At 54.2% G+C, this 139,084-nt stretch overlaps 5 protein-coding genes across 9 annotated transcripts; 3 read left to right on the forward strand and 2 right to left on the reverse strand.

The window, feature by feature from the left end:
* Positions 1 to 31,759: 31,759 nt before the first annotated feature.
* On the forward strand, positions 31,760 to 37,629 carry TYMP (thymidine phosphorylase). Its single transcript, XM_074953355.1, has 9 exons — positions 31,760 to 31,901; positions 32,836 to 33,038; positions 33,419 to 33,517; positions 33,938 to 34,067; positions 34,630 to 34,748; positions 35,286 to 35,448; positions 35,943 to 36,173; positions 36,494 to 36,634; positions 37,358 to 37,629. The coding sequence occupies exons 1-9, from the start codon at positions 31,760 to 31,762 to the stop codon at positions 37,570 to 37,572; spliced, it is 1,443 nt and encodes a 480-aa protein (XP_074809456.1). The 3' UTR covers positions 37,573 to 37,629.
* Positions 37,630 to 38,766: 1,137 nt separating this feature from the next.
* On the forward strand, positions 38,767 to 46,005 carry SCO2 (synthesis of cytochrome C oxidase 2). Its single transcript, XM_074942770.1, has 2 exons — positions 38,767 to 38,885; positions 42,633 to 46,005. Exons 1-2 carry the CDS (start codon positions 38,798 to 38,800, stop codon positions 43,631 to 43,633), a joined length of 1,089 nt encoding a protein of 362 aa, XP_074798871.1. The 5' UTR covers positions 38,767 to 38,797; the 3' UTR covers positions 43,634 to 46,005.
* On the reverse strand, positions 45,548 to 67,000 carry NCAPH2 (non-SMC condensin II complex subunit H2). 2 transcript variants are annotated; one of them, XM_074942769.1, is made up of 21 exons: positions 66,683 to 66,702; positions 62,074 to 62,193; positions 61,465 to 61,566; positions 60,936 to 60,991; positions 59,185 to 59,266; positions 57,766 to 57,837; positions 56,207 to 56,286; positions 55,176 to 55,330; positions 54,444 to 54,539; positions 54,147 to 54,274; positions 53,919 to 53,990; positions 53,531 to 53,597; positions 52,599 to 52,706; positions 50,824 to 50,877; positions 49,924 to 49,994; positions 49,477 to 49,594; positions 48,916 to 48,981; positions 47,935 to 47,990; positions 47,209 to 47,310; positions 46,323 to 46,472; positions 45,548 to 45,994 (listed from the first exon to the last, which is right to left on the reverse strand). In XM_074942769.1, the coding sequence occupies exons 2-21, from the start codon at positions 62,179 to 62,181 to the stop codon at positions 45,857 to 45,859; spliced, it is 1,881 nt and encodes a 626-aa protein (XP_074798870.1). In that variant the 5' UTR covers positions 62,182 to 62,193; positions 66,683 to 66,702; the 3' UTR covers positions 45,548 to 45,856. The 2 variants fall into 2 exon arrangements, with proteins under 2 accessions (XP_074798870.1, XP_074798869.1); XM_074942768.1 differs by lacking the exon at positions 66,683 to 66,702 and adding an exon at positions 66,880 to 67,000 and having other exon boundaries at positions 45,549 to 45,994.
* Positions 67,001 to 67,080: 80 nt separating this feature from the next.
* LMF2 (lipase maturation factor 2) lies at positions 67,081 to 86,715 on the forward strand. The gene is made up of 14 exons (XM_074942767.1): positions 67,081 to 67,203; positions 70,127 to 70,380; positions 74,147 to 74,175; positions 75,369 to 75,565; positions 76,038 to 76,216; positions 76,995 to 77,127; positions 79,210 to 79,344; positions 79,804 to 79,909; positions 81,013 to 81,109; positions 82,072 to 82,254; positions 82,863 to 83,031; positions 83,858 to 83,969; positions 84,693 to 84,801; positions 85,228 to 86,715. Exons 1-14 carry the CDS (start codon positions 67,107 to 67,109, stop codon positions 85,579 to 85,581), a joined length of 2,154 nt encoding a protein of 717 aa, XP_074798868.1. The 5' UTR covers positions 67,081 to 67,106; the 3' UTR covers positions 85,582 to 86,715.
* A 1,386-nt stretch (positions 86,716 to 88,101) lies between these two features.
* MIOX (myo-inositol oxygenase) lies at positions 88,102 to 110,305 on the reverse strand. Of its 4 annotated transcripts, none has more exons than XM_074942772.1 (10): positions 110,166 to 110,305; positions 96,823 to 96,903; positions 93,682 to 93,762; positions 93,077 to 93,239; positions 92,759 to 92,826; positions 92,138 to 92,247; positions 91,547 to 91,614; positions 90,318 to 90,367; positions 89,753 to 89,865; positions 88,102 to 88,885 (listed from the first exon to the last, which is right to left on the reverse strand). In XM_074942772.1, exons 1-10 carry the CDS (start codon positions 110,181 to 110,183, stop codon positions 88,777 to 88,779), a joined length of 861 nt encoding a protein of 286 aa, XP_074798873.1. In that variant the 5' UTR covers positions 110,184 to 110,305; the 3' UTR covers positions 88,102 to 88,776. The 4 variants fall into 4 exon arrangements, with proteins under 4 accessions (XP_074798873.1, XP_074798872.1, XP_074798875.1 ...); XM_074942771.1 differs by having other exon boundaries at positions 92,714 to 92,826; XM_074942774.1 differs by lacking the exon at positions 110,166 to 110,305 and adding an exon at positions 107,351 to 107,474 and having other exon boundaries at positions 92,714 to 92,826.
* Positions 110,306 to 139,084: the final 28,779 nt, after the last annotated feature.

The raw sequence follows: 139,084 nt of genomic DNA on the forward strand, positions 1-139,084 counted from the left end.
AATTGATTCCTTGAGGATCTGCTCCATGATTTTTCCAGGGACTGAGGTGAGGCTGACTGGCCTGTAGTTCCCAGGATCCTCCTTCTTCCCTTTTTTAAAGATGGGCACTACATTTGCCTTTTTCCAGTCATCCGGGACCTCCCCCAATTGCCATGAGTTTTCAAAGATAATGGCCAATGGCTCTGCAATCACATCCGCCAACTCCTTTAGCACTCTCAGATGCATCGCATCCAGCCCCATGGACTTGTGCTCATCCAGCTTTGATGGAACTTTTCCCTTCTACACTGGCTCAGTATCAACCCTGAAACTTTAAAATATGTATAAAAGGGAAATGCAAAGGTATATTGAACGAAAGTCAAAAAGCCCCAATTTCAAAGGTTAGGAATCACAAACTGACCACTGGAGTGACATCTGAGACCTTGACATATATTTTTAAAGTGAATGTAATCTTCAGTGTTGGAACATCTAATCCCAGTAAAAAGTTATTACTTCTTTAGTAATTAATCTCTTTGGCTGTATACAATTTAATGAGTGTTTGTGAAGTGCTTTGAAATCCTGAGATCACAGGAAGACTCAGACAATCCACCTTGAAAGTTACCATTATACCTATTTGCCACGAAGGTAAAGGGAGGTACATTCAGGTGAAGGTCAGACAGGGTGTGATTGGCAGAGTCAGAAATAAACCCCAGTAGTTGGATCTACTCATGCCAGACACTAACCTGTATATCCTGATCCCTATGCAAACATTTTGTAACCAGACATTATACTAACATTATCTTGTTACACAGTATAACAGGGATCAACCTAGACCTCAGGAGCAGTCAGGAGGAGTCAGGAGTATTGGGTTATATTTCAGTTTCTGCAGCTTTCCCCCTGTGACCTTCACCTCAACGTGCCTCTGTTTCTAGGCCTATCAAATACAGAGAGTCAGGGTGGTAAGACTGGAAGTTCTTAAGCATCCTCAGGACTCCAGAGTTCAAAGCCCTTCACAAACACTCGCTGGTGTTTCACACACGCAAAGGGTTCCAGTCTTAGAATATTAATAAATTGTTGTTGGGATTAGACACCTCTGCACAGTCACTAGAAACAAAATGGAGGCCAAGGTCTCTCTTGTCATTACCTTAATCAGGTCATGATTTAAGTCACACAATTTGGGGCTGTTTCATTTTCTTTCAAATGTAGTTTTGATTTTGGCATTTTTAAAAAACCATACGGGGTAGAACGGCCCAGTCCAGTGGCTTCAACAACATGTGTGTTAGGCAGTGCCCTGACTCTGAAGTGGTGATCAGACCCTCAGCAGTAGTCGTGACCCTCCCAGGACCAATTTTCAGCAATTTCCCTCAGTAGAGCCAAGTGGGACCATAAGAGCCACTGGTGTCAACGCTGGTTTCGGAGGCTCTATTACTTTTGGAGGGATTATTTTATTGGAAAATGAAGGTGCTCTCTTGGGGTAATTACCAACCAAAGCAAGACACTTCTGCCCTCTTCCCTGGATATGGAACCCAGCCTTGGGGATATCATTTACACTTTGAACAGGCTGGTTCAGGCAGGAATGTTTTCTGCAACATGCCCTATGTCTTGTCAGATATTATGGCAAATCTCATCCCACAGCCATCTCCTCCTTCACCATGAATGTGTCATTTTAATCTCTCCAGAGCTTCCTGCTGGGTTCACTCAGCTGCCTTGTCTTACAGGACCTCAGTTCCTTGGCTCCTTATGGATGAAGAGATGGTTTCTGGTAGAGTACAGGTTCCAAGACTTAACTCAAAACCTTTCTGTAAAAGAGCACTGCTTACTTTCTCTCTCTGCCATCCCTCCTCTTGACCCATGAGCAAATCTGCTCCAGGCAGCCCTTTGAGACAGCATTGGTGACCCAAGTGGAGGTCCAATGTTAGGTCAAGTTTTAATCACCATAGGGTAAGAGTCACCCCTTGGCAGATGGCCATCACAAAGGCCCATGCTCCACTTAAGACCCTGTTAAGACCGAGTTTGAAATTTTATAATTGGACTCAAGTTGTCTGTAGGCATCGTACTATCCCCCTGCCAGAGGGTGAATTTCAGACTTAAAGTCAGGACAGGAAACAGGCTGGAGGAAATGGAATGATTCCCATGGATTTGAAAGGAAATTGGATCTGACCTGCTGGGAATGGAGGTGGTGAGAATGGAGAAAAATGGGTCCCACCTTCCTAGCACGTTTAGAATGAACTGCCCCATGCCCCTAATCACGACCAGCATGAATTGCAAGGACCAAACTTTCCTTTCATGGATTCCTTTCATGACACCCGCTTGTGCTACTGATGCTGCTCAGAATCATCACCTTGACCTTCAGTATAATGGCAGCACCTATAAAATCTCTGGAATGATATGAGAAATGCAGTTGGCCCGTACAATTCTAAGATGAAAGACAGCTGAAGAGTGCAAAGTGCATGTCACACCCTCTGAGGCTCAGATTAGCCCAATAATCACCAACGCTGAGGAAAATAGCTCCATCCAAAGGAGGACTTGCGAAGGAAATCAAGTTTGTTTGGTAACTAATTAGGACCTCCTCCACAAACAGCATCTCAGATCCTCCAGGCAGTCCTAGGAACGGTATAAAAGCACTCAGGATTCAGATTTATTCTAAACACTTCTCCAGACTTCATCTCCTCAGCGAGCTGGGTAAGTCCAATTCCACTCAATCTCCTTCTAACCACAGAGATATCACAGTAGGGCCTCTTTTCATTGAAGACGGAATCTTGCATGTGCTCACTGTGATTTTTGTCAGGGATCAGGGGGTTCTTCCATAACTATCTTGAGTAGTGATTCAGTTGCAGGCGCTCGTAGATTGATGATCTGAAGCTAAAGGAGGGACTTTAAGAGCAACACATGCAATTCAGAAACATATTTCCTATTAACTGGAAGAAGAATTAGGGCATTGAAATCTTTTCAGTAACTTTGGAAAGTCCCTTAACATTTTTCACTTTGCTGGATTAGGAAGAAATTTCCCCAGGTTAGTCCAGAAAGGGCCAATTCAGTGGTTTTCTACATTCCTCTATTAAGCAGCTGTGACCCCTCACTCCTGAGGACAAGAGAATGGATTAAGATGACAAGAGGTGTGATCCAGGCTAGCAATTTAAATTTTTCAGACAAAGTCTTTTTGAGAGGATCAAAGGGTCCTGCTGGGAGGGAAGATTAGTGCGAGTGGACAAGAGGCATAGAAAGAGAAAATAGGAAGAAATACATGACCACACAAAAAGAGATTAAGGCCACTTCTCCTCTCTCTCTCGGGCCCCATGCAGACCTTGCTGCAATAGTAACCAAGCTTTGAAACCTTTCTTCCACCGGCACTTGCACCTTCTCTTTACTCTAGGCCCTGTTTTGTGTTCCAGGTTTACCTCCATCCCAGAAAGATGTCTTTCTCCAGCCTGTGCTATCCAGAATGCGGGGTGGCCCGACCCAGTCCAGTCACTGGCAGCTGCAACGAGCCCTGCATTAGGCAGTGCCCTGACACCGAAGTGGTGATCAGACCCTCCCCTGTTGTTGTGACCCTCCCCGGACCAATTCTCAGCAATTTCCCTCAGCAGAGCGAAGTGGCAGCCGTAGGAGCACCTGTGGTCGGAGCTGGTTTGGGAGGCTCATTCGGTTTGGGGGGACTGTACAGCTATGGAGGCCGTTATGGAGGGTTGTATGGTTTAGGGAGATATGGTGCCTATGGGGGCCTTTACGGTTATGGGGGATTATTGGGCCATGGGGGATACTGCGGTTACCCGGGCCTTTACGGTTACGGGGGATTATTGGGCAATGGGGGATACTGCGGTTACCCAGGCCTTTACGGTTATGGGGGATTATTGGGCCATGGGGGATACTGCGGTTACCCGGGCCTTTATGGTTACGGGGGATTATGGGGATATGGGGGATATGGCCGTAGGTATCTTGGTGGATATTGTGGACCATGTTAAACCCAGCAGGAACATCCGTGGAAGAAGGAAGAACCAGAAAATGAACAGCAAGATACAGATTCACCCCTGATCTTTTGGGCATGGCTTTCAGAAGTGCTGTGCAAACATGGCTCCACTTGAAGTCAGTGGGAGCTGTGTGTGCTCAGCACCTGGGTCTGATAGCCATGCTGCATTTCTAATGTTACGCTTTATGACTCTTTCTGCTAAGGCTTTTCCAGCCATGTGTTGATTCTCGCTTTCACATGTGGACTCATTCTGAATAACACACAGGCTGTCTACACTGACCCCGCAGGGTGAAGGAAACAGGGGCCTTAAGATAGACATTGTTTATATTCATTATCACTTTAAGTCCCTTTGCAAGGGGAAAAAGAGACCTTGCTGTCAAGGAGAATTAGGCTCTATATGTTCTATCCTTTCCATCAATATATACCTTTAACATCTCACCTTGACCTTTGCTGCGACCGATGTATAATGGAGAAGCTGCATAGTCCTCTGCTTCTATTTTGCTTTGTCTCATTTCCCACCGACTGGGGTAAAACAAAGAACTTAAAATGGTTACAAAAGGGACTTCTTTGTCAATCTCTACAGCTGCAAGAAAGCAAAATAACATGCTATCTGAAATGCACCCCACTGAGGCGTGTGATTGGTCGCAGGCCTTCTTGAAACTCTGGAAATACATTCTTTCTGCTCTGTAGTATTTCTTCCTGTAACTGTGTACTGCCAATTTCATTTGCATTAAAAACTCTGCTGCATCATAATATCGGTCTCTGGTTCTCCTTGTTCCTTCCTCCTCTCTTAAAAATTGCGTAGGACAAAATTTCTTCCTGTGCAGCCAGTACAACCAAACTTCTCAAATTGCAATTTTCAAAGCGCTGGAGTGGTAGGGGAATCTGGCCCTGGGAGTGCTTGATAGCATTCTGCAGGCCCTGAGTACCAGGGTGGAGTTCCTCCTTGCATTACCTGTTTTAGCAAAGAGTCTTTTCCTGCAAAGACTTAGATACATTTTTCACTTTAAGAACATAAGTTTTTTTCTTTGGATTTCAAGAAGGCCAGTGGTTCTCAAATTAGGGGCACCGCTTGTTCAGGGAAAGCTTCTGGCGGGCCGGGCCAGTTTGTTTACCTGCTGCCTCTGCAGGTTCGGCCATTCGCAGCTCCCACTGGCCACGGTTCACCGCTCCAGGCCAATGGGGGCTGCGGGAAGGGCAGCCAGCATATCCCTCAGCCCGCACCACTTCCTGCAGCCCCCATTGGCCTTGAGCGGTGAACCGTGGCCAGTGGGAGCCGTGATTGGCCGAACCTGTGGACACGGCAGGTAAACAAACCAGCCTGGCCCACCAGGGGCTTTCCCTGAACATGCGGCGTCCCTAGTTTGAGAACCACTGAAGAAGGCCATTCACATGTTCGCGGTAAGAGACTGCCCGAGTCTTTGCAGGACAGCAACCCAGGTTCTCCTAAGCCTGAGTGTGGAATGTGATAAGTTCGGTGCTGCTCCCAGCTTCTGTCCTTAGGGCAGGGATTTTTTTTATAAATAGAGGCAGGATGATTAAGATAACAAAAGGCTTGTCATTAACTTAAATTGATAATTAGATGATGCTGAGAGCATTGCCAGGCAATCCAGTTAAAAGATAGGAAACAAAACGTTGGAAGAAATGGCCCATTTTCAGAATGGAGAGAAGTAAATAGTGGTGTCCCCCAGGGGCCTGTACTGAACAGCATTGTTCAACATATTCATAAATGATCTAGAAAAAGGGATAAACTGTGAGGTGGCATAATTTGTAGATGATACCAAAGTACACAAGACAGTTAAGTCCAAAGCTGACAGCAGAGGACTCACAAAACTGGGTGACTTGGCAACAAAATGGCAGATGACATTCAATTTTCAATGCAAAGTAATGCACATGGCAAAATATAATCCCAACTATACATACAAAATGATGGGATCTAAATTAACTATTACCCATCAAGAAAGAGATCTTGGAGTCACGTGGAGTACTCTGAAAGCACTATGCTTCCAAAGTACTGCAAATTTATTACAATCCTTCTCACTGTGCCTGTATCATCCTGAACTGCGGGAACGCTCATTCTCCAGCTTCAGAAAACTTACAAATGATCTCCAGTCACCAATGGGACAGACGCAACTGAGTAATGCCGCTGTCCTTAACGTGCATCAAGACCATACCAGGGAACTAGATGTAAATAAGATTGCTGACAGTTTCATCCAGAAAGCTACAGTGAGACATAATGTCTTTCAACTGGGATGTTAGTGAAGACAGCTTGTAGATGATTGCAATGATTTGAATATACTGCAATTCATGATAATGTAATTGTGCAGTTCATAACAATGTAATCATTATTAAAATAGTAAAGATATCGATGATAGACACTGTGATGGGGCAAGGCCAGCTGGCTATAGAAAAGTAGTGGGAGATAGATATATTAGCTCCAGGCTAAACAAATCCCTGGCACCAGGATAAGTGAAATGGAAGCTGCTCCAGGTCAATTAAGACACCTGGGGCCAATTAAGAACTTTCCAGAAGGCAGGGAGAAGGCTAGGTTGATTGGGACACCTGAAGCCAATCAGGGGCTGGCTGAAACGAGTTAAAAGCCTCCCAGTTACTCAGGTGGGTGTGCATGTCAGGAGCTGTGGGAGGAAGCTGTGCTGTTGGAGAGGCTGAGTAGTACACACCGTATCAGGCGCAAGGAAGGAGGCCCTGAGGTAAGGGTGAAGTGGAGCTTGAGGAAGTGAGGGCTGCTGTGGGGGAAGTAGCCCAGGGAATTGTACGTGTTATGTTTTTAAAAGGTCAGCTACCATAGCTGATACTATTAGGGTCCCTGGGCTGGAGCCCGGAGTAGAGGGTGGGCCCGGGCTCCCCCCGCACACACTTTTGCCCCCTGATTAATCACTGAGACTGGGAGACAACAGAGACTGTGCAAGGAAGGATAACTTCTCCTCACCTCCCTTGCTGGCTTATGATGAAAATGGCTCAGTAGACTGTGACCCTTGTCTCTAGAGAGAGAAGGGTTATGTGCAGGGTCACAGTGAGCCTCTGAGGCTAGTGAAATCCACCAGGAAATGCGGGACCCACAGAGGCAAGGACAGAGCTTTGTCACAACACATATTCAATAACTAGAATATGAAAAAAGTGCATAATTATGCTGAAAATAGTCTACCCCAAAATTACCACACACACACACCCCCAAACAGACACACCTCTTCAAAAGAACCCACTGGCAAAAAGAAAAGTCCATGTCTATGCTTGACACAACCTTTGCATTAATTTCACAATGCTGGAGATGAGCTGAGAAGATTTGGGGCAATGAGGCAGAAATAGTTCGGCTTCATATTGAAATTTTGGATTTCATTGGTCCAATCAAACTCAGTTAAATTAATCTTCTTATTCTTTGCCCTCATGTGTTTATCAACTGGTCAGCGGCCATGTCCACTCCTTGGTCAAATGACATGAACAAAAGTTGATTTCACAACGATGTTGCCCACACACCTGACTGAGTCCGTTCTGCCCATATAGACAAATTACACTATGCCAATGTCATCTGCAGGAGTTAGGAATCTCATGTATGATATTAAAAGATTCATGCCCAGACCATTCATTCCATAGAAGAATCTCATGGTTTTTGAGGTAACTGTGACTCACTACACTACCATATTACCAGTCTTGTATAAAATCCCCTGGATGTACCATGGCTTGATATTGCAAAAACTGAAGATAAAAAGATTACATTTCCCACTCCGTTTTTCTTCAACATTTTTGTGGCTCTCAGTTCCCAGAAGATGAACATTTTCCACTAATCAATTTTTTTATTTAAATACACAAAAAGAAATACCTATCCAGACCATTCTGCATCTTTAAGGACATGATACACTACTCAGGTAGGGAGATTTAGCTGTCTTGGCCATGGGTTTTGTGTATAAAAGCAATTCAGCTCTAATCTTCAATATCAGACCAAATCCATGGACGCCTCCTTGGAACAGAAGAATATAGGCATCGCTTCAGAAGACCCGGCCTCTCTCCCACAGCTGTCAGTACCAGATGCTTTACTCGGAGGTGCAAGAAGCCCAGCAGAACACAGTTTTTCTGGGATCACCTGCCCATAAAAGAACTTTTATACTATCCCCTGTCAGTCAGATCTGTCTCTGTGATTGGATGATACCCTGAAGCACAAGAGTTTATACCCTTGCCAAACTTGAAGAAATGCAGTAAATCCATCTCAGTCTCCATTTGCTCCAGGGTGCTGCAAGCACCATTCTGTCTGCATCCCCAACAGACAGGTCTCAACTCCTCCTGCCCCTTTGAGATACACCAGGATCAATAACGAATTTAAAGCTGCAGCATTAAAGACCTGAACAGCCCAAGAATAAACCTTTTGATATTAAGCAATGAGCCTTTCACCACCAGATCACAAGCTTCATTGAGAACAAATGCCCGAATATCTCCAAGACGCCTCTCTAAAATATCTACTTAGTTCTTTTTTCTTTTCTTTCCTTTTCTTTTCTTTTAAATGGAAAGGCCTGGAAACTCTGATCCTTTGAATTAAAGTAACAGCGTTTCATGCAAGACTGACGACTTAACAGACTGGGGCCTGGGCTAAATCAGCAGCTATTCCAATGATCTTAGCAGCTTAGCCAACCTCTTTCCAAAGGAGCCATTGACTTTAGATGCCTGATCAGAGAGGCTATGGGCCCATTTTTCTAAAGTACTGAGTATTCAAAACTCCCATTAAAGCTAACAGGAGCTGTTCATGCTCAACATTTCTTGAGGCCACAAGTTTTCCTTACTTGTGCACCAACTGAGAGTATCCAAAACTGGAGGACATTTTTGGTCAAGAGATGTGGAAGCCTTTGGTGATATTAAATGATAGCAAATGGAAGAGCAATTAAACCCAAAGACCAGTAGTATGATATGGTATATATCTGAATTTGAAATAAAGAGGAGTGGAAAATTGTCAAAATAAAGAAGAAAGAAACAAAGCAGAGTAACAAGACTATATTTCCATGAAGGGCTGTATTCTATCCCCAGCTCCAAAGTGGTGTATTTCTCACACAGTTCTCTTACTCCCTTATTGCAGCTGTAGAGTTTGACACTCAAGTCTCTCTTCCACCATTTTTAATTACTTGTTTCACCCTGGTCAGTCTCAACTAAAGCAAAACTCAATAAAAGCAGAAGTTCAAAAAACTTCTCCATTATGCAGCTGCTGTTAGAAAGAAAGAAACGCTCCATATTCATGGATGGGAGATCACCTGGCCTAATTCTCATTGACACTAAATCCGTCAGACACTGCTGTGGCATGGGAAAGAGGCATTCAAGTCAATGTAGATGTAGTTAACATACATACTATGCCCCCTGCTCCATTTGCACTTTACAGAATGGTGTAAAACCCATTGTGTAGTTGAGAATCAGGCTTACTGGGTTGATAAGAGAGGAAACCCATAGCCAGGAACGCATTAGAAGAAAACGATCAAGGGTAACATGGCAAACATTAAGAATGTTTGCAGAGGTGCTGATGAAATGCAGCTCTCATTATTTCACACAGAGTTCGGTGTACTCAACACTACTCAAAGCCAGGCCTATGCGATCAGACCTGGATCTGTATCTTGCCATTCATTTCCTACTTCTTCCTGTTCCCATGGATATGCCTGCTGGGTGTAAGATGGTCTACAGTTTCCGTTAAGTTACAGATGACCCCATCACCATCCCCCTAGCCCTGTATTCCCCCACAACCATATGGGCCCCTGTGACCATAAAGCTCCTCCTAACTGTATGGGCCCCCATAACTGTATAATCTCCCATAACCACAGGGATGTCGGTTACAATATAATCCTCCATAACGCTGTAAGCCTTTATCAGCACATGTGCCCCCACCCCACCGCCGATGTCAGCTGCACCTGAGGATCCCACTCTGCTTTCCTGAGGGAAGAAGCTGAGAAGGGCTCCTGGGAAAGTCATGAAGCCGGTGGTGGTTGGATCAGCATTGTAGAGTCAGGGCACAGCCTTACGTCTGGCTTGTTGCAGCTGTCACGCATGATTTGTGGAATGTCACTTCACACATTTGTGACGCAAGGCGCCTTTCTGCCATGGAGATAAATCTGAAGCACACAGCTGGCAAGACAGGAAACTTAAGGTACATGGGTTGGTGGAATAAAAATTTTAATGATAATCTCTTATTGCAGCTGAGCTCATGTAGAGACCTAAAGAGAGAGACACAGAAAGAGAGAAAGAAATAAAGGAAGGAAGAGGGAAGTAATCAGCTCTTTTGAATCCTTGTTACTCTCTTTGACCTAAAAATATCCTGTCTCTAAGGGCTGGTCTACACTACAGCTGTAAGTTATGTAAGTAACGTAACTGAAGAAGGCAGTGAACAGCAGAGAGGCTAACAGAGGGAGTTTGCCTGGGATCTGTTTGAGAGGAGATACGCTAAGGGCTGCATTAGGGAGGCTGTGTTGGTAAGTATCTGAGTGTCTGTTGTGGGGACAGTCTGACAGGTTGACCGTGTGCTTGATTGGTTGTTTGTTTGAAAAGTGTGAATTGGGAGTGCTTTGTTCCAGGTGAGCCTTGAGTGGGCCTGACTGTTATAAAAAGCCAGTCAGCTGCAAACCAGCTGAGCAGTGAACAGCAGAGAGGCTAACAGAGGGAGTTTGCCCGGGGAGAGCCCACCGAGGCTTACATCTTGCCGACTTCTCTGAGTAGTTACTACAACTCCTGAGGAAGCTCGTAGAAGGAAGGTAATATGGATGGGGAGCGTTCTGCTGTTGTGACCTGCACTGGATGTGCCATGTTTGTCTTTCTTCCACAGGACAGAAGCGCAAGCTGGTCTCCATATTGGAAGAGAAAGTTCAAGGTCTGGAGAAACAAGTATCGACCCTGCGTTGCATAAGAGAAACTGAAGATTTCCTGGACAGACGTCAGGATATGCTTCTACGGGCACAATGTTCTGAAGTTTCAGAGCAGGTCTTGCAGTGGGGACAGGAGGACGGTGAAGAAATTTGGCAGCATGTGACCTCCAGAAGAAGAAAGGGGAGCGTCCATGTACCAGCAGTGCAGATACAGGTAAGCAACTGTTTTCTTGTTCTCTCCACAGGTACTAATGCGGAGAGTGGACTAGATGATACATCTGAGGGAAAGGAACAGAAGGAGACTCCGCCGATTGGAAGGCATGAGATGCACTGTCTTAGGGATGGGGGTTCCACAACCACCGCTCTGAAGAGGAGGCGGGTGGTGGTGGTCGGGGATTCTCTCCTCAGGGGGACTGAGTCATCTATCTGCTGCCCCGACTGGGAAAACCGAGAAGTCTGCTGCTTGCCAGAAGCTAGGATTCACGATGTGACGGAGAGACTGCCAAGACTCATCAAGCCCTCAGATCGCTAACCCTTCCTGCTTCTCCATGTGGGCACCAATGATACTGCCAAGAATGACCTTGAGCAGATCACTGCAGACTACGTGGCTCTGGGAAGAAGGATAAAAGAGTTTGAGGTGCAAGTGGTGTTCTCATCCATCTTCCCCATGGAAGGAAAAGGCTGGGGTAGGGACCGTCGAATCATGGAAGTCAACAAATGGCTATGCAGGTGGTGTCAGAGAGAAGGCTTTGGATTCTTTGACCATGGGATGGTGTTCCATGAAGGAGGAGTGCTAGGCAGAGACGGGCTCCACCTAACGAAGAGAGGGAAGAGCATCTTCGCAAGCAGGCTGGCTAACCTAGTGAGGAGGGCTTTAAACTAGGTTCACCGGGGGAAGGAGACCAAAGCCCTGAGGTAAGTGGGATACCGGGAGGAAGCACGAGCAGGAGCGCGCGAAAGGGGAGGGCTCCTGCCTCATACTAAGAAAGCAGGACAAACAGCAAGTTATCTCAAGTGCCTATACACAAATGCAAGAAGCCTGAGAAACAAGCAGGGAGAACTGGAAGTCCTGGCACAGTCAAGGAATTAGGATGTGATTGGAATAACAGAGACTTGGTGGGATAACTCACATGACTGTAGTACTGTCATGGATGGATATAAACTGTTCAGGAAGGACAGGAAGGGCAGAAAAGGTGGGGGAGTTGCACTGTATGTAAGGGAGCAGTATGACTGCTCAGAGCTCCGGTACGAAACTGCAGAAAAACCTGAGTGTCTCTGGATTAAGTTTAGAAGCGTGAGCAACAAGGGTGATGTCGTGGTAGGAGTCTGCTATAGACCACCGGACCAGGGGGATGAGGTGGGCGAGGTTTCTTCCGGCAACTCACGGAAGTTACTAGATTGCAGGCCCTGGTTCTCATGGGAGACTTCAATCACCCTGATATCTGCTGGGAGAGCAATACAGCGGTGCACTGACAATCCAGGAAGTTTTTGGAAAGCATAGGGGACAATTTCCTGGTGCAAGTGCTGGAGGAACCAACTAGGGGCAGAGCTCTTCTTGACCTGCTGCTCACAAACCGGGAAGAATTAGTAGGGGAAGCAAAAGTGGATGGGAACCTGGGAGGCAGTGACCATGAGATGGTCGAGTTCATGATCCTGACACAAGGAAGAAAGGAGAGCAGCAGAATACGGACCCTGGACTTCAGAAAAGCAGACTTTGACAACCTCAGGGAACTGATGGGCAGGATCCCCTGGGAGAATAATATGAGGGGGAAAGGAGTCCAGGAGAGCTGGCTGTATTTTAAAGAATCCTTATTGAGGTTACAGGGACAAACCATCCCGATGTGTAGAAAGAATAGTAAATATGGCAGGCGACCAGCTTGGCTTAATAGTGAAATCCTTGCTGATCTTAAACACAAAAAAGAAGCTTACAAGAAGCGGAAGATTGGGCAAATGACCAGGGAACAGTATAAAAATATTGCTCGGGCATGCAGGAGTGAAATCAGGAAGGCCAAATCACACCTGGAGGTACAGCGAGCAAGAGATGTTAAGAGTAACAAGAAGGGTTTCTTCAGGTATGTTAGAATCATAGAATCATAGCAACAATTAGCAACAAGAAGAAAGTCAAGGAAAGTGTGGGCCCCTTACTGAATGAGGGAGCCAACCTAGTGACAGAGGATGTGGAAAAAGCTAATGTACTCAATGCTTTTTTTGCCTCTGTCTTCAAGAACAAGGTCAGCTCCCAGACTGCTGCTCTGGGCAGCACAGCATGGGGAGGAGGTGACCAGCCCTCTGTGGAGAAAGAAGTGGTTCGGGACTATTTAGAAAAGCTGGACGAGCACAAGTCCATGGGGCCGGATGTGCTGCATCCGAGAGTGCTAAAGGAGTTGGCGGATGTGATTGCAGAGCCATTGGCCATTATCTTTGAAAACTCATGGTGATCGGGGGAGGTCCCGGATGACTGGAAAAAGGCTAATGTAGTGCCCATCTTTAAAAAAGGGAAGAAGGAGGATCCTGGGAACTACAGACCAGTCAGCCTCACCTCAGTCCCTGGAAAAATCATGGAGCAGGTCCTCAAGGAATCAATTCTGAAGCACTTAGAGGAGAGGAAAGTGATCAGGAACAGTCAGCATGGATTCACCAAGGGCAAGTCATGCCTGACTAAACTAATTGCCTTCTATGACAAGATAAAAGGCTCTGTGGATGAGGGGAAAGCAGTGGAGATGTTATTCCTTGACTTTAGCAAAGCTTTTGACATGGTCTCCCACAGTATTCTTGCCTGTAAGTTAAAGTAGTATGGGCTGGAGTAATGGACTGTACGGTGGATAGAAAGCTGGCTAGATTGTCGGGCTCAACGGGTAGTGATCAATGGCTCCATGTCTAGTTGGCAGCCAGTATCAAGTGGAGTGCCCCAAGGGTCGGTCCTCGGGCCGGTTTTGTTCAATATCTTCATGAATGATCTGGAGGATGGCGTGGATTGCACCCTCAGCAAGTTTGCAGATGACACTAAACTGGGAGGAGAGGTAGATACACTGGAGGGTAGGGATAGGATACAGAGGGCCCTAGACAAATTAGAGGATTAGAGGATTGGGCCAAAAGAAATCTGATGAGGTTCAACAAGGACAAGTCCAGAGTCTTGCACTTAGGACGGAAGAATCCCATGCACCGCTACAGACTAGGGACCAAATGGCTAGGCAGCAGTTCTGCAGAAAAGGACCTAGGGGTTACAGTGGACGAGAAGCTGGATATGAGTCAACAGTGTGCATTTGTTGCCAAGAAGGCCAATGGCATTTTGGGATGTATAAGCAGATCGAGGGACATGATCGTACCCCTCTATTCGACATTGGTGAGGCCTCATCTGGAGTACTGTGTCCAGTTTTGGGCCCCACACTACAAGAAGCATGTGGAAAAATTGGAAAGAGTCCAGCAGAGGGCAACAAAAATGATTAGGGGACTGGAACACATGACTTATGAAGAGAGGCTGAGGGAACTGGGATTGTTTAGTCTGCGGAAGAGAAGAATGAATCATAGAATCATAGAATATCAGGGTTGGAAGGGACCTCAGGAGGTCATCTAGTCCAACCCCCTGCTCAAAGCAGGACCAAGCCCCAATCAAATCATCCCAGCCAAGGCTTTGTCAAGCCTGACCTTAAAAACTTCCAAGGAAGGAGATTCTACCACCTCCCTAGGTAACGCATTCCAGTGTTTCACCACCCTCCTAGTGAAAAAGTTTTTCCTAATATCCAATCTAAACCTCCCCCACTGCAACTTGAGACCATTACTCCTTGTCCTGTCCTCTTCTACCACTGAGAATAGTCTAGAACCATCCTCTCTGGAACCACCTCTCAGGTAGTTGAAAGCAGCTATCAAATCCCCCCTCATTCTTCTCTTCCGCAGACTAAACAATCCCAGTTCCCTCAGCCTCTCCTCATAAGTCATGTGTTCCAGACCCCTAATCATTTTTGTTGCCCTTCGCTGGACTCTCTCCAATTTATCCACATCCTTCTTGTAGTGTGGGGCCCAAAACTGGACACAGTACTCCAGATGAGGCCTCACCAATGTCAAATAGAGGGGAACGATCACGTCCCTCGATCTGCTCGCTATGCCCCTACTTATACATCCCAAAATGCCATTGGCCTTCTTGGCAACAAGGGCACACTGCTGACTCATATCCAGCTTCTCGTCCACTGTCACCCCTAGGTCCTTTTCCACAGAACTGCTGCCTAGCCATTCAGTCCCTAGTCTGTAGCTGTGCATTGGGTTCTTCCGTCCTAAGTGCAGGACCCTGCACTTATCCTTATTGAACCTCATCAGGTTTCTTTTGGCCCAATCCTCCAATTTGTCTAGGTCCCTCTGTATCCTATCCCTGCCCTCCAGCGTATCTACCACTCCTCCCAGTTTAGTATCATCCGCAAATTTGCTGAGAGTGCAATCCACACCATCCTCCAGATCATTTATGAAGATATTGAACAAAACCGGCCCCAGGACCGACCCCTGGGGCACTCCACTTGACACCGGCTGCCAACTAGACATGGAGCCATTGATCACTACCCGTTGAGCCCGACAATCTAGGCAGCTTGCTATCCACCTTATAGTCCATTCATCCAGCCCATACTTCTTTAACTTGCTAATGAGGAGGGATTTGATAGCTGCTTTCAACTATCTGAAAGGGGGTTCCAAAGAGGATGGATCTAGACTGTTCTCAGTGGTAGCAGATGACAGAACAAGGAGTAATGGTCTCAAGTTGCAGTGGGGGAGGTTTAGGTTGGATATTAGGAAAAACTTTTTCACTAGGAGGGTAGTGAAGCACTGGAATGCGTTACCTAGGGAGGTGGTGGAATCTCCTTCCTTGGAAGTTTTTAAGGTCAGGCTTGACAAAGCCTTGGCTGGGATGATTTAGTTGGGGCTTGGTCCTGCTTTGAGCAGGGGGTTGGACTAGATGACCTCCTGAGGTCCCTTCCAACCCTGATACTCTATGATTCTATGATGTAACTTAGGTGGATTTACAGTGGTGTCTACACCACACTGTGTCGACAGGAGACGCTCTCCCACCGATTTACCTGACTCTCCTCGGGGAGCTGGAGTACAGGAGTCAACGGGAGAGCGCTCTGCCATTGATTTAGTGGGTCTTCATCAGACCCGCTAAATCAACACCACTGCATTGATCGCAACAGTGCCAATCTAGCCTTAAGCTTAGACAAGCCCTAAGAAGTATCAATATATAAAATTTCTGTCATTAATGCCTGGGATTTCCAGTCCATTAAAAAAAATATCTCACAGAACATGGCTGGGATAGTATTAATAATGCTGGTTTCCTTGTTAGGATGTAACCTCTATGTGAGCTGAAGATGGTCCCACTATTGTGGGGAACTTTCCTGGCTTATACACTCCCCCACTTGAATTGGCTAGAGAAAGAATCTGAGTCCTTGCTCCCACTCCCTTTACCCAGAGGCTGCCTGACCTCGAGGACTCCCCTTCCACTCTCCTGTGTGGCAGAATCCTTGTAATCCCAACAAGTCTGGCCCAGGATTCCTGGAGGGCTCAGCCCCGAGTCTTGTTATGGACACTTAGGACTTGGGTAGGGTGTCCCGACACCGGGGTGCTTTCTTCACACCGGATGCTTCCCTGACCCACTGATCATTGCATATAGTTCAAAGCAAAAACAATTTATTAAACAGCAGCTCATAAATAAATAAGGAAAAATGGGAGAGGTTAAAGGAACAGGTCACCCCACTCTGTGGGCTGAGGGACACCACAAACAGCCGTCTCTGGAGTGTAAGGGCAGTTCACAGTCTGTTCCTACTTCCCGGACCCTGGCTGTGCTGTGGGTTGGACCCTTGCTTTCAGCTCTGATTCTTTCCAATTCCTGCACCTGGTCTTTTAACCGATCTATCTCCTGATCCAGTGCTGTCGCAACCACCCACAACCCCTGCAAAGCAGCCTTTTTCTTTGCCAAAACATTCAGATCTCCCCACCTTCCTGCACTAACCCGGATATCCCAGCGCTTGTGGAGCTTCAGAAGGGCTCCGGGGCCAGTGGAGGCCCCAGGCTTCCAGGGTCCATTTTCTGAGTCCCATTAACAGAATGTATCCGTAGATTAACTCATGAACTGCGACATGGGAACTTATAGGGACCGACCCCACCTCGCCCTCTTTCACCTCCTATTGCAAAGGACAAACTACAAACTGTTTGTGCCATCCATCTCCTTCCTCTCTACCAATCCTCGCTAGGGCCTCCCAATTCTGTTACCCGGGGTTCTTTCAACCCCAAGCTCTCGGTAACTTTTACTCTGTGCGAGGTGGTGTCAGGAATTAAATCAGGGGAGACACGGCCGTCCGACCGATCGATGGCTGGCACAAACAGGACAACGCAAAAGTGCTTTCACTTAAAACTAAACTTTACTTAGTCTCAAGCACTTACACACGTCCGCAACAGGTTAGTAAAACACCCCAACCCTCAATAGTTACCGAAGCCTGGCTTTCGAGTGGCACCATGACAGGCTTCTGCTGGCCAAACTTCTGTCCGCCGGTGGGGACCCCAAGATGTGTCCAGAGGGAGTGTCCCTGAAGAGCCCCTTCTGAGTAGTCCGGTTACCTCAAACTTTTCCCCTTATTTATACATTAGTAACATAATGACATATCCCTTAAAGAAAACTTGCTAAGCAAGCAGGTTTTAAAGATCAAGCAAGAGATTTTCTTATGGTCATCAGTTTACCAGCTGTGTTTTTTTTCCAGAGTCTCCATGCCTTGGGGGCCTGACAGACATTCCCAGGGGCACATATAGACAGACTTCCTGTTTTTCTAAAGTACGTAGATCAGCAATTTCAATGTTCCTAGCAGGAAGGATGTGGGGTCAAGCTGCCCTGTCTGTGGCATCCAAAACCCCTTCCCCTCCTGCCTTGGTATGCTGAGGCTGTTGCGTGACCAATTTATGACCTGCTGACTTGGCTACTGTTAGCAACAAGCAATAGTGGTTTAGGCACTTTACTGGTTTGTCAAAATCTCCCCGTACAGCAGGTTCCTCGGACTCCTAGGGTCAGCGGCGGCCGGCGGCGTCTCCACTCCATGTGCTGCGCTTGCCACAAGCACTGGCTCCAGCTGGCTCCAGATGGCAGGACTTATTTGGGGGCATGAGTAGCATGCAGCACCCCAAGGTCAGGGTCAGCTGGGGGTGGGGGGGACGCAGTCTGCACCTTGCCTGTGCCCGCAGCTCCCATTGTCTGGCCCGCGATGTAGCCAGCACTTATGGTAGGTGCAGCACACAAGGACACCTCTTCCCCTCCCTCCCCCCAACCCCCCGGCCGCCCCTGTACCTAGGGGCCGCAGGGTCTTGCGGCCCGCCATTTCCTGGGAGCCGCCGCAAATAAGCACTGATGGGTAAGCCCAGGTAAGCTCTCACCAGTGTACTCCTCCAGCCCCAAGCCAAAATATCGGGACAAAATGGTGTCCCAACCGTACGTCGGTCAGGACACGGAACAAACAACCAAATATCAGGACAGTCCCGACTTTATCAGGACGTCTGGTCATCCTATGCACTGGGATATATCAGTAACCTTGAATAGTAACTGCCCAATGCAGTTCAGGAGCAGTGGTGAGCAGGGGGTGAGTAATCACTGTGACTGGTTTTATTGCTGACTCTGCCAATCGCTCCCTGGGTAACCTTCACCTCAGTGTGCTTGTTCACCTCCACATCAACCAGCTCTCACAGTGATATTCTGCTCGATGATTGGAGGCTTCCGCAAATCAAAGGACTTCAAAGCACTGCAGGCTCATTATAGTTGTGTGTGTGCACAGGGCTGTATTATTTTAATAGCAGAATTTTTTCCTGGAACCAGATGCTCCCAAACTGCGGATTAGAATGGGGATTGCTTTTGCTTTGGACCTGGAGTGTACATGTCAGCCAGGTCTCAGGGTAGCTGACAAGACTCTTTGCTGTTTTTTCAGCAGCATGGTTACAAGAGAAAGTCAGCACCAGAGATGTTTTCCGGTGCTCCATTTTCTCGCTTCGAGGTTCTTGTCTCTCCCCTTTTGCAGGAGTTTTGTTTTGTTTTGTCTTTAAGGAAACAAGATTTGATATTAACAACAGCAGCAGCTCCAGCCCGTATCAACTAACTTGTTCTCTTTTCCCCAGACAGGACAGTTAGGACCATCTTTAATACTATCTAATACCACCTAATACCAGCCCGTCAGACAGGTTCTCGCTATGAAACTCTACAACTCCAGGAAAAGGGAGTAAGGGAGAGTCCTCAGATGAAAATCTTCCTTAACTCTTTCATTTCCAAATGCTTTCACTGTTTTTCCTTCTCTTTTTCTGTGTCTTTTATAAAACGTTGTGAAGGGTGTTAATGGTGTGTTTGCCATGTGACTAAGCAGGCTGAGGTCTCTATCCTCCAAACCCTGAAATACGCTTTCCCGTCTAGTGTTGTACAGTGGCAGGGTCCTGGTAACACCTTTGACTCTCTGGGCCCATTTATTCCACAAAAACTAACACAAGACGCTCAGCTTTAACAACCAATTCAACCCCAGTAAAAACCCAGCCTCTGCCGTTCTCAACAGCCTCCTTGTGCACAGATGGGGACTCCAGTCTCGCCCAATCAAACAATGAAACTATAAACTTTCCGCGCGTATGATGTTTATTAATAATCCCCCATGTACACTAATTGTCAGGTATCACAAGTCCTTTACCAAGGTGGGCTCCACAGAAGGGACCGTGGGTCTGGCGGGATCTGTGAGATATTTATTCAATTAAACCCTTACTTAAAAACCATGTGATTCTACTCATCGTATACCCAAACAACAGAAAGCCCCACACAGAGCCACTGCTTTTAACCCATCCGGAAGCACGGCAGACTTACAACATACAGTAATTACAACAATCAGAAGACATAAAGAGATGAGGACATAGACAGTGAAATATTGCAGAAGGCCACAAATTAGTTGACAACAATTGAGGAACCTGCAGAACCCAAAAATAGGGAACTAGATTGGATTTTTTCATACCCCTTCTTTATGTCACTCTTCGGATACACAACCATGTTTGATCCATTTTCATGGATAACAAGATTAATACCTGCCTGTTACCCACATGTGGCATTCCAGGTGTTCATAACCTTACCTCTAATCACTAATATTAGTAAACTGTCAATCATTCTTTAATCATTCCTATACATTATTGCGATCTAACTGCCTAGTTACCAAATTGCAAAAAACAAACCAACCCCAAAGCCGCATCTAACTTGTGCAACTTATGGTGTAACTGTCCTTTTGTGATTATTTGTTTACTTGCACACAATGAGAAGACATAACTTGTGACCTGAGGTTATGTCCTGAGGCCTTGATCATTTCAGCCAAAAACCCCTCCCTAACATGACTGTCACACAAGGCCTTACATTAATAAAACAGGCCTTTAACAATAACAAAGCCCAATAACCCAATTATTGATATTTTCCTACTTCCTATTATAGCTTCAATAACTTTCATGGTTAATTCTATAAGCATGCTTAGCCGATAAATTATATTTTACCCAAAACTATAGCTCTCCATCATCATGTAAGGGGTCAACAGACCCCCATTGTTAGGGTGATAATCTTGACAGTAGCCCCAACGCTTCACTAATTAGCAGTGACCTGATCTTCTTTTTCAGGTGATGTTCTCAAAAACAGGAACCAGAATAATGCCTGTGGGTCTCTAATAGTTTTTAACAATGATATAAAACAAAGCTTTGGAGTGATAACAGCACAGCTGGTTTCCCCAACAATTATAACATTTTCAGTGAGTTACTAGGAAATACTGAGCATTCAGGGTATAGGTTAGTCTTTGCATGGAATCTTCCACCTTGTCAACTACACCAGGCATGATGACATACCAGCTGCTGCTCCTTTGGGCCCATCTTGCACGTTTTATTTCCCCTCCTGACCACACACAGGGGTGATCACCTCAGAGACACTGCACCTGCATGAATGCTAGTAGGCAGGGCTCTTCACATTTGGGTGTTCCATTGATCAGCCTTCTTTAACCACCATCTTTAACACAATTTGGTTTTGTTTCTTGTAACCCAGCTGAATAGCTATCGCATACAGACCTGACGTATGGGTGGGAGTATTATACATTGGTACGAAAGTTTCATTGATACAAGCTGGACAGGCAACGTATTTTGGTTATTAAAGCTCCTTAGCATGACATGTATAAACAGTTCCCAAATGCTAGGACTCTCACTGGTGCATCAGGTTGCAAGGCTGGATTCTGACTGATGTGAAATTGAATCTCAGTCCCAAAAGTTACCTCTCGATTGCTGCTTTTAGTGAAAACTTTTTTTTCTACGTGTGGCACGTCGCATGTGAATTTTCGCCTGGCTATAGGTGCAAAGCAAATGATTCAGCCAGGCCCTGGTTGGTGAGCGCACCATGGAGACTGCTGATGCAGGACGAGCAGCCCCACCATGATTTGGGATTCATCTGTGGCCCTTCTCTGTGGGGACAGACCTTCCTCCTGGTACAGCTTTAATTAATTAGCAAGGCAAAACCTATTTACGTTTTGTTTGTAACCAGTGATTTGAATTTATTATACAACTAAACTAAGCTTGTTAATAATGTGATATGATTTTAAGCACGTGTGGCACCAGCCATGCTCTGATACATCATATGAGAAGGGCTACCAACCTCCAAGGTTTTTGCGTTTTATTTTCCTTTTTCTCTTTTTGACAGCAACATACTGTTGGTAGATGTTTGGCTGTGTGTGTGTGTGTTTTCTCTGTGTGCTGTCCCAGCTCTGCACAGACAGACAGCACAGCAGTCCTTGAGCGAACCGCCCAATGACCACAAGATCTGTTAAGGTGCGAAGGTGCCCAGCCAGGTTTATTGTCAACAAAGCACGGTAATTGCACCTGGAAGTCTACGAGGATACTAGGACATGTATGTCTATGACAATGGATGCAGCTCAGTGAATGGCGGGACTTTCCATTCCCCACTCAGCTGGTCAAAGACATTCCCTCTGAGACTCCATTTTACACATCGATACAAACAAGTTACGTACTGCCCCTCTGACATAGTTAGTTGACACCCTCTGATGTAGCCACTTATCACCCATCACCTTGTTCATCTCTATCCATTGCACTGTTATTCTGATCTTGTCTTTAGGATAAGTCAGCGTGTTCCTGTTCTCTTTAGGGAATGTGTTGGTCCCAAGGTGTTCTGGTACCACCCTTCTGGAATGTGTTTGTGTGAGTGCTCTGTGCCTAGCACCTCTTAGGATTGTGCGTTTCTGCAATACCAGCCCTGGTCTTGTCAGATTCTGTGAGCTTGCACGCAGGCAGAGCCTGACTTCTGCGCACTTTGCTTCTTTGCTTTATATCAGCAAAGCTTGACCACTCCTTTAGTTAAGGGCTTAGGCCTCACACCAGTCCTCTGATACAAGGCCTTATGTTTCAGGCTCTCTTTCTACTACACATACTGATGCACCAGCTTAACCATCTTTTAATTTCATAATTCGGTTGGTGCTTTGCATTGTCCCCAAAACCTGGGGCTGATAAGAATAGAATATCAGGGTTGGAAGGGACCTCAGGAGGTCATCTAGTCCAACCCCCTGCTCAAAGCAGGACCAATCCCCAATTTTTGCCCCAGATCCCTAAATGGCCCCCTCAAGGATTGAACTCACAACCCTAGATTTAGCAGGCCAATGCTCAAACCACTGAGCTATCCCTCCCCCAAGGGGGGAGGACCCTCTGTTAGAATTATAATAATCATCAATAACCTTGGAATACTTGACCAGTAACGCGAGTCTCTTGCTCTGATTTTATTTTTTATTATATTGGTTTTTCTTTTGTGTAGGAAGCAGTGATCCTACAAAATCAACTGGAGGGTTATTTGGTCCCTGATGTTTTTCAGAGGGAACCTCTGTAGTCTAAGGCCTTTTTGGATTGAGGAGCAGTAGTAGCAACTGTGACAAAGCTCTGTCCTTGCCTCCGTGGGTCCTGTGTTTCCTGGCAGATTTCACTAGCCTCAGAGGCTCACTGTGACCCTGCATGTAACCCTTCTGTCTCTCAAGACAAGGGTCACAGTCTACTGAGCCATTTTCATCATAAGCCAGTGAGGGAGGTGAGGAGAAGTTATCCTTCCTTGCACAGTCTTTGTTGTGATTAATCTCCCAGTCTCAGTGATTAATCAGGGGGCAAAGGTGGGGGGGGGAGCCCGAGCCCACCCTCTACTCCGGGCTCCAGCCCAGGAACCCTAATAGTATCAGCTATGGAAGCTGACCTTTTAGAAACATGATACATACAATTCCCTGGGCTACTTCCCCCACAGCAGCCCCCACTTCCTCAGGCTCCACTTCCCCCTTACCTCAGGGCCTCCTTCCTTGTGCCTGATACGGTGTGTACTACTCAGCCTCTCCAACAGCGCAGCTTCCTCCCACAGCTCCTGACATGCCCACCCACCTGACTGACTGGGAGGCTTTTAACTAGTTTCAGCCAGCCCCTGATTGGCTTCAGGTGTCCCAATCAACCTAGCCTTCTCCCTGCCTTCTGGAAAGTTCTTAATTGGCCCCAGGTGTCTTAATTGACCTGGAGCAGCTTCCATTTCACTTAACCTGGTACCAGGGATTTGTTTAGCCTGGAGCTAATATATCTATCTCCCACTACCTTTCTATAGCCATCTGGCCTTGCCCCGTCACACAACCATTAGCTAAAAGTGGAGAGTCACGTCCCATCTAAACTGTACAAAACAGTAGAATATCTGGTTGTTAAGAAAGCATTCCAGGCATAAGGAAGAATAGCACCAACAGTGGCCAGATCAACAGACAGACATTAAGATGTTTAAAGGAAAACTTTGCAAGATAACACTCTCTCTGGCAGAAACACATATCAGCAGTTTCAAGCTGAGAAAGCTATACTTCCCTTTTGTTTTACTTTGTCTGGTCTTAAATTGTTTCTGTCTGTTGCGTAACTGGCTTCACAATATTTGAATTTACTCTTGTACGTAGAGGGGTAATGTGCTAGGACTAGTTAAAGAATTGTTTCACAGTGTGCTAGGATTGGTTAAAGAATTGTTTCGCAATATGCTAGGATTGGTTAAAATATTGTATCATAATACTTTAGTAAAAATGATTGGTTAAGGTACAGATAAGCAGGACCTACGTTTAACTATATAAACTGAGGTCCAAAAGGAAGTTCTCTGGAACCTTACTACTGGACACAGCCCAAGATCAAACCTTCCAGAACTCAATACTCTGCACCATCATTCCGTGCAGAAGCCAGAACCCCAGACAATCCTATCCTGACTGGCCATCAGGAGAAGTTAGTCTGCCGTATCGGGAGTGGTAAGCATTGTGTGCTTAGTGAATTTTGTTGATTAATTGTTAATAAATACAAGTTAAGGATATTATTGGGTAAAAGGTCTTTCACTGGGAAAAGGTCCCACCAACCCAGGGCTTGTCAGACTTTTGTACTTGTGACCCCTTTCACATAACAAGCCTCTGAGTGCGACCCCCCCTTATACATTAAAATCACTTTTTTATATATTTAACACCATTATAAATGCTGGAGGCAAAGTGGGGTTTGGGGTGGAGGCTGACAGCTCACGACCCCCCGTGTAATAATCTTGTGACCCCCTGAGGGGTCCCAACCCCCAGTTTGAGAACCCCTGCACCAAGCCATAGAGAGACATTGAACCGTAGGCCCAGGGAGGGTAGCGATTGGGAGCCCTAAATTGTGAAGGTAACGCCAACATTCAGAGTTTTAACTGCTAAATTGTTTTTTCCAATATTTTTATTTTCCTTTTGTGATGCTGGCAGGCCAAGGGCCAGTTCATGCTAAGATCCCCATGTCTCACCTGGATACTAGCAGATACATAGCTGGAGTCAATCTGACTCACCTGTGGATTAATATTGATAAAATAGGTATTACAATTATAAGAAAATGTTTAGCAGTTAGACTCTATTGAATGCTTGTGAGCCGCTGCCTGCATTAATCTAACTTGTAATAACTCGTATATCTGGACGTGATATATCTTGACTTTAGCAAAGCTTTTGACACGGTCTCCCACGGTATTCTTGCCAGCAAGTTTAAAAAGTATGGATTGGATGAATGGACTATAAGGTGGACAGAAAGCTGGCTAGATTGCCGGGCCATAATGATCAACGGCTCAATGTCTAGTTGGCAGCCGGTATCAAGTAGAGTGCCCCAGGGATTGGTCTTGGGGCCGGTTTTGTTCAACATCTTTATTAATTATCTGGATGATGGGATGGGTTGCACCCTCAGCAAGTTTGCAGATGACACTAAGCTGGGGGGAGAGGTAGATACACTGGAAGGTAGGGATAGGGTCCAGAGTGACCTAGACAAATTGGAGGATTGGGCCAAAAGAAATCTGATGAGGTTCAATAAGGACAAGTGCAGAGTCCTGCACTTAGGACAGAAGAATCCCATGCACCGCTACAGGCTGGGGACCAGCTGGCTAAGCAGCAGTTCTGCAGAAAAGGACCTAGGGGTTACAGTGGACGAGAAACTGGATATGAGTCAACAGTGTACCCTTGTTGCCAAGAAGGCTAATAACATATTGGGCTGCATTAGTAGGAGCATTGCCAGCAGATCAAGGGAACTGATTATTCCACTCTATTCGGCACTGGTGAGGCCATATCTGGAGTATTGCGTCCAGTTTTGCCCCCCCCCCCACTACAGAAATGATGTGGACAAACAGGAGACAGTCCAGTGGAGGGCAACAAAAATGGTCAGGGGGCTGGGGCACATGACTGATGAGGCGAGTCTGAGGGAACTGGGATTGTTTAGTCTGCAGAAGAGAAGAGTGAGGGGGGATTGACAGCAGCCATCAACTACCTGAAGGGGGGTTCCAAAGAGGATGGAGCTCAGCTGTTCTCAGTGGTGGCAGATGACAGAACAAGGAGTAATGGTCTCAAGTTGCAGTGGGGAAGGTCTAGGTTGGATATTAGGAAAAACTTTTTCACTAGGAGGGTGGTGAAGCACTGGAATGGGTTCCCTAGGGAGGTGGTGGAATCTCCATCCTTAAAGGTTTTTAAGGTCCGGCTTGACAAAGCCCTGGCTGGGATGATTTAGCTGGGGATTGGGTCCTGCTTTGAGCAGGGGTTGGACTAGATGACCTCCTGAGGTCTCTTCCAAACCTGATACTCTATGATTCTATGATTCTATAATCTGTGTTCCGTATTCTAATGTAATATCTGAGCGGGTGGAGGGTGAGCCTCTGTGACTGTATGAATCACCATTCAGGAAAGGGAACTGTGAAGAGCTACAGAAATTGTTACGCCCCTCCTGAAGGAGGAGACCCATCGATACAAAACCAGCTCAGTTTGGATTTTACAACTGGAAACTCCCCTGGATTGAGAAACCATCTGCATCAAACAGGACTAAAGACTCTTATTGTTCTGCTCTCCTCCCACTGAAGATAAATCAGGCAAGGGGACTCCTCCCAGCAGCTGAGTTTGCAGCTCAGAGCACAGGGAAGGAGGGAGATAAAAACCCCAAGCCAAAGGAACTAGGTATCTCTATGCTGCTTGGATTCGGGGGCTGAGGGGAGAGGTGTTTCTAGGCATAAGCAAGAGGTCCCCAGCTACTTAGCCTGGGTTGGCCCTAAAGGACAAATAGAGCTTGCTGATTATTGAAGCCTATATTACCTTTTGAAACCTAAGGGTGTAACTCATTGATGTGTCTATGGGCTTCTCTTCATGTATAGACTTGCAGCTTTAGTGAAGATGCTACAGTACTACACTTCTCCCATTGGCGTACTTAAATCACCTCCCTGAGAGGCGGTAGCTATGCCAACAGGAGAAGCTCTCCCATCGCCTAGTGCTGTCTACAGTGTGGGTTAGGTCGGTGTAACTGCATCGCTCAGGGGTCTGGATATTTCACTCCCCTGAGCGATGTAGTTAGACCCATATATGTTTATAATGTAGACCTGGCCTATGCTTGCTCGCTTTAACCTTGTAAATAACTCTCTGGTTATTTTGCCTGGTGCTTTGGGATTAGGAATAACAGGAATATTGCTGCGGTTCTTGGTGTAAGGGGTGATCACAGAGATTCACTCACCTGGGTGACAAGACAGACAAGTGTGTCCAAGAGGACGGTCTGTGATTTTGTGTTAAAGCTGATAAAGTGCCTGCAAAGTTGGCACTTGGAGCAGTTGGTTGGTGAAAATCTCAGGGCTTGGCTACACTTGCAAGTTAGAGCACATTAAAGCAGCTCCAGGCACCCTAACTCACTACCCGTCCACACTGGCAAGGCACTTAGAGCACCGGGACTCTGCTGCTGGAGCGCTCCTGGTAATCCACCTCCAAAAGCATAACGCTTGGTGCGCCTCAGCTGAAATGCCCCGGCGTCAGTGTGAACAAGGTGTTGCATTACTGCACTGTGATTGGCCTCCGGAAACATCCCCTAATCCCCTGAAGACAAGTGGCCACTCTTGTCATTGTTTTGAACTCAGCTGTAGGAATGGGGATATGCCCTTTCAAAGCTCCGTTTCTGAAAGCCGGCTGCTTATCTGCACCAGGACAAAACAACCATTAGTGTGATATGTTGCTGCTGTGAGTGTGTGAGAGAAAGTTGGGTGGGAGGGGGGTCTGCTGCTGTTTGAACTTACAAGACAGCATGCTGACATGCTCTCAGCCCCCCAAAAACCCACTCTCTCTCCCCCCACATACACACAACACTCCCTGTCACATTCCACCCCCCCACCTCCATTTGAAAAGCACGTTGCAGCCACCTGCATGCTGGGATAGCTACCACAATGCACTGCTCTCTGTGGCATTGCAAGAGCTGCTAATGTGGCCACACCAGTGCACTTGAATCTGACAGTGTGGACATACTGCAGCGCTTTCCCTACTGCGCTCTCCAAGGGCTGGTTTAACTCAAAGCACTCTACATCTGCAAGTGTAGCCATGCCCTCAGTTTCAAATTAACAACCAACTTAGGGTTTGTGCCCTGGTTTTTAACAATCTGCCCTGAGGTTAGTACTCACACTCTTGCATCACCGTTGGGAGTGCCACAACTTTTATAGGCCTTTTTATCAGGGACTAAATCCTTTGACTTCCCTGAACTGAAGAAAGTGGATGGGAGTCACAGGCTGGCTCACAAACACATGAGAGCCTGTTTGCATTCCCACTCCCTTTCTGGTTACTAAATTAGCTCTGTTGTTTTGGAGATACAAAGCATTCATTCACAATGACCTTTTACCTTGTGTACATAAAGGAGTTCACTACAGCAAAAGTGCCCACATAAAATGCCCACATAAAAATGCCCACATAAAATAACAGAGTAGCATACTTGAGGGCGAACCATTTAAATAGGTGAAATCTCAAAAATACCAGAATGAAAAATACGTCAGGGCATTGCAGAGCCAAGCAGAATCAAAAAAGAATATGATTCAAATATTAACTCAGGGTGCACTTCAAAATTTCAGTGCACAAGCCGCTCCGATCACTTCAGAATACGTGGTGCAGAACGTGGGTTTTTTGCCACAGCTTTAATTACCATGAGCTGAATCTACCTCTAATCAACAAGCCTGGGCACATTAGCTTATCCATCATGGGTTGACCCATGGCAGCTCTCTCAAGATCAGTCCAGAGTCAACACTCGCCTCCTGTCGGGGTGATCAATTTAATATTTATCCCAACACCATGTTACTTAGCTGAGATTAGATTTGACATTTAGAACACAGATACCCAAACAATATATACTGTTATATTTTACAACATTTTAGCCATAGCATGCTTGCAGCTATCAATACTGCATTTATGGTCACTTACCCCAATACCTTAACAATTCCTATACATTATTGCAGTCTTACTGGTTAGTTACCAACTTCCAAAAAAACCCAAAACTCCCTCTAACTTGTGCAACTTGCAGTATACCTGCCCTTTCGTGGTTACTATAGCAAAGCTTACAACCCAATTATTTCTATTCTCCTACTTCCTATTATTATTTCTATAAGCACACTTGGCAGATGAATTATATTTTACGCAAAACTACAGATCCTCCCTGATCACTTCAGGGGTCAATGTGATGGGGCATCCATACCACACAGGACTGGAAATTTGTAAGGTGGCCAGATAGGCCTATTAACCCCACTGGCTGCACCTGGAGCAAGAGCCAGGGAGTGGGAATGGATTGCAAGCAGGTTCAGCTGGGCAGGACTAGGCAGGGCCTATAAATCCAGGAAGTTGGCAACAGCCAGGGGTAGCTGCTGGGAAAGGGCAGCCACTCCCTGCGAAGAGGGAGAAGGGTTGGGAGTGGTTCACCCAGTGTAAAGAGGGAAACCAGAAGTTGTAGGAAGCAGGCCAGGAAAGGTGCAGTGAGGGCTGGGAGAATGAAGCCCAGAACTGCTGGCCTGAGGGTCCCTGGACTGGAACCGGGAGAGAGGGCAAGCCCAGTTCCCCTGCTAGCTGCTGAGGGAGTGGCACCTGAGGAGTGAATGGGAAGACTACCTAGGACTGCTGAAGGAAAGACTTTGATACACCCCAGAAGGGGGGACTGGCGAATGACCAGGCTGGAGGGCGGAGTCACAAAGAGGACGCTGCGGGTCCTGAGATGAGAGAATTGCTGCAGACCTGGGAGAGAGACAGTGTGACGGCATGCGAGCACGGGAAGGGGCGTCGACCTCGAGAGCTAATCCCCAGAGTGACCAGGAGGGGGCGCCAGACAAGCGGCAAGTGGAGCACCCCGTGACAATCAACACCAGCAACGACAGCTGCCAATCAGAACTGGGCCGAGACCTGCTGCCCAGCAACGCACAGACCAGCCCTTCCAAGTCCTGGAGCTCCCTCCCCCCGAGCAGCAAACGCTTTGTTCTCCAGGAGCCGTAATGAGCTCCAGGTGGCAAACTGAGATGACGACCGGGTGGAACATCCCTGACTGGCAGCTGCACAGCACAGAACTCGAACGGGCTGACTCCATGGGCGCCGAACAGGCAACCCACACAAACCCACAGGAAGCCCATGACACTTGGCCAACCTCTAAGGCTTTGCCTAGACAGAGGATTTGCTTCAGTTGCTGCCATGGAGACAGCTCTGCCCTCTCACCCAGGCAGAGCTCACTCCTGCTTGACACCGAGGTCAACTGCGGGTTGCTGCGGAGCTGCACGGATGGCTGGCCCTGAGCGTGTGCAATGTGACTGAAGGGAAACGCAAAGCGAAGCCAATGCCAGCCCAGCCCAAGAGCCACCATGCAGCCACTGCCCCTGGTGGCTGGGTATAATAAACCCACATGCACACGTCTAATAACCACACTCGCAGTAAGTTACGGCATCCGCCACTCTCAACAGGAGCCCGGCTCAGCTGGACGTCATAAAATCATAGAGTATCCGGGTTGGAAGGGACCTCAAGAGGTCATCTAGTCCCACCCCCTGCGCAAAGCAGGACCAATCCCCAACTAAATCATCCCAGCCAGGGCTTGGTCAAGCCTGACCTTAAACACCTCTAAGGAAGGAGATTCCACCACCTCCCTAGGTAATGCATTCCAGTGCCTCACCACCCTCCTAGTGAAATCGTGTTTCCTGATATCCAACCTAGACCTCCCCCACTGCAGCTTGAGACCATTACTTTCCTCCCCACATCACCTCCCCACGGCCGAGCCAGTACGAGCCACGCTGAGCTGGGCTTGGATTTAATCTTGGCCAACTCTGTGCAACCCCAGCCCGCAATTTGTGTCTTCCCTGAGTCCTCCCTCTGGTCCCGTCCCTGTGCGACGGGCCACTCTGTCTAGAGCTCAGGAAGGGTGGTCTCCTTGTGCAGACACTGAACAGGGACTCTGAAGATCTAAGCTGACTCCCCGCAGACTCCTTGTGTGACCCTGGCCACGTCCTTGTGTCTCCCGGTGCCTCAGTTCCCCTCTATAACATGGGGACCACAGCACTGCCCTCCCTCACTGGAGAGTTGGGGCCATAAATCCAGTAATAAGGGTGAGGAGCCAATAGTACTATGAACTATGGCTGGGTCATATAAGTACCTGGAGAGAGATGGAAGGTCCGCAGCTGATTACAGAGAGCCTAGGCTGGTGGATTTCTGGCCCAGTCCGCACTGGCTGATGGCATTAAGCTATTACTGTCCTTGCATACCCTCAATAGAGCCGTGACCTCGGCTGCATTGAGGGCAGGAGCTGCCCAAATGGGCCTCACAAGGCCAGTTTAGGTCACCTGACCAGCCTGGAGCCCAGAGAGAGAGAAAAAATTTACTTCTAACATACCCTTGGACTTCAGACACTGGGCAGTCCACCTGTCCCCATGCCCCGCAAACAAGGACAGCTCCCTGGCTTGCCAGCATCCTCTGGGAAGAGAGCCAGGAAACTGGATTTAATGAATGGGGATTTCACAGGCACCTGTCCCCCTGAACAGTACCCACACCCCAGCTGAGAGGGGAGAGGGCCCAGTGCCTGGCGCTGCCGGGGAACTCTGGCCCAGGGCATCAGGGCAAACCGCACCTCTGAGGGAGAGAGGCCTGGGTCTTCTGTGTGCCCTGAGATTTGAACCATGGTTGCAGGGGGCCCTGGGGGTTCACCCCAGGGAGCGTTCACCAGGCTGAGGTCACCTTAAACCCGCCCAGACGGCTGATCTCGGGGCTGGAGCAGCAGGTCCAACTCCCCCTCGGCCGGGTGTCCCCAGGGTGACTCTAACTAAGCCCCGATTGGCTGAGCCACAAGGGAGTTTCCCAACACACCTCTCCCGGCCCGGGACGGCCCGGGGCAGCGGGGCCCTTCAGCCAGGACTGGTCCCGGGAGAGGGGCGCGGCCGAGGCAGAGCCAGCGGCTTCCCCGGGGGCTGGGCCAGGAGCTGCCCGGGGCAGGGACGCCTGGAGACCGGCCCCGGGCCAGTGTTCGCCCCATGTCCCAGCGAGGGGGCTCCCGGCCGGGACCCGAGTCCCTGCCTGGGGTCTCTCCGCTGAGCGCCCCGCGGGACCGGGCAGCGCCCTCCGCAGCCCCCGCCTGCCGCCCATGCCCCGGCCCTGTCCCCGCAGCGCCCGGCCCCATGGACCGGCCCGGCCCGGGCTCGGGCCGCAGCTTCCCGGCGCTGATCCGCAAGAAGCGGGACGGGGAGACGCTGCGGGATGAGGAGATTCGCGACTTCGTCCGGGCCGTGACCCGCGGGGGGCTCCAGGAGGGGCAGATGGGTGAGATGGGCCGGGCACCCCCAGAGCCGACCCGGGGACCTCGGCGGGGGCGGGCGCGAGGGTCCCGGGGGGATGGGGGAAGGGGGTACGTCCTGGGGAGATGGGGGCCCAGGGGGCAGGGGGGTCCGGGGGCGATGGGGAACAGGGGTTAGGTCCTGGGGGGATGTAGGACCCAGGGGGAAGGCAGGTCCTGGGGGTGGGGGATGCAGGGGGCAGGTGGATTCTGGAGAGATGGGGATTAGGTCCTGGGGGGATGGGGAACAGAGGGGACAGGCAAGTCCAGAGGGGAGGGGGACAGGGGTTAGGTCTTGAGGGTATGGGGGACCCAGGGGGCAGGCGGGTCCTTGGAGGGATGGGGAACAGGGGTTAGGTCCTGGGGGTGGGGGATGCAGGGAGCAGGTGGGTCCTGGAGAGATGGGGATTAGGTCCTGGGGGAACAGGGGACACAGAGGGCAGGCAGGTCCCTGGCAGGATGGGGACCAGGGGTTAGGTCCTGGGGAGATGGGGGACCCAGAGGGCAGCACACCTGGTGACCTTGCATGTCCCATTTCCCTGGGGGGTGAGGACCTCTGAGGATCTCTGCTCTGAGCTGAGAAATGGGCTCCCAGACTAAGTTGGACGTGGATCCTAGGGGAGCCCCGTCTGCTTTGGCCCCGATGCAGAGATGGGCTGGTTCTGCCCAGGGCAGGAGGCCCTAAAGTGCCCGGAGTTAATTGCTCCCCTGGGTGGGGATAGGGTGGGGAGAGCCCACCCCAGGGGCTGTGACTCCCGCCCATCCCCTCCTCTCCCCACAACACACCCCAGCCTGCCCATTCCCAGACCTGTGCGACCCTGGACCATCACACCCTGCCCAGTCCCCATCAGTGCAGGTACTGCGCATCCCCCCGAGCTCTGCTTCCAACCCCCGGTACTCAGCCCTGGCTCTGTCCCCCAGGGGCCATGCTGATGGCCATCCGGCTGCGGGGCATGGATCCGGACGAGACGCTGACTCTGACCCGGGAGATGGTGGTGTCGGGAAGGGTCCTGGAGTGGCCTGACAGCTGGCAGAGGCTCCTGGTTGACAAACACTCCACAGGGGGCGTGGGAGACAAGGTCAGCCTGCCCCTGGCCCCGGCCCTGGCTGCCTGCGGCTGCAAGGTAAGTGCCAAGGCCCGGCAGCCTCTGCTCCCTGCGCAGAGGCCTGAGTGGGGCCCGGGGGTTCATGGCAACCCCACGCACCTGCCCGGGTCCCCATAGCCATGCCTAGAAGGGTGGAGATGAAGGCGGGTGTGCTGGGAACCAAGAGAGGCCTGTGTCTCCCAGCAGGTGGGGCTGGCAGCGTGGTAGTGGGTACACCCAGGTGCCCTGCTGCTGGCCTGGGTCTGCCATTGCACAGCTGCCAGCAGAGATGGGTGCCCTGGCAGAGCCTCTGCCTGGTGTGGGTTCCCTTTGGCACCAAGGAAAGGGGCTCATCCCTCCCCATCTCTCCTGCCCGGCTGCCTCTCACCAGGGCCTGTGGCTTTTTCCTCCCCTGCCAGGTGCCCATGATCAGTGGCCGGGGTCTGGGCCATACTGGGGGCACGCTGGACAAGCTGGAGTCCGTGCCAGGGTTCAACATCTCTCAGAGCTCCGAGCAGGTGAGGGGGCCGCCGCAGGGGCTGGGTCCGTGCCAGGGGAGGGAGACCCGAGGGCCTGCCTGGTATTGTGCTGCCCGCAATCTGGTGCCCCATGCCTCTGGGACAATGGGAGGGGGCACAGAGCAAGCATCCATAGGGGCTCAGCCCATGAAAGGGGTGTCTGATGGAGGCAGGGGGAGAGCCAGTCAGTGCCTTGGCGCTCCCCTCATCCAGGCTTCTCCCTGAGCCCCTCAGACAGCTGGGCATCCTGCGCCCAGTGCCTCTGCCCATCACCAGGGGCGGGCATCCGGGCTCTGCCCACCTCCTGGCACATGCCAGCTGCTTTGCACTCGGCTGTTGCCCAGAAAGGGCCCTGCTGGGGTAACTGGCCGCACCTGGCTTTGGGGGGTGCTTGGTGACAGCCCCTCCCCGCTGCTGCAGATGAGGAGCATCCTGGAATGTGTGGGGTGCTGCATTGTGGGGCAAAGCGAGGATCTGGTCCCAGCAGACAAGGTGCTCTACGGCCTGCGGGACGTCACGGCCACCGTCGACAGCCTGCCCCTCATCACAGGTACCACAGCAACTGCCCCCACCCTGACGCCTGGCTGCCTCCCCCGGGGCCTTTGCAGGGGGCAGAGGAAAGTGGGGTGGCCCCGATGGGGCAGGCGTCCCTGGAATCTACACTGTGGCTGCCCCCTTGGGGTGGCAGAGCCCGCAAGCCACAGTGGGAGCCAGCGCTCTTCACCCAGTCAGCGATGTCTGAGATCCAGGGGGGACTGGGAATGGTGAGGACCGTGGGGGGCCCAGGAGGCTGCCCGTTGGGCTGGAAGACCCACGTTCAGAGAGAAGAGAGCTGACCTCTCACCCCAAAGTCCAGCCCCCATCAGCCCTGGTGTGAACTCCTTCCCCTTGGGCTGGCTCAGACCAAAGAGCTCACCCCTTGTGCCGTGCGTGGCGTCGCTGCCCAGCAGCGGGTCGGCCAGCGGAGGGTGCCAGGGGACTCGCAGGAGGGGAGACGGTCGGTGGGAGCCAGAGAGCAGAAATCAAGGCAGGGCGTGGCAGCAGCGCCCTGCCCCAGCAATGGAGGTGCCCAGGCCTCCCCATCTCTGAGCCGGCTCCCCCTGACTCTGCAGCTTCCATTCTGAGCAAGAAGGCAGCAGAGAAGGTCTCGGCCCTGGTGCTGGACGTGAAGTTTGGCAGCGCTGCCCTCTACACCAGCCTGGAGAGCGCCCGGACCCTGGCCCAGAGCCTGGTGAGCGCCCAGACCCGCCAACCCTGGGACAGGGGGCACAGCCATCCCCACCCACCCCAGGAGCCCCGAGTGGCCAGACCTCCTCCCTACTCTGCTTGCAGGAGCCTCCTGTCCGCCCACAATCCCTGTGCTGACTGGCCTCCCCGGCCCTCTCCCTATGGGGCTAGAGGCCTCCTGCAGGTCCCTGACACCGGGAGCCACGCCCCGTTCCCATGCCCGTGCCACAGGGGCGGGCGACCTGTGCTCTGGCACAAGGGGAGCCGGGATGTGCCCGTCACTCCAAGACAACCCCCAGAGAAAGGTCTGTTCTTCCCGGGGAGCCGAGTCTGCCATGTGCAGCAGGGTGAGGCCAGGCCAGGCCGGGCAGGGCAGGAAGGGAGGGGTGCTGGGACCGTCAGCCAGCTGCACGGTCTGCAGCCCCCGTGAGATGGTGATGCAGGGTGGGAGCTGCCCCCCGTCCTCTGGGGGGAAGCCAGGCTCCTGTCCCCAGGCCCAGCTGTCCCAAACACTCTCGGCCCCTCCCTCCCATCCCTGCAGGTGTCGGTGGGCAGCCAGCTGGGGATCTGCACGGTGGCCATGCTCAGCAAGATGGATGGGCCCCTGGGCCAGCGCGTGGGCCACTCCCTGGAGGTGCTGGAGGCCCTGCAGTGCCTGGAGGGCCGGGGGCCGGCGGATCTGCACCAGCTGGTCACCACGCTAGGTGTGGGGAGCTCAGGAATTGCAGTGCTGGGGGAGACAACAGCTGCCTGAGGGTTAATGCCATGAAGTTTATCAGGGTCAGACTGCGGCTCCGAGGCCCCCCCACAGCCGGAGCCGGGTCAGTGAGATGCGCGGGCCGTGTGAGGAGCCGACGTGGAGGCGCTCGAGTGAACCTCCACACAGAGCGGCCACCTCCTAGCGCCAGCCCTTTGTCCCCTCCTGCCCCTGGCCAGGCTACAGTCATATCCCCCCGCACCCGTGAGGAGAAGTGGGGGGCGGAGGCCAGTAGCTGAGAGCGGCTATGGCCATTGGGCTCCCCGTCACAGCAAGGTGACTGGGTGGAACGGGGCCCGTGGGCAAGCCTGGGGGCAGGGCGTGTCGGGGACGACGGGACGAGGAGCAGCACCTTGGGGCAGAGGGGCGGGAAGGGGGTGCGGGAGGGAGGGGGGTCTCCGTGGGCAGGAGCGAGACCCCAGCCCGTCTCTCCCTGCGCAGGGGGCTGTCTGCTGTGGCAGTGCGGGGAGGCCGGCTCAGTGGGGCAGGGCGCTGCCCGCATCGCAGCCACGCTGGCCGATGGCTCGGCGCTGGGGAAGTTCCAGGCCATGCTGCAGGCCCAGGGGGTGGAGGCCGGCGTGGCCCGGGCCCTGTGCACAGGAACGGAGGAGCAGCGCTACCAGGTGCTCGGCCGGGCTCGGGCCCAGGAGGAGCTGCCCGCGGCCCAGGACGGTAAGCGGGGGCGGGCAACGAGGGTGGGGCAGCCCCAGCCTGCAGGGGGAGCTGCTCTCTGCCCCTCATCGCAATAGGAACCAAGGGAGCCGGTGCTGGGGAGAGGAGCCCAGGCTAGTGCCCCCCGCCTTGGCCCAGAGGGACACCCTTGGGCAAGAGGGGAGGGCAGGCCAGTGAGGTAGGCAGCTTGTGCTGCCTCCCGCACCTCCATGTCCCCAGACTCCCGCCACCATCCCCACATCTGGGCTCCCTGTGACCCCAGCTCGCAGGCTGGTCTGGTGCCTCTGTAACTGCTGGCCCGTCTCCACCCTTCTCCCCAGGCACAGTGCAGCGGGTCGAGGCCCTGCCCATCGCCCTGGTGCTGCATGAGCTGGGCGCCGGCCGCACCCAGAAGGGGCAGCCCATCAACCACCTTGTGGGGGCCGAGCTGCTGGTGACGGTGGGGCAGCGTGTGGCTAAAGGTAAGAGCCAAGCGCGCCCTGCCCAGGGCGCCACATGCAGGGCTCTCCAACCACCCCCTGCTCTGCGCTGCCTGCCCTGGGGTCTGCTGCTGGGGCCAGACAAGGGGGCAGAGTCCGGCCAAGACTTCTGTCTATCTTAGGGTTTTATTCTGCTGCCCATTCCCATAGTATCTGACCTGCTCTGGGGCACCCATCCCGAGCTGCGCCCAAGTGCCCTTTGCCTGGCAGTTATTCTGCAGCTGGCACTGCCAGTTCAGTAGTCCAGAGCCTGGGGGCTCACTTGGGTTCCCTTTGCCTGGGTGTAGGTGACACTTCTGGACTGAGGGCCCCTGGGCTGGAGACTGGCTTGAGGAGGGGGGAGACACCTGGCACTACCCCCCACCAAACTGCAAACGGGGTAACTGGCTGGGATTAGAGCAGGTGGAGGGAATGGTAGGGACTCGTGAGGAGGGGTGCCCACTTGGAGAGCCCCGACCAGCCCATGACTTCTGAGACCCCAAGAAGACCTGGGACGCGCCTGCCTCCCCTCCCTTGGGTTAGGAACCAGCTGGTTCTACTTTGGGTCCTGTTTTGATCCCATCTCTGCCCAGGAAACGAAGCCCTTGCTGCCCATCCCAGCCCCGGCAGGTGCACCCCAAGAGCCCCGCTCCCTCCCAGTGCTGTCCTTCCCCACACCCAGCAGGGGGTGACAAGCGTCTCAGCCCCTGCCCCCCATCTCTGTAGGTTCACCCTGGATCCGGATTCACTACGACACCCCGGAGCTCAGCAACGATCAGAGACAGACCCTGCAGGGGGCGCTGGTCCTGGCAGGCTCGGAGCCCTTCCTGCCCAGCTGCAAGGTCGCAGAGGTCGTCCTGCCACAGGGCAGCCGGTCACTGGAGGAGCTGACAGAGGAGCAGGGCTTGGGGAGCAGCCAGGAACTGCTCTGCTCTGCCTGAAGGGAGGGATCCCCTGCCAGCTGGCTCCCCACAGCCCCATGCAGCCGCTGCCCCCATGGACCCTCTGCCTCCTGGACAGTGCAACTCGCCACCACCCTTCAGCCCCACGGCCAGCCCCTGCCAGCATTAACGACTGGGCAATAAAGCGTCTTGCTCTGCTACCCCCCAGTGGCCATTTGTGGTAACAGCCTGTCCCTCCCCCTCTGCTGCACATCAGCCAGGTGGTTTGGGCTGGGCCGGACACTTGGCTCTAGGGGTGCTGCCCCCTAGAACGACCCAGCCCGCCCGTCCTGTCACTGGCACCCTCGGGTGTCGGCCTTGCCACCATGACTCAGGCAGGCCGCTCACGTCGGGCTGCCGCAAGCTGCCGTTCTGCCCTCGCCCCCCCGTGGGGACAAAGCGGCTTCCGCCAGCGACTCCGTTCGACACCCTCCTCGGCCGCGGGCGGCCTGCACTGGGGTGTTCAACGGGCCACTCCTGGCAAGGGCCCACCCCGGGTCTCTCGACGTGCGTGCAGCCCTCCCACTAGGGGTCACGTGCTGGGGCTGGATCTGGCACCCCCAAGTTTGGGGGAGCCAGGAGGGGCATCCCCAGCCAGGGCTGCCCCCCATGCCCATCATAGCCCCCTGGCTGGGGAGGGGCTCTGCAGGGTCACGGGAGACACGCCCAGCAGGGAGCTCTGCAGGAGGGGGGACACCCCCAGATGGGGGCACCAATTGGGGGGCTCTATGGGGAGGGGGACACCCCCAATAGGGGGCTTTGCAGGGGGGCACCCCCAATCTGGGGGCTCCATGGAGGGAGGACACCCCCAGTAGGGGGCTTTGCAGGAGGGAGGGGACACCCCTAGATGGGGGTTCTGTGTGGGGAGGGGGCACCTCCCGTAGGGGGGTCTGCAGGAGGAGGGACACCCCTAGATGAGGGTTCTGTGTGGGGAATGGGGAATTGGGGAGCACGGGGGGCAGGGGGACACCCCCAGTAGAGGGTTCTGTCGGGGGAGGGGGTCGAGCCCTCGCAGCCCCGCGCGCGCCCAGCGCTGTGCGGGCAGCGCCCCCTGCTGCCGGCAGGCGGGTATTACACATGAGCCGCGGAGCCCAGAGCGCAGGCGCAGAGTTAGCGTCCGGGCGGGGCCCGAGTGCCCGCGCTCTGAGAAGGGGAGGGGGGCTGTACAACCGCGCATGCGTTGGGCGGGGCCCTGGGTGCGCGTGTTGGCGTTGGGGGATTCGGCATGGCACTTCCTGGTCTGGGCGCGCCCCGCCCCCGCACGCGCTCGGAGCGAATCTGCCGATGGAGAGAGACCACGGCGCTGCCGCCAGGTGGGAGGAGGGAACTCGGGGCCGGGCTGGCGGGGGGCTGCGGGTCGGGAGTGGGGGGCACCGGCAGAGCTGGGGGGGGGGCCGGGCTGGCGGGGGGCTGCGGGTCGGGAGTGGGGGGCACCGGCAGGGCTGGGGGGGCCGGGCTGGCGGGGGGCTGCGAGTCGGGAGTGGGGGGCACCGGCAGGGCTGGGGGGGCCGGGCTGGCGGGGGGCTGCGGGTCGGGAGTGGGGGGCACCGGCAGGGCTGGGGGGGGGGCCGGGCTGGCGGGGGGCTGCGGGTCGGGAGTGGGGGGCACCGGCAGAGCTGGGGGGGCCGGGCTGGCGGGGGGCTGCGGGTCGGGAGTGGGGGGCACCGGCAGAGCTGGGGGGGGGGCCGGGCTGGCGGGGGGCTGCGGGTCGGGAGTGGGGGGCACCGGCAGGGCTGGGGGGGCCGGGCTGGCGGGGGGCTGCGAGTCGGGAGTGGGGGGCACCGGCAGGGCTGGGGGGCCGGGCTGGCGGGGGGCTGCGGGTCGGGAGTGGGGGGCACCGGCAGGGCTGGGGGGGGGCCGGGCTGGCGGGGGGCTGCGGGTCGGGAGTGGGGGGCACCGGCAGAGCTGGGGGGGCCGGGCTGGCGGGGGGCTGCGGGTCGGGAGTGGGGGGCACCGGCAGAGCTGGGGGGGCCGGGCTGGCGGGGGGCTGCGGGTCGGGAGTGGGGGGCACCGGCAGGGCTGGGGGGGGGGCCGGGCTGGCGGGGGGCTGCGGGTCGGGAGTGGGGGGCACCGGCAGGGCTGGGGGGGCCGGGCTGGCGGGGGGCTGCGGGTCGGGAGTGGGGGGCACCGGCAGGGCTGGGGGGGGGGCCGGGCTGGCGGGGGGCTGCGGGTCGGGAGTGGGGGGCACCGGCAGGGCTGGGGGGGCCGGGCTGGCGGGGGGCTGCGAGTCGGGAGTGGGGGGCACCGGCAGGGCTGGGGGGGGGGCCGGGCTGGCGGGGGGCTGCGGGTCGGGAGTGGGGGGCACCGGCAGAGCTGGGGGGGCCGGGCTGGCGGGGGGCTGCGAGTCGGGAGTGGGGGGCACCGGCAGGGCTGGGGGGGGGGCCGGGCTGGCGGGGGGCTGCGGGTCGGGAGTGGGGGGCACCGGCAGAGCTGGGGGGGCCGGGCTGGCGGGGGGCTGCGGGTCGGGAGTGGGGGGCACCGGCAGAGCTGGGGGGGGGGCCGGGCTGGCGGGGGGCTGCGGGTCGGGAGTGGGGGGCACCGGCAGGGCTGGGGGGGCCGGGCTGGCGGGGGGCTGCGAGTCGGGAGTGGGGGGCACCGGCAGGGCTGGGGGGGCCGGGCTGGCGGGGGGCTGCGGGTCGGGAGTGGGGGGCACCGGCAGGGCTGGGGGGGGGGCCGGGCTGGCGGGGGGCTGCGGGTCGGGAGTGGGGGGCACCGGCAGAGCTGGGGGGGCCGGGCTGGCGGGGGGCTGCGGGTCGGGAGTGGGGGGCACCGGCAGAGCTGGGGGGGCCGGGCTGGCGGGGGGCTGCGGGTCGGGAGTGGGGGGCACCGGCAGGGCTGGGGGGGGGGCCGGGCTGGCGGGGGGCTGCGGGTCGGGAGTGGGGGGCACCGGCAGGGCTGGGGGGGGGGCCGGGCTGGCGGGGGGCTGCGGGTCGGGAGTGGGGGGCACCGGCAGGGCTGGGGGGGCCGGGCTGGCGGGGGGCTGCGAGTCGGGAGTGGGGGGCACCGGCAGGGCTGGGGGGGGGGCCGGGCTGGCGGGGGGCTGCGGGTCGGGAGTGGGGGGCACCGGCAGAGCTGGGGGGGCCGGGCTGGCGGGGGGCTGCGAGTCGGGAGTGGGGGGCACAGGCAGGGCTGGGGGGGCCGGGCTGGCGGGGGGCTGCGAGTCGGGAGTGGGGGGCACCGGCAGAGCTGGGGGGGGGCCGGGCTGGCGGGGGGCTGCGAGTCGGGAGTGGGGGGCACCGGCAGAGCTGGGGGGGGGGCTGGGCTGGCGGGGGGCTGCGGCTCGGGAGTGGGGGGCACCGGCAGAGCTGGGGGGGCCGGGCTGGCGGGGGGCTGCGGCTCGGGAGTGGGGGGCACCGGCAGAGCTGGGGGGGGGCTGGGCTGGCGGGGGGCTGCGGCTCGGGAGTGGGGGGGCACCGGCAGAGCTGGGGGGGCCGGGCTGGCGGGGGGCTGCGGGTCGGGAGTGGGGGGCACCGGCAGAGCTGGGGGGGCCGGGCTGGCGGGGGGCTGCGGGTCGGGAGTGGGGGGCACCGGCAGGGCTGGGGGGGGGCCGGGCTGGCGGGGGGCTGCGGGTCGGGAGTGGGGGGCACCGGCAGAGCTGGGGGGGCCGGGCTGGCGGGGGGCTGCGAGTCGGGAGTGGGGGGCACCGGCAGGGCTGGGGGGGCCGGGCTGGCGGGGGGCTGCGGGTCGGGAGTGGGGGGCACCGGCAGGGCTGGGGGGGGGGCCGGGCTGGCGGGGGGCTGCGGGTCGGGAGTGGGGGGCACCGGCAGGGCTGGGGGGGCCGGGCTGGCGGGGGGCTGCGAGTCGGGAGTGGGGGGCACCGGCAGAGCTGGGGGGGCCGGGCTGGCGGGGGGCTGCGGGTCGGGAGTGGGGGGCACCGGCAGGGCTGGGGGGGGGGCCGGGCTGGCGGGGGGCTGCGGGTCGGGAGTGGGGGGCACCGGCAGAGCTGGGGGGGCCGGGCTGGCGGGGGGCTGCGAGTCGGGAGTGGGGGGCACTGGCAGGGCTGGGGGGGCCGGGCTGGCGGGGGGCTGCGAGTCGGGAGTGGGGGGCACCGGCAGAGCTGGGGGGGGCCGGGCTGGCGGGGGGCTGCGAGTCGGGAGTGGGGGGCACCGGCAGAGCTGGGGGGGGGCTGGGCTGGCGGGGGGCTGCGGCTCGGGAGTGGGGGGCACCGGCAGAGCTGGGGGGGCCGGGCTGGCGGGGGGCTGCGGCTCGGGAGTGGGGGGCACCGGCAGAGCTGGGGGGGGGGCTGGGCTGGCGGGGGGCTGCGGCTCGGGAGTGGGGGGCACCGGCAGAGCTGGGGGGGCCGGGCTGGCAGGGGGCTGCGGGTCGGGAGTGGGGGGCACCGGCAGAGCTGGGGGGGCCGGGCTGGCGGGGGGCTGCGGGTCGGGAGTGGGGGGCACCGGCAGGGCTGGGGGGGGGGGCGGGCTGGCGGGGGGCTGCGAGTCGGGAGTGGGGGGCACCGGCAGAGCTGGGGGGGGGCCGGGCTGGCGGGGGGCTGCGAGTCGGGAGTGGGGGGCACCGGCAGAGCTGGGGGGGGGCCGGGCTGGCGGGGGGCTGCGGCTCGGGAGTGGGGGGCACCGGCAGAGCTGGGGGGGCCGGGCTGGCGGGGGGCTGCGGCTCGGGAGTGGGGGGCACCGGCAGAGCTGGGGGGGCCGGGCTGGCCGGGGGCTGCGAGTCGGGAGTGGGGGGTACCGGCAGAGCTGGGGGAGTGTGGGGCTGGTGTACCAGGGGGCTGTGGGGCATCGGCAGCGCTGGGGGGAGCCCAGGGCTGCAATGGGAGGGGCGTGGCTGGAAGGCCGGAGCCAGGTCCATCCGCACAGAGCTGAGGGAGGTGAGGGTCGCCCCATGGTCCAGGAGCCTCTAGCCTGAGCTCCAGCGTTACCAGCCGCCTCCTGCCATGAGGGTCTAAAGTCGGTTGTTTCTCCCATCTCTGTTCTGTGTTCTGGCTTCCCACGATCTCCCCGGGCCTGGCCCGCAGGCCGCCCACAATTCCCGCAGTGCAGAATGCTACGGATGAGCCCAGCCCAAAACACTCGTTACTTGAGGCTTTTTCGTCCTTTCAGCTTTGCCCAGGATGTTTCAGACTCTCCTGCTCCGGAGCCGCTGGCCCTTGGCCCCATGCGGTGCCCAGCAGCTCAGCCTCCAGGGGAGATCCTGGGCTTTCCGGGAACGTGCCCAGAGACGCCCTCCAGCCGGCTGCGCCAGGTGGTTCGTATTGACAGCCAATAAAACAGTCTGGCCGTCACCCTGCTTAAAAGCCTGGGAAGTTGGCAGTAGCGGGTACACCAAGCCTGCAAGGTGGTTCCCAGGTGCAGCAGCAGGGACTCAGCATCGAAGATGGGCAGGTCAGACCCTTTCCTGGAACAGGGTCACCAGGAGACTGTTCGCCCAGGGGCCCCCGTCGACCGGCAGCTCCGCCACACGGATACAGCTGAGGACTCGGCTGCTCATCACCTGCCTCTTTGGGGGGGCAGTCCTGGGTGCGTGGCTCTACATCCGCTCTGAAAAGGAACGGCAGCAGAAGCTGCAGCGCATCCAGGAGCTAAAGAAGCTGGCCATCGGCCAGGGGGACTTCCACCTGGTGGACCACACCGGGCAGCCCCGCTCCAAGGCCGACTTCTTGGGGCAGTGGGTGCTGCTCTACTTCGGCTTCACCCACTGTCCAGACATCTGCCCGGAGGAGCTGGAGAAGATGAGCCAGGTGGTGCAGCTGCTGGACCAGGAGCCCCAGCTGCCCCGGGTGCAGCCAGTCTTCATTACGGTGGACCCCGAACGGGACAACGTGGCCGCTGTGGCCAAGTACGTGAAGGAGTTCCACCCGCGCCTGCTGGGGCTGACTGGCAGCCCGGAGCACGTGCGGGAGGCTGGCAAGGCCTATCGGGTGTACTACAGTGCCGGGCCCAGGGACGAGGACGATGACTACATCGTCGACCACACGGTGATCATCTACCTGCTCAGCCCCGACGGGCTCTTCCTGGACTACTACAACCGGAGCAAGAGCGAGGCGCAGATCGTCCAGAGCATCAAGGGGCACATGGAGACCTACCAGACGCTCTTCAGCTGAGCACCACGCGGCAATAAACGCCCTGCTTGCAGCTAGGGCAGAACGACGGGGCCTGAGCTCCTTTCTGTAGCCCAGCACTGCTGCTCCAGGCTGAGCGTTGTGAAACAGGCAGCGGGGAAGGGGCCTCCTGCAACTGCAGGGGCTCGGCTCCTCCAGGGCCCCTTCCCTTACAGCCACAGGGGCTCATCTCCTGTGCCAGGTGGGGAGAACCCCCTACAGCCGCAGGGGCTCGGCTCCTCCTGGGCCCGGTGGCCAGGATCCTTCCCCTACAGCCGCAGGGGCTTGTCTCCTCCTGGGCCAGGTGGGCAGGACACAGACAGACACGCACACCCCTGCAGCCACAGGACCCCCTCCCCTTACAGCCACAGGAGCTCCTCTCCTCCTGGGCCGGCTGGGCAGGATCCCCCTGGAGCTGCACAGTGAGTGCTGTTCTCAAACTGGCTGGACCAGGCCTGTCACCATCAGACCCAGCTGCTGCTTTGCAGCTCCCAGCCCTGCTTGCAGTGCTACCATTAATCCTTAGCACAGGCAGAGCAGCCAAAATCCCTGAGGCTCCTAGAACAGAGAACAGCGGGAGGGGCGCGCGAGCGGTTGTGGATGATGGGGCGCTGGCAGCAGCAGGGCGGCTGTCCTGTATGTTGTGGGTGTCGGCTTGATGCAGCACCATGTGCTGGAAGCCGCAGGCGGGCTGGTGGAGGGAGGTGGAAGCTGCACTGAACCTAAGGATTATTCAAAGCCATCCTGGATGGATATTGGAGGGGGGGTGTATTTCCCACCAAGTCTCCTGGGAGGAGCTGGCTGGTCTGTGGGGCTCAGCCCACCCTGGGGAGCCAGGTCTCCTGCTGTCGAATCCGCACCCTGCAGCTCTAATGCCACCACTGAAAGGACTTGGCCCCTTCCACTAGGCCAGTTTGCAGCAGGTCCCAGGCCAGGTGTGTCCAGCGGCTCCCCCCACCACCCCCAGGCAGGCTCAGGCAGCACGTTGCATTTATGGAGCCTGTGCGCTCACGTGGCGGGGAGAAGAGAGGCAGAGCAGCATGGGCCACACGCTCAGTCCATGGTGCGCCTGCCCCTACTTGGAACATTGGTTGCCCCATCTCAGCAAAGCTCTTAGAGTGGGAAATGGTAGCGAGCAGGGCAACACAAATGGTTAGGGGGCTGGAACAGCTTCCATCTGAGGAGATTAGAAAGATGGACTGGTCAACTTGGAAAAGAGACAACTAAGGGGGGTATATAAGAGAGGTCTGTAAAATCATGAAGGATGTGGAGAAAGTGAACCAGGAAGTGTTGTTTACCCCTTCACGCAGCACATGATCCAGGGGTCACCCAATGACATTAACAGGCAGCAGGGTTAAAACAAAAAGTATTTCTTCACACAATGCCCAGGCACCCTTGGAAATGCATTGCCAGGGGATGTTGTAAAGGCTGAAAGTAGAACTGAGTTTCACGAAGAATTAAGTAAATTCCTGGAGGACAGCTCCAGCAGTGGTTATTAGCCAAGCTGGTCAGGGACAACCCCATGCTCTGGGTGGCCCTTACCTCTGACTGTCAAAAGCTGGGACAGGACAGGGGCTGGATCACACGATAAATCACCCTGTTCTGTTCATCCCCTCGGAAGCCTCTGGCACTGTCAAGACGACAGGACGTTGGGCCGGCTGGACCGTGGGTCTAATCCCATTCTTATGGCTGCCACAGGGGTTGGGGAGCAGGGGCTGCCCATGCTGGCAGCTGAGGAAGGAATCACTCCAGGCAGAGCCATGTTTTTCTTTAACAGTTACATGCTGGGGACTGGGGGGAGGGAATAGGAAGGATGAGACAGGATCCTCCACACCCAGCCTGTGAGCATTTGGGGTCAAAAGCTGGGCCCACCTAGGGAATGGGGAGGGCATAGCTTGTTTATACGCCCTGGAGCCTGAACCTGCCCTGCGCCTCACCTGGTGGCCCAATCCCCCCCATTCACAGGGAAAGCGCTTCCCAAGACCATACCCATGCTTTATTACTGCACAGGCTGTGCCAATGGAAAGAGGCAGAGCAAAGGGAGAAGAAGAGGGGCCCACCCCACGTGAGGAGGCGCTGGGCCCACAGAAGACAGCTGAGGCAGCAAAAGGGACAGGCTGTACAGGGCATGCTGCCAGAGCTCAGTATATACACAGGAAATAGGCAGGGCGCTAGGAACGCAGCAGCCCTGGCGGTGCCATGCACCCCAGAAACCCGCGGGCGTTGTCAGTTTGACACAGAGGGGGCCATGTAGGTGTGGAATCGCTCGTGCGCTCGCTCTTGGGTCAGGAGTCGCAGCCTCATGGTGTCCACCGCCTCCTCCAGGCCCGGCTGCTGGCTGATTTCCACCGTGTAGTCATTGGCCTGTAAGGTGAACAGCAGAGTTAGGGGACTGGCTAGGACTGGGATCCAGGAGTGGGGGCATGGGGCTGTTGCTGGGGCACACCACTGATGAGGGGGCACAGGTCAGGGCCTGCAGAGGGGCACATGGGAGCAGCAATGCAGGTGCATGGAGTGGCCCTGGGGAGTTGCGCTGAGAGCCAAGGGTAGAGGGCAGCAGCCTGCGTGAGAGTTCCAACTGCAGGTGACTCTCGCAGGGGGGAGGCCGGCCACCCGCACACCCCACAGCAGGGTGGAGGGGCTGATTGCTGTCCATGGGGAGCAGGGCACTCCGCCTAGCCCAGACACTCACCAGCTGTAGCGAGGCCAGCATGGAGCGACACACCTCGAAGGCCGGCTTCCCCGCCACCAGGCTGGCGAAAGAGTGCCACTCGCCCACCTGCCCACAGCTCGCTGCCAGCTGGTCCCCGTAGCTGTGGATGTCGAAGGCGGCTCGCTCCTCCTGCATGGGAAAGGGGGAGTTAGACACTGTGCCCAGCACTGAGGGACCAGGCCAAGCCCCACTCACCCACGGCCACTAGCAAAAGCTGCCCAACTCCTGGGGGAGTGGGAGGATGACCCAGGCAGTCCCCTGCCCTAAACCACATTACAACTGTCTCTATCCAGGGCTGAGAGGCACCAGCAGAGCTGTGGTGGGAGCCAAGGGCGGGACATCAGGTTGGGTTTGAGGGGCACTGGCAGAGCTATGGGGAAAGCCCAGGCTGTGGGTCAGGATTGGGGGCCTCTGGCAGAGGGGGTAGCAACAGTGCTGGGAGCCCCCCAGGCCTGGGCTCCTGCTCTAGGTTATGCCACTGTTCATTCCCCAGGCAGCAGCTAATCAGAGATGCGCTCAGCCTGTAGTGCAGTGGGGTGGCAGCGCCTTTAAGTCAACAGGGTGAGAGGAGATGCCCGCCAGAGACTGGGACCCAGGCCTGGGCTTCCCTGCAGGGAGCAGAGTACCAGGCTGAGAGCTCTGGCCAAATCTGCACAGAGCTGGGGGGGGACAGGGACGTGCTCTCAAGCCTCACTTCAGCAACACCCTGCATGCCCACTGCCAGGGGCCCAGCCACCTTCGCTCCTAGCCCTCTGCTGCACACTCCACCCACCCCTGGGGCTCATCCCTGCAGAGAGCCCAGCCCGTGCTCCACCTGGAGCAGCTCCCCCACAGCCGGGGACAGGTTCCCATGCTCCGGCCTCACCTGCTCCTGCAGCTTGGGTTCCATCTTGTCCTCCCAGTCACGGATGCGCTGGGACAGCACCGTCTCGCGGGCATACTTCTGGGAGTTGGCAATGAACAGCTCCTGGGGACAGAGAGATGGGGGATCAGGGAAAAGGAGGAGGGGGGAAGATTCCAGCATCCACCCCGGCTGTGCCTCACTCCCAGCTCCCCACTGGCTCAGGGGAACATTAACACGAAGACGTGGGCAGGGGTCACTTGTGCCAGCATTGCCAGACGTGGCTGCTCCACACACCTAAGGCAGCGCTGGCAGGGGCGCTGCCCCCCAGCTGCAGTGGGTGTGGTGGTGCTCACCTCTCAGTGCTGAGGGCTCACCCCAAGGAGCAGCTGGGCAGCTCCCCATCTCTGCTGGAGAGCTCAGGCCTGGCCCCCTAACTGCACGGCCTAGAAATGGGGGAATCAGACAGCTAAGAGGCTGAGAGAATCCAGTGCTGTCTCTGGCCCAGCTGGGTCGAGGCTTTCCGACCTGCTAACAAGCCCCGCCTGCCCCCCACCATCCCTCTTGTTCCTGGGCTAGGAGGGAATGAACATTTACAGGCATCCCTGGAAAGCCACGGCCCTTAGCTGCAGCATCAGGAAGGGCACAGCTACCCAGGCAGCAAGAAGGGCTGATGGGCAGGTGGCACTGCAGGGCCAGGCTGAGGCAGAGAGGCTCTGCCCCAACTGCCCCCAGGGGATGGGTACGTACCACGTTTCTCCTCACCAGCTCCTCATAGCTCAGGGAGTCAGGAATCGCGCAGGGGCCTGAAAGCGAAGGGGAAGCTGTAGCTGAGAGCAGCGCAAGCTGTCACGGGCGCCCTGCCAACCCACTGACAGGGATGGCGCTTCCCCAGCGCCATGGGGCTCACTGTCCCCAGAAAGCGCATGGAGCTTGCTACCTGAGCAGCTGGGTATGTGCAAATGTGCACACGCACATGTGCGGGGTGGGGAGACACACCACTCTCCTAACACAGGCAGGTTTTGATGAACCCAGAGGCCAGATGGGGCCTGGTGCAGCCAACCACATCTCTGGGGCCCTACCAAATTCAAGGCCGTGAAAAACACGTCATGGGCCATGAAATCAGACCTCCCCTGTGAAATCTAGCTTTGGAGGGGCAGGGCTGGGGGCACCCCCACCCAGGGGCTCCTACCTTTCACTGGGCTCCAGCTGCTGGTCCCCCAGGCTGGGGAGGAATGGGACTCCCCCTGCACAGCCACTCTGGGGGAGGGCGGGGCCGGGGGCGTTGAGAGAGATCATACCCATCTCTAAAGGCAGCGCAGAAGTGAGGGTGGCAATCCCACGACCCCCTTACTACAGTTTTGTGACACCCCTCCCCCAAGACCCCTTTTTGGGTTGGGACCCCCGGGTTACAACACCCTGAAGTTTCAGATGTAAACATCTGAAAATGTGAAATTGACCAATTTTTAAACCCTCTGACCATGAAATGGACTGTGAATTTGGTAGGGCTCTAGGCATCTCTAACTTAACCGCAACCCATGGAGCCTACAGGTCCCAGCATGCAGTACTCCATCATGAGGCGGAGCACTGCGTGCTGGGACACGTAGTCCACAGGTGCCCAGCTATGGTAATGCCCGCTCTGTGTTGCACATCCTTGCTGTAGCTCCAGGCACGTTGCCCGCACAGGCCCCTTGGGGTAAATGAGGCTGCACCAGTCTGGGACTACGTTACCCAGGTCGCCCTCGGCCAGCTGCTCCGGGGCCTCTGGGTGGATGTCCTCTTGCTCCAAGAAGTCATCTGCAGAAGGAGAGAGGACTCTGGTCAAGGGTTCGTGGGAAAGTTCCTGCCCAGACATCGAGCCCCGTTTAGCTCTCACACGCTGAGTGCGGAACCGCTGAGCCAAGGGGAGCGGGGATTGTGGGGAGTCCCTGCAGCCTGCTCTGTCCTTGACCCACCCAAGAGAGGACAAAGCCGTCACACAGCAGCTGCCCTGGGCCAGGAAATCCTGCGCTGGCTTCCAAGGGGCAGAGCGGGGCACAGAGCCTGCCTGTCTAGCTCAGGTATGGCCCAGGTCAGAGCAGACGCTGTCCGGCAGCTGCAACAGCCCCAGCACGAATTCTCACTCCAGTTTCTAGCGGGGTTGGGCCCAACGTAGCAAATGCCACCCCTCTGATGGGCACTAACTGGCCCAGACCTCCAGGGCAGGTGTGAGGCACAGTGGCCAGGATCCCGTGCCCAGGGTGGCAGTGATGGTGCACAGATTGCCCCAGGCTCTGAGGCTTTCGGGAGTACCTGCCCCCCCGTCGTGGTCCAGGTAGTCGTCCATTCGCTCCTCGTCCGCGGCATTCAGCTCCTCCTCGGCCTCCTCCCACAGCTCCTCCTCCTGCAGATGCTTCCCCAGCAGCAGGCCCTGGGAGAGGTAACAGGCCCAGCCGTCACCACTGGTCTCAATGTGAGTGCCTGCCTGCCACCAGCCAGCGGCCGTCCTCGGGATTTACATCGCCATGACACCCACAGCCCCTGAGCAGTACGTGCCAGGTGGGGCTGCCCACGTGGTCCCTGCCCTGTGGGGGGCACGCCAGGGAAAGGTGCCCTAGCCACTGGCCAATCTCTGTGGCTGCCCAAGTGCCACCCAGCCCCATAGCAGCACGAGTGCTCACAGGAACCTGCCCCTTTCTGCAGGCGGACCAAGGGCACCTCCACTTTCACACTCGTGCCCCAGCGTAGCTGCTGCCTCACCGTTCTCCTCTGCAGCTTCCTCTGCACGGCCAGCCGCTCCTTCAGCTGCTTCCAGTACAGAACCTCCAGATCTGCCAAGACACAGTGGGAGCATGAGAACTGCCCCGCCAGGCAGAGACGGACGGAGCCAGGCGGCATGGCTTGGACGCCCGGCACGGCTCCTGCCCGCAGGCTCTAGGCACAGCCCTGGCTTGGCTGCAGTCACAAACTGGCTGGGCTCCACCCCCAGCCCCGAGGGAAGAAAGAGCTCCAGGACAGGCACATGCAGCCAGACCCCTGGGGCGGGAGCTGCTGCCAACCAACTGGGCATGCAGTTCCCATCCCCCTTCAGTGAGACAGCTGGCTGGACATCCCGCTCCAACCAGTTTGGCCCAGCGCTCCCTGGGGTGGGGATGTGCGTGTCCAGGTGGGGAGAGGGCTCAAGGCACATTCTCTCCCCGACCCTCCACCTCACCGGCTGGATCTCCCGCCACGTGGGAGCTGAGGGCTGGTAATATGCTAGAAAAGCACGTCGACCGAGCTGCATCACTTGGGGGTGTGAAAATCCACATGCCGAAGTGACGCAGTGACGCCGACCTAAGACCCCGTGTAGGCGGGTTCTTCTGTTGACCTAGCTCCCACCTTTCAAGGAGACAGATTGGCCTGCCAGTTGGGAGAACCCCTCCCATCGGCATAGCTAATGTCTACACTGCAGTGTGCTTTCCAGTGTAGACAAGCCAGGAGGAATGCTCTGGGGCTGGGACAGCGCTGACGCACTCATTGGTTTCGCTCTGCGAGGCTCCGTGAAAAGCAGGCTCCAGAGGTGTTTGGGTGTGGGAGGGGAGGGGCGTTTAGCGCAAGCAGAGTGGGCAGCGAAGGGAGGTTGCCTCACACGCACATCACCAGCCACGCCCCGCTCACCAGCGAACGTGGGCCCTTTCCTCTTGGTTCTTCTGCTGTCAGCTCTGTCGTTCTCTGGGGAGAGACCAGAAATGGGCAACACTAGACAGCCGGGTTCTGCGGGGATAGCCCTGTCAGTCGAACACCAGCCAGCAGATTACTGGGGGCAGGAGTGGGATTAAGGACAGATACGTGGCTGACCCAGTGCTTCAGGCACCAGCCGAGGATTGGGGTGACCTGGGTTCAAGTCCCTGCTCTTCCAAACTCCCTGTGTCTCCTGGGGTGAGTCACATCGTCTCTGGGTCTCAGTCCCCAGGTGACCAGAAGGGAGTATACCCTGCCAGGCCTCGGGGGGTGCGGAGGAGCAATATATTATAGGTGGCAAGGCTCCAATACTACAGCAATAGGGCCCGGATAAGATGGACAAACACATGGATGCCAGATGATGATGCTACCTCCTCTCCAAGAGCCCTATGGCCATGCAAAGCTCCTTTACCAGCCCTGGTACCGCACGACGGTTACAGGGTTACCAGAACCTCTCTGGAGAGGCAGAGCAGCCTAAGGAGACCTGCATCTCGGGGGGAAGAAGCGGCAAGAGGACTTGATAGAGGGATGCAAACAAGTGGGTTAGGGACGGTCACATCAGACACAGCTCTCTGCGCTCTCATGATACCCAAGCAAAGGGCAGCCACTGATGAGAGGAAACGCCACGTGCCGCGCTCAGTCCTCTCGTAGTGACCTTACTGAGCTCAGAAAGGACCTGACATGTATCTGTAGATGAGAACACCCACAATTCTATTAGGCAGGAAACAACATATAAGCAATAGAAACCAGAGTAATTGCGAGGTGCTGGGAAGAACCGGCCCCTACGGGCAGGGCCCATGAGCAATGCGCCCCCAGCAGCAGAACAGGGCTCCAGGGAATGAATTTTCATTTTTAGGAAGCTTGTGGGCCCTCAGCTTTATAGAGAAAGCCTTGACAATGTGACCCATGCATAACTGATGCAGCTATATCTGCCTGAGTCTGCAGACAGTCTGAACCAATAGCTCTGCACCATTCTTTCCAGTTAGACCGACTCTGAATTGTGATGATGACACTTTAAATGTCAGTACCATTAATTATTTCACTGCTGATCATTTCGGCAAGAACGCCCAACTAGTATGGCCTATCCCATGATTTCAAACCTCCTCCCCAGGCTCGCCCCTTCTCCCCTGACAATCTCCACAGTGCAGTTCTACGCTGGGCAACGCAAGAGTCTCTGGTGTGTGTGGACCTGAGGTGGGGGGACAGCCTGAACTAAATGGAATTTGATATCACAATAGGCTGACGTGGCCACTCTGCCTTTCAACGTCCATTGCCCGGCTGGGGAATTCCAGTCTGCTGCGCCGGGCACGGCAGAATCCAGGGCGCATGGCAGAATTTAGGACCAGCTTGCTGCGGAGCACACGGAGCCCTGCTGTGAGCAGCATATTCTGTTCTGGGGTTTCCAGTCCCTTCCTGATGCAGCTGGTGCTCGTCACTGGGCTGGATGGAGCCTGGGACCGGTTCTGTGATCCACGCCAAACGGCAGGCAGGCGACAGGCTGAATACAAGGGCCGCCGAACGGGTGGGGCTGTGGTCCCATGTGACACCGGCAGGACAAGGGGAGTCCCCAGGACAGAGTCCAGCCACCAGCCGCCACAGGGCTAGGATGCTGAGGCTGTGGGCGTCGAGAGGCCACGTCTCTCGGCAGAGAAGGGCCCTGCCAGGGAGCAGGCTGCAGGGAAGGGGAGCAGAGCTGGAGCGAAGATACTCACGGGTTGCAGAAAACCACTTCATGAAGTCCTGCAGCTTCCTGGGTGCCCTCCTCTTCCGCTTGCTGCCGGGCACATCGTCCAGGTCACGCGGCACCGTGAAGGGTCTGCCTGGAGCCGGGTGCAGAGAAGGGAATGAGCTGCAGTCACAGTGGGTGGGGAAAGGAAGGAAGCAGCAGGGGGTTCTGCCAGTCTCTGCAGCAGCAGCCACCAGTACCGGTTCCAGGGACACCCCAGGGCGGCTGGGTGGGTGTTAGGAGCCACTGACGCCCAGCCATACAGTCACGTGCCTCGGGACTCAGGACAAGGCCCGTGAGCGTAGTCCCTGGCAGATCTGCCTTTCAGTTCAGAGGCACCTCCGAACTCGTTGTGGCTCTGTTGCACTGGAAGACGTGCTGCGGGGGCCTGACACCACCCCTCTTCCCAGCACAGAGCAGTCCTGCAAGCGCCCTGGGAGGCTGGTTTGGGGGTGCTCAGGAAGGAGGAAGTTCCCTTTGCTTTCCAGCGTCAGGGTGTCAAAGTGCAGCCCATGATATTCGACAGCCTGGACTGCAGCCGCTCCCGCTGTCAGTGCAGGGGCCTTTCCCAGAGAGACCCCCAGGCCCAGCAGGCAATGCAGGCTGGGTGCTCCAGTCCAGGCAGGCAGGGACACGTACTCGCTCCTTGTCACACGGCTCAGCTCAGGACGGGGGCAGCCACATTCACTCCACTAGCCACACCCATCTAGGGGGAACGGTAGTTTGCTCCATGGACAGCAGGAGGTGCTACGATGGGGGCTTCCCTGCTCACAGCACACGCAGCCCTTCCAGTGGTTCCTGCTTCCTGGAGCTAAACACCCAGGCTAGGATATCATCCCAGGCCCTGCTATGGTCAAGCAGCTGCTAAACCCCGGAGAGCAGCCAGGCCAAGTCACTGGTCAGCTGGCCCCTCGTTACCTTTCTTAAAGGGCTTGTCCTCAGAGTCGTCAAAGGGGTCAAGGCTTCGCCACAGATCCAGCATCTCCTGGCACAGAATGAGTGAACAGTGAATGGGACAGCTTGATGGCCAGGCTGTCAGTTCCCACTCAATTCCCCGCTGCAGTCCCCCTCCCTGAGCAGGCAGGGAGCACCCGTTGTCACCAAAGCACGGCTTAGGCAGCCAGTTCAGGACCCACAGCAATTAGCTCTAGGGCCTGTGCCCATTGGCAGCTGCTCCCTGGCATACACAGTGCAGTGGGGAAGTTCCCAGATCACCAGCCTCCCCCTGAGTTACTATTTGGGAACTGCTCTCATTCCCAAAGGGACTCTGTTGCCCCTCTGGATGGTCCCTACAGACCTCTCTCACCTTTACGTGGGCGCTGGGCTCCACGGCAGGGGCCCTTTCCCGCAGCATGTACCCCTTGCCCTCGGGCGCACTCTAGCGGGCAGAGAACAAGGCAGTTAGTTTCCTGAAGCATCGTACAGAGGCGAGAGTGATCAGCTGGGCCTGTGGGGACCCCAGGCTGCTGGACAGGAGTGAGTGCAGCAGTCCCACCTCCCCATGCCGCCCCCACGACGACGGCCCTACTCCTACCTTCTGCGGCTGAATGTGCTCGACAGCCGCAGGACTGGTCTCCACACCCCCTTCTGGGGCATCAGGTAAGAAATCACCTCCTCCTCCTGCATCGTCATCGTCGTCACCACCCTCTGGTGCCACAGCGCCTACCAGAGAGGGGCACAGTCAGTCCCTGAAGAGATGGGTCCATCTCTTTCCATCCATGGGGCCACAACCAGCCTCGGAAGCCATCCATCCTCCGCCCTCCCGAGACGAAACCTCTCCTTCAATTCTGAAACCCCGGATCTCACACAGCAAACCGGCAGCATATCTCACCTTCATTTTCAGAGAAGTTCAAGACTGGGACAGGAGTCTCACAGGCACTGACCTCCATGGGCGCGTTTCCAGACCCCAGGGCGGCATTCTGCCCTCCTGGCAGGGATGAGGCAGAATCAGGGGAGGGGGGGAGACTTGTTAATGATGTCCCCCAAGCATTACCCTGCTGGGGTCTCATCCCTTGGCTCCCTGAGGACCCCCCTTGAATAGCTGCTGGTTTGGTGACCAAGGCTCACTCCAGCCTGCCATAAACGAGGCCGGCTTGTATAGCCAGCTTCCCCCATACCCCTCAGGTCGGCCTCTCCGATGGAGGGGAAGCACCTAGCACAGGGCTACAGCCACAACACAGGAGAACCCGGGAGCCCCCCGGAAGGCATCGCTGCCTATGGGGTGAGCTGCCTCAGCCAATCCCCTTGTCTCTCCCGCCCAGGCCGTGCTGCAGCAAGCCTCTGTCATCGTCCCCACAGCATCCTCGCTGGAGGCAGGTCCAGCCAATGGAGAGTGCTCCAGGCCCTACGCGGGAATCATGCAGCCGCTAAGCAACCTACCTGGCCCGTGCCAGGGAACGGAAGGGGACAGGGATGCTGAAAGGGCAGGAATGAAGAGCCTCTCCACAGATGTAAGGGGGAGCAGCGAACAGGACGGGGACTCTGCGGCTCCCACATCCCCTCCCAGGAGGTCTTTGGAGTGGCTCTGGGAAGGTAAGGGGAGATCCCCAGCCCAGCCCTGCACCTGTAGCACTGCCGGGGGCCCCAGCCTGGTGTCTTGCTTGGAAGCACTGCGTGGGTGAGAGGCCCGCCAGCTCCAGCATGAGAGCTCCGCTGGCGTGAGGGGTGCACGTGTTCATGCGGAAATCCTTCCGGCTGGCCAGGATCTCCCCCTTCCGGCTGAGGAGAAAGAGCAGCATTAGAATGGCTCTGACCCAGCCCCATCGCTGGTTTCCAGGGCGCAGCCGGAGCGTGGGTTCGTAAAAGGTCACATGGGGTGCTAGGAAGAAGGGAGAGAGACCCAGACCTGGGAGAGACCCACTGGGTCCCATTGAGCCCAGTCACATCCCCAAGCCAGCAATGAATGGGACTTCTGTTGGCTCAGATCCTAGTGAGGGGGCCTACATAAGGGAGACCAAGATCTCCTTGTCTCCAGGCTGGCCATGCCCTTCTAAGCAGCACAGACTGGTGTCACATCCCCCTGTTGTTTAGCCAGACAGGACAGGTTTAGCTCCGCTCATCTCTTCCTAAATCTCAGCCACTGCACCCCAAATGTTTTGTTGCTCTCTGAACTTCCCCCACCCCTGGACAGACCCCCCTCTTTCCAATTCAGTAGGGCCAGAGCTGAGTGCAGAATCCCAGCTAGGATCTCCCTGGAGCCAGGCAGAGGGGGGCTATCCCCTCCCTGCTCCAGGACACAAGGCCTCTCTCAGATGGCTCATGGTGGCCCATCTCACATGGCAATCTCAATCGGATTGGCTTCTCACTCTCCCGTCTCCATCCCTGGCTGCTCCCCAGGCTTGTGCCTCCATGATTGTTCTTCCCCCCAGTTGCGTTTCCCATGAGGAATCTCATGTGATGTCCAGCCCACATCTCTGAACTCACTGGAGCCCTCTGGATTCTTTCCCTCCCGCTGCTGTTCTCCCTCCTCTAGCTCGTTAATGAAGATGTTGAGTAGGGCCAGACCCTAACACCAATGGTGAGAAAATCCAAGAGAGACAGATAGCAGATGGCAGGAGAGGAGTGACTGAAAGACATTACAAGGGAAGCCTTTACCTGAACAGGGGATTGTCCTTCTTTTCTGCCTCTTCTGGGGGTACCAGGGCCATCGGAGTCAAGGGGACAATGTTCACAGTCTGCAAAGATAGGACAGCATGATCCCAGCTGCCCATCACGGGAAGAATCATGGCTCCATGTCTAGTTGGCAGCTGGTGTCAAGTGGAGTGCCCCAGGGGTCGGTCCTGGGGCCGGTTTTGTTCAATATCTTCATAAATGATCTGGAGGATGGGGTGGATTGCACTCTTAGCAAATTTGCGGATGATACTAAACTGGGAGGAGTGGTAGATACGTTGGAGGGCAGAGATAGGATACAGAGGGACCTAGACAAATTGGAGGATTGGGCCAAAAGAAACCTGATGAGGTTCAATAAGGATAAGTGCAGGGTCCTGCACTTAGGATGGAAGAACCCAATGCACAGCTACAGACTAGGGACCGAATGGCTAGGCAGCAGTTCTGCAGAAAAGGACCTAGGGGTGACAGTGGACGAGAAGCTGGATATGAGTCAGCAGTGTGCCCTTGTTGCCAAGAAGGCCAATGGCATTTTGGGATGTATAAGTAGGGGCATAGCGAGCAGATCGAGGGACGTGATCGTTCCCCTCTATTCGACATTGGTGAGGCCTCATCTGGAGTACTGTGTCCAGTTTTGGGCCCCACACTACAAGAAGGATGTGGATAAATTGGAGAGAGTCCAGCGAAGGGCAACAAAAATGATTAGGGGTCTGGAACACATGACTTATGAGGAGAGGCTGAGGGAACTGGGATTGTTTAGTCTGCGGAAGAGAAGAATGAGGGGGGATTTGATAGCTGCTTTCAACTACCTGAGAGGTGGTTCCAAAGAGGATGGTTCTAGACTATTCTCAGTGGTAGAAGATGACAGGACAAGGAGTAATGGTCTCAAGTTGCAGTGGGGGAGGTTTAGGTTGGATATTAGGAAAAACTTTTTCACTAGGAGGGTGGTGAAACACTGGAATGCGTTACCTAGGGAGGTGGTAGAATCTCCTTCCTTAGAAGTTTTTAAGGTCAGGCTTGACAAAGCCCTGGCTGGGATGATTTAACTGGGGATTGGTCCTGCTTTGAGCAGGGGGTTGGACTAGATGACCTCCTGAGGTCCCTTCCAACCCTGATATTCTATGATTCTAAGAAAGGGGCCCAGCTGCACTCCACAGACAGGGCCCTTGCAGCTGGGAAGAAGCATTCACACATACAGAGAGTTTTTTCATCTGCTTCTCAGGGCTATCAGGGCAGGCTGGGCGCTGGGCAATGCCGTCCTGCCAGGGTACAAACACCAGCTCTCACCAGCCAGATGACAGTCATTGGTACCCACGGTGCGTCACCACTTGCTGCTGAGGAGGGTTCTGTCTGCAGGAATGGCTGGAAATACTCCTCGCTGGCAGAGGTCTCCCCTAACGGCACTGCTCAGTTAGATGGGGTGCTGGGGTGGACAAGCTGGCGCATAGGACACGGCACACTCTAGTCTCGGAAACCCCCTGATCAGGAGGCAGAAGGGATATGAGAGGGGCAGGGAGGGCATGAAGGACGGGGACCATGTCACTTACATTAGGCTGGTGATCTTTCTTCATGTCCACGCTCACCACGTTGGTGTCCTTGATGTCATCCAATGAGAGGAACTGCAGGGAGAGAGCAGTAACATGGAGCACTTTTTACAGAGAGCTGTGTCTCTTTGACATGCCATACAGACACACCCTGCTGATCCCCACAGCACCCCCGAAGGCAGGTCAGGATCTCTGGGTCACGGGGGAGGGAAGTGACATGCCCAAGGTCATGGAGTGACTCCTGATTTCTTGCCCTGGGCTCAGTCCACCCTGACCCAAACGAGAACAGGTCTGTAGATCCGGATCTGAACCCGGGACCGAGGAGAGGAGGCGGAGAGCCAGTGGGAGCTCTCCAACCGGTGCATAGGGGCTATGGGCTCCCAGATACTTGGTGGCAAACTCCTTCCAAAGCAAGCTGGTCTCTTAGCAGAAATGCCTTAGAACATGGTGGCCAGTGAGTTTGGGGATAGCAGCAGAATTCACCGATACACTGTTATCTGTATAGAGGCAGTGTGACACACACACAGTGCACTGAGCCTGGGAGCCTCAACAGGCCCTGAGAAACATCCCTAGCTCCCAGGGCCTTGGAGCTGGGAACCTTTTATCTCCACAGACACCACAGGGCAGCCACTGCTCCCCCGAGGGCAGCCCGCCAGGCTTCCACAAGCCGCGCTGCTGGTTAGCCGTTACAGCTATATTCTGCACCTGCTAAAGGCTCTCCCAGCCCTCAGAGTGGCCCGGCAAGTATTCACACACCCTTCAGCTGAGAGCCCTCTGTCCCAAGAGACGGAGAGAGCCGTGGAGGTCCAGCGTTTAGTCTCTGGGGTGGAGCTGGAGGGCTGCAGAGGCTGAGGGCTCTGTCCCACAAGGTGAAGGGGTGAAATGCTACAAAGCTGCCCTTGACATGGTGGCATGCAGAGAACAGATACTGCAAGCCCAGCTAGCAGTGTAGACGCATCTTAGGCAAGTAGAATACAGTCCCCCACAGGCCTGACCCCTGGGTATATACACGCCCAAGCAGGGCCTCCCACGTCTACACGGCTACTTTCAGCAGTGCAGTGTCCCACTGCAGGAGCCTTTCACTCCGGTGTGTAGCTACAGGTGTGTCTGTACTCTACACCTATGTCTGCACTTATGGTGGTGAGTAGAGACCAAACCCTCAGGCCCAGGGTGTTTGGGGGCAGGGACGAGTCTAAATACCCCATAGCCAGAGAAGAGCAGTTTGGGAGTGGCCTCCTGGCAAGTGATCGTAGCAACTAATCAGGCCAGGCACAATTCAACTTGGCACCCGCGGCTGCAGCCTAAGGTCACCCACCACCATTTAACCCACCTAGCACACTCCAGGCAGAGGACTGCCGGAATACTGCCTGCACTCCCGCTGCTGGCACACAGGAAGGATACACACCACGCCTGCTGTCTTACCTCTTCCTCCTCCGTCCTGGGCCCAGCGCTCACGTCAGCATCGGTGCCGTCCTCCCCCACCGACGTAGGCTGTTTGTCCCGCCTGGGTCAGGGAAGGAAACAACACAAGAGGGCACTGGAGTTTTTTAAAACCATTATTGTCAGCTGGGCAGTTCCCAGGGGCAGAGCCCAGGATGTCCGAGTCATTGGTTGGGTATGCCCTGGGGCAACAGTTACTCTGACAAAAGACACAGGGATGTAACATGTCTCCTCCAGCCCGGGAGTGGGCAGCAGATGAAGCTCCCAGGGCCTCTTTTGTCCTTGTGAAGGGCTATCGAAGGGCCCAGCGTTAAATAGCCCAGGAGGGAGACAGCCACATCGGTAAGTTATTCTTCTGATGGGAGCCAACTAAAGTGCACTTGATTCCTATATGCAGGCCTGGCTCGGAGCTGGAGCCCACCACTCCTCTGCAGGAGTGCAAGTGGCAAAATGGGATTTAGCTGCAGTAGGGAGGGGGGGCTTAGGCCTGGCCAGCAAATCCCTTATTTGTTGAGTCGATTCCCTTTCCGTCGGGGAATGGGGAAGGGGAAATGGAGGCATGTTTCACTTCGAGGCAGCTTGGAGAGAACTGTTTAACACACTCCATTTCTAGCAGCTCCAGCTCCCCAGCAGCATCCTTCCCTGTCGGTTCTGTCCCTTCCCGCCTCAGCAAGGCCCTAGCAAGTGCCCCCGGTGTGCCAGGCCTCTGGCTGAGAGAAGCAGGGGAGCCCAAAGTGAATTCCATTTCGGAGGTGGGTTCGTGTGGCTGGAGCCAAGTGCCTGTTCAAAGTCAGAGCCATTAGCAGAGCTTCACCCGTCCGGGGGATTTCCGTTTCAGAACGGCTGCTGCCATCCACCCTGAACAGATCTCTCCTCTCTTAACCGAAGACCTGTACTGAGCATGGGCCAGTTCGAATGGGGATATACGGGGATGGAAAAGTTACTAAAGAGACGACATGCTACATTTGAAAACTGCTACTACATGGGATCTGTCTGCTAACGAGGTGCCGAAAACCCCCCACATACCAGGCCTATTCGGCCATCCTGCCTAGATCCTCTTTCTATTTAATACCTCACTCACTGGGCTGCATTGTGAGTATTGTTACAGTAATTAAGTTGTGCACTGAGACTGCTTGTAAAGCCTTTTGGGATAAAATGATCACACCAGCTAAGGCCCCAGTCCTACAGCTGGATCCCCACCAGAGACCCCTCAAACCTGCACAGAGACCCACTGACTTCAACATTATTCCAGGAGGATCCTTTGCAGGACAGGAGCCTAGCATTAAAACCAGCAAAAAATAGCCACAGAGATGGTCCTGGATGACAACAGTTTAAAACCAGATAAAGACCGAGCGTGCCTTATGATCTGAGCAGGGAGTCAGGACTCATGGGTCTATTCCCCGCTCTGCGGGGGACTTCCTCTGTAGACTTGGTCAAATCACTTGCTTCCCACCTGCAAAAGGAGGATAATTTACCTATATCTAAGGGACGGGGTGTTGGAAGGATTAGTTAGTGATTGCGAAGTGCTACAAGACCCTTGTTTGGAAGGGTCTAGGGAGGGGCAAAGAAACGTGAACGTGATAAAAAGGACAGGAGCTACAGGTCAGAAAGAGATGCATTAGCCTGCTGGGCTGAGCTGGGCTGGTGGAAGTCATTATCATTATCATGGTGGGACCCCGCCCAGACAGACTTTGCAAGAGGCAACCTCCCGGAAGAGGAAAATCTTTACTTACTTTTTGTTGGAGATGAAGTCGAGGGCCTGGTAAACAAGAGAGTAGAGATATTCCACCTGCCAAAATAAGGCAAGAGGGTTAGAGGGTGGGATGTAAGGATCTCAGGGAGGCTGCCTCTATTAGGGGATAGTGTGGACGTGGTCCTTAAAAAGGCCCCAATGTTTGTTTTTGATAACTTCAGTGTTCTCACCAGGTCTTGACACTTTCAGCCTTAACTCCAGCTTAGGGGAGCATTTTGCTTGAGGAACAAAGAACTATGTGGTGAGACTGGTAGCGTCTGCAGGCTGCACGTCCATATACAAATAGAGACGGTGCTAGCCACATTGGGGGCTGAGTGATGTCTATTGTTTCAGGGCTAGATTTAATAAATCAGCACATGTGTAGGTGGTTTAACACTTTCAGAGTCAAGCAAAACTCCCCAAAACACCCACTGTACAAGCCTCCAGCTGGCAAACTCCCCAGAAGCTCTCCTCCTGGCCATGCAGGGGCAGCAGGAGTGAGTCACGGCAGTTCTCCTTGGCTTCCCCACCTTCTTGCTGTAGATGCAAGCAGAACCCTGAATCAGCAGAGCTGCCTCTATGAAGTTCATGGTGGTTTTGCCGCCATCGAAGGAAATGCAGATCTGGTCCAGCTACAGAACACACACATGGGACGACATAAGCTGATTTTACAGACTGGGTTTGAGAGACAACACAGCAGGAAGAGATACTTTGGAGGGGACAAAGCCCTGGCCCCACAGCAAACCTGCAGTGGCACCTGGGGGACGAGATGAGAGGAGTGAATGGAGAATGCATTCTCTTATAACCTTTGAGGCTAGAGCTCTTCCACAGGTGGCAATGGTTCTCCGAGGAACAGGTCTGTGCTGAGCATCATTTCTAAAACTACTGTGGATCCAGGAGCACTTCACAGGGAGGGCAGGGAGCAAAAGGAACAGGTCTGAGGTCCAGGACTTGATATTTAGAGTTTAATGCCAGTGACAACGTGTCAGGGCTGGCCTGAGGGACAGGAACATTAGGGATCGAAACAAGCACCACATGCTAGGAATTCCAGCTGCATGGCCACTGGCCACACTGTGGCACTTGGATACTGACATTCCTCCCCGCCACCCTGTTCTTTGTGGAAGGAAAGGATGCTTTACCTCCTCCAGATACTCCCCCAGCTGGGCTGCCACATCCACCTCCCAGTTCTTTGTGAGATCCCGGATGGGCTGCAGAAGGTGCAGGAAGCGTGACTCCACATCCTCCATCGTAACAGATCCCTAGAATTGCCAGGAGGGGACACAACGAGGACACAGGTCCATCAGTTTGCTGACAATGCTGTCCTATGTGGCCTGTAGTCATTCAGTGGGATGCAGTCAGCTCAAAGCTAGCTCCAATTTTGTTTTTATAAAAAGTCAGCTTTTGTAAAACCTGAGGCCAATAAAAATGTTTTAAATTCAAACAAAAAACAGGGCTTTGTTTTGACATAAACATTCCCCTGTGTTGTCACAACACACGGTAACAGTAAGCTAGTGTCTGAGAACTTACAAATAAAAAAATATTTATCTGATTTTAGACCTACACAAATACCTGGAAATAAACAAACCTGACCATGAAACTGACTAGAAATCCAAGTGAAACTGACCAAGCCAAGCTAAAAGAAATAAAGTGAAGCATGTTTCATAAATTACTGATAGTATTATTTATACATTAGCAGCACCTGGTCAGAATTATGGCCTTGTTGGGCTAGTTTTTGCCTCTATCTTCACGAACAAGGTCAGGTCCCAGACTCCTGCACTGGGCAGCACAGCATGGGGAGGAGGTGACCAGCCCTCTGTGGAGAAAGTAGTAGTTCGGGACTATTTAGAAAAGCTGGACGAGCACAAGTCCCTGGGGCCGGATGCGCTGCATCCGAGAGCGCTAAAGGAGTTGGCAGATGTGATTGCAGAGCCATTGGCCATTATCTTTGAAAACGCATGGCGATCAGGGGAGGTCCCGGACGACTGGAAAAAGGCTAATGTAGTGCCCATCTTTAAAAAAGGGAAGGAGGAGGATCCTGGGGAACTACAGGCCCATCAGCCTCACCTCAGTCCCCAGAAAAATCATGGAGCAGGTCCTCAAGGAATCAATTCTGAAGCACTTAGAGGAGAGGAAAGTGATCAGGAACAGTCAGCATGGGTTCACCAAGGGCAAGTCATGCCTGACTAATCTAATTGTCTTCTATGACGAGATAACTGGCTCTGTGGATGAGGGGAAAGCAGTGGACGTGTGGTTCCTTGACTTTCGCAAAGCTTTTGACATGGTCTCCCACAGTATTCTTGCCAGCAAGTTAAAGAAGTATGGTGGATAGAAAGCTGGCTAGATCGTCAGGCTCAACGGGTAGTGATCAACGGCTCCATGTCTAGTTGGCAGCCTGTATCAAGTGGAGTGCCCCAAGGGTCGGTCCTCGGGCTGGTTTTGTTCAATATCTTCATAAATGATTGGAGGATGGTGTGGCCTGCACCCTCGGCAAGTTTGCAAGGGACACTCAACTGGGAGGAGAGGTAGATAGGCTGGAGGGTAGGGATAGGATACAGAGGGCCCTAGACAAATTAGAGGATTGGGCCAAATGAAATCTGATGAGGTTCAACAAGGATAAGTGCAGAGTCCTGCACTTAGGACGGAAGAATCCCATGCACCGCTACAGACCAGGGACCAAATGGCTAGGCAGCAGTTCTGCAGAAAAGGACCTAGGGGTTACAGTGGACGAGGAGTTGGATATGAGTCAACAGTGTGCCCTTGTTGCCAAGAAGGCCAAATGCATTTTGGGATGTATAAGTAGGGGCATTGCCAGCAGATGGAGGGACATGATCGTTCCCCTCTATTCGACATTGGTGAGGCCTCATCTGGAGTGCTGTGTCCAGTTTTGGGCCCCACACTACAAGAAGGATGTCGAAAAATTGGAAAGCGTCCAGCGGAGGGCAACAAAAATGATTAGGGGACTGGAACACATGACTTATGAGGAGAGGCTGAGGGAACTGGGATTGTTTAGTCTGCGGAAGAGAAGAATGAGGGGGGATTTGATAGCTGCTTTCAACTACCTGAAGGGGGGTTCCAAAGAGGATGGATCTAGACTGTTCTCAGTGGTGGCAGATGACAGAACAAGGAGCAATGGTCTCAAGTTGCAGTGGGAGAAGATTTGGTTGGATATTAGGAAAAACTTTTTCAGTAGGAAGGACTGAAATGCGTTACCTAGGGAGGTGGTGGATTCTCCTTCCTTTGAGGTTTTTAAGGTCAGGCTTGACAAAGCCCTGGCTGGGATGATTTAGTTGGGGATTGGTCCTGCTTTGAGCAGGGGGTTGGACTAGATGACCTCCTGCGGTCCCTTCCAACCCTGATACTCTATGATTCTATGATAGTTAATCTGCACACCTGAGCTCCAATTCTGCAAACAGTTAAGCACACATGACCTGACTCCTGGGTCTTAGGATCCAGTCTGGTACAAAAATTAATTTTCCCTCTGTTGATATTCACACCTTCTTGTCAACTGTAGGGAATGGGCCACATCCACCTGTTTGAATTGGCCTTGTTAGCACTGACCCCCCCACTTGGTAAGGCAACTCCCATCTTTTCATGTGCTGTGTATTTATACCTCCCTACTGTATTTTTCACTCCATGCATCTGATGAAGTGGGTTCTAACCCACGAAAGCTTATGCCCAAATAAATGTGTTAGTCTCTAAGGTGCCACAAGGACTCCTCATTGTTTTTACATAGGTGCAGGCTCACTCATGGCCAGACTACTCTGAACATGGGCATCACTCCAATGAAGTGAGCTGTAGCTCATGAAAGCTTATGCTCAAATAAATTTGTTAGTCTCTAAGGTGCCACAAGTCCTCCTTCACTTTACACATAGGATCTTCTTACGCTTTAGGAAGGAGCTGCCTTTCATTGCACACCTGAGCGTTCTCCTCAAAACCAGCCCATCCCGTGTGCCTCCCCTGCTCCCCATCCTGCCCTCCCATGCTGTGGAGGGTGCCTCGCCTCCCCTCCCTTTTTTAGCCAGTGTCAGGTAGTGGGCCTTGGTGCCTCACACAGGACCATGCTGACTGCAGTATTTGGCTGTCAGAGAGGGATGGAGGTGTCAGACCCAGGAGCGAAGAGAGCGGATGGGGTGGGGGAGGGTCAGGGAGTGTGAAAAGTTGGAGCAATAAAGGCTCAGGGAGGGGTCAGACCCTAGGGCAGTGGTTCTCAACCAGGGGTATGTGTACCTCTGGGGGTTTGCAGAGGTCTTCCAAGGAGTACATCAACTCATCGAGATATTTGTCTACTTTTACAACAGGCTACATAAAAAGCACAAGTGAAGTCAGTACCAACAAAAATTTCACACAGACAATAACTTGTTTATACTGGTCTGTATACTCTACATTGAAATGTAAGTACAATATATATATATTCCAATTGATTTTTTTATAATTATACGGTAAAAATGAGAAAGTCAGCAATTTTTCAGTAATAGTGTGCTGTGACACTTTTGTATTTTTAGTCTCAAGTTTTTAAGTGAGGTAAAACTTGGGCTGTGCAAAGCAGATCAGACTCCTGAAAGGGGTACAGAAGTCTGGAAAGCCGGAGAACCACTGCCCTAGGACACAGGGGATGTCCGATCATGGTACGCAGGCGCAAAAGGGGACAAGGCAAAAGAAACCAGGGTCTCCCCAGGGATGCATCAGACTCAGGATGGTTAGTATATCTTGGGGAAGACCCTGATACCAGATTGGGGTTTTCCCCACAGCACCTCCCTCCGCTCTGGCCCCCCGAACGCCCCTCCAAGCTCTGGCCCCTCATCCCCACAGCAACCGTCTCAGCTCTGCCCCGATCCCCACCCCTCCATTCCCCACAGCTGCCTCCCATCCCCACAGCATCCCCCCACCTCTGCTCCCCGACCCACAGCACCCCCCCATCCCCACCTCTGCTCCCCAACCCACAGCAACCCCATCCCCACAGCGCCCCCACAGCTCTAGCCCCCACCCCCCAGTGCTGCCCCAACTCTGCCCCCCGTTCCCACAGCATCCCCCTCAGCTGTCCCATCCCCCAAGCTCTGTCCCCCTGTTCCCACAGCGGCCCCCCAGCTCTGTCCCCGCCTATTCCCACAGCGCCCCCCCAGCTCTGGCCCCCCGTCCCCCAAACACCCCTCCAAGCTCTGGCCCCTCATCCCCACAGCATCCCCCCAGCTCTGCCCCATGCCCACAGCACCCCCCCATCCCCCCAGCATCCTCCCAGCTCTGCCCCCCGTCCCCCGAACACCCCTCCAAGCTCTGGCCCCTCATCCCCACAGCATCCCCCAGCTCTGCCCCATCCCCACAGCACCCCCCCATCCCCCCAGCTCTGTCCCATGCCCACAGCATCCCCCCAGCTCTGCCCCATCCCCCCAGCTCTGCCCCATCCCCCCAGCACCCCCCCAGCTCTGCCCCATGCCCACAGCACCCCCCCAGCTCTGCCCCATGCCCACAGCATCCCCCCATCCCCCCAGCATCCCCCCAGCTCTGCCCCATCCCCACAGCACCCCCCCATCCCCACAGCTCCCCCCCAGCTCTGGCCCCTGTCCCGCCCAGCGCTGCCCCCCACCTGTTCCCACGGCACCCCCCCAGCTCTGCCCCCATCCCTCCCAGCTCTGCCCCCCAGCTCTGCCCCTCATCCCCACAGCGCCCCCATAGCTCTTCCCCATTCTCCCAGCGCCCCCCCCGCCCCAGCGCTGGCCCCCGCCCGTTCCAAAGAGTGTCACGTGACGGTACCTCCCGGAATGCGTCCCTCCAAAACCGGCACCTAACAGAACACCCCCGCCCCCAGTCGGTTCCCGCACCCCGGGGCGGGGCGAATCCAGACAATACGGTACCGGAGGGGTGGGGGAGGCATCGGGGTATCCGGACCGTACCACGGGGCGGGGGCGGGGGGTGTCGCGTCGGGGAGACCAGGACCGTACCACACTCACCCCGCGGCGCAGGGGGAACAGCTCCGCTCCGCCTCAGCCCCCGCGGCCGGCCGCCCTTTCGTTTTTCCCGCTCAAGAGCGGTGACGTCGGCCAGCGCGCGCGGGGGGCGCGGTGACGTCGCGGCGGGGGCGGGTCTCCCCTGGCGCGGGGCGGTGCCGTGGGAGCGCGCGGGCCGCGGGGACGTGTCGGGCGCTCGGAGGCCGGGTCCCGCCGCCGCCGCTCGCGCAATGGGGGAGCCGCCGCGCCTGGCCCGGCAGCTGCTCCTGGGCGGCCTGGCCGCCGTCTACGTCGCCGCCTTCGCCTCGCTCTACCTGCAGATACCGGGTGCGGGCCGGGGGCCGGGGGGCTCTGTCCCCAGGCGTCAGGGCGGGGCTGCCGGGGGGGCTGGGGAACGGGTCTCGGGGGGGGCTCTGCCGCGAGCTCGAGGCCTGGGGCGGAGGGGGGAGCAGGTCCGGCCGGGGGGGTACCTCGGGGGAGGGGGGCGCAGCCCCGCGGGGAGCCTGGGGGGGTACCGCGGGGGGAGGAGCTGAGGGGGGGGGCGCAGCCCCGGGGGGGTACCGCGGGGGGAGGAGCTGAGGGGGGGGGCGCAGCCCCGGGGGGGTACCGCGGGGGGAGGAGCTGAGGGGGGGGGCGCAGCCCCGGGGGGGTACCGCGGGGGGAGGAGCTGAGGGGGGGGGCGCAGCCCCGGGGGGGTACCGCGGGGGGAGGAGCTGAGGGGGGGGGCGCAGCCCCGGGGGGCGCAGGACCGGCCTGGCCGGGTACCGCGGGGGGAGGGGCTCGCTGGTTCGGCGACACAGTGTCGCTAATGACAGACCGCGAGGGGTCCCAGCCCCCCACACTGGGGGGGCCGGGCCGGGGAGTTCCCTAGGAACGGGCTGTGGTACCTCAGTCACCTCATCGCCTGCGGAGAAACCCATCGAATGGCCTGGGTGGCTCCTGTTGGGCCGTGTGTCGGGCCCTGATGCCATTGGGGCAAAGGGGAGGAAAGATGCAGGAGTTGGCGGGGGCAAGGCTGGTGCGCTGGGCTGCTCCCCGGAGGTGGGGTTGGGAGGGAGGAAGAAGAGCAGCAGACAGAGAGGCCGCAGATGAACTAGGAGCGGCAGGACATAGAATCCTAGACTATCCGGGCTGGAAGGGACCTCAGGAGGTCATCTCGTCCAACCCCCTGCTCAAAGCAGGACCGATCCCCAATTTTTGGTCCAGATCCCTAAATGGCCCCCTCAAGGATTGAGCTTACAACCCTGGGTTTAGCAGGCCAATGCTCAGGCCACTGAGCTATCCCTCCCCCCTCCCCAGGATGTGTTGGTCTCCTGCCTGTAGCGGGGTCAGATGCCACCCTGAGACTCCAACACCGGGGAGGCGGGTGACACGGAAACAAGGGGAACAAGTCATTTGCTCCATGGGGGAGGATTGGCTCAGTGCAGTGAGGCTCCTGGACCAAGGCATGAGGATGGGCAGTGAAAGCCCTTGTCGGAGAGGGGGAAACCTCTGTTACACTTCATTGACTCCTGCTGTTTTGAGGTGAGGGGGAGCAGAGCAGGTCCCAGCTGAAGGGCCTCATTCAGCAGTGACCCACGATGGCTAAGTGGCCAAGTTATGTAACTTGCCTCCGTCTGGTGTTCTGTGGGGACTAAATCATGCCCCCTGTCCCCCAGTGTAAGCAGGTGTAGCTCCCCTGAAGTCAATAGGAGTTGGTTCCACCTGGGCCAGATCTGGTTGGTGTCTGGAAGTGGTGGGTTGAGGTGTGTGAGACCAGGTGGAGGATGAAGGGGTTCTGTCTAGGTGTGCATAGAGTCCCCATTGCCCTACTATGCTAGTACCCCTCAAACACTAGTATTTAATCCTAACTCTGAAGTAGGACAATATTATCTCCTCCCAAGACACAGACTGCATTGCACAGGAAGTCTGGCTGAGCTGAGAATTGACCAGGATCCCCTGAGTTGTAGGCGAGTGCCCTCCCAGTGCCTTCTTTACCTTGTACCCCCCTCCTGATAGCTTTTCCCGTTACCCTTCTCTTCTGTATACATTACCCATGCCCACAGAATGCTACCCTGCTCCCAGTTGCGCTACCCTACTCCTTATCACACCATTCATGCTGCTGCGTTTCTCCCTGTGAGCTGTGCCTGTAAATACAGGCTGTGCTTGACCCCAGGTGCAGAGTTCTGTGCCGCTACCTTGGGAAGCAGTTCCTCGAGGCCTTCCAGCTGCTGCCTTCTTCCTGGGGACTCAGAGGAAGTAGCTGCAGCTCTGCCCAGCTGGTCCCTCCCTTTGCCCAGTACTTCCAGCCTTTGTTTAACCACTTTATTTGAGAGCCTTTTCTCTGTTTCCTGCCAATTGCTGGCTGGGAGCCGGGCGAGCGGCCAAGTGCTTAGCCACTCCAAGCAGGGCTTTTAATCTCCCTAGTTTGAGGCTGTGCTGGAGCATAGTAGGGGGGTCTTTCTGATGTTGGCATCTCTAAATCTGGAGTGGCCCCTAAAATCCACAGGGAGAGGATAATTCCCTCCCCCACCCCACCCCCATGAGTCCAGAGCTGCTCTAGAGAGTGAAAGAAGATGGCTGTGGCACAGTTTGGGCCCCTGCCCTTGAAACAGTCACATCCCGCAAGGGAGCGTACCCTGCAGGCTGGGGAAGGAGAGAGAGCCCTTGCTCGGCAAAGACTAAAAGGCTTCAAGTCTGTTTAAGGCCTTGATCACATGGGTCCAGGCCGTGCTGAGTACAGTGTGCTTGGGCCCTTACAACAGGTGTGAGTGGTCCCGGCTGCTATAGCTCTGCATGCTGCTTGGGCCCACCAGGATGGAATGTGCATCACTCTGCTCTCCTGCAGCTGCTCCCCCAGTCAGCTGGGCAGAGGCCTGGTTTGCTTGGTGAGCAGAGTCCTTGTAACCATTCCACGTGGGCAGGCTTAATCTGGCAGCCCTGCAGGCTATGGCCATGGATCGTTAGGCAGCTGTTCACCCCAGGAGCTGCAGGTGGATGTTTCCCATGGTATGTTCATTCCCTCTACCAGGCTCAGTGCCAGCAATGGAGGGTTGAATGTTGCTGCTAGGCTTCTGAGCCTAGCTCTGTTCCTCTGATCCTGGGGAAGGTGGTATTCAGTGGGACCTCCTCCCAGGGCAAACTTGCTCACCAGAAAGGCTGGGTGTCCCTTGGGAAGGGAGGACCGCATGTTTCTAGCGGATGGATAGTTACCTGGGGGGAGAGGTTGCTGGGGGTTACAACTTTCTTTCTTGTCTCCCTCCCTCCCCAGGGCTCTATGGGAAAGATGGCATCCTACCAGCCCGCAAGATGCTGCGTGTCTCCGGGAAGGGCTTCTGGGAGCAGCTGCGGGACTCCCCAACGCTGCTGTGGTTCGGCCCACACCTGGGGCTGGACACGGAACAGGGCATGGAGCTGCTGTGCCTGCTGGGAATATTGACCTCCTTCGGCGCCCTGGTGCTTGAGCCCCTGCGGGACAGCCTCGTCTTCCTGCTGCTCTGGGTGTTCTACCTCTCGCTCTACCAGGTATGTGGGCACTGGGGGGTGGGTGGAGCAGTGCATGGTTGGGGGTAGAGGCAATCCCTTGGAGTGTGGGGGCAGGGGAAGACTTCTCATCTGTGACAGGTATATGGTGGGAGTGCCCTCCTTGCTGCTCTGCACCCACCTGTAGCTTGGGTCCTAATAGAGCAGTGGGTTAGCAGAATCCCTGCTTGGGGCACAGTTTGCTCACCTGATCCTCTTCCCTGCTGTTCTTCTTTAGCTTCTCGCTCTTTAAAGCAGCCCAGCTCTCCTCCTGTCAGTGCTCTTCCTTCACCTCTGCCCAGGGGGATGGGTTGGGTGATTTTTCTCTCCATAGCAGGTGTTGGTCTTGCCATCTCAGGTTGAATTCAAGTCTCCATCCCTCCCCCTGTTCCTGGTGGCTCCATAATGTCCCCCCAGTTCCTTCTGGGGTTAAAATTCTCCATATTTGGTCTGTGACTGCTGATTGGGCTTTGGAGTAGCCTCTTGGGAAGTGGGTATGTCACAGTCTCACCTGCTCTTAGCAGGAATTTTACTCACTTAATGACTTGGGCTAGAAACATCACACTATACTTTGCTTCAAAAAAACAAAAACCCCAAATCTTTTAGCTCTCCAAAGCAAGCCAGGTTTGCAAAGAATCACTTCGCTAAGTGCACCACCACTGAGGACAGGACATTGCACACAAGCATAGTGGTGCCTAACATTTTTAGCACACTTAAGGGATCTTAATCTGCTGGTGGTGCTTGCAGGCTGCCTGGGCCCCATAGCTCCCTATTGAGGAACTTGTGGTGAGAGTCAGGTATCCTGGCAGTTTGTAAGCATGGTTTCTCTTCCTTCTCACACCAGAAGAATTAAATGCAAAAGGCGGCACTTGCTGTATTGTATACCCTGAATTCCCTTGCATAAGCAGCGTGGCTGAGTTAACCCTGTCATTGCTACCTTAGCTTTCAGAATATCCTGGCTATTGAGTGTTTGATGTTTTGGCCTTAACACTGCATTAATACTAGTGTGTTGCATTTAATTGCTGGCTCTGATCTCTCTGATCAGAACAGAGATTCTCCCAGTTGCTGAGACGGGAGTCGTTTCCTGGCAGATCTCAATCAGAAGTGATTCCTGCAGGGATCGGTGCAGGAGAGTGGAGCTAGTTGGGTCAGTTTGGGACACTAAGGAGACCAGCCATCTGGGATCGCTGCATCCCAGGTGCTCTCCCCAAATCCGTACACCTGTCTGGTATCCCTGTGTGCACCAAGCAGTGAGTGCTGACAGCCTGCTCCAGCACTAACACTGTGCTGATGTTATACTCACCCCCACATAGGGCTCTGGCCCCGTGCCAGCCAGCCAGGTCCCCATTGAGAGCCTGCTGGGTGGTTCTGCCTCTCCAAAGAGCTCCACTCCAGTTCGGCTCAGTCTGACCAAAGTACTCTAATGCCAGCAGCCGCCTCTGCCAAACCACCCACAGCTTGCAGCAGCCCTGCCAGTTGTTGCGGTGGTAGGTGTGGAAAGGGGACAGGGTGGGGAGCTTTTACTGTGGCCATGAATGCTGTCTCCAGCTGTGCAGAGGGAGTGAAGTACCCTGGCTGAAGCTTTGTGTAGCCAGGAAAAGCAAAGGTAAATGGACTGTCCTCTTGGCTGGGACGGTAGCTGCCTCTGAAACAGGGCCATGGGGAGGTGCTCTCTACCTTCCAAATTGATGGAGTTTGGTCTGCTAGGTGCAGTATCTCAGAGGCCCTCTCTGTCCCCAGGGCAGTGACCTCTGGGCCGAGGTGTTAGGGGGCTTATTCCTTCACCCACTTACTTCCCTGGTCCTTCTCGGATGAACAGAGAGCAGCAATACCCAAAGTCCAAAGGTACAAACAATTTGATGTTTATTGGAGTGAACTTCCAGCAAGCATGATTCCAGTTTCCTTCCTTAGCGTCGTCCTTCCCAGCTTGGACACCACAGAGCCTTACATCTGTGTCCCTGTTCCCAATCCTGCCCTTAGCAAAACATGATTCCAATTTCCCCACCCCATTCCCTGTTCTCATTCCCCCCACACACACACACACACACACTTCCTAATTGACTGCAGACTATATAGTAAAACTTAAGTTCTGCTTAGCTATACCTTAACCAATCATTTTCTGAAATTTAACTAACCAATCCTAACATAGTGTAACATGATTATGTAACCAATTATATCCCACCACCTTAATTGGTTTACACCCAGCAAAATTAATTATACAGCAGACAGGAACAATCACAGAACCAGACAGAGATGATACAGACAGACAATAGGGAAATGGGGACTGCAGTGATAGAACAACACAGAAGTGAGGATTTCACATCCCAGCTATGGATAAGTGAGTTCTTGCCAGACAGGATGCTATCAGACTAAGTTTCCTTTTACATCTTCTAGGCACTTCCCTTTCTCCGGAGGTGATAGGCATTATCAGGACAGGATTGTATCCTAACAGCCCAATAGCACCTTATTTCAATGTGACTAGTTTGAAATGTGAGGAGGTGATCGGTCGCTTCCCAGCTTAGGGCTGCCTCTGTTGCTTAGCCAAAGGCCTTAGCCTAAGCACAGGGCCTCAGACTGTCACAGTAAGGGAAGGCCCTTACACTGGCAGACAGTGATTTTGATTCTCTATTTTATACCTGTAGACCTATCTAAGTGATAAGAATACACCCAAATTCTCAGAGTATAGGCCTTTACAGACAGGCCTGAATATCTATATCCTAACACGAGGCTTGGGAGGACCATCCTCTGCCTCTGCCAGGAGTCTTGCCTCCCTTTCACGCAGGCCCGCTAGCACCTTCCTGGCTTTAGGGATGTTCCACTTGCTGCCTCTTCCCTTTTAAGGTGACACTGGAGAGAAACATCATTCCTCTTATTGGAGTCTCTAGGGCTCCTCCCCTCTGGAGCAGCACTGACTCAGCATCTGGCAGTAATCAAATCCCCTGCGTTTCTAGTATAGTGTTGGCATGTCCACAGCTGTGGGCGAGTCAGGAGCTGGCCTCTGGAGTCAGCCTGTTACACTGTCAGTATTGATCGTCCTGCCCTGATCTCTGAGCGTGCTGAAAGCGTTAGTGGGCGTGAGACGCTAATAGCACCAGGGCTAGAGGCAGCCATAGTGCAGGCTGGTATGAAGCAAGATTCAGCTGCAAATGCCCACCAATCCTGACTCTCAACCCCCCGCTAGCCCAGCCTTGGGCTCCCCCAGTTCTGCTGCTACCCCTCAATCCCAACCCACAGTCCCTTGTCCTTTGAGTCTTCCTTGGATAATCATCTGGGTGCCAGGCTCAACCCAGACAGCCCATCCCACTGGAACAAGCGAGGCCTGAAGCAGACTCTCTGGAGAGGAGGCTGGTGCAGTAGCTCCCAGCATCATCCAGCCTTGTTGGAGCACGTGACATAGATGTGTCCCAGCTCCCCGCCCCCTCTGTCTTTGCACCCCTCCCCTCACCCAGGCATTGTGCTGAGGCCTTACCGTGGCCCCACAGCTCTTGGCTGTATGACGGTGCCTGGTCTCAATTCCCAGGGGTTGGATCGGGGCCTGTTGCCACAAGGGAGCTGGCGTTGCCACAAGGGAGCTGGCATTGCTACCTGAAATGTGCCCAGGAGAAGGCGTTGTCTTCCCATGAGCCTTTGCACTCTTCTCCGCTCTAGTCTGGGTGGGATAGAGAAGACCGGAATGGGGCGATCCTGTGATCAGAACCTATTTGTACCTGTCACTCCGTAATGCACTCTGGGTCACCTGTTGATACCCTTGTGCTCCCTTTCCCCACAGGTGGGGCAGGTGTTCCTGTACTTCCAGTGGTAAGTGACTCCGTCTCCCCAGATCTACACGTGGCCACTCCTGTTGGGTCGTTCAGCCCTTTCCAAGCACAGCTTTGGTTCCCCGGCAGGATGGGCCCCCGATGGGTGGGCCGTGGAAGCCCCAGCTGTATCCTGTAGGTGTTCACATGACCTCTTGTGTGGCTGCACTGTAGCTCTGTAGGGGTTCAGAGTGGCAGGTCTTGTGCTGTGCTGAATCAGTTCAGAGAAGCAACACTGAAGCACAGATCCCTGCGCCGTGCTGCCTGGACACTGCTGTCCTAACTCAGTGTAGTCAGGCAGGCCTCTTGTGCTGAGCATTCCTGGGAACTATCCAACTTGTAAATCATGCTTGGTCTGGTGTGCTAGGAACTGGTTCTGACTGTTACCGCCTGCCACATGCTCCTGGGGTCGGGGGAGGTGACCGTTCTCTTTCAAGATGGCTGCTGTATGTCTAGGTTTGTGGGACTCCTGTTTCCCTATGAATGCTCGCTGGGGCCATTTAAACAGGCATTGTGGGGAGTGGGCCACAGTTTGTCCTATTTTCAAAAACCGCTCCAGTAACATGCTAAAGGCAGGAGAAAGACACTGACTCTGCAGTGGTACTTGAGACCATCAGCTGGGGAAGCTCGCCTCCCCTCTGGGGAAGAGGGATCACCAGCTAAGCCTGGAGAGTCTACCCTAGCGATGGCCACTGCTACATCCTCCAGGAGGGCCCAAGCTCCGGGTTGCCTAGGATGTTGTGTACAGGTGGTGGGCAAATGGGGTTGGTGCCTCATCGCGGTGACAGTTAGCCACTGGTGGCCCCGTGGCTGTACGTAGGCAGAGGTTGCAGCTCAGCTGTATCGTGTCCTGCATTGCAGCCTCTGGGGGCTTGGTCGCAGTACAGCCCTGCTAGTGCTTTGCTGACCCCTGGACATGGGCACTCTGTAGGAGCAGTCTGGGTGGACAGCGCTCTTGTGCAACCATGCATGCTATCCGCATGCAGGTGGCTAGAAACGATTTGCAGCCAGGTGAAGCAGCCTGACCGTGACCTTTCAGACCTGGCCTCTTGGAGGCTGCCAGACAAAGAGGCATGTGGAGGGGGCTTCTATGAGGCCCCCACGGGGCCAGGACAGTTGAGGGGAGGTTGGCCCCAGCAAACAGGGAGCCTCTGGCCCCTCTCTCTGATGCCTTGTGTGGTGTGCTCCCTGCAGGGACAGCCTCCTGCTGGAGACAGGCTTCCTGGCCGTGCTGGTGGCCCCCCTGCACCTACTGAAGTGGCGCTCCACAGCCTGGCGGCCACATGACAACATCACCTTCTGGCTGATGCGCTGGCTGCTCTTTCGCCTCATGTTCGCCTCGGGAGTGGTGAAGCTGACCAGCCGCTGCCCCACGTGGTGGGGGCTCACAGGTGAGGGGCTTGGCATGGCCACAGTGCGGGGACGGCATCGCTGTGGCTGCTCTCTCAACCCATGCAAGCACTCCTCCCCAGCACCCCTGGGGGTGAGTTAATGTCACTGACCCTTTCCTACAGGTTGGGTGGGCCATAGAGCCTGGATGAGAGAGAGGTTCCTGGCTCCCAGCCCTGTGCTCAGCCCACTAGGCCATGCTGCCATTTCCAGACACTGGCAGGGTTTCCTGCACCAGGCCTCATGGCAAATGCACTGCTATGCAGCCCAAGTGACTTGTTCAGGGCAGCACTTAATATTGTGTGCAGCTTGCTCCAGCATCTCTGCATATCCCTGCATAGCCTCTGTCCCCATATGGTCCTGGCTCTCCCGCTCTCTGAGCCACATCCAGTTATTACCCTGCACTGGCTCCTCCTTCCTTGCTTGTGTCTAATGCATCCCTTCATGGCCCTGACCCTGCTCTCTCCCACGCAGCCCTGACCTATCACTACGAGACCCAGTGCATCCCTACGCCAGCTGCCTGGTTTGCCCACCAGCTCCCTGTGTGGTTCCAGAAGTTCAGCGTAGTGGCCACGTACGTCATCGAGATCGCTGTGCCCCTGCTGTTCTTCTCCCCCATCCGCCGCCTCCGCCTCTTCGCCTTCTACTGCCAGGTACGTCCACAGCCAGCGAGGGCTGGAAGACTTCGGATGCGCCCCTGGGGATAGGAGCAGGAAAGAGAGTTCGGGGGCCTCGTGCTTGTCCCACGTGTTGTCCAGTGGGAGCCATTAGTTCAGATCTCGCTCTCGGGTATAAGACTTAGGGGACAGGAGACCAAGGGGGATACAATGGAAATGAGCATCCCAGCAGTCTGTTCCCATCATGCATTGCAGGCTCACAATGGTCAAATGCCAGTGACCTTGGACCCTTCAAGTTCTGGGCCCAGAAGGGGGTGTTCCTGCCTTGCTCACTGGAGGCAAAGGGCAGCAGAGCCTCAGACTGAAGGGTGCAGCTTACAAGCAAGATGGGTTTCCCCCTGCCTTGCAAGGCCAGACAGGGAGGGTCCCCCTCACCTCTCCCCTGGATACCTGCCTCTCGTGCCACGATCCTGGCCCTTTGGCTGCTGGTGCCAGCCAGAAGGATGGTCATGCTGCTGTGTGGATCTCTGTTAACCCTCTGGAGTCTACAAGCTGCCTCTTAGGCAGAGCGGCAGGCAGTGCCAGTGTGGGGCAGCTCCCCTACAGGGAGCAGGACCCCTCCATGGGGGAATGTTGAGAGTGGAGGCCTCATGGGCAGGGAGCCTGGGAGGGGGTGCATGGGAAGGGATGTTGGGTGTTTCTCTTGGCACTTTGTCCCCGGGCTCAGGAAGGGAGGTGCTGGGGATGAGAGGCCTGCACTTCATGCCGTGATGGGACCCAAGCCATGGCTCTGAGTTCCTGCCCTCCTCCGCAGGTCCTGCTCCAGCTGCTGATCATCACCACAGGCAACTACAACTTCTTCAACCTGCTCACCATTGTCCTGTGCTTCTCGCTGCTGGATGACGAGCACCTGGGGCTGGGGCGCAGCAAGAGGAGACCCACCAGCGGTGAGTCTGTGTGGGTTAGGGCTCTGCTGTGGTCTGAGCTCGCCTGGGTTCAAGCTGTTCCACAGGGTGAGGTGGGTCCTGCTCTGGGGGTGGGCAGGTCCTGGGGCTGATCCAGAAGTGGCAGAGGGGGAGCCCTTGGTAGAATTCTCGGTGATCAGTCCCATGTGCTGTGCAAGGAGCTTGCTCTGAGCCCTGTAGCAAGGGGGCAGCGCCCTGGTGCAGACAGGAGATCCTGCAGCAGACTCAGCTGGGCTATTTTAAACTGTCCCATAATTAACTTTTAGGGGGCTGTAGGTCTAATAAACACAGCTGCACTGAAACAATCAGGGGTGCTGTGGGGTGGGCAGGAATTGTGGGAGAAGCACATTGGCTGCATGCATCTGCTAAAAGAATGGTGAGAGAGAAGGTGGGTGAGATGATGTCTGTCAACAGCAGAAGCTGGTTCAATACAAGATAAGCTTTTGAGCCTCCCCAGCAGTTCAGGTCTCAAAAGGTACTCAGGCCTGGTCCGCAGCGGGAACTTGAATTGGCAAAGCTACATCTCTCAGGAGTGTAGAAAAATCCTACTTTGAGAAACAGGGCAATGCCGACCTAACCCTCAGGATAGACAGTGCTTGGTCAACTGAAAAATTCTTCCATTCAGCTAGCTACCATCTCTCCAGGAGGTGGATTACCTATGCTGGCAGGAGAAGCCCTCCTGTTGGCGTCGGTGGTGTCTACACTAAAGCTACTACAGCAGCTCAGCTGCAGCAGCGTTTTATGTGTAGACATACCCAAAGTGTAGCCATGCACAGTGTCTCAGCTAACTGTTGGCATAAGGAATTAACACACATTGTAAGAAACCAAGGTGCAGCGGGCCGGTAACACCCCTTCAGTCATAGGAGAAAAGATTTGTTAGATCACAGATTGTTGTATTGAGTCTTAAAATTAGTGTGTCTGTTTAGTTCATGATTTTTAGTGTTCAGCAGAGTTCTGAATTTAAGCTCCCAGACTCATCTTTGGAAGGTGCTGTACAGGCTTCCTTTGAGGACAAGGACTGAGAGCTCAGGTGTGGAGTGATCACTTTGTGAGAAATGTTCACTTCTGGTGATAAGATGGTTTTGTCTTATCATTTTTCTGCATGAGCTCATCCAAGAACATCGTGATAGCTGTTGTGAAGTTTGATGCACTGGATGAGGCACACCATGTGTTGCAATAGGCCTGCATAGGGTCTTGATCATTGTAGGAGTGGAGATATGACTGCAGGTTTTGCAGCTGTTCTGGCAGGGTCTGGTGCCGCTTTGAATTGGCGTGCCCTCAATTATGGGGAACTTGCTTCTGATGATGATGGGTGCATGCTTGAAGGCTAGAAGAGAGGGGTTGGAAAAGGTTTCTTTTAGGATGGGGTCCCAATCGAGTCAGGGTAGTAATTATTTGATGCCAGTACAAGTTCCAGTGTGGGGTGGTAGGTGACAACTAGAGGTGTGCGGTCAGTGGGTGTTTTTCTGGATTGAAGCAAGTTCTCTCAGGTTATTAGTGTCGCTTGTTCCATGATGCAATATACTTCTCTGGTGGATAGGCCTTGCTTGGTGAAGGCGGTTTTAAGTGTGTTAAGTTGTGCATCCCAGACTTGCTCCTCGGAGCATGTTCTGTGGTACCTGAGTGCCTGGCTGTAAGTAACGAATTCCTTGCTATATCTGGGGTAGCTGCTGGATCTGGGGAGGTGGCTGTTGAAGGATGTGGAGCATAGCTCAGTGGTTTGAGCATTGTCCTGCTAAACCCAGGGTTGTGAGTTCAATCCTTGAGGGGGCCATTTAGGGATCTAGGGCAAAAATTGGGGATTGGTCCTGCTTTGAGCAGGGGGTTGGCCTAGATGACCTCTTGAGGTCCCTTCCAACCCTGATATTCTAGGATTCTGTGATTAACAGTGCCTCTCAAACTGCCATTGTTGGGTTTCAGAGTTAATAGTTGAGCAGGCCCCCATGGCACAATTATGCTTCCCTTGGAGCTGTTTCAGGCTCTGATCAGATTCTGGCAGACAGCATTGTGCATCAGTTCCACTCAGTCCCTGTAACATCACTTGTTTCCTCCCCTACCCTGCAGCCTGGCCTCCAAGCCTGCTGTCTGTCCTCTCCACGCTGCTGGAGCTGACTGTCTATGGGTTACTCATCTACTGGAGCATCCAGGACTTCGGCCTGCATTTCAACTGGGAAAAGCAGCTCATTGAATCCAAAACAGGTGTGGTGCTTCCTCCCCTCACTGCATGGTGGGACAGCATGCACAGACCACAGCTGGGTGCTGATGTGCCCTCTGGCTGGTATCCCATCTCTTCTGTGATCCCCTCTGGGCCTTGCAGCTCAGCCAGGAGAGTGACACTAGCAGGACACAACCTTGAGCAGCTCCTGACCCAGCTACCATCCAGGCAGCATCCTGGCAAGGCCCCCCTCAGGTCAGGTGCAACTTGGCTCCCCGACCCTTTTACTCCGCCCAATGGTGAAGTTGGTCCATGTCCTGGTGAGCCTGTTGACTTTGGCTGAGTGACTCAAAACGAGCCACCTTGTTGCCAACAGTGACACCCCTCGGTGCCTCAGTGTCACATGACCTGCACTCCTTCCTGGAGGAAAGGGGTGATTTGTGCGTCCCCCCTTCCCTGCCCAGGCACTGTCTGACTCCTGTGGTTTTACCCCTCCTCTCTAGCTTTCACTTATCATGACTTCATCCAGTGGCTGAAGACAGTGACTCTCCCTTTAGTGGGGTTGGGCCTCCTCTCCCTGGCCTGGGAGATTCTCTCTGCCATGTACAGGTGAGTCGCTGTTCCGGGGCAGGCTCTGCTGCTTGCTGTGCCTCTGAACTGGAGGGGTTTTGTGGCAAGCATCAGTTCTCTGCTGTATCATCCCCTCCTGAAGCTGAGGGGAACTGCCCTGGAGGTGCAGCCATGGGGTCTGGAGTGGTAGAACAATGCAGCCATTCCATGCACAGATCTGATTACTCATGACTTGGAGCTAGAGTACAGCAGGTCTGAGGGAATTGGTACCCCTCAGATCAGTGGGGCAGGCTGTCTGTCTGGGGGATCCCAGGATCCCCACAGCTCCTGGTTGTTGGCGTGGTCTGCAGCAACACTGCATTCAGATCGAGTTTCATGCTGTAGCCACTGGCTGCCCTGGGAGAGTCTTGTCAGGTTGGCTCATGGGCTGATGAGGCACTGCTATGCTTAACCCTTCACCCACAGCCTCAGGGGCCCCACAGGGTCAGACTTCCCTGCAGAGTTGGCTGGAGTTGTCTACACTCTCCTTACCCCTCTCCAGTTATCCTGGCTCGAGTGAGAGCAGCCACACTGCTTAAAGCACTCGCTGCTGTCTACACTGGCGTGGCGCAGCACATGAGTGCAGCTCTTTGGGGCACTTCCCAGGGTTCCTAGTGCTGCAGTTAGCTCTGAGGGTATTTTGGGGGAGCCTGTCTGCCCGTCTTGGGCACATGGGGGTCAGGGGAGAGGCACTGGTGGGCTACCTGCACTCAAGGAGAGCTAGCCTGCAGTACACTGCAGAACAGCTGTGCTGGCAGCTGATGAGTTGCACTAACTGGAATTTTAGCCTGTACCCCCTGCTGAGCTAGCAACTCGTGTGAAAAGCCCCGCTTCTGTGGGTTAAGGGGTTGGGGATGGGATTGAAGTTGAACTCCAGTTGTGTTTGCTGCAAAGTCTCTAGTCTGGTGCACAGCTAAGGACTGCTGCTGGCAAACCCTTCGTACAGCGGTGTCGTCTGGCGGCCTGGGCCTCTCGAAGTGGGGCAAAGTCTGCAGCCCCTCCCCCAGCTCTGCTGTTCAGTGGGTGCTTCACTTCCAGTCGTGTGGCTAATGGGGGACTTTGGCCCTGTCTGCTGACCTGTCCTTCTCCTGCCTCCCACACAGGTGTGCCTGTGTCCGAGGCTTTCCCTGGAAGCTCTGGGCTACTCTCCAGTGGGCTGTCTTCGCTGCTGCAGCAGCAGGGATGTTTGCCGTCAGCCTGGTGAGTGGGTGGGATGGTGTGGGGCAGCGGCCTATCATGTCTTGTGTGATCTGGGGATTGGCGGTTGGCTAGTCACTCCCCTTCCATACCTAGTACAGGCCAGGCAGGGTCACTGCATGGGGTGGTGCCTGGTTCCTGCAGCCACCCTCTAGGGAGCCCAGGCTGGTAGAGGGCGGGCAGGGTTCAGGGTGCTGTGGGCACTTCAGGAAAAGAGAAGGCAGGTGGAGACTGAGCACCATCCATTACAATGCAGGGTGAGGCTCTGCCTCAAGGCATTGGGGCCTTCTGGGTCAGAAGACATACAGGATGCGGGAGGGACAGGAGCATGGTTAAAGCCCCGGGTGATCGGATCACGCTACCTAGCTCTTGCAGCTCTAGCTTCATTGCAGTCTCGGGCTCGGACTACTGGCCCCAGGCCCATCCCCTGAGGCGTAGTAGAGGGCAGTACCACCTGCTGGGGGGAGCACATTGGCGATGCAGCAGGGCAGAACAACCTGCGCTGGGGAACAAAGCTGTGAACGCTGCCAAGGCTGCATCCTGGTGGCTCTCCCCGCTGGTGAGGCTTGTCTCTAAGGCAGCCTCAAATTTTGGAAGAGCCACTGGTGCTGGAGGGTTGGCTGGGTCTGGGGAAATGCTGTGTGGCATAGTATGTGACCAGCCCACAGAATCCCCACCATGGGTAACAGGGAGTTAGATACTCTGGCTGGGTAACTGCAGGGGTGATTTAGTCATGCCCTGAGGTCAAGGTAAAGCTCCATCTTCTGGGCATTGGCTGGCACTCTCCTCAGGGCTTGGGTGGACAGCATTGGGTATTGACTGCTGCAGACACCAGCCAGGGTTGCTTCCTGGCGTGAGTTGGGCAGGGCCAGCAGATGAACTGGCCCACTCTGCTGCGTCGCCCCTCCCTGGTGCCTATTGCACGGGGTGATTAAGCTGGCCTGTTCTCTGCTGCTGCCTCCCAGGTGCCCTTCACCTACCTAGAGTATGAGTCGAATGGGAAGCTGTGGCCCAGCATCCACCAGATGTTCAGTGCTGTTGACCGCTACCAGCTGGTGAACTCGTACGGGCTCTTCCGCAGGATGACGGGGGTTGGGGGCCGGCCAGAGGTGGTGGTGGAAGGAAGCTATGACAAGGAGAACTGGATGGTAACTCGCTGCTATGCCCTGCCAGTGATCTCATGCCGCTGCTGTAGCTTTTCCCTAAGCGGGGGGAGGGGGGATACGTCTGGGATGTGCGGGGAGGGGGAGTCTAGGTTAACCACGAGACCCAGCCTCTGATGGACGTCAGCAGTGAAATCAACACTAGTTAGCCCCATTGACCCCTTGCGGCGCCAGATGGCCGTGTTTCCCTGAAGAGGAGGTGACCATCCCTGGGGCTTGAACAGGAGTGACGTGCTCTGGAGGTGCTGCTTGTGCCATGTGGCCATCAATGAGCCCCCGCCCCCCAGCAAGAGCTGGCTGTCAGCCCCATTTGCAGTTTGGCCTTCTGGTCTAAGGCCCCATGCATCTAGATGTGGCATCCTTCAGTTCCTGCCCTGAACTGTTGGTGCTGTGTGCTGTTAAACAGCTGCTGTGTTCCACCCCATAGGTAGCTGCATTTAGGAACGGGGCAGTGATGCTGTAAAGTGCTTTGGGGCGTTGCCGGTGGCATCCTCATTCCAACCATGTTGGTACAGAATGTTCGAGCCCCATTGCATGTGGGGTGAGGTAGCAGTTCAGAGGCACCTTTGCCCCATTCTCCTCTGTCCCTGCAGGAGATTGAGTTCATGTACAAGCCAGGGAACATCAGCGCAGGGCCTCCTGTGGTGGCCCCGCACCAGCCCCGCCTCGACTGGCAGATGTGGTTTGCGGCCTTGGGGGATCACGCTCACAGCCCCTGGTTCACCAGCTTCGTCTATCGCCTGCTGCAGGGCAAGAAAGAAGGTGAGGGGGCCATGCATGCCCAGCCATTCTGTGTCCCAGGCTGAGCTCGGGGTGGGCGCTCTCACCCTGTGATCAGCCCCTCACCCTGCCCACCCAGTAAACTCACGTGGTGCCCTGGGCAGTGGGTGTTACTCTGCTTTGTCGACGGAGCTAGTCACTTCAGTGGGCTGTGGCTTGGGGCTGAGGGGCACCGGCAGAGCTGCGTGCATGAGAAGTCCAGGGCTGGGATAGCAGGGGGAACTCTGGGTCAGGATTGACATGAACAGAGCTGTGTCTTCCATACCACTCCCTGCTTGCCTCTTAGCCTCAAATTGGCCAGCGCTCTGAGTCCTTGCTGCTTTCCTGCCCTGCCTCCCCAGTGCCATGCAGTGCAGCCAGAGCATGCCTGTGCTAAGGTGGTCCCGGCCTTCGGCCTGCCCAAACCTGGCAAGCTGCACTCCCTGGGATGGCAGCAGGGGCCTCCCCGTGTGAGCCCAGCAGCTGGGGTGCGGTGGTAAGGCATGCTCCACTCTTCCTCCTACTGGGGTCCCCACAGTGATGGGGCAGGGAGTTAGCTGCCCCATGCATCATCGTGGGAGTTCACTCCTGCTGGAGCGCTTGGCCTCTGCATTGGCTGCTCTGGAGTCATGGCCGTCAAGCTTCTCTCTGCAGCACTGAGAGCTAGAAACCCTAATGTGAGAGCTGAGACTCTGGTGAGATCACCAGGCTCCACAGGCTGGGGCCCGCGGCATGGCCTTGATGCCTGGTGTTAATGCAGCTGGGCAGGAGGAGCAACCTGGGGTAAAGGTGTGCTGGGGCCTTGCGCTAACTCCTCTGTTCCTGGCAGTGATCCACCTGGTACAGGTTGATGAAACTAAATACCCATTCAGCTCACGGCCGCCTGCCTACGTCCGAGCCCAGCTCTACAAGTACTGGTTCACGGAGAGCACCAAGGACGGGTGAGTGACGCCAGCGCCTTTCGCCATCAGCCTCCATCTGAGGGGATGAGGAGCTGGCTTGAGCAGCAGGCGCAGCCCACTGTCCCCAGGGCTCACCCTGCACTGCTTATTCCCATGGCCAGCATTCCCTGGTGCTTAACATGTTAATGATCTGAGAAGGGGGTGGCAACAAGGAAGCAAAACTTGCAGAGGATTCTGTTCTTTAGGTTAGTCAGGACCAGAGAGGACTGTGAGGAACTCCAGAGACCGAGCCAAATCAGGGGAATGGGCAAGAGGCGAGCAAATGCAATTCAGTGTTAAATGTGAAGTAATGCATGCTGGAGGGAAACATTTAATCACTTAACCAGAAAGGCTCTAAATAAACTGTCAGCCCCTGAGATGGAACTGGGTGACAGCTTTCTACGCACTGCAGCTGCAGTCAGAAGCTGTTAAGATGTGAGGAATGGGATGGTGAATAATGGAACTAGAGTTGGGCAAATACTGGCATCTGTCCTGTGTGTGCGGTGGGGAGACTCTTGGCTGCAGAGGGCCTAGCCACTCGGAGGCCGCTGCCTTCCAGCCTGGCTTCTGCAGGTAGGAATATTCTGGTCATTATGCAATAACCGTTCAGGGCAGGGCCGGCTGTGCTGTCAGGAAAGTTCTCCAGAAGTGGGAGTTGGGACCGCACCTGCCGCTCAGCATGGCTGATCTGAGCAACTCCTGCCTCTTCTCCCTTCTCTGCAGGGGCTTCCCCCGCCAATGGTGGCGGCGGCAGCGCGTGGAGGAGTTCTACCCCACTGTGTTCCTGGGAGACCCCAATCTGGAGGCCATGCTCAATCAGTACGGGCTGAAGGTAGGATTGGCAGAACACCACATCTAGGCTGTAAGCCATACGAGGCCTGGGCCACTTCCTGGGCACTTCCAGGGGGAGTGTTCTTGGAGCAGGGAGGGCTGCCTGCCATGGGGTTGGATTGCAATGTGTCCCACTGTGTGCACACACCTTGTATGTCTGCCTTGGAATCACTTCTGACCAGCAGAGCCCCACATGCCCCCTTGCAGTGGGGACAGATATGTCATGGCCCTGTATTAAGACCAGGCACTCAGCACTGCATCTCAGCGAAGTGGTGGTGGAGGAATTGAGCCCCTAGTGGTGGGTGGCTCCAGAGAGGCTTGTCTGCCCCAGGGCAGGGACCACCCGTAGGCTTGGTGGGGCAGCCAGGGCTCCAACAGCCCAGCTCTGTGACTGCATCTGCACTTGCATCTCTTCCTCTGCATGCAGGACAAGACGCCCCTGAAGCGCCCTACGGATGCCTTCCTGCCCAGGACCCTGCAACTCATCCGGGAGCTTAGCCACCCCTACACAGGCCCTGCCGTGGTGTGGTCTCTCTACCTCACTGCTGCCACCATCTGCATCCTGCGAGTGCTGAGCAGCAGGACACTGGGCAGCGCCCCCATCAGCCGGCACAAAGGCTCCAAGCGGCCTGATGTGGCAGAGGGAGACGGAGACCATGCGGGCAGTGAGAAGAATGGGCAGGTGAGGAAGAAGGAGGCAGAGGAGAAGGTCGAGGGCAGAGCCAGAGGGGCTGGAGATGCCCCTTCAGATAGCCTCCGTAGCACCAAGAAGAAGAAGTAGCCCCGGAGGTGCCAGCCCTAGACCCCCCACCTCCTTTCTTCCAGGCAATGACTGATATCACCTCTGCTCTGAACTCCTGTTTCTGGACTTGCAGCTCTCGCCTTGCCTGGCTCCACTCTGATGGCTCCTCCTAGCTCTCCTGTCTCCATAACCATATGGCAAATGGATCTTGTCTGCTCCGGGCACAGGCCTTACCGTGGGGGCCCATTGGTTATCAGCCTCCACCCCTACTGGCTCCATGTTGGCCTGGGCTTTTTCCCCCATAGCCCCGAGGATTTGAGCTGTGGAGCTGCCTGCTCCCCGGGAGGCTGCTATGCCCCAGCTCAGGAAAGGTGTGGAATGTCACTTACGTCCCCGTCTGCCCAAGGAGAGGCCATGCCCTGACCTACCCCTCACCCACCCTGCTCTGTGGAGCAACAGCTGTCATCCCCTTTCCTTAGGGCTGCAGTCTCTGGACACCGGTGGGGTCAGTCCCTTCCCCCCCCCCCCCCCCCGGTGGGGAGTTTGCTGCCCTTGAGTGCCATGGCTCGTACATCCGGTTATTGCTGCTGGACAGTGGCCTTATTTTGCCCATGGAGCTGGCCCTTACAGCTGAGAAGAGAACTGGGGTTGGGTACTTGGTAACGGGGATCCCTACAGCGGACCCAGTGCAAGGAGCCCCCATGCCCAGTGGCTCTTGGGGGCTGAATTGCCCCAACCTGGCAGATCTCCAGTTCCTAGGGGCACTGTAAAGTGGGCAGGGTGGGAATCCTGGATCTCATCCCAGAGATGCCTTTAGGCAAGGAGCCGTGGCCCAGCTTGGATAAGCTGCAGGCTCCAGCTACGCCCAGCCTTTCCCCTTGTGCTCAGGGACAGCAGTACTTTGCTCATACAGGCAGGCAGAAGGCCCAATAGAAACCATGCCATCCTCTCCCCTTCCACTACTGCCTTAATGCTGCCCCCTCCTGTACCAGCCTGCTTTGGGGGGGTGGGGGTTGCTGGGCTTGCCCAGGGTTGCTGGGCGATCCTATGATCGTGTTCAGGGGCATGAGCACCTGTCTCGCTTGCCCTGGCCCCTCCCTGGGCACAGAGCCTGGCTGGAACGTGCTTCCCAGCAGCTGTTAATGGAGCGGAGACATTTCCTGTAACTTTCTAAATAAAGCCTTTGACATTCCAGCCCTGCCTCCCTTCCAGGAGTGGGGGGTGGTTAGCCCCTCACCCAGGAGCCAGTGCATCCAGCCTGGGACAGGAGCGGGGGTGCGTAGGGCATGGGCTGACAGTTCCTGCCAGGCTGCCCCAGGTTGTAATACTAATCCCCCGGGGGCCACGTGGTGGGTGCACGCACACATTCCCTCCCCCTCGGAACGTTGAGGCCCGGATCCTTGGCCAGCAGGGCCCTGGAAATGTGGCTGTGGAAACTGCAGGGCAGCTGCCTGGCTCAGGCTGATCTAGCCTAGCCCCTGTGTGCTCTGCCCCCCGTAGCTGTGGTACCAGGATTTCTGCCCTAGCTGTCTCCATGACACCACAGTGCCCCCACCCCTCCCTTGTCCATTCTCGCCATAGAGCCGCCTGACCCCTAGTGTAACAGTGTGAGGTGCTGGAGACGGCTCATGTTTTCCCCTGCTGGGTTCCAAGGCTGAGCCCACGCCGAGGGCAGCTGCTACAGCGACTGTGCTATGAAAAGCCACCCTCCCCTCCTGCCCCTTCTAGGTCAGGGTCTCAGCGCAGAGCCTCTGTGTTCTTTGGCCTTTGGACCTGTTTCTATTGTTCTGTCAGGCCTACATCCTCCCCGTACCACCTCCTGCAGGCTGCTGATAGTGCCAGCTGCCTTTCTCTGCGGCTCTAGCCTCTTGCATGGCTTCAAGCGGCCCAGCTTGTGTCCTGGGGCCATGGGCCCTTCACTGCCCCCTTAGAAAGCCAAGCTCTCCACCATGTGAACCACCCCTGGGGTGAACAAAGGAGCCTTGGTGTAGGAGGAGATGCTGCGTGTGCAGGCCCGGAGAGCAGGTGCTGAGGCAAGCTGCATAAGGGCCTTGGGCTGAGCCCAGCGGGGCTGGGTCTGAGTAGATGGTAAAGGCAAGAGGGCACTGGTCCCTGCCATCAGAAGCGGGGGTGGGGGGAGAAGAGGAGTCAAGCCCAGGCAAAGGGGTTCAGCAAGAAGAGCTGCTGCTGCTCTTTACTGCAGCAGCAGAAAGTAGCTGGCAGGAGGCGGCCGGGGTCTGTGCTGCGGCCTGTTAGCCAGCTCGGAGCAGGTCAGCCTGGGCCCTGGTACTCTGAGTTTGTGTTGGAGCCTTGGGGGCCAGGCCAGGGTGCGTGTTGGTAGCGAAGGAGGAAGGGTGGGGGCAGGCAGTTGCCTGCAGAGATGCTGAGGCAATGGTGGCGGCTGCCCCCCAGGAGGAGCAGGAGAGCCAGGCCAGGGGAGATGAGTTACAGGTGCCCCCAACATGCCAGCATCAGCTCAGTACCCTAACTCCCTACCCCCGTTGCTGTGATGCTAGCTCCGCAGGGCTCTGCAGCGTGCATGGGACAGGTCCAGCACCATGTATGCTAACAACCTGTTTATTGAGCTCTGAAAACAACCCCCAGCACAGCGGCGCCCCCCTTGAAGGGGAGATCAGACACAGTCAGCGGCGCTGCTCCTGCGTACCCCGCCCCGGCTGCAGGGGGCTAGAAACTCTGAGCCGGGCCGGGGGCTTTCAGCTGCTTGATAATGACTGTGTGAGCTTGTGCAGGGGCAGAGTGAGGGGCAAATGAGGGGTGCTTCGTGGAGGAAGTGGTGTCTCTAAGCAGGGGGTGGGCCAGGGCGGGGGGAGCAGCTTGGCTGGCCCAGACAGGGGAGGTGGTGGCTGCAGCTTGCTCTTTGCCCATGTGGCATTCTGTAAAGTGCCCGGGCCTCCGCGAGCTGGAGTGGGGAACAGAATGAGAAATGTGGCAATGAGCGGAGCCATCTCCTCTCGCCGCTTCCACCCGCATGTACCTTCCCCGGCCCAGGACGCCTGGATCCCCCAGCAGCCCAGTCCAGCCCAGCCCAGTGGCTCTAGGGACCTCCTTGCAGGCTGATCGGTGGGGGAATGCAGGGCCAGGCCTGAAGGCGGCTGTTCCCTAAAGGCTGGCTCCTGTTGTGCTCAGGGATTGAGCTCAGCCAGCTGGGTGAGGGTGAGGGTGGGGGTGGGTGGGGATGCTGTCTCGGGGCCAGGTGGGTGCTTGCTCTGTGGGTCACCAGTACAGCTGGCCGGGGCAGTACTTGTCAATCAGGGACTGGTAATACGGCTTCAGCTGCGTCACGTCGGGCAGATCCTTGCACTTGGTGTAGAGATCAAACTTGCTGCAGGGAGCAGAAAGCAAAGGCTGAACTAGGCTGTTCCCCTTCTGCTGTCCCTGCCCCACTCACCTCCCAGGAACCTGGCTGCACCCTGCCCCATAGCAACAGGGCAAACATCCCAGGAAGGCAAGGATAATCCACCCCAATGCTGCTCTCTGTCTCCACCCCGTGGAGCATGGAGGTGATCAATTCTGTCCCATGTCTGTAACTGGGCTAGCTCTCTCCAGGGCTCCCTGGGGGTGCAGCAACTCGTTCCATATATGCCTCCTAGCCAAAGCCAGTCCCCAAACACTGACCCTCAGAGACCAGCCTCAGCCAGGGAGCCTGCCCCCTTCCCCAGCCACAGCCCTGCCCCCATTCCCTGCTGACTCCAGCCTCTCTCTGTTCACCCTGATCTCAAACCCTGTGATTGCCAGATGGGATCAGCCCTGAGGTCCCCTCAGTCCTGGATCCTGTCTCCAAGAGGGGATGGAACCAGTTGTGCAAGAGAAAGGTGCAAGCACTCTGTAATAGAAGGTGGGGAGTGGGGAGGATCCCACATTAGGTCCCCTCCTGCTCTCTAATAATTGGAGCACAGCTCAAGCCCAAAAGCTTAATAGCGGTGCAAAAACATGTTAGCATCAATAACTGTGTGTGTTCCTATTGGCCACATAAAACGTCCAAGGCCTGGGTGAATCTTAAATTTTTGGCCTTGATGACTTCATGTGGCAGAGAGTTCCACAGCTCGCTGGTACGCTGTGTTGTGGGCGGGGGGGGAGTATTTCCTAGTATCGGTTTCAGATTTGCTGCCTTTGATTGCATGGCCGCTATGCCCATCCTCAGGGCCTGGCTCAGCAGCCCCTTCCCCTCTCCCCAGGGCTGGGCACGCACTTGAATTCCTTGACCCAGGCCAGCATGCGCAGGTCCTCGTTGCTGCACAGGTGCATGTAATCCCCGCCCGTGTGCCAGGGGTAGAAGGAGTGGAAGCGGATCATGTAGAAAGCCTGCACGAGGAGAAAGGGTGAGAGGGCCAGCATCGGCCCGGACCCAGCCATCCCACCAACTCTGATGCAGCCCAGCCCAGGGGGCAGCTGCTCCTTCTCCAATCCCCAAATCTCCCCTTTGTGTCCCAAGGTTTTTGGTACCTCATCCTGAGAGCCTGCGTGGGCGGGGGGGGGGTATCAGCCCTGTGCCAGTGGGGCATCAAGGAGTAGGTGGAGGCAGAGGAACCGGACTGTGAAGACCTCCTGCTGCTGCAGGGGGTAGCATAACCCAGCTGGACAGCAGGGGGAAGCCGATGGGGCAAATGCCCAGCATGCTGTCCCTGGGGACAGCAGGAGACAGTCCTGGGGGATTGGCTCAGCTGGGGGACAGGCATGAACCAGTTCTCACAGCCACATACCCCCATTTTGCCCCCCACCCCTCAAAAAACCTCCAAAAATCCCAAACCACTTACCTCCTGGGGGAGAGCAAAGTTGTTGAATTTCATGACTTTGTACATGTACTCTGGGGAGAAAGAGCAGTGTTAGCCCCATGAGCCCAGGCACCCAGACTGGCTCCAACACCCTGTCCCAGCCTGTCTGCTCACAAGACACTGCTACCCTTCTCGGAGCTTGGGGGCTGTGCCAGCCAGAAATGAACATGCAGTAAGGAGTGAATGTAGCCCTACAGCTCCGGGCCCCCAGCTGAAAAGCAGGCCCTGGGTGCTTCTTGCTGGCACCCTTGATCACTGCCCACATCTGACAATATTAGCCCCGGTGCCAGGCGCTGTGCAGATCAGTCGGGACGGAGCACCCATCGCAGGAGCTGACAATGCCAAAGAGACTGCAAAGCAGGGCAGGCGTGCAGCTCGAAGGATGCAGAGGTGGGAGAAGGCAGAACTGGGTTCTTCTGTTCCTGATTCTGACAGTGATTTGCAATGGGACCTTGGGCAAGTCTGTGCCTTTGTTTCCCCAGCTGTGAACGGGGAATACACAAGTCACGCACTACCTACTGGAGCACCTCCGTTAGCTGGCAGCAGCAGTAGGCTGCTATCCTCTGTGGCCCAGCCGCTAGCGGGCGACAGGAGTGATGCTTTGCAAGGGTATTCCATCACAGTGCCCTAAGCCCCTGTGGATGGGGAAGGGCTGCTGGGGGGAAGATCCCGGTTGCTCTGGGCAGAGGAGAGGATGGTGTGTCTGGAGAGCCACCCCCGTACCCACCGTTTTGTTTCTCTGCCACCCGGCTGCTCTTTGGTGGCGGCTATTGGCGTGGGGGGGGGGGTGCACAGGCCGAGGGTGCAGCAAGGTGAGAAGAGGGCCAGGGAAGCAGGGCCCGACATGCAGGAGGTGGGGAGTGGGACAGTGGGGCAGGAGAGGGCGGTGGGTTTGGGAACTGCAGGTGGGAAGGGGGGGTGCAGCTGTGGTCCCAGGGGTGAGGGAGATAGTGCGAACGGAGCCCTATGGGACACTGACCACAAAGGGCAGGGGAGGGCCCCCAAGGAGCGAGACGAGGGCGAGCTGGGAGGAGAGGGCAGCCGAGAGCTCCAGGAGCAGGGATCTGCTCCCACTGGTGCACTGACCCTCACCCTGAAGGGGCCCTGGAAGCAAATCCCCACCCCACCCCCGGCTCCGTTCTCCAAGGGGCTTCCGGAGCCAGGCCCAGCCCTCGGCCGCAGCCAGGAGCCCCCGCCAGGCACGCCCTTACCGTCGTGGCCCCAGGACATAAGCACGTTGGCCAGGCCGCTGTGAGGCTGGTAGATCCCGTACTGTGAGCTGAGCAAGAGAGAGAGCCGGTCAGCGGGGCCTCAGCCCTCCCGCCTCGTCCACTCTCCTTGGGGGAGCGCCCCGCAGGGCGACAGGGCACGAGCACTGGCTCCGAGACACAGGCCAGGTGCCTGCAGGCGGGTGCGGAATATGAGCCACAGTAACAACCGGCCGACTCGGCGTGTTAATTGTTGGGGAAACTCAGCCTCGTGCCCCCCATTGGGGGGGAAGGGGGCAGGACCCAGACCCGCCCCTGAGGGGCGCAGCGGGGACTCGGGACTGCAGCTGTGCCATTGGAGGGGGATTACACCTCACCCGCCCCAGTGCCCAGCTGCTCTCACCACCCCAGGCCCAGCGCTCTGCTGGTCCAGCCTGCAGACCTTGGGAGGCTGCTGGGTGTAGGGGCGGCCGGGGGGGCAGGCAGAGCTGTCCAGTGGGTGGCTGCCCTGTAGGGTGCGGTGAGCCTAGGGGTCACTTCCTAGTGGACGGGACCCCCAGGGCTCAGGTGCTCTGGTGGGGGGAGGGGACTCACTTGTACAGGGGGTTTTTTGTGTCGGGGTTGTCGTGGAAGGTGGAGTCGCTGAAGACGACGGACTCCTGGACCCTGCAGCCCACGGGGAACGTGTCACCCACCACGGCCCACTGCAGAGAGAACACGGGAACAAAAGGCTCGCCAGCCAGGGCCGAGCTGAGGGCCACCTAACCCAGTGTCCTGGCTCCAACCATGGTCCCTTCAGTGGGTAGCTGGCGGGGAGGGTAATCTGCCCTGCACCAGCCCCATCCTGGGCTCTCGTAGCCAGATATCAGCGTGAGCTCACCCATCGCCTTGCATTTGTGAGCATTAACTGTAATAGCTCCAGATCTCCATAGGACCCACGGATGCGGCCCTTCCCTCTGAATCTTGCTGGGTGCTTGGCCCGTCCCGCTGGAAACACACAGTTGAGGAGCTGGCCAGGGATGGGGGATGACCCCCACTGGCTCCCGTTGCAAAGGGCTCTGTGTCTCTGGCAGGTGGCCGGCATGCACCCAGCCCCTTAGGGCATTGCCCCCCCTCATTCCCCCTCCCCTGGCTGATCCCCAGGGGTCACACGGGGGTAACCAGTCATACTGAGTGCATTCGACTGGAGCACACGCTGCCTCCACGGCTGTTCACCTGAGGCTCCCCGGCCAGGGCCAGGATTTTGCCCATGTCATGCAGCAGCCCGACCAGCTGGAACCAGTCTGTGACAGAGAGAGCAGAGAGGGGTCAGCCTGGGGCTGGGCTGCGGGCAGCCCACGGGTGGGGCTGTTTGGCAGCAGAAAAACCCACGCTGGTTTCTTGGCTGCACCCACGAGGAGCTGCTAATGCAGCAGCCTCTCGTCCCGGAGAAGGAAGGGGGTCAGTCCCTACCTACCCGGCTCTGTGGAGACCCCAACTGGGATCCTGCATCCAAGCTGCCCCAGTCCCAGCGCACAGAGGGGCTGGCCCTACCTTTGTCCGGGTGGGCCTGGCGGATGCCCTCGGCGGTCTGGTACGCGTGGTAGGAGTTGGGAAAGTCCACGTCAGGGTCTGATTCGTCCACCACGTTATCCAGTAAATCCAAGGCCTCCATGATGCTCATTTGGCGCTGGGCGCAGGCCCCGTACTCTGCACCCTGGGGAGAGGGGAGCTAGTGAGGCCCAGCTGTGAGCACAGGGGTCACCGCCAGCTCTAGGGGCCAGAAATGGGGCGGGGAAATGTCTTCAATAGCCTCACTCCCTTGGCTGGGGTTCCCAGGGACTGCTGGGGGAGCAGCGTTCCCTAAGGGGCTCTGGGCTGGGAGGAGGATGAGGCTCCCGTGGGCTGGGGTTCCCAGGGACTGTCAGGGAAGCAGCATTCCCTAAGGGGCTCTGGGTTGGGCTGGGGAGGGGAACGGAGGGGGCTCCTATGGGCTGGGGCTCCTGGGGAGCCGGGCTGTGGCTAACCCTTTCCTAGACACAACCGCTGGAGATTCATAGTCCCCTCTCAGGAAGGGGCTGTCTGCAGCATCTCGGGGGGCTGGATCAGCAGTGCTGGAGGGGCACAGGTGGGGCTCTGTGAGTCCCCAGGAGACGTACCTTCTTCCGGACAAAGTCCACGGTCTGGTGCGTGTGCATCAGCAGGTAGGTGTTGTACACGCGATCTAGCAGCGGCCCGGCCTGGAACAACACACCCGTGACTCAGATGAGAGCCCAGGCCTGCTACTCCAGCCCCAGCCTCTTCCACAGGAGATAGATATGGATCTCTGGCCATGGGGAGCAGGACAGGAGCGCTGGCTGTGGGAGGCGCTCCCGGCTATTCCAGTCCCGGTCTCTCCCAGCAGGGGGTGCTGTGGGGAGCGGGACGGGAGCGCTGGCTGTGGGAGGTGCTCCCGGCTATTCCAGTCCCGGTCTCTCCCAGCAGGGGGCTCTGTGGGGAGCGGGACGGGAGCGCTGGCTGTGGGAGGTGCTCCCGGCTATTCCAGTCCTGGTCTCTCCCAGCAGGGGGCGCTGTGGGGAGCGGGACGGGAGCGCTGGCTGTGGGAGGTGCTCCCAGCTATTCCAGTCCCGGTCTCTCCCAGCAGGGGGTGCTATGGGGAGCGGGACGGGAGCGCTGGCTGTGGGAGGCGCTCCCGGCTATTCCAGTCCTGGTCTCTCCCAGCAGGGGGTGCTGTGGGGAACGGGACGGGAGCGCTGGCTGTGGGAGGTGCTCCCGGCTATTCCAGTCCCGGTCTCTCCCAGCAGGGGGTGCTGTGGGGAGCGGGACGGGAGCGCTGGCTGTGGGAGGTGCTCCCAGCTATTCCAGTCCCGGTCTCTCCCAGCAGGGGGTGCTGTGGGGAACGGGACGGGAGCGCTGGCTGTGGGAGGTGCTCCCAGCTATTCCAGTCCCGGTCTCTCCCAGCAGGGGGTGCTGTGGGGAACGGGACGGGAGCGCTGGCTGTGGGAGGCGCTCCCGGCTATTCCAGTCCTGGTCTCTCCCAGCAGGGGGTGCCATGGGGAGCAGGACAGGAGCGCTGGCTGTGGGAGGCGCTCCCGGCTATTCCAGTCCTGGTCTCTCCCAGCAGGGGGTGCTGTGGGGAGCGGGACGGGAGCGCTGGCTGTGGGAGGCGCTCCCGGCTATTCCAGTCCTGGTCTCTCCCAGCAGGGGGTGCTATGGGGAACGGGACGGGAGCGCTGGCTGTGGGAGGTGCTCCCAGCTATTCCAGTCCCGGTCTCTCCCAGCAGGGGGTGCTGTGGGGAATGGGACGGGAGCGCTGGCTGTGGGAGGCGCTCCCGGCTATTCCAGTCCTGGTCTCTCCCAGCAGGGGGTGCTGTGGGGAATGGGACGGGAGCGCTGGCTGTGGGAGGCGCTCCCGGCTATTCCAGTCCTGGTCTCTCCCAGCAGGGGGTGCTGTGGGGAATGGGACGGGAGCGCTGGCTGTGGGAGGCGCTCCCGGCTATTCCAGTCCTGGTCTCTCCCAGCAGGGGGTGCTATGGGGAGCGGGATGGGAGCGCTGGCTGTGGGAGGTGCTCCCGGCTATTCCAGTCCCGGCCTCTCCCAGCAGAGGGCGCTGTGGGGAGTGGGGCGGGAGCGCTGGCCATAGGGGACTCCCGGCTATTCCAGCCCTGGTCTCTCCCAGCAGAGGGCGCTGTGGGGAGTGGGGCGGGAGCGCTGGCCATAGGGGACTCCCGGCTATTCCAGTCCTGGTCTCTCCCAGCAGAGGGCGCTGTGGGGAGTGGGGCGGGAGCGCTGGCCATAGGGGACTCCCGGCTATTCCAGTCCTGGTCTCTCCCAGCAGAGGGCGCTGTGGGGAGTGGGGCGGGAGCGCTGGCCATAGGGGACTCCCGGCTATTCCAGTCCCGGTCTCTCCCAGCAGGGGGTGCTGTGGGGAACGGGACGGGAGCGCTGGCTGTGGGAGGTGCTCCCAGCTATTCCAGTCCCGGTCTCTCCCAGCAGGGGGTGCTGTGGGGAACGGGACGGGAGCGCTGGCTGTGGGAGGTGCTCCCAGCTATTCCAGTCCCGGTCTCTCCCAGCAGGGGGTGCTGTGGGGAACGGGACGGGAGCGCTGGCTGTGGGAGGCGCTCCCGGCTATTCCAGTCCTGGTCTCTCCCAGCAGGGGGTGCCATGGGGAGCAGGACAGGAGCGCTGGCTGTGGGAGGCGCTCCCGGCTATTCCAGTCCTGGTCTCTCCCAGCAGGGGGTGCTGTGGGGAGCGGGACGGGAGCGCTGGCTGTGGGAGGCGCTCCCGGCTATTCCAGTCCTGGTCTCTCCCAGCAGGGGGTGCTATGGGGAACGGGACGGGAGCGCTGGCTGTGGGAGGTGCTCCCAGCTATTCCAGTCCCGGTCTCTCCCAGCAGGGGGTGCTGTGGGGAATGGGACGGGAGCGCTGGCTGTGGGAGGCGCTCCCGGCTATTCCAGTCCTGGTCTCTCCCAGCAGGGGGTGCTGTGGGGAATGGGACGGGAGCGCTGGCTGTGGGAGGCGCTCCCGGCTATTCCAGTCCTGGTCTCTCCCAGCAGGGGGTGCTGTGGGGAATGGGACGGGAGCGCTGGCTGTGGGAGGCGCTCCCGGCTATTCCAGTCCTGGTCTCTCCCAGCAGGGGGTGCTATGGGGAGCGGGATGGGAGCGCTGGCTGTGGGAGGTGCTCCCGGCTATTCCAGTCCCGGCCTCTCCCAGCAGAGGGCGCTGTGGGGAGTGGGGCGGGAGCGCTGGCCATAGGGGACTCCCGGCTATTCCAGCCCTGGTCTCTCCCAGCAGAGGGCGCTGTGGGGAGTGGGGCGGGAGCGCTGGCCATAGGGGACTCCCGGCTATTCCAGTCCTGGTCTCTCCCAGCAGAGGGCGCTGTGGGGAGTGGGGCGGGAGCGCTGGCCATAGGGGACTCCCGGCTATTCCAGTCCTGGTCTCTCCCAGCAGAGGGCGCTGTGGGGAGTGGGGCGGGAGCGCTGGCCATAGGGGACTCCCGGCTATTCCAGTCCTGGTCTCTCCCAGCAGAGGGCGCTGTGGGGAGTGGGGCGGGAGCGCTGGCCATAGGGGACTCCCGGCTATTCCAGCCCTGGCCTCTCCCTTGGTCCCTCCTAGCCCCAGCAGGGAGTGCAGTTCCTGCAGTCACCGGGTCGCCAGCCTGTTGGCCAGAGCAGATCGGCTCCAGCCTGAGCGCCTAGCACTGGGACCCGTCTCTGCCTAGACATGGGGGACTGACACCCCATGCCCATGAGGTAGGTCCCAGATATCCAGTGGCAGACGACAGGGCGGCGGGAGCTCACCGTGTAATTCCTGTAGTCTGTTTTCAGCTTGCCATGCTCAGCCCCTGCCTCCGGCCGGTAAACTTCAGAGGGGTCTGCGTCCTGGGGCGAGGGAAGGCATGAGGGACCAGCGAGGGTAGCGCCCACCTGCTCCCCTCCCTGCCAGCCCCTCCCACCCGGCCCTGGCCAGGTCGCCCTTACCAGGGGCTATTACCTCAATAGATCAAACTGTGTGTCCAGGTGGTATGTTTGTCTGTATGCTGGGTCAGTATGTCCAACTGTCCGTTAGTCCGTCACTCTGTCTGTGCATGTGTCTGTCTGTCCGTGTTCCACAGTGGACTCCCAGTTCCACAGAACATGTCAGTGAGCCTGAAAGCTCTCAGAGACCTGGCTCCCCAGCAGCCCACCTGCCGGGCTGGCCGGCACTGGGAACCCCGGAAGCCCGGACTCCCCAGCCGACTGCCAGGCAGGCTTCCGCACAGCCCGGAAGTGCATGCGCCGGCAAAGGACCCGTCTGCTTCCTGCAAAAGTCTTGTTGCAATTGACACATTCCCATGGAACAGTTCGACTTCAACAAATTGGTATTTTCTGATGGACTCATGATCCAGTGGCAAATTCCCAACCAGCTCCAATGCCCAGCTCTGTGTCACTAGTGACACCTTTCCTCCTCCTATAGTTCTGACAGGTTTCCATGCCCCCCCACCCAGCTATTATAATCCACCAATCAGACTCCAGTGTTAGACTGCATGCTCTCCTTCTTGTCCAATGAGATGGCCATATGGCTCTGGAAGTCCTGTCTACTTTTTCCAGGACCCCTAGGCTGCAGGTTTGGTCACATGTGCACTTATAGCGCCATTCAGCCATTTTGGGGGGGGGAAACAAGATTTTTTTGGGTACGTTTTTTTAATGTATCCTTGCTGGAATCATTCAAAACAAACCAATAAATATAAATCTCATGCTTCTTCCTTATTTTTAGTTTAAAATATACTTTGTGTGCAATTAGCACAAATCTAAATCAAGTTGATTAAATAATTGTACACAACCACTACAGTAGTACAAGTCTAAATAAATGAAATACATGCAACAAAGCCTAGTAACAGAGTAATAGTATATATATATATGAGAAAAATCCATTTTTATATATACTCACGCATTATCCTCACTTTTGCTGTTAGTACAATTCTAAATTTAGTCAAATTACGTAATTGTACAAGTCTATATAGAATAAATACATGTAAAAAATCTTAATAACAAAGGAATAAAAGAGAAGTGTTATGTTATATATATATGTAAGCAGTCAGAATAAGCTTTACCCTGACATCTGGTGGTGAGCTGTGGAAAAGGACTTCAGGGGCTGATCTCGTTTGCATGGGCACACCCACCCTGCCTAGCATGATGGACTGCTTGCCCAAATGGTCACTTTGGCTGCTGTGGGATCCCCAGTCTCTCTGTTATTGGGGCAGGAGTAATAAAGCATTGTTATCCTGGTTATGTGAATCAAGGACAGGAGAACTGTACTTGGCATTTTATGACGGAGGGACTTGCCCTCCACTAAAGAGCACTGGCTAGGCAAGGGACATAGAATCATAGAATATCAGGGTTGGAAATGACCTCAGGAGGTCATCCAGTCCAACCCCCTGCCCAAAGCAGGACCAATCCCCAATCAAATCATCCCAGCCAGGGCTTTGTCAAGCCTGACCTTAAAAACTTCCAAGGAAGGAGATTCCACCACCTCCCTAGGTAACGCATTCCAGTGTTTCACCACCCTCCTAGTGAAAAAGTTTTTCCTAATATCCAAATAATCTGCGAATACAGACTAACACGGCTGTTACTCTGAAATAATGCCTCATTGTTTCCCTCCTTTATTAAAAGGCTTTTGCTACACTCAGACTCTGTGCTTGCCAGAGGGGAAATATTGCCCCTTAGAGGCGCTTGGGGGGAAGGGGGGGTATAATTGTCCCAGGTCACTGAGTCGGGGCTCAAGCCAGTTTTGCATTGTGTTATTGAAACGGAACCTCTAGATACTGAACCCGGCCCTTGTTGCTGCCAACTCTGACGGGCAGAAGGGTTACATATATACATAACTTTTCCTCATTTTTAAAGATATGTATTTTCTTATGTAGTTAGCTCAATTCTAAATCAATTAAATATATGCAAAAAAGACTTAATAACAGAGGAATAAAGGAGAAATGTTTATATATAATTCTATGATATCTATCATGCATTTTTCTAATTTTCAGAAAAAAATATTTGTATGCAGTTAGAACATTTCTAACTACATTACACACATGCACAAAGGCTGCAAGGGATTCCTGATCGGAAGGGTAAATATAACTTTAGGATTAATGACGTGTGTACGGGATCTAGTTGTTCTACGACCGCCTTTCAGAGATGGCCAAGCTGGCTTTTAAAAGGGATGGGGAGAGCCGGGAGAAAGATGAGAAAAGCCATTTACGCAACAGAAAGTGAATATTTTGGACCTCATTATGATGGACAAAGATGAATTAATCACTGGACTGGAAGTTGATGATTGCGGAGGCCCCGTGATCATGACATAAAATGTTTGATTCCACAATCCTCATTTCTGGGGTCCACACTTTAAAAAGGATGTTGAAAAACTGAAGAAGATGCAGAAAGGAGCCACAAAAGCAACTCAAAGCAGGGGGAGAAAATGCCTTGAAGCAAGAGACATAAAGAGCAGCACCATCTGTTTAGCTCATCAACAAGCTGCTGACAGGTGACTCTTGGTTCCAGTGTATAGGGACCTTCGTAGAGAGAAGCGACTGGGCACTAAAGGGGTCTGTACTCTAGCTAAGAAAGGCAGAACAAGAACCAGCAGCTGGAAGCTGAAGACAGTCCAAATCAAATTAGAAAGAAGGCACATTTTGTCGTAGTGAGTGAGGGGGATTGACCATTGGCACAAACTATCAAGGGGGGCGGGGTGGTTTGTCCATCTTGGAGGTCTTCAGAGCAAGACTGGCTGTCTTTCTGGAAGATCCACTTTAGCTGCACCACAAGTTATGCGGTAGTGAAACACAAGCTATTGGGCTCCATACAGGGGGAACTGCGTGAATTTGAATGGGCTGTGAAATGCAGGAGGTCAGGTCAGATGATCTAACGGCAGGGCCGGCCTTATGGGTGGGCAATGTGGGTGACCACCCAGGATGTTGTGGTCAAGAGGGAAGGAGCGTGCTGGGTCTGGGGTGCAAGGCGGTGGAAGGGAGCTCGAGGCAATGTGGGGGAGGCAGTGGGGGTCAAGGGGCATGGAGGCGGTGGGGAACCCAAGGAGACAGTAGGGGACATCGGTGATGGGGGAATGGGTGGGGAGCCTGGGGAGACAGTGGGGGCCAGGGGCAATGGGGGGATCAGTGGGGGGCAATGGAGGCTTAGGGGGATGGGTGGGGAGCTCAGGGAGGCAGTGGAGGCCAGAGCATCAAAATACAGGTTCACCCAGGGTGCCATTTCCCTAAGGCCCGCCCTGTCTAACAGTCCCTTCTGAGCTTAAACTCCATGAACCTATGAATCTACCCCACCGAAAACTTCCAGCTCTGGGAGCAGGCGACAAACCACACCCCCCTGCCTGAGCCAATTAGCAGGTCGTCTTTAACCACGCGGCCTTTTGCATAATCACACATCATAAAATATTAGGGTGCGTCACATTTTTCTGCGCCAGTCAGAAGGTTTTTTTGACCCCCGTAGCCTTTTACGGTACTGTACCAGGCTTTCCCCCCAAATTTCCCTATTCCATTTACTCATCATCCTCTTCTCCCAAATGGCAATCAGCCCCTAGTGGCTTCCACCATAAAGAGGCCTCGTAATTTTAGTAAAATTTTGCCTACATGAACTGCACAGAATGAAGACTTCAATCCAACCCTGGGGAAGGGGCAGGGCAGGACCACAGTTCAGGCGACGGTGGGCCCCCCATTTTTAGGGGGCTTCCGCCACTCCTGGATGAAGTACCCTGCATGTTGTGATAGGCATGTGCAGGACCCATGGATTTTGAAAGGTGTGTTATGGGGGATGTTGATTATCATGACAGTGGAGATCTGCCTGCACGTTTTGCATTTGTTGTTCTGGCAGAGACTGGTGCCACTTGGCATTGGTGGGTCCTAGTCTGTGGGGAGCTTGTTTCTAATGATGACTTGGCAAGGTTGGGGGGTTGTCTGAAGGCCAGAAGGGGCATTCGGGAAAGATTTATTTCAGCTTGGGGTCCCCATCGAGTATGGGCTGTAAGTCTTTGATGCTACCCCATGTGGGTTAGGGATTAATCACAGTTTTAATCACACTGTTAAACAGTAGAATACCAACTGAAATTTATTAAATATTTTTGGACATTTGTCTACATTTTTAAATATATGGATTTCAATTACAACACATGATACAGAGTGTACAGTGCTCACTTTATATTATTATTTTTCTTGCAAATATTTGCACTTTAGAAATGATAAAAGAAATAGTATTTTTCAATTCACCTCATACAAGTACTGTAATACAATCTCTTTATCGTGAAAGTGCAATTTACAAATATAGATTTTTTTCTGTTACATAACTGCCCTCAAAAACAAAACAATGTAAAACTTTAGAGCCTACAAGTCCACTCAGTCCTACTCCTTGTTCAGCCAATCGCTAAGACAAACAAGTTTGTTTACATTTATGGGAGATAATGTTGCCCACTTCTTATTGACAATGTCACCTGAAAGGGAGAACAGGAATGGCACTTTTGTAGCCAGCATTGCAAAGTATTTATGTGCCAGATATGCTAAACATTCGTATGCTCCTTCATGCTTCGGCCACTATTCCAGAGGACATGCTTCCATGCTGATGACGCTCGTTAAAAAAATAATGTGTTAATTAAATTTGTGACTGAACTTCTTGGGGGAGAATTGTATGTCCTCTGTTCTGTTTTACTCGCATTCTGCCATATATTTCATGTTAAAGCAGTCTCAGATGATGACCCAGCACATGTTGTTCATTTTAAGAATACTTTCACTGCAGATTTGACAAAATGCAAAGAAGGTACCAATGTGAGATTTCTAAAGATAGCTACAGCACTCGACCCAAGGTTTAAGAATCTGAAGTGCCTTCCAAAAATCTAAGAGGGATGAGGCGTGGAGCATGCTTTCAGAAGTCTTAAAAGAGCAACACTCCAACGCGGAAACTACAGAACCCAAACCACAAAAAAAAGAAAATCAACCTTCTGCTGGTGGCAGCTCACTCAGATGATGAAAATGAACATGCGTCAGTCCGCTCTGCTTTAAATTGTTATTGAGCAGAACCCATCAGCAGCATGGACGCATGTCCTCTGGAATGGTGGCTGAAGCATGAAGGGATGTATGAATCTTTAGCACATCTGGCACGTAAATATCTTGTGACGCCGGCTACAACAGTGCCACGCAAATGCCTGTTCTCACTTTCAGATGACAGTGTAAACAAGAAGCGGGCAGCATTATCTCCAGAAAATGTAAATAAACTTGTTTGTCTGAGTGATTGGCTGAACAAGCAGTAGGACTGAGTGGACTCGTAGGCTCTAAAGTTTTAAACTGTTTTATTTTTGAATGCAGTTATTTTTGTACATAATTCTACATTTGTAAGTTTAACTTTCATGATAAAGAGATTGTATTACAGTACTTGTATGAGGTAAATTGAAAAATACTATTTCTTTTGTTTTTTACAGGGCAAATATTTGTAGTAAAAAGAAATATAAAGCGAGCACTGTACACTTTGTATTCTGTGTTGTAATTAAAATCAATATATTTGAAAATGTAGAAAACATCCGAAATTATTATTTAATAATCATTATTTACATAAATGATATTTTATTATTGTTTAACAGCACAAGTAATCACGATTAATTTTTTTAATCGCGATTAATTTTTTTAATTGCTTGACAGCCCTAATTTTAAGTCATGGCTTTCTGACTGCCTGAAGGACAGAGATAAAGGTTCCCCATTTGACACCTTCCCTTGACCCTTCCATTTTTCTGAGTTTCTGTGGTTATCTGAAGAAACATGTGCCCCCAACCTCACCTTCCCTATTTTTCTCAAGCTAATAGCTGGTAATTAAAATTGTGTCCTCTCCATCTCCTTCTACTAAACATACTATTTTTAGTCAAAGGTCTAATGAAATAAAAAATCACCCCAATTAATGGTTTAGAAAGTATTTCTTACATGCTACGTACAGCGAGAGAAAGAGAAAGAGTAACCCAACCTTTAAAAAGTATAATTCATAAATAGGGCCCAAGGATAAGACATCAGACCTGGCTTTTAGGGGAAACTTTGACAACTGTCTGGAACCTTTATTTAGCAAAGCAAATGTTATATGCTTTGTTTGTCAGTCGGCATACTTTAGCACAGGTGAGCACTTGTAATATAAAAGCTCTCCCCTGCCTCCTGAGGTGTTATCTCCCCACCTTTCTTTTGCCAGTCTTTCTAATCGTTTTCCCAAGGGGATCAGCAGTGAGAAATAAATAAATTACATTAACAAGGGCATCGGACACATTGGGCATATATAACAGGCCAAACACCGTGCTTGGTCATTTCTAACTGGCAAGAAAAATGCTCAGTGATGTATTGTAGCAGTATCTGCAAAGCAACAATTAAATTTTTAAAATTACATATTTGTCATCACATTGAAGGGGTCCCAAGAAATAATTCCCCCGCTCTTATATCAAACGTTACATTGTACACAAACTGTGACCCTAGAGCAGTGGTTCCCAAACTTGTCCTGCCACTCGTGCAGGGAAAGCCCCTGGTGGGCCGGTTTGTTTACCTGCCGCGTCCACAGGTTCGGCCGATCGCGGCTCTCAGTGGCCATGGTTCGCTGCTCCAGGCCAATGGGAGCTGCTGGAAGCGGCGTGGGCCAAGGGACGTACTGGCTGCCGCTTCCCGCAGCCCCCATTGGCCTGGAGCAGTGAACCATGGCCACTGGGAGCCGCGATCGGCCGAACCTGCGGACACGGCAGGTAAACAAACCGGCCCGGCCCAGCAGGTAAACAAACCAGCCCGGCCCAGCAGGGGCTTTTCCTGCACAAGCGCCAGAACTAGTTTGGGAACCACTGATCTAGATACTTGATAGAGATAAATACACATGACAGCATCTGATAGACCTGAGAAATCACTGAAAACAGAGGCGTCGTGGTGACTAAAGCCCTAACGCAGAGGGGTTTGGGAGGGATTGAAGGCCTTGCTGAAGTGAAAGAGGGTATGATGTAAGAGAGGATTGGAAGAAAACGGGAAAGCTCAGAGGTATTTTGCACCAAATATGAAACTCAAATATGAAATTGCAGAACTGGTACTTGTTAAATGTAACCTATCACTTAAATCAGCCTCTGTCCCAGATGACTTGAGGATAGCTAATGTAACACCTGTTTTTAAAAAAGGCTCCAGAGGTGATCCTCACAATTACAGGCTGGTGAGCTTGAAATGATAGTAAAAAACAAAATTATCAGAAGCACAGATGAACAGAATATGCTGGGAAAGAGTAAACAGGGATTTTGTAAAGGGAAATCATACCTTACCAATCTAACAGAATTCTTTGAGGGGGCCAACAGGCATGTGGACAAGAGGGATCCAGGGGATATAGTGTACTTGGACTTTCAGAAAGCCTTTGACAAGTTCCCACACCAAATGTTCTTAGGCAAAGTGAGCAGATGAAATTCAATATTGATAAGTGCAAAGTAATGCATATTAGAAAAAATAATCCCAACTATATATACAAAATGATGGGGTCTAAATTAGATGTTACCGCTCAAGAGAGAGATCTTAGAGTCACTATGGATAGTTCTCTGAAAACATCCACTCAATGTGCAGCAGAAGGAAAAAAGGGCTAACAGAATGTTAGGAACTATTAGGAAAGGGATAGATAATAAAACAGAAAATATCATTATGCCACTATATAAAGCCATAATACACCCACACCTTGAATAGTGCATGCAGTTCTGGTTGCCCCATCTCAAAAAAGATATATTAGAACTGGAAAAGGTGCAGAGAAGGGCACACCAGCACCAAGCCAGACAAGCCATCAGACCATGGTAGCTGACAATGAAAGTAATCGCAAGGATGGGGCAGAGGAAGAGAACCAGAAGATGGCTCCTCAGCCCTGCTGTTGTTTGAGGCTCTGAAACTCAATCAGGAGACCCCAAGTCATTCAAACAGTGGGGTGGAAGAGAGGAGGCACACGTAAGTTATTTTGGGATGTTCTCTGGCCTGTGTTATGCAGATCAGACGAGATGATCACAAGGGTCCCTTCTGGCCTTGGAATCTATGAAGCTGCATGTAAGAATGTTTAAGGCGCTGCACCAAAGGCGCGGTGGGGTGAGAAGAGCAGGCTATGGTTGCTGAACTTGCTAGAGCAGTTGGTTGCCCCACACCCGCCAAAAGGTCTGTGGAGCAAGACCAGCCTGAGATGAATTTTTTGTAAAGGCTGAAGAGGCCTCCTGACACAAAGTCTAAAGGTTTTAAAGTGTGGCATAAAAACTAAAATCAAACCTGGCTTGTGTTTTGTATTTAAATCCCTCAGCAGCTGAGCACTGTTTCCTCAGAGGCCTTGGAGTACTGGGAGACTACTGTCTCTGAAGGCACGACTGGGTTCGGCCTGGCCTGCGCTCGCCAGACCCAAAACCAGATGCTCAACCGGGTGCTGGGAGAGCAGAGTGTGATAATTCTGCAGCTGGGTTTTATCTGACTGCCAAATTCCTGCCTCTAAGTTAGATAAAATGTAGGTGTTTGTGGCCGTTTCAGATTTTTCATTTCTTTTTTGTAATACTGACTATTAAACCGTTTCAGAGGCGTTGAACATTTTGTTTGTATCCATCGCCTCCCTAATATTAAAATATGGGTTTCCCAAACACTCCATTATTGTTTTTTCATTTATTAAATCCAAGTTTTATCAATATACATTCCAGGCAGGCGCCTTAAACACTGAACGAGTTACAAGTTAACAAAACGGGAGCAGTTGTGGACAGAAAAGCGAAAAGTGTTATGAATTCTTTTACATAGAGTAGGAATAGTTTCATCTAGGCCTGCGTTTTATCTCCTGCCCGGGTGTATTGACCAATTTTACACAGTTGGAGTTCCTTTAAGTTGGGCTGTGTGTGTGTTGTATAAACTAGGGCTGAAAAACAAGTCTGAGTGTGTACGCTTTGGGGGATTGTCTGTGCATGGCCTGTGTGCACCCAGGGGGACGTGTACAGGCTTCCACGCATGTGTCGTGCGATTGCCTGGTTTTTATTCTTGATTCCTCTGAAATAACTGTTATCGACCCCCATATGACCATGTGCAGGCAGCACACACTGGTTGCTGAGCAGGGCTTGGCATGGTCCTCTGCGTATGTCCAGTTTCCATTTGTGTGCACTTGTGATGCGTGCGCTGGCTGTCCACATGTGCCCGGAGTGCATCGTTTTCTAAACACAAGGGGACTGTTCTCTCCTTACTAACACTCGGGGGGGGGTTGGTTGCTGGCTCCCAGTACCAAAAGAAAGGGGAAGGGTCGATGGAGAATCAGGACCCTGAGACTGATAGTCCCCAGGACCAATGGGGAGAGGCCAATGCTCCAGGTCAGCCTGATTGACAGGGCGGGCAGGCTAATCAGGGAGTCAGGGGGGTCCCATCCTGCTGTGAGCTGGAACTGCCTGGGGCAAGACAGCGTGGGGCTGAGCTAAGGAGACAGCAGGGGCCCACGGCAAGCTGGGGAGCAGAGCGGCCAGATCCCGAGGGGCCAGAGAAGCAGCCCAGGGAGCTGGAGGCAGAGCCGCACCCAGGCTGAGGCAGAGTGGAGCTGGGGCCGGGGCCGGGGCCGGGGCTGGGGCTGGAGCCGTCCGGAGCCGGGTGCAGTGAGCAGCTGGGGAGAGTGCGTGGGTGGGTGGGGGACCCTGGGCAGAGGGCCCAGCGCAGGGAGACGCCCCCAGCCAAGGCGGGGATCAGAACCCCGACGGGGCCTGACGCTGGGAAGAAGGGTCCTGCCACCGAGAGCCCGCGGGCGTGTGGGAACCGGCAGAGCAAGGGTCCGACCCGCAGCATCCCTGCAGCACAGCCGGGGCCCGGGCAGGGGCCTGGGACTTGTGAGGAGCAGACTGAACTGCCCTGACAGGCCAGAGACGCTGGGTGTGACGTCCCCGGGCCACAGAGCGGGGTGACGAGTTTTCCTTTCACCTTTCCCACTGTTTCCTTATTTTTAAGATTGCTTGCTGTTTCACCAGTTGTATTTGCTTTGAACTATATGTAATGATCAGTGGGTCAGGGAAATGCCCAGTGCAGAGAGAGCCCCTCAGAGTGGGGACACCCTACCCCCTGCCTTGAGTGACCACGACAAAGTTGGGGGTTGAGCCCCCCAGGAATCCTGGGCCCAGCCTTGTCGGGGTTACAAGGACTCTGTCACACAGGAGGGTGGAAGGGGAGCCCTCGAGGGCAGGTGGGCCCCTGGGTAAAGGAAGTGGGAGTGAGGACTCAGATCCTTTCCCTAGCCCACTTCACCGGGGTAGCGTATAAGCCAGGAAAGTTCCCCACAATAGCAGGCCCATTCCCCCTGCTTACATAAAGTTCCCCCTACTTACATAAAGTGTTACGTTGGAGGGTGGCGGAACTGGTAAAGCCTTTTGTTAGTCTCGAAGGTGTCACAAGTCCTCCTTTTCCTTTTCTCTTTGCGAATACAGACTAACACGGCTGCTACTCTGAAACCTGTGCTATGAAAGAGTGTCGGTATTTCAGACATTAACATTAGCCAAAGGCAGCACTGCCGTCTTTATCCTTTCAGAGCTTGGTGTGGAGAGAGAGGAATTTGGGAGGGGGAAGGTCCTCCTGCAGGTCCTGCATAGCCTTGTTACTGGCCTTCAAAAAGCAACTAACACCTGTTCTCTGTCTTCACACTTAGATACCTGTGTTATCTAGCGACACAATGACAAAACGGCCGGGAAGATTTCAAAGAAAATAACTTTTTCCTCATGGTGCTTTTCTCAGGAGTGTGGGAGAGTTTAAACCAGGGCACTCTGCAGTTCGGCTTTAATTTGTTAAATAGCAGCCACAAAGGAGAGTGTGGTGTGTGAGTGTTTGTGTCTGTGCGGGTGTTTAATTTATTTAGAATTGTACTAACTGCTTAAAAGAATATTTTCTCGAAAAACGAGGAAAATGCATGAGGCATTATGTATTTATATATAAACACTTCTTTGTTCCTCTGTTACTAACCCTTTTTGCAAGTGTTTAATCTGTTTAGAATTGAACTAATTATATAAATGCATATTTTTCTCTAAAATAAAGGAAAATGCATTAGATAGATGTGGCGGGTGTCTGGGGATAGATAGATAGATAGAGGAGGTGTCTGGGGGTAGATACTTTTATTCCTTTGTTAAACCTTTTGCACATATGTCTTGAGAATTTTGCTAGCACTTTCATACACATTATTTAATTGGCTTTATTTAGAATTGTAGTAATGGCATAAAAAGCATATTTTTTCTAAAATGAGTGAAAGGCATGAAATATGTATTTAGTCATTTCTTTTTAATGATTCCAGAAGAATGAATTAATTAACATTTTTTTTAAATCTCGTTTTTTTCCCAACCGGGCCCATGGCACCATAAATGCACACATGGCTCGAAAGAAACCCTAGGGGTCCTGGAAAGGGAGGGCATGATAGGAAGGACTTCCAGAACCATACAGCCAACTCACTGGACCAAAAAGAGGGTCTAATGCTGAAGTCTAATTGGGACAACATCATGGGGGAAGGGGAGTTGGAAACCTGTCAAAAATATATGCTGAGGAAAGGTACAGAGATGTCACTACTTATGTCATAAGAACAGAAGAACGGCCATACTGGGTCAGAACAATGGTCCATCTATCCCAGTATCCTGTCTTCCAACAGTGATCCGTGCTAGATGCTTCAGCAGGAATGAACAGAAATGGGCAATTATTGAGTGATCCATCCCCTGTTGTCCAGTCCAAGGTTCTGGCATTCAGAGGTTTAGAGACACCCATAGCATGGGGTTGTGTCCCTGAGCATCTTGGCTAAAAGCCATTAGTGGGCCTGTTCTCCAGCAATTGATCTAATTCTTTTTTGAACCCAGTTATATGTTTAGCCTTCACAACATCCCATGTCAATGAGTTCCACAGGTTAACTGTGTGCTTTAAGAAGAAGTGTTTCCTTTTGTTTTAAACTGGCTGCCTATTCATTTCATCAGGTGACCCCTGGTTCTTGTGTACAGGTAAATAACACTTCCTTATTCACACACCGGTCGTGATTTTACAGCCCTTTATCCTATCCCCCCTGTGTCGTCTCTTTTCCAAGATGAACAGTCCCGGTCTTTTTAATCTCCCCTCATTCGGAAGCTTGTTTCCCTTCTCTGCACCTTTTCCCATTTCAAGGTGTCATTTTTGAGATGTGGCAACCACATTTGCAAGCACAATTCAAGTTGTGGGCAGACCATGGATTTATCTAGTGACACTACGATATTTTCTGTCTTATTACCTATCCATTTCCTGATGGTCCCTAACAATCCGTTGGCCTGTGTGTCTATCTTCTACTGATGGTTACAGGGCTCACTGTTTTATTTAGGGCTCAATTTTGCCCTGACCCTATGGCGGGGAGGAGTGTGGGGACATGAATCCCCCTGTCCTCTAGCAAACTCTTGTAGGGCCCGAGCATAAGGGTGAGAGGTGGGCAAGTGTGCCTGACACTGCTATGAGATCAAGGAGAAGGGGCTGGACCCTGAGCCCTGTGCGTCCCCTAGCATCTGGGCACAGCAGATCTGGCAGATCTGTACACGTGGGAGCCAGTGGGGGAAGGCAGGATCTATATGTATAGGATTGACTAGGAGCATCCACACACACCTGGGAACCTGTAGGGTCTGTGTGTGCAGGATACCTGATGGGGTATGACGGGGTCTGTGCACAGACAGTAGGGTCTGTGCATAGGGGATCAGATGAGAAGCAGCAGGATCTCTGTGTGTGGGATCCAGCAGGGTCCAGTGGGGTCTGAACACAGAGGATCCAGTGGTCTCTCTGCATGTGGGGGATCCAGTGGAAGATGCAAGCTCTGCATGGGGGTGGGGGGGTACAGTGGGGTGTGTACACAGAGGAGCCAGAGGGAGCCGTAGGACCAAACCCAGCAAAGGAAAATCTCAGGGGAACCACAGGAAAACCTTCCTGCCAGCCTGGCTGGTGAGTCATGTCCCCAGTGGAATGAGTGGGAGCCTTGTCTCTTGGGACACTGAAAACTAGCCAGGGCCTAGCCCTGGCTAATAGACGCTAGGCAAATCCGGACCTGGAGGATGGGAGGCGGGGGGGCCGATGGCTGGGCACGATGGGAGTGACCCCACGGCTTTTCCTCTGCTTCCTCTAGGATTCAGATCCCAGGCCAGTCTGCCTCTCCCTACTCACCAAGCGTATGACCTTCATCCCGGCTCCTCACCCTGGCAGCCCCTGGAGGAGGAGAGTGTGTGAGGAGGGGAGCTCTGTAGTCTCTGGGGCCAGGGCAGGCGTCTCTCTGGGTTTATAAAACCCCCTGAGTTACGCAAGGAGGGCCTAGGACTGGCCAGAACCTGCCTGAAGAAGTGCTGACCCCAGGGCGCAATGAGTCACCAGTTAACTAGCCCTGGGGCAAACTCTCATTGCTTGGAAGTAGCTTCTGGGAAAGCAATTAATGTGTGAGCCTTTGACAGCTGAGGAATGACAGCTGCAGGAGGGGCAGGGGTGGGAGAAGGATCTTGTTGCTGATCCAGAGAACTCGTATCTGTGTCCTTGAGAGGCACAAACCAGTGGCCTGTCCTGTGCCCCAGGCAGGGGGTCGCACTGGGGAAGGGGAGAGGCCATCCCAGCAGAGCGGGCCCTGCGGAGCTAGAGGCCTTGTCACATACCCAGACATTTCGGGGGAAGCTCAGGAAGTTCAAGCTCCACCTGGCTAACCCAGAGCACTTAATCTTTCACCCCACGCCCTTCCTCCGTCCTTTCTCATTCTCTAAACAGCATCACCTGCCTGCCCGGCACATAAGCCCGTAGCCTGGGGGTCATCTTGCACTCCACCCTCTCTTTAGGTCCTCCCAGCCGGGGACCTCTGAATCTTGCCATTGCTTTCTGCCTAATAGCTCTGAGATCCGGCCTTTCCCCGGCCATCCACCCAGCCAGACCTCTCACCGTCTCTGGCCTTGACAAATGCCATCCCGCCCTGCTCCCAGCCAGGCTCAATGCCGCTGCAAAGACCATTTGCCTTTTGGCCATGTCTCCCCCGGCTCCCCCTTCTCTTTCGTGGCTTCTCTGCATGTTTGAGCCCCTTCGTGGCCTAGCCTCATCCCCCTTATCATCTCTCAGGCCTTGTCTGCGCTAGGCAGTTGTATCGCTTTAACTCTCCTGGTGTAATTAAACCAGTAGGAGCCCCTTAGTGGAGAAGCATTTATTCTACTAGATGGGTACTTGCTACCAATATAGCTATTCCTGCGTGGGAAGGGTAATAAAGTGCCCGTGCAAGGCACCTTTATACTGGTATAACTGTGTCCACACTACTGGTATCACAAGAGTAGTATTGTATTGTAGTATTGTATTCACCCCTAGCCAGAATAGTTCCACCAGACTGACTTTCAAGTGCAACTCCTCAGGCCTCATTCACTATCTGACGCCTGCCTGCAATCAGCTCCTGGCATCAGCCTCCATCACCCCCTTGTCAACTTTGCCAACAAGCTCCTTGGTCCTTTCTCCCACGCTGCCCTTCATGTGTGGGAGGAGCTCCCTGGAAGCATCCACAAAGCCACCTCAGCAGCCACCTTCAGAGCCCTCCTTAAAGCTCTCCTCTGCCATGATGCCCACACAAAACATGACGATGGTGAGGCTGTGTCATGCAGACAGGGGCACGGCCCATCTTTTCACCCTGTGTGCATACAGCGCCTAGCGCAGTGGGGTCTCGGTCCTGGGCTCAACCTGCTGGGCACTACGATCGCACTGTCGTGAGCTGGCTGGAACATTGCTGTGGGAAAAGGAGCGTGTGACCACACCCAGGAGCTTTTGGCTGTGTATTGTTCTGGGTAGGGCTGCGTGTGGGAAGGCAGAACAGATCCAACTGGGAAAGACAGAGAGAGAGAGAGTGTAAAGGAGCAGCTGCAAGCACAGTGGCTGACGCTGGAAGAAACCTGGAATGAGACGAGTGCTCTTGGTGCTGTGAGCAAAAGAAGCTGTTTCCTCCTTTCTGTTTCCTTCTGGACTCAGGGCCACAGCACTTTGTACATTCTTTGGAAACAAACAAAACCGCATAGAAGAAAATACCCGATTCCATCCTCTGCCACCTGGAACATCCCCGGGGGCCCGAAACTTTTTGACTAGCCACTCAGGTCAGAAAGGGGCAACAATATGAACAATAACAATACCGGGCTGACTATGGACTGTCACAAAGCCTTGGACAAGGGCCCTCTCAAGAGGCAGCTCAGGAGAACAAGTGGTCGTGGGGTAAGGGGTCAGTCCCCAGGGCTTTCAATTCTGCACTAAGTTCAGCCCTGAATCTTTGGCCCTGTGCTAAGGGGCAGAAGCGTCTGGGGTAAATTCCCCTTCCAAAGCCCAACATGAAACAAAACTTCTATCTAATCCATCTACCCTCCCCTCCCTCTGCTTCTGCATCCAGCCAATCGCCCCTCTCTCTCCCCCTAGCCACCCATCTAGCTATCTGTCTATCTGACTATCAGCACTCGATGGATAGAGGATGGTGTCTGGGTTTTTAATGGCCTAGCCCTGTGCATGGACAGTGCGTATCGTAGGCCGGGGAAGGCTGTGCCTCCCCAAACAGCCCCAAGGAGCCCTGCCCACCCTGCGCCCTAAGGCCCCCTCCTGCTGCTAGCTAGCCCCAGCCCAGGCAGCCTGCTTCTCTCCCGGGAAGGGAAGCCTGCTGGGGAAGGGGCAGCTGGGACTGGAGGTGGCTGGGGCCATGCTGCCTAGTGCTCCAGGGCTGGGGGGCGGAGGCGCGTGCTTCCCACCAGGCACTTTGGGGCTGGAGGCACTCGGGTGATCCGGGGCTGCAGGGGGGCTGGCAGCTGTGGGGGGAGGGGGGAACAACTCTGGGCTTTGGAGGGGGGGCTCAGGTGGATGGGATGGGCCGGGCCAGGGGCTAGCCTCCCCGAGCCCCTGGTTCACCCATGGCCCTGAGCATTGCTGGGAGTTTGATGCCTTTACCTGCCCAGCTGGTTATCCGTGAGCAGGGAAGACCATTGTTTTGTTTCTGAACTGGAGCTGGCTGGAAACTATTTGTTCCGAGCTTTCATTCTGCAGGTTATTTTGTTCCTTGCCCAGGGACAAGGGATGCCTGGCTGTGAGCAGGTACCAGCGCTCCTGGGGGTTGAGACGAGGCCGCTGTTGTTGATCTGCCTTTATGCAGCATTGGAAACATTCCTTTCGAAGCACAAGCTGCTGCCGGTGGGTTTCTGTGTCCCAGGTTTCCTGCTTTCCCAGATGGGGGATAGCTGGCATGCTTGGGATGTTTGACACTATAAACTTTCCCTTCCAAATGGCAGCCAGCCCAGCTGAGACAAAGGGCAGTGGGGCAGGGATGAAACCGATATGGAGCCAACACAGACTGCTTCTGAGGCTAGAAAACCAATCAGTTACAGCTACAACCCCAAGCTGATGGATAGGCCCAGGAGAGAAACTGAAGCTCTGTCTAGACCAGCGAGAGGGGGGCCTGCACAGAGAAGGTGGGTGATCATAGCTGCCCAGCTTCCATTCTGACCCAGGTTTTTTTTCTGATGGTTATTTCTAACTTTGCCAGAAATAGTTGGGATTTGTTTGCCAGAAGCTGGGATTGGGCGACAGGGGATGGATCACTTTATGGTTCCCTGTTCTGTTCATTCCCTCTGGGTATGCCATTGGCCACTGTCGGTAGACAGGATACTGGGCTTGATGGACCTTTGGTCTGACCCAGTCTGGCCGTTCTTATACTGTCCTTTATGCAAGAAAATGCTTTATGGGTCTGGGCCTGAGAGTAGCATAATTTTGACCTGCACTCCCATCCCATCCCATCCCATTCTATTCTCCATTCTGTTCTATGCAGAGGTGGCAGTGATGCCTATCGAGATAAGGTTGCCTGACAATTTCCCATTATAACACTCACTTTTCAGGTGTTTGTAACTTCTCCAAACTGTAATGCGCTGAAATTTCCCATGCTAGGTGTCCGCATAAAGGATTTTTTGTTAAAGTTTCATCTGAATCAGTTCAGCCATTTCTGAGACTGGGGTGAGGGGGAAAGACATTGTTTTGCCCATGTTAAATTTTTTTTTTACAACCGTTTAGTTGAGAAGCCTTAGCACCTCCCATGCTTTGGAGCAGGGACTTGAAGTTTGCCAGGTATATTGCTCTGGTGTCACTGAGGTGTAAATTTCAATGTGCACATGCTCATTAGAGACTTGTTCGTGTTTGGTAGCTAAATACTCTGAAGGTTCCATCTCCAGGGAGCTTGGTCCATCTCCGCACAACTCCTACATGTGGCTGGATGGCGCATGGGCCATCTCCCAGAGCAATTGACCATGCACCATCCCAGGGCTACAGGGGCTGAGCAGAACTTTCCCTTGCAATTGCCAAGGGACACTGTGGGGGGCCAGGTACCAGAACTGAGAGCAGGGCGACTGTCTCTCCTGTGCTCTCAGTGATCCTACAGCTGGGCCCAGGTGGCATAGAGGAGAAGGAGGACATGCAGAGGGGTGCAAGGTTGTTGCAACTAGTTACACTGCTCTCCTGTGCTAACTATCCCACCCTGCTGGTGACCCAAGATGCGGGTCAATATGGTTCCACATGATGGAATTTCTCCTGTTTCAAGGTCTCTTTTTTTTTTAAATTTAGGAACTTGCGTCCAAACACCCTGTTACCGAAGATTAAGGTTGCAAAGTCCGGCACTCAAAAGTTAGGCGATGCCAGGATTAAATTAGCCCCTCATCTCCCAGGGGTGTTGCGAAGATCAATAAGTTCACGTTTGTGGAGATACTGTGGTGCGAGCCCCATAGATACGCTATAATGTGGTGTTCAGGGTAGGGCTTGGCTGGTGTGGGTTAAATAAGGCCTGGGGCTCCATGCTGAGTGGAGGATACAAAGGGATATCGAATAAGTGACTGAGACGGGTCCTGTGGCAAACACCCCATAAGATCACGTAATTAACGACTGCATTGAAATGGAGACACACGAGGGGGCTGAAATAAGGTTGCACAGGCAGCTTAATACTGGCCTTTCCTCCGGTCCGGTGGGGTCTGCTCCACAGTCTCAGCCTGGCCCCCATGGAAGCTCTGTCCCCTGCGCAGGCGAGCGTTACCCTGGACTTCCCCAACCCTTCTGTCAACGTTTTAGCTCCTGAGCTGTCGCCCCATTGATTATTCCAGTCTAGATCCCCCCTCCTGCCAGCTCTGCTGCGGCCCCCTCAGTCCTGATCTCTGGCCTCCCTTGTTATTCCAGGCCCGTCCCTCCCAGATCTGCTTGTGCCCCACATTCCTAACCCGCAGACTCTTCTGCTAGTCCAGCTCTGGGTTCTCCACACTCAGAGCTGTGTCGAGGCCTCTGTCTGCAGCCGTCCCTCTCTTCCCCCTCAACTCCCTGCTACTTCCCAGATGCTCAGCTCTGCTAATACTCCTCAATCCCAGCCCGCAGCCCTCTGCTGTTCCAGTCCTTGACATGTGCCAAACTGGGTGGAGGGCATGTGCCCACCTGGAATGCCTGGGTGAGCCCCTGCCGTGTATTTTACCTGTGGCCTAGCAGGGTTTGAACCTAGACTCACCAGGGTAAAGGCCAGTGCAGGGACTCCTGCTGTCAGCACTTCCAGTTTGCATTGCCTTAGCACAGGAAGGCAGCAAGGTTTAGTGGTGTGAACAGAGGACTGGGAGCCCTGAATTCCAGCTTGGACACCAACACATGGTGGCCTTGAGCAACTGACTTAATGCATCTGTGCCTCAGTTTCCCCGTTTGTAAAACTGAGCTAATATGTAGTCGCTGCCGGTGGGTGAGGTGGGGTGAGGGTCAATGTACATGCGGATGGTGCAGGGCAGACATACAGCTCTGTACAGGGGTTGAAACAGCCAGCGACCAGAGACAGGAAACATGAATGTGCACAGGGAACATGTGGGAAGGAATGAACTTGTCAGCAGAGGGCACTGTGACCTCAGGGGAAAGGGCTGCCAAATGGGAACTAGGGGAGAGTTTAGCCACAGGACACACTCTAATTTACAGCCCCCAGCCCGGCAGCCCCTGCGGTGTTGTCTTTTGCTACCCAGCCTCCCTCCCCGAGTCACTCACACCCTTCTCAATCAACGTCTCTCTTTTTTTTTTAAACAGTTCTGTGTTGGTGAAAGCTGGGAGCGAATCTGGGGAATCTCCCCCCTGCCCCCGTCTGTCTCTTCCCCACCCACCCACTGCTGGCCCTTGATCCAAATCAGCTTGAATCTGTTTCTAAGCCCACTTTTTCCCTGGTGTTACACACACACACCGAGGCTGCCGCCAGTCACTGGTTAAACAGCATTAGCCTCAGCTGGTCCCAAAGCAGGTTTCAAAGCCCTTGAGCCCTCTCTCTTGCCCTCCAGGAGCCAGCAGGAGTTACTGGGGTCCTGGAACGAGAGAACATGGGCCTAGTATAGACAGGGCGCTGCCTCTCTTGCTCTGCCCTCCTCCTTCTACCCTGGCCCTCTCTCTCCTGCTGGTCTTTTGGGTCGGTTCAGGTTGCCCTGTGCACCGCACACCGCAGCTAGCGCTGGATGGCCCCGAGCTCGGGCTCTGCTTGGCTGACGGGCTCTGAAAGAACTTGGGCAGGTTCCACGCTGCATCCGGCAGGAGCCCAGGGTGCCACCGAGCGCAGCAAAGCCGTGCTGAGTGGGAAGGGAGTGAGGCAGCCACAGGGGGAGGAAGCAGCCCTGTTGGGGGGCTAGGGTCAGTGTGGGGAGAAAGGGGAATAACCTTTGTTTCCCCAGTCAGTCCCCTATGGTCTCCAACCCTGGGGCTGCCCACCCAGGCCCACCCACTAATGCTACTACCAGCAAGGCAGTGGCAGGCTCTGAAAGGCCCTTTGTAAACCGTGTGTTTATTTCTGCGGCTCCCAGGTCAGGGCATCCTGTGCAGCTCCGATCCCGCCAGAGCTCTTATCTGCTAAACCACAATGCAGCACATGGTCTCCGTCCCATGGGCCTGCCTGCGAGCTCCCTGCCGCGACCCAGGAGGAATCCATCCCGACTCAGCGCCGGAGAGGGGAGAACCATATTGTGCTGCTGGTGTGAGAGCGCATGGGCGCTCCTGGGCGCTGTTAGTTTGGGAACCACCCAGCGGACAATTCGCAAAGGGGCTGGCCTCAGAGGAGCTCACCGGGGAATCACTGAGGTTGACTGATGACGTACACATCATACAGCGAGGAAGAAACATCCCTTCCCTGGGGGGTCGCTGGTACCTGAATATTCAAAAAGAGAGAAAAGACATTCTTGTCGTATTTTTGGGAGGCACCAGGTGGCGCTGTAGTCGATAGGGTTACACGTTCTTTCTAAACGATTGTATCGGCAGTTAGATCTTGGAGAAATGCTGTGAGGTTAGCTGCAGTGTAGTTCTTAGAAACGGAGTGTTAAGCACTCTTGACACAGTTCAGAGTGTTTGTTGCCTTATTTCTCTAGCTGAAATAATTTCTTAGCTGTAGGGTTGTTGCCTACAGGATCCCCTCATGAGCAAACACGTTACTATTTACAATGCAATTACATAGATGCGCATGTGGAAAACAGTGAGAAAGGCAAACATCAGCTGTGTTTGGATTATTCATGGGGAACAATTTAGTAGATGATTGTAGCACTTTGCTCATGGATAATCTACAGAGAAGACTTTGGTTCTAACAGATGGGCTTGTTATATGCAATTGCCCAGTGAACAGTTAGTGCAAAAGTATTTCACCAAACTATTTGCTATTGCAAAATGAGTGTAACATCTCACACTATGTGATGGGTGAGCTAGATCACATGTTATTGTTTTTGCTCCGAGGTTGGATGTTTCCCAAACCCACAGAGTCCTTTCAAGTGTAAATAGGGAATTGAAGCAGGCAACAGACACCACAGGACCTGATGGGTTGTTTTAATTCAGGCAAATGTTTGCAAATACTTTTTTGCAGTATCTTCTTAGCTCTATCTTAGTCTGTTTATTGCCTTCCTGTCATTTCGGTGAGGCGCTCAAAACACCATGGCGGTGGGCAGGCGCTATAAACACTGACTGCAGATGAGATTAGCTGGAGGTCTCCGGGTATGTCTGCAGGCCGGAGGAGCCAGGAAGGGCTGGAATTGGCATGAAGAGAGGCGTGTGTTTTGTTTTACTGTTAATGAGTGGCCTTTTCACAAAGAACCAACCACTCCAGTCTGGATTAAGGGTTTAGCTCATCCCCAGAGGCTAATTGAGAGCTGACCCGTGGATTCACAGAGCCGGCCTGGACTATACGAAAAAGAGGCCTGGCTGTGCACAAATGCTGGAACGTGGCACCACAACTGAGATGCTCTGAGCTGGCAGAGGGGAAGAAGCTCTCAGCAGCCTTCTGCGTACTGCTGCCTTACCCTATGGCTAAGCTTAGGGCCAGACTAGCCTGGCTCCTGCCCTATGGCTCCAGCTGGGTTCTCTCTGAATTGCCAAAGCAGACTCAGAGCGGGGTGCTGCTGGCTAGTGTCTCTGGGAAAGATCCCATTCTCCAGCTGTCTCAAGGGAGACCACTCCCAGTCATAAGCTACCTAAGTACAAAGCTACAGGGCCAGAGAAGGCGGCGAACTTCTTCCTCAAGCAGGCCACTGCGGGCCTGGCATGACTCAAATGAGATGATGATTATTGGGAGGCGGAAGGTTGCGGTGAAGGGGGAGGTGGGGTGGAGGGATAGGAGTGGGAGCAGTGTGCGGGGAGGGGGTGTGGCCCCAGGCTGGAATGGGGGGTCCTGGTATTTCCTGCCGGGTCCACGGCCCGATCCCAGGTGCAGCTGCCGCTACCCCAGCCCTGCCAGGTCCCGCTCTTACCTCTGCTCCCGCCACAGCCGTGTGCATGAGTTTATGTGGGGATGGATCCCACACAATATTTCCATGGTGGGGTGCTAGTCCCCCTCCCTGACCTGGTTCCTCTGTCCCTGGTATTTATGGGTTTTGTGTTAACAGCCTATGAACATGACAGGAACAGCCCTCGATCACGGTACTAGCCCCTCCTGGGGTACAGCAGTATGTGCTGGGTCATGCATGTCTATCGATGAGGAGGGGAGATTTATTTCCTCTGCCTTTATAAAGTCAAACCCTTTGGTGACAGGGCTCCATTCTCCCCATTGGGAATGACAGTGTTTCGTTGTGGATGAGAGTTCCCCCGGCCAAGCTGGATTCTGCTCGCCTACCAGGACTCCTGCCTGGGCTCTTGCATAACTATTCCTTTGTCTAAACGAAGCTGGGCACCACACACCACGACTGATAACCCTCCTCTGCAGTGCACAGTTCAGACCTGCTCCCCGTCCAAGCTCCCTGTCCAGCGCTGGCTGAGAAGGGAACAGAGCAGGTAGCAGGAATGTGAGTTGTGAAACATGGTGTTGATTGCAAACAACCTGAACCAGGTATCGCAGACACAAACACCAGCCAGATAACCAGCCAGTCAAACGTGCAGGGCTCTGGTGTCAGGCCCGAACCCCCCCGGGGTGACACCAGGAAAGAATCTGGCCCTGTGCTTCCTTAGTGCTGAACAATCCATTCATTTTCTCTGTATAAATGTTTAAAGTGGCGGTATGAAATTCAGCGCGATCAAACTGATGCTCGCGGAAAGGTGGAATTCAGGTGGGAGGGGATGCCAAAGCCAGGGCTAAGGACATTTTCCTTCTCTGTTTCAATGTTCCACGGTCCCCGCTGCAAGGAAATACTGCAGAGAATTCAAAGGGGGCAGGACACACAAATGATCCTGGGGCTGGAAAACAAGCTGCCCCAGGTGAGGTTAAAAGGTGCTCAACGGATGCAGCTGATCAAAGAGAAGTGTCGTGCGGTGGCTTGATTGCTGCACCTGACACACGGAGAGGAGAGCTGAAACTGGGCAGCTTTTCAGTCTTGCTGACAAAGACGGAACAAGATCCAACGGCTGGAAGCCGGAATGAGACCAACTCAGCCGTGCAGGAAGGTGCAGCCGTTTCTTGGCAGTGGGAGCGGTTAGATGTTGGAACCATTCACTGGGGCGGTGGTGGCCTTTACAATGAGGTTAGAGACCTTCCGGAAAGATAGGCTTTAATCCAGCCTCTGGCAGAAATTCAGCTGTTTGTGCGTGTTGTGGGTAAGCCTGGATGGGCATGGATGTCCCGTCCAGCCTGGGAATCTGTGACTCTGTGAATCCCCCTGGTCATCCCCTTCCCTCACAGGCCATGGGGAAAGTGGGGTTGCCAGGATTGCCCTCCTGATAGGGTTGCCACCCTTCCGGTATTCACCCAGACAGTCCTGGTTCTGGCTTGTGTGTCCCAGTGCCATTTGACAAGCCCTGATCTGGGGAGGAAGGGGTAGAGCCGGGGGGAAGAGGTAGAGCAGGGGGCGGGGCCTTGGGGGAAGAGGTAGAGCAGGGGACGGGGCCTTGGGGGTCCAGCTACCAACCATTAGGTGGGTGGCCACCTTAGCCCTCAATGTGCGCATACCACTCTCAGCTGTGTATGATGGCAATGTCTAAATCTCATTCTTTAGGCTTCAGGTGGTTGCCTCCAGGGGTCAGGAAGGAATTGCCCCCTCGATATGCAGTTGTAATTGTGCGGTGGGGAGTGGCAGGTTGCCTTCCTGTGAAGCACCAAAGGTTGGCCACAGTGAGGGATGGGGTATTGGCGGGGATGGACCAGTGTTGTGAGGTGGTGCAGAGCATCCTCTGTCTTAGATACCTGGCTGGTGGGTCTTGCTTACATGCTGATGGTCTAACTTCGCCCCAGATTTGGGGTCAGGAAGGAATTTCTCCCAAGTCAGCATGGCAGGGACTTTGGGGGTTTTCACTGTCCTCTGCAGCGTGGGTCACCTGTGGGGATCACCCGGGCAGGTCTCACCTAATCAGTTCCTGCCATCGCAGACACCTCAGACATTGCTGACATCTCAGCCTCTCCTGGTCTCTGCCTGTAGGGACAGTTAATTAAAGTCAGCTTAAGTTTGGTTAAGAAAATAATATCTGCTTTATGGTTTGTGGCTAGTACGGGAAAGGCCCCAATCAACACATAAAATAAGGTCATGAGAATAATAAGTAATATTGTTTATAGTGTGGGAAAGAAGTTTGGGTCAAAAGGAACTGCTCAAGTGAAAAGCTGCAGTAATAAGACAAAGGGAAACTGTCTTAAAAGAAACAAGCGAAAACCTTCCCATGGTTCTCCTGGTAAGGGTAGTGGGTTGGGGGAGGAGATAAGAAAGGAAGGCCTTGGCAGAAGGGAAGGAGCAAGCCTGAACTGCTTCAAACTGGGATTTTGCTAAAGCTAGCGAGGTAGCTGAGGTGTATAAAGAGAGCTGTGAATGTGAAGGTGCTCTGTCAGACCCGACCTGATGACGCCGGGGCACGGCAGGATGAGACGGTCGTCCCCAAGCCTGGCCTGTTTGTAAGTATACTGAACACTGCTTGTGAACACTTTGTTACTGTGCTGGGCGTAGTGACGGCTGGTCTCAGACTGTCAGACGAGTGTGGAGCAATTGTATAAATACCATTTGGCCTTTGGGTTTAACCAAGGACTTTCTGGTTATATTAGTGTCGTGGTGAGACCCTGCCTAAATTATACCAGTGTTCTGGGGACCCACGAAGGGACGCCCACTGGCATTAATTTCAGTTGCTCTAAACCCCCAGACTGAAGGCGTAGAGCAGGGGTGGGCAAACTTTTTGGCCTGAGGGCCACATTGGGGTGCAAAACTGTATGGAGGGCTGGGTAGGGAAGGCTATGCCTCCCCAAACAGCCTGGCCCCGCCCAGCCTATCCACCCCCTCCCACTTCCCGCCCCCTAACTGCCCCCCTCAGAACCTCCGACCCATCCAACCCCCCCTACTCCTTGTCCCCTGACCGCCCCCTCCCGAGATCCCCTAACCCTAACCACTCCCCCGGGACCCCACCCCCTATCCAACCCCCCATCCCCTGACTGCCCCAACCCCTATCCACACCCCCGCCCCCTGAGAGGCCCCCTGAGACTCCCATGCTTATCCAACCCCTCCCATTCCTCGTCCCCTGACCGCACCCCCGCACCAGAACCTCCACCCCATCCAACCGACCTCTGTTCCCTGTCCCCTGACTGCCCCCTGGGACTCCCTGCCCCTTATCCAACCCCCACACTCCCTTACCCATGCCGCTCAGAGCAGCATGTCTGGCAGCCCCGCCGCTCGGCCAGAGCCAGACATGCTTCCGCGCTGCCCTGCATGAGCACGCAGCCCCCGCCCAGAGCACTGCCCGCGTGGCAGCACAGCTGCGGGGGAGGGGGGACAGCGGGGGAGGGGCCGGGAGCTCAGGGGCCAGGCAGGATGGTCCTGCGGGCCGTAGTTTGCCCATGTCTGCTGTAGAGACCTGCCCTCCAGAGTTACGATAATTTCTCTCCTAACCAGAAAATCAATAGCAAAAGGGAGATGGAAGGTACTTTGGATACCTGTGTGGAAAGCTTCTTGGCAAAGCTCGGCAGAGGGCTGTTGAGTGCCACTGAACTTTTAAAGAATAAGACCCATGGGTGACCAGGAAGACAAATATGAACACTGCCTTCTTAAACCACGCAGGTAAAGAAAGCCCAGCCTAAGGCAGCGGTGTTACAGGGGTTGCACTTGGTGGCTAAGGCTTTGCAGGCAAAGGGCACCACCTTGAAGGATGAGTGCAAAAAGCACAAACCTGAGCTCAGGGCCGCGGCGAGAGATCAGCGGATGAATGTGTCACTTTGGGAGATGAGTGGTTTAAAGAAAGAGCACACCGAGTTCAAAGTAGCTTCCGCACAAATTCACACCTCAGAGTTCAGAGGGAAGTAACCAGTCAGGGGTTGTGGACATGTTAAAAAACTGGAAGAAGTCATCATGAGGGTGCTAAAGGGTTAAAAGCTTGGTTTAGTATTGAAACCCAGTTATGGCAGTACAGCTCGGGGACCGTCACGCTCGGTGGAACTCTGGTCGTCACATCATGCAGACAGGAGGTTAGGTGGCAAGATCACCACCACTCTGCTTTTGTCCCCAGGAGCCTTTACAGCCAGTCCGAAGGAACATGGACTCTTTGCCCAAAGAAATGCTCTGTGAATAATCAATTGTAAATGGCTGCTGCAGGCAGAGGGACAATATCATTTGACTATGGATGATTTAGTCAAAATCACTGAAAAGGACAGAGGGATTTCTATGAGGTTGGATTGCTTCCCAATGTACCAGTGGGGATGTAACCTGGGTACAGTTGTGGAGGCAAATTATTAAGAACAATGCGAGGGGCGTTGATCAGCTCAAAGAACAGATTGTAAGAAAAAAGGGGAAACCATCTAGTAAGTTATCAAAAAAAATCCTGCCTGTCAGAACAAGACAAATCTCAGTGTAACAATCATAGAATCACAGAAAATTAGGGTTGGAAGAGACCTCAGGAGGTCATCTAGTCCAACCCCCTGCTCAAAGCAGGACCAATCCCCAATTAAATCATCCCAGCCAGGGCTGTGTCAAGCCGGGCCTTAAAAACCTCTAAGGATGGAGATTCCACCACCCGCCTAGGGAACCCATTCCAGTGCTTCACCACCCTCCTAGTGAAATAGTGTTTCCTAATATCCAACCTAGACCTCCCCCACTGCAACTTGAGACCATTGCACCTTGTTCTGCCATCTGCCACCACTGAGAACAGCCGAGCTCCATCCTCTTTGGAACCCCCCTTCAGGTAGTTGAAGGCTGCTATCAAATCCCCCCCCCTTACTCTTCTCTTCTGCAGACTAAATAAACCCAGTTCCCTGAGCCTCTCCTCGGAAGTCATGTGCCCCAGGCCCTAATCATTTTCGTTGCCTTCTGCTGGACTCTCTCCAATTTGAATCATAGAATCATAGAATATCAGGGTTGGAAGGGACCTCAGGAGGTCATCTAGTCCAACCCCCTGCTCAAAGCAGGACCGATCCCCAACTAAATCATCCCAGTCAGGACTTTGTCAAGCCCGACCTTAAAAATATCTAAGGAAGGAGATTCCACCACAGCCCTAGGTAACGCATTCCAGTGTTTCACCACCCTCCTAGTGAAAAAGTTTTTCCTAATATCCAACCTAAACCTCCCCCACTGCAACTTGAGACCATGACTCCTCGTTCTGTCATCTGCTACCACTGAGAACAGTCTAGATCCATCCTCTCTGGAACCCCCTTTCAGGTAGTTATCCACATTCCTTCTGTAGTGAGGGGCCAAAACTGGATGCAGTACTCCAGGTGTGGCCTCACCAGTGCTGAATAGAGGGGAATAATCACTTCCCTCGATCTGCTGGCAGTGCTCCTACTAATACAGCCCAATCTGCCGTTGGCCTTCTTGGCAACGAGGGCACACTGCTGACGCAAGTACTGTATGCTAACCCATTGCACCACTGGAGCCCACAATCGTCTCACTGATGTCTCAGACAGCTGAGACAGAGAAGGGAGGAAAAGTGGCAGTAAAACAAAACATTGCTAGGATATCGCAATTACCAGTGCCCAGGCCAGAAGAGTTCTCCTGCCTGTGGAAAAACTTATTAGAAGCTTAAATATCAAAATAAAATGTCAGGTTAGAAATGTGAGCAACTGCAGTGTGTCCTCAGCTCCTAACTCGCAGTTTACAAAGGGGAAAAGTCCGGAGCATCAAACCATTTTTAGGAAAGAGGAAGGTTCAGAGGCTCCACTGGCCAGGCGAAGCCAAGCAAGTTAAAAATATTTATTTGGTTTCTTGTAATAAACTGTTTACAGCGCGGCAAGGAGCCTCAGGATTTAATTTTAGAAACCCCCAGCTATTTAAAAAGAAAAGGTAAAATGTATGTGTGAAATAAATTGACTTTAAAAAAAAAATCCCCTGAAATCTATCCAAATCTTTCATTCAAAGCTGCGGAATTGACAGACAGTTTTTGCCAAGCCCAGGTAGCCAGTGTTTGAAGGGTTCATTATTTAGCATGTAAACCTTTGCTTTTATACAGTTCAACGTCTTTTTAACTAAGGACGAGAGCACGTGATCGTAGCTGTGGCAGAGTCGGCCAGGACCAGGAGAGTGGGGAGAGACCCTGGATCCTCTTTCCGTAGTAAAACAGCAGCTAAAAAAGCTGCAGAAGAAGAATGAAAAACTCCAAAGACAGCACCCCTCTGGAGCAAGGCCCAGGGCAAGGTATACAAGAGAAGTAATGTCAGGAACACGGAGCCTTGAGGTGGCCCTGAGCAATCAGACAGCCACTTTGATAAGGGTCCGTGGAAACTCTGCAAGCTCAAAATAAAGTTGCACTTCATGTGAAAATTGATGTAGCTGATATAATGTGATAGCAAAGAAAGTGGGAGTTAAACTCTGGAAGGAACGTGAACTTCCCCCTGGACGGTGCAATGTATATGTAAAAGGGGTAAAAGAAAGGTAAACAAAGCGTGCTACTGAATTAAAATCTTCTTTTTCCGGAGGCTGTGTGCTTCGGAAGCAGAAACCAACCCAGCACCAAAAAAAGATCCGTGCATTTAAGAAATGGTGCTTAACCAGTGTAAACCTTTCCAAAAGTTATGATGAATTGTGTTGTAAAGTAAGATTTCAGAGTAACAGCTGTGTTAGTCTATATTCGCAAAAAGAAAAGGAGGACTTGTGGCACATTAGAGACTAACCAATTTATTTGAGCATAAGCTTTCGAAAGCTTATGCTCAAATAAATTGGTTAGTCTCTAACGTGCCACAAGTACTCCTTTTGTTGTAAAGTAAATGTTGTTAGGGAGTGAAACCCTACATGGTGGTGGTGTGTAAATGAAGAAGAGTAATAGTATTAAAACTAAGCAACTGATAATAGACTGAAATGCCCGAGCTTGAAAACAAATCCAGCTAATGGCTTACGGTTAAACCTGTTACAAAAACGTTGGCCAATCTGGGGGTGATATTCTGGTGCACGCTGCTGACCAGGAAAGCCCTCGAAAAGTATTGGAACCCCTGTGTGCAAGCCCTGGGACTACCCCTGCAACCCAGCAAGCAAGCTGCGGACAGACAAAAGAGTGAAGTGATTTTGGAGCGGCCCCTCCCTGGTTCAGACCCAGCGCTGCGCTCACCGCTGGGCGGGACGGGCTTTTGTCAGGGTTTCACCCCTGCCGAGGCAATCGCTGCACGTCTCTGCAGCAGAAGGTTGAGTAGGAACGTCCCCGCCCCCAGCAGCATATACAGTAAAAGAGGCTTTAACACAAGCGCCAGGTCTTGGCACCCCAGACGAGACAAAACTTTTTGGATTGTTTGTAGGAACCAGGGACGCAGCCGTTTCAGCTGCGTGGACTCAGGACGGTCATGAGAGAGAAAACCTGTTGGCCGTGCATCCAGGATACTGAATGGCGCTGAAAAGACGAACTGCCTGGTTCATGGCCTCGACACGTTTTAGGTGGGATTGGGACGCATAAACCAGTTCGCTGTTCATACTCCCTTCAAGTATCCTTTGTGTGGTAAAATCAAGGGTGCTACAGCGCCTCTCCACACGCGAGTGCCCTGGGAAAGGGGCCCTCACCTTTTCTCCCATGTGCAGTACATCAGTTAAATTCTGCAGGGCTGCACCCTGAGGGGCTGGCAGCATATGCTGATGGGTCGTCCTATCACCAAAGAGGGCCCTCAGGTGCAGGACCTGGGGGTTGCTCCCCCTCGGGGCTGGCTGTGCAGTACAGGTGTAGTACGCACACCGCCCTGTCCGCTGAATGGGCTGCTGTAACAGAGGCATTCCCACTCTGGGACAAAGGGCAAGTGCCGGCAGGTGTGATCCGTCCAGATACGTTCAGACTCTCAGTGAGTGTCTCGCTTGGCGGAGCATACATTTATTTTGCCTGCAGCTCACGAGCCTTGATGCTATTGAGCCCTTTTTTCCTATGCCTGGGAACCAACAAATCAATGGGGCGAGTCAGCAGACCCTGTGGTTAAGGTAAAAGCTCACTCCGGACATGGGGAAGCCAGCAAGAAAACAGCGCAGGGGGGATGAAGCTGCGGCCAGTGCGGGTCCTGGCCCCTGCTCATCCGGTCCTCGCTGTTCCCCCTCCAGCACTTTGCTTTAATACCATTCCAAGAAGCTGCTCCACAGGGATCTGCTCTTAACCAAAAAGCAATGCCCGGGGTGCTAAACCGGTCCAATGGCAAATCGCTCCTTGGTGCTCAGCGAAGGGGATGATTGAGCTTGCCCGCTCTGATAGGTGCTGGAACTAGGGGTGCTGCCCTACCCCCGGCCTGAAGTGGTTTCCATCAGACAGTTGGGTTCAATGGCTCTCAGCACCCGCACTGTCCGAATTACTGCAGCACCCCGGCCTGCTCTGAATTCCTCCTCGGCCTCTTCAAAAGGAAATGTTGTGACTGGTGAGTGACGTACCATCGGGGGCCCACCGAAGTGCTGATGCCACTTAGCAGGGACTGACTGAGGCAGCCGGGTGGCCCGACTGTAAAAAAGATGTAACAATTCATGTTAGCTGTTGCCTGGTTTGTGCTAAAAGCCACCCACCGGGGAAACCAGACTGTGGATGTACCCGGCACAGCACTTCCGGGATCCGTGGGAAAGATTGCAGGTTAACTACGCAGGGGAGTTGTCCCAGCACAAGAAGAGGCAACCAATATTTACGGGTAATCGCTGGTGCCTTTACTAAACGGATAGAAGTGTTTGGATATAGATATTCAGGCCTGTCTGCAAAGGCCTATACTCTAAGAATTTAGGTGTGTTCTTATCACTTAGCTAATTCTAGAGGTATAAAAGAAAGAATCAAAATCACTGTCTGCCGGTGTAAGGGCCTTCTCTTACTGTGACCGTCTGAGGCCCTGTTCTTAGGCTAAGATCTCTGGCTAAGCAGCAGAGGCAGCCATAAGCTGGGAAGCGACCAGTCACCTCCTCACATTCCAAACTAGTCACATCGAAATAAGGCAATCTGGGGCTGTTAGAAAGGTGATAATGCCTATCACCTCCAGAGAAAGGGAAGAGCCTAGAGGATGTAAAAGGAAGTTTAGTTTGATAGTTTTCTGTTCGGTAAGAACTGACTTATCATAGATATCAAGGTCAGAAGGGACCACCACGATCATCTAGTCAAACCTCCTGCACAACGCAGGCCACAGAATCTCACACACCCACTCCTGCGAAAAACCTCTCACCTATGTCTGAGCTATTGAAGTCCTCAGATCGTGGTTTAAAGACTTCAAGGAGCAGAGAATCCTCCAGCAAGTGATTATCAACAGACACAGCTGGGAAACCCTTATGTCTTTATAGATGTAGTTGTGAAATCCTCACTTCTGTATTGTTTTGTCATTATAGTTCCCACTTTGCTATTGTTTGTCTGTATAATCTCTGTCTGGTTCTGTGATTGTTCCTGTCTGCTGTATAATTAATTTTGCTGGGTGTAAACTAATTAAGGTGGTGGGATATAATTGGTTACATAATCATGTTACAATAGGTTAGGATTGGTTAGTTAAATTTCAGTAAAATGATTGGTTAAGGTATAGCTAAGCAGAACTCAAGTTTTACTATATAGTTTGCAGTCAATCTGGAAGTGGGTGGGGGAAATGGGAACAGGGAATGGGGGTGGGGAAATAGGAATCATGTTTGGCTAAGGGCAGGAATAGGAACAGGGACACCGGTAAGCCTCTGTGGTGTCCGAGCTTGGAAGGGGGACACTAAGGAAGGAAACTGGAATCATGCTTGCTGGAAGTTCACCCCAATAAACATCGAATTGTTTGCACCTTTGGACTTTGGGTATTGTTGCTCTCTGTTCATGCGAGAAGGACTAGGGAAGGAAGTGGGGGAAGGAATAAGCCCCCTAACAAGAAGCCTTGCCTACTGTCAAGGTTCCTTCCCCACTCTGAACTCTAGGGTACAGATGTGGGGACCTTCATACATAATATGATACAGAAGGACCTAGACAAATTGGAGGATTGGGCCAAAAGAAATCTGATGAGGTTCAATAAGGATAAGTGCAGGGTCCTACACTTAGGATGGAAGAATCCAATGCACCGCTACAGACTAGGGACCGAATGGCTAGGCAGCAGTTCTGCGGAAAAGGACCTAGGGGTGACAGTGGACGAGAAGCTGGATATGAGTCAGCAATGTGCCCTTGTTGCCAAGAAGGCCAATAGCATTTTGGGATGTATAAGTAGGGGCATAGCAAGCAGATTGAGGGACGTGATCGTTCCCCTCTATTCGACACTGGTGAGGCCTCATCTGGAGTACTGTGTCCAGTTTTGGGCCCCACACTACAAGAAGGATGTGGATAAATTGGAGAGAGTCCAGCGAAGGGCAACAAAAATGATTAGGGGTCTAGAGCACATGACTTATGAGGAGAGGCTGAGGGAGCTGGGATTGTTTAGTCTGCAGAAGAGAAGAATGAGGGGGGGATTTGATAGCTGTTTTCAACTACCTGAAAGGGGGTTCCAGAGAGGATGGCTCTAGACTGTTCTCAATGGTAGCAGATGACAGAACGAGGAGTAATGGTCTCAAGTTGCAATGGGGGAGGTTTAGATTGGATATTAGGAAAAACTTTTTCACTAAGAGGGTGGTGAAACACTGGAATGCGTTACCTAGGGAGGTGGTAGAATCTCCTTCCTTAGAGGTTTTTAAGGTCAGGCTTGACAAAGCCCTGGCTGGGATGATTTAACTGGGAATTGGTCCTGCTTCGAGCAGGGGGTTGGACTAGATGACCTTCTGGGGTCCCTTCCAACCCTGATATTCTATGATTCTATGATTCTATGATTCATGAAAGACCCCCTAAGCTTATTCTTACCAGTTTAGGTTAAAAACTTCCCCAAGGTACAAACTTTGCCTTGTCCTTGAACCGTATGCTGCCACCACCAAGCGTTTTAAACAAAGAACAGGGAAAGCTCAGTGGTTTGAGCATTAGCCTGCTAAACCCAAGCTTGTGAGTTCAATCCTTGAGGGGGCCATTTAGGGATCAGGGCAAAAATTGGGGATTGGTCTTACTTTGAGCAGGGGGGTGGACTAGATGACCTCCTGAGGTCCCTTCCACCCCTGATATTCTATGATTCTAAGAGTTGAGAAAGAGCCCACTTGGAGACGTCTTCCCCCAAAATATCCCCCCAAGCCCTACACACCCCCTTTCCTGGGGAAGGCGTGATAACAATCCTCACCAATTGGTACAGGTGAACACAGACCCAAACCCTTGGATATTAAAAACAATGAAAAATCAATCCGGTTCTTAAAAGAAGAATTTTAATTAAAGAAAAAGTAAAAGAATCACCTCTGTAAAATCAGGATGGTAAATACCTTACAGGGTAATCAGATTCAAAACATAGAGAATCCCTCTAGGCAAAACCTTAAGTTACAAAAAGACACAAAAACAGGAATATACATTCCCTCCAGCACAGCTTATTTTACCAGCCATTAAACAAAAGAAAATCTAACTCATTTTCTAGCTAGATTACTTACTAACTTAACAGGAGTTGGAAGGCTTGCATTTCTGATCTGTTCCCGGAAAAAGCATCACACAGACAGACAGAACCCTTTGTCCCGTCCCCTCCGCCCACTCCAGATTTGAAAGTATCTTGTCCCCTCATTGGTCATTTTGGGTGAGGTGCCAGAGAGGTTACCATGGCTTCTTAACCCTTTACAGGTAACAGGATGTTGCCTCTGGCCAGGAGGGATTTTATAGCACTGTATACAGAAAGGTGGTTACCCTTCCCTTTATATTTATGACACCTACTGGATAAGCCTCGGCTCCTGTTACAGCCAGACTCGTAGTGGAGCATGTCTTTTCTGGGGGATACCCCACACCATAGACAGTAACCGGGGAACAATCTTCACAGGGAAGGTGATGAAAGATGATTGCATCATGCTGGGACTACAGTAAAAATTTCACATACCTTAGAGTCATAGAATCATAGAAGATTAGGGTTGGAAGAGACCTCAGGAGTCCAACCCCCTCTCAAAGCAGGACCAACCCCAAATAAATCAGCCCAGCCTTATCACCCCCAGGGTTGTGTCTCGGTGGAAAGGCCAAACAGAAAGATCAGAATGATGCTAGAGAAGGTGGTATGTGAATCAGGCAAAGAGTAGGATGGAAAATTGCCTATGGTTCTTATGGGTTTAAGGGGAACCCAAAATAAACCAACCGTAGTCTCTCCTTTTACTGCCAACAAGCCAAGAAATGAGACTCCCAGAACATTTGTTCTCTGATCCCATGCCAAGCCTAATGAAGGAAGGGTTGGTCACAGAACAATGGGTCAGACAGCTGGAAAAAGAGGTACAAGTCATGTGTGTGTGTAGAGCAGAGTAGAAGGGATGGGATCATGCCAAAAATGAGGGCATGCTTTAACAACAAGCCCAAAATCCAGAGGACAGAGTGCTGGTACTGGTAACCCCAGAAAAAAACCCGTTTCCAGCACCCAGGTGGTGAGACCCCTGCTATATGATGCAAAGAAGGCAGCTCTGCAGTCCTCTGGGCCGAATAGAAGCAGGACGTAAAAGCAAGGATCGATGGCTACCTGCTACTCCAGTTAAACCTGGTTAATTGCTCCCACTAAGGCCATGTCTACACTTATGAGCTGACAGCAGCCCAGCGGCACCGGTACAGCTGTGTTGCTGCAAGTGCATTCGTGTAGCCGCATTGTGCTCTGTCGGCAACATAATACAACCAGCTCAAGGAGCGGCGGTCGCGACAAAACCAGCAGAGCGTCTCCGGCCGACACTGCGCTGTGCGTACGAGAGCTTAAGCCAGCAAAAATTACATTGCTATGGTGGGTGTTTTTTCATACCCCTGAGTGACAAAAATTTTGCTGACATAAGCGCGAGAGAGCCGTGGCCTAGGGCAGCACCAGAAATTGTGGTTTGTTTTTCAGGCTGTTCGTAGCATCCGGAGAGGCCGGTGTGATTGTGTGTGGAGAAGGCACGTCAATAAAAGGCAGAAATAACAATCCGAGTTTGGGGATCTGAGGAAGCCGCTATCATTGAAGTGACAGCCGGAAGTCAGCTCAGTCAGGGTGTGAAATAAACAATGCCGCTGGATATCACACACAATTCTGCACGTGACCTGAAGACAAGCAAAAACACGCTGATTGCATAAGAATTGACAATTGTAGCATCAATCCCCATTTAGGGAATGGTACCTTGAGTTTTCCATATGTGCATCTAGGCATGAGGGGCATTATACGTGTTTTGAGTTTCCTGTAACATTTAATCAAACAAGCGTTTAGCAATGTGTACCCTTCTGAGCATCAGGGAAGGTAGCCATAGGGGTGGCACAAATACCGTACATTGGAAAAAAAACACAATGCCCCACGGCGGGACCCAATAATGGACAGGTATTAAGGCCCCTTAAAGAGCTGTTCAATTATGTTCAATTTATACATGTACCTGTGTTGTTCAACTTGACTTCACTGCGTCTGCCAAAGGGATTATGTCTGCCAGGGTTTGGCCAATTGTAATGCAAAATGATAAAGGACTCTTGGAAAGACTTTGTTGATAGAAATGCAGATATAAGCAGGGTCTGAATGAACTGATGAATTCTCCCCTGACAGCTAGCTATGAGGAGGAGAGACTTCAGGAGCAAACTGTATTTACATAAACACACCTTCTCTGCTTAGATATCCAGCAGATAGAGCGGTGTTGCTCAAAGTAATCAACTTTGGCTGGTGTTGGGTTACAAATCACTTCAGGGTTGAATGTAGGGGTAGTAAAATGCTGTTATCAATGTGTTGCCATTATTGTATGAATGAAGGGGAGCAGAACTGTGCATAACCGGTCCCAAATGAGGAGACCAGCCTCAGCTGAAAGGACCTTCTTAAACCAGGCGCTTGAATGCCAGAGCCCTGGGAAAGTAAAAAAGGGGGGACAGGTGTCCCAGCCAGGCAGTGTGAACTCTTCCTAGGGGTCACCCCCCCCCCGCAGACTGGTTTACTCTTTTCCTCCCCACTGCTCAAATCAAAAGCTAAATAGGCTTCATTATGAGCATCTTTGTTATTTTAAACGTTCAGTCAGAGCTGAAATGAGTTGTGGTGGGGCTGTGTTTCTGCCCAGCCTGCACAGAGCGGACAATCACTCAGAGACGGACATGTGGAGGTCACAGCAGAGAGGCAGGTGGCAGCAGAAGGCGACTGACAGTCGGCTGGCAAACGAGCGGCTGGTGAAGCGGTGAGCAGAACAAGCTGCTGGCGAGGCAGTGAGGAACCGCAGCTGGCTGGGCAGCCAGCAGAGAGGAACCACGGCTGGTGGGGTTGGCCAGGCGGTGAGGAGCAGCAGTTGGCGGGGCGGCCAGGTGGCCAGCCAAAGCAAGTGCTGGGATGGTGGAGCAAGCAAGGTGCCTTCTTCCCCGGGTGGGAGGGGAACTCACACAGATGCACCTCGGAACCCTGGGGCCTCACTGCCAAGGACAACCCCTGTGAGTGGGGTGTGGAGAGGGAGCAGCGAGAGGCACAGGAAAGGAACTGTTGGTTGTAGAACTGAAGAGCCTGGGGCGGAAGGCCCTGCCCCACGCACTCTGGGGTGGGCGTCCTGCGCACAGTGTTGTGATTATGAATCCTGCTTGTGGCGTTTTCCCTAATGAATGCCGGGTGACGTCTCTCCATTCATTAAAAATGTCTTTCCTACACTCAGACTCTGAGCTTGCAAGTGGGGAAGCAGGGCCTCTTAGAGGCACCCAGGGGTGGTGTGTAATTGTCCCAGGTCACTGGGTGGGGGCTCGTGCCGGTTCTGTGTTGTACTGATGAAGAGGAACCCTTGGATACTGAACCCGGCCCTGGTTGCCGCCGGCTCCACCTGGCAGGAGGGTTACACATAGGTAAAGGCACCTGAATCAATTCAAAGGTGAAGCCGATGGTGCCAATCCACCTGTGACATAACAGGATGGTTTGGAGCCCGAGCATTAATCTGGAGCCGGGGGGCACTGAGACCCTGGGGGAGCACGATCAAACTTTCCAGCACGATCTGGCTGGGACATACGAGGCCCAAAGAATGAGCAAAGCAAAGACCTCATGAATCAAGAACTTCCGCATGTATCTAATATGCATGATGTTGTTAATTCGTGTAAGGAAGTACAGCATAAAGTAAATGAAATAATCAGCCAGACCAGTGAGGATCATCAAAACAGGGCAATCGCCAGGGCCATGACACATTCAGTGGATGGGGGGTATGCACTAGACAAAATCAAAGTCACTCTCCCTGATATAGAACACAGCAAATCACCCTCTTTTATCACCTCAGAGAAATGGACAACTTGGTGTGGCAAAGATTATATTGATTGGTGTAAAATAACCACAGCAAAACCTCGCACGGGTCCAATGCCATAGGGTTAATTGTGGGAAGGATACAGGACACCTTATCCCATTCACGCTAGCCATCCCAGCAATTGCAGAACACCAGATCATTCAAACCATTGTTAGAATAGCACCAGTAGGAGCACTGGAAGACCCATAAGGCTTGAAAAGAATTAGTTTCTCCTCCATACTGTTGCCAGATAAGGTCTGGAAAGCCCCGGACTTAAGAACATAAGAACGGCCACACTGGGTCAGACCAAAGGTCCATCTTGCCCAGTATCCTGTCTTCCAACAGTGGCCAATGCCAGGTGCCCCAGAGGGAATAAACAGAACAGGGAATCATCAAGTGATCCATTCCCAGCTTCTGGCAAACAGAGGCTAGGCACACCATCCCTGCCCATCCTGGCTAATAGCCATTGATGGACCTGTCCTCCATGAACTTATCTAGTTCTTTTTTGATCCCTGTTATATAGTCTTGGCCTTCACAACATCCTCTGGCAAGGAGTTCCACAGGTTGACTGTGCGTTGTGTGAAAAAATACTTCCTTTTGTTTGTTTTAAACCTGCTGACTATTAATTTCACTGGGTGACCCCTAGTTCTTGTGTTATGAGGAGAAGTAAATAGCACTTCCTTTTTAGTTTCTCCACACCAGTCATGATTTTATAGACTTGCCCCATTGGCCGCACCTGGGGGACACCGACAGGTGCAGATGCAATGTCTTGCAGACAGTTGCCGGCATGTGGGTTCAATCCCCAAACTGCCCAGTGCGAGTGAGAGGCTGGGGAAGTGAGGAAATGCAAACCTCCTATTCTGGGAATGGTAAATAGAGGGTGGTGGCTGGAAGTAGCCACTTTCAGTGCGGATCCAAAGATGGTTATTCTGACTGGCCGATGTCTTGTCTCACACCTGAATTCACTGCGCTGATAGGTGGACCTAGACAAATTGGAGGATTGGGCCAAAAGAAATCTCATGAGGTTTCAACAAGGACAAGTGCAGAGTCCTGCACTTAGGACAGAAGAATCCCATCCACCGCTAGAGGCTGGGGACCGACTAGCTAAGCAGTTCTGCAGAAAAGGACCTGGGGATTACAGTGGACGAGAAGCTGGATATGAGTCAACAGTGTGCCCTTGTTGCCAAGAAGGCTAATGGCCTATTTGGCTGCATTAGTAAGAGCATTGCCAGATCAAGGGAAGTGATTATTCTCCTCTATTCGGCACTGGTGAGGCCACACCTGGAGTATTGCGTCCAGTTTTGGGCCCCCCACTACAGAAAGGATGTGAACAAATTGGAGAGAGTCCAGAGGAGGGCAACAAAAATGATTAGGGGGCTGGGGCACATGACTTACGAGGAGAGGTTCAGAGAACTGGGGTTATTTAGTCTGCAGAAGAGAAGAGTGAGGGGGGATTTGATAGCAGCCTTCAACTACCTGAAGGGGGGTTCCAAAGAGGATGGAGCTCGGCTGTTCTCAGTGGTGGCAGATGACAGAACAAGGAGCAATGGTCTCAAGTTGCAGTGGGGGAGGTTTCGGTTGCATATGAGGAAACACTATTTCACTAGGAGGGTGGTGAAGCACTGGAATGGGTTACCTAGGGAGGTGGCGGAATCTACATCCTTAGAGGTGTTTAAGACCCGGCTTCACACAGCCCTGGCTGGGATGATTTAATTGGGGATTGGTCCTGCTTTGAGCAGGGGGTGGGACTCGGTGACCCCCTGAGGTCCCTTCCTGCCCGGACACTCTAGGATTCTGTGAAACACCTGACAGACCTGACATCCCAGACACTTTTTTCATAATGGAACTAAATTACAGGCTGAATTCAGATTACAGGAGGATGCTTTAAAAGCGGTGCCCAAGTCTGGACAACCTATTCCTCAACCTGTGGAACTCCTTGCCAGAGGATGTTGTGAAGGCCAAGACTATATAACAAGGATCAAAAAAGAACTAGATAAGTTCCTGGAGGACAGGTCCATCAATGGCTATGAGCCAGGATGGGCAGGGAGGGTGTCCCTAGCCTCTGTTTGCCAGAAGCTGGGAATGGGTGACAGGGGCTGGCAACCTTTCAGAAGTGGTGGGCCGAGTCTTCATTGATTCGCTCTAATTGAAAGTTTCGCGTGCCAGTCATACATTTTAACCTTTTTCGAATGTCTCTTTCTAGAAGTCTATAATATATAACTAAACTATTGTTGTATGTAAAGTAAATAAGGTTTTTAAAATGCTTAAGAAGCTTCATTTAAAATTAAATTAAAATGCAGAGCCCCCCGAACCGGTGGCCAGGACCCAGGCAGTGAGTGCCACTGGAAATCAGCTCGCATGCCGCCTTTGGCACACATGCCATACATTGCCTACCCGTGAGCTAGATCATTTGATGGTTCCCTGTTCTGTTCATTCCCTCTGAAGCACCTGGCATTGGCCACTGTCGGAAGACAGGATACTGGGCTAGATGGACCTTTGGTCTGACCCAGTCTGGCGGCTCTTATGTTTTTATTTCTCCCTTGAGCTTGGTTCGTAAAAGCTTAATAGGCAGCAACAGGGAATTCGGTAGTTAACTAGCCCTTCCTGGTGGGAACAAGCATACAAAGTGGGACTACATCCACGGTGAAGATTTCAATCAAAGCTTCAGTAGTTATCAACATAATTGTGGTAATTGTATGTTTGACTTTGCATTGTCGAGTTTATTTGTTGTACAAAATGTTGCAAAATCAAAACCAGAAGTATGTTTGAAATGCTTAATGAAATAAAGTCCATATAGTATGTAGGATTTTAAGGTGGGGAATGTAGGGATAATTACTTAAGGTTAGCTTAAGTTTGGTTATGAAAATAATATCTGATTTATGGTTTGTGGCTCGTACAGAAAAGGCCAAAATGAACACAGAAAAGGCTCCAATCAACACATGAGAATAATAAGTAATATTGCTTGTAGAGTGGGAAAGAAGTTTGGGTCAAAAGGAACTGCTCAAGTGAAAAGCTGCAGTAATAAGACAAAGGGAAAAAACTGTCTTAAAAGAAACATAGAATCATAGAATCATAGAATATCAGGGTTGGAAGGGACCTCAGGAGGTCATCTAGTCCAACCCCCTGCTCAAAGCAGGACCAATCCCCAAACAAATCATCCCAGCCAGGGCTTTGTCAAGCCTGACCTTAAAAACTTCTAAGGAAGGAGATTCCACCACCTCCCTAGGTAACGCATTCCAGTGTTTCACCACCCTCCTAGTGAAAAAGTTTTTCCTAATATCCAACCTAAACCTCCCCCATTGCAACTTGAGACCATTACTCCTTGTCCTGTCATCTGCTATCACTGAGAATAGTCTAGAACCATCCTCTCTGGAACCACCTCTCAGGTAGTTGAAAGCAGTTATCAAATCCCCCCTCATTCTTCTCTTCTGCAGACTAAACAATCCCAGTTCCCTCAGCCTCTCCTCATAAGTCATGTGTTCCAGTCACCTAATCATTTTTGTTGCCCTTCGCTGGACTCTCTCCAATTTATCCACATCCTTCTTGTAGTGTGGGGCCCAAAACTGGACACAGTACTCCAGATGAGGCCTCACCAATGCCGAATAGAGGGGAACGATCACGTCCCTCGATCTGCTCGCTATGCCCCTACTTATACATCCGAAAATGCCATTGGCCTTCTTGGCAACAAGCGAAAACCTTCCCATGGTTCTCCTGGTAAGGGTAGTGGGTTGGGGGAGGAGATAAGAAAGGAAGGCCTTGGCAGAAGGGAAGGAGCAAGCCTGAACTGCTTCAAACTGGGATTTTGCTAAAGCTAGCGAGGTAGCTGAGGTGTATAAAGAGAGCTGTGAATGTGAAGGTGCTCTGTCAGACCCGACCTGATGACGCCGGGGCACGGCAGGATGAGACGGTCGTCCCCAAGCCTGGCCTGTTTGTAAGTATACTGAACACTGCTTGTGAACACTTTGTTACTGTGCTGGGCGTAGTGACGGCTGGTCTCAGACTGTCACACGAGTGTGGAGCGATTGTATAAATACCATTTGGCCTTTGGGTTTAACCAAGGACTTTCTGGTTATATTAGTGGCGTGGTGAGACCCTGCCTAATAATAATTATAACAACAATTATAATAATTATATTATATATATGTTAAATAACAAAGATAATAATAATAACAAATCCAGCCCTGCCTGTAGCAGACAACAGGTTAGTTTCCTGGGGACTGAAACACTCTTCTTTAGCTGACGTCATAGGGCTCAGCGGAGGGGGATTTGGGTGGAATGTCACAGCCTGTGTTATACAGACAGTCAGAAGAGATGATCTCTTGGTCTTAGGCTTTATGAAACACCCCAGGCACTGGCTGACAGCCCGGGATCCTCCGTCCCCTGACCAGGCCCAGCCTGGGAAGCGTCAGTAAGAGCTTTCCCCCGACACATTGCCCCCCAGCCAGCGTTCCTCACCTGGACACCCCCTCCTTAAGACAGTTCAGTCTCCATGGCCCAGTCACTTCTTGCTTATGGCAGCTTTGATCTGTGGGGACCCCACTGGCTGAGAGAGCCCAGGTTAAAAAAACTTGCAATCTTTAATCTTCCTTAAATACCTCTACTTTTGATTTATGCTAAGTGCTCACAAGTGCTGTGTGGTTCATGGGAGCAGCAGGTTAAGGTAAAACTGGTAAACTGAGGCACACTGCTCGTTTTAGGGCAGAGGATCTGGGATTTCTGTGAGGAGCCAGTGTCAGGGGCTGGAGATCACAGGAGAACAATTCAAAGGGGCTCAGGGCCTGGGGTGCACCTACTTTTAGGCTGCATGGCAAGGAGAGGGCTGGCATGACCCAGAGGAGAGTGCATGCAGGTGGAGTCAAGGACCTGACGCCCAGGCAAGATGCTCTCATGCGGGTGGCAGGAGGGTAACAAGGAGACTCAAAATCCTGGGAGCCCCGCTAGAAGGCTGATCCCTAGATAAAGGTGCCTGTTTAGGACAGTGAAAGGCACCCTAGAAATCCCGTTACTGGAGCTGGTTGGGAAATGGGAATTTTCTAGTAGGAATTTTAAA

Source organism: Natator depressus, chromosome 1, assembly GCF_965152275.1.
Source record: "Natator depressus isolate rNatDep1 chromosome 1, rNatDep2.hap1, whole genome shotgun sequence".
Classification (NCBI taxonomy): Eukaryota; Metazoa; Chordata; order Testudines; family Cheloniidae; genus Natator; species Natator depressus.

Bases quoted from the DNA above. Each gene is read 5' to 3' on its own strand.
- LMF2 (XM_074942767.1), top strand. From the start codon at position 67,107: ATGGGGGAGCCGCCGCGCCTGGCCCGGCAGCTGCTCCTGGGCGGCCTG. The intron at 77,128-79,209 runs GTGAGTCTGTGT...CCTACCCTGCAG, and splicing joins CAAGAGGAGACCCACCAGCG to CCTGGCCTCCAAGCCTGCTG. The intron at 79,910-81,012 runs GTGAGTCGCTGT...CCTCCCACACAG, and splicing joins ATTCTCTCTGCCATGTACAG to GTGTGCCTGTGTCCGAGGCT.
- TYMP (XM_074953355.1), top strand. From the start codon at position 31,760: ATGGACCGGCCCGGCCCGGGCTCGGGCCGCAGCTTCCCGGCGCTGATC. The intron at 35,449-35,942 runs GTGTGGGGAGCT...CTCCCTGCGCAG, and splicing joins CCAGCTGGTCACCACGCTAG to GGGGCTGTCTGCTGTGGCAG. The intron at 36,174-36,493 runs GTAAGCGGGGGC...CCTTCTCCCCAG, and splicing joins GCTGCCCGCGGCCCAGGACG to GCACAGTGCAGCGGGTCGAG.
- NCAPH2 (XM_074942769.1), bottom strand. From the start codon at position 62,181: ATGGAGGATGTGGAGTCACGCTTCCTGCACCTTCTGCAGCCCATCCGG. The intron at 49,595-49,923 runs GTGAGGCAGCAG...TACCTCTCCCAG, and splicing joins GGAAGCTGCAGAGGAGAACG to GGCCTGCTGCTGGGGAAGCA. The intron at 45,995-46,322 runs GTGAGTGTCTGG...TTCACCTTACAG, and splicing joins TGCTGGCCTCGCTACAGCTG to GCCAATGACTACACGGTGGA.
- MIOX (XM_074942771.1), bottom strand. The intron at 92,827-93,076 runs GTAGGGCCAGCC...TCTCTGTCACAG, and splicing joins CCAGGCCCACCCGGACAAAG to ACTGGTTCCAGCTGGTCGGG. The intron at 89,866-90,317 runs GTAAGTGGTTTG...CTCCTCGTGCAG, and splicing joins ACTTTGCTCTCCCCCAGGAG to GCTTTCTACATGATCCGCTT.
- SCO2 (XM_074942770.1), top strand. From the start codon at position 38,798: ATGGCACTTCCTGGTCTGGGCGCGCCCCGCCCCCGCACGCGCTCGGAG. The intron at 38,886-42,632 runs GTGGGAGGAGGG...TCGTCCTTTCAG, and splicing joins GACCACGGCGCTGCCGCCAG to CTTTGCCCAGGATGTTTCAG.